The 108282-nt window shown below is 44.5% G+C and overlaps 5 protein-coding genes across 9 annotated transcripts; 3 read left to right on the forward strand and 2 right to left on the reverse strand.

Annotated features, from left to right (window-relative positions):
* Window positions 1–527: 527 nt before the first annotated feature.
* Window positions 528–22558, forward strand: ODF3 (outer dense fiber of sperm tails 3). The gene is made up of 7 exons (XM_050952998.1): window positions 528–848; window positions 990–7184; window positions 8920–9120; window positions 9548–9649; window positions 14378–14499; window positions 15935–16072; window positions 21454–22558. Exons 2-7 carry the CDS (start codon window positions 7076–7078, stop codon window positions 21541–21543), a joined length of 762 nt encoding a protein of 253 aa, XP_050808955.1. The 5' UTR covers window positions 528–848; window positions 990–7075; the 3' UTR covers window positions 21544–22558.
* A 1725-nt stretch (window positions 22559–24283) lies between these two features.
* BET1L (Bet1 golgi vesicular membrane trafficking protein like) lies at window positions 24284–31237 on the reverse strand. The gene is made up of 4 exons (XM_050952988.1): window positions 31166–31237; window positions 29451–29542; window positions 28599–28655; window positions 24284–25945 (listed from the first exon to the last, which is right to left on the reverse strand). Exons 1-4 carry the CDS (start codon window positions 31182–31184, stop codon window positions 25778–25780), a joined length of 336 nt encoding a protein of 111 aa, XP_050808945.1. The 5' UTR covers window positions 31185–31237; the 3' UTR covers window positions 24284–25777.
* A 64-nt stretch (window positions 31238–31301) lies between these two features.
* On the forward strand, window positions 31302–56170 carry RIC8A (RIC8 guanine nucleotide exchange factor A). Of its 5 annotated transcripts, XM_050952875.1 has the most exons (13): window positions 31302–31637; window positions 32123–32274; window positions 32725–33067; window positions 34994–35178; window positions 44234–44281; window positions 46466–47080; window positions 48948–49042; window positions 49588–49738; window positions 50865–50960; window positions 51255–51399; window positions 52126–52270; window positions 53253–53372; window positions 54774–56170. In XM_050952875.1, exons 4-13 carry the CDS (start codon window positions 35095–35097, stop codon window positions 54892–54894), a joined length of 1620 nt encoding a protein of 539 aa, XP_050808832.1. In that variant the 5' UTR covers window positions 31302–31637; window positions 32123–32274; window positions 32725–33067; window positions 34994–35094; the 3' UTR covers window positions 54895–56170. The 5 variants fall into 5 exon arrangements, with proteins under 5 accessions (XP_050808832.1, XP_050808830.1, XP_050808831.1 ...); XM_050952873.1 differs by having other exon boundaries at window positions 31302–32274; XM_050952874.1 differs by having other exon boundaries at window positions 31302–32274; window positions 32886–33067.
* Window positions 56171–59248: 3078 nt separating this feature from the next.
* On the reverse strand, window positions 59249–70621 carry SIRT3 (sirtuin 3). Its single transcript, XM_050952919.1, has 8 exons — window positions 69946–70621; window positions 68970–69150; window positions 66376–66576; window positions 63148–63380; window positions 62895–62995; window positions 62486–62647; window positions 61631–61840; window positions 59249–59791 (listed from the first exon to the last, which is right to left on the reverse strand). Exons 1-8 carry the CDS (start codon window positions 70019–70021, stop codon window positions 59771–59773), a joined length of 1185 nt encoding a protein of 394 aa, XP_050808876.1. The 5' UTR covers window positions 70022–70621; the 3' UTR covers window positions 59249–59770.
* A 1716-nt stretch (window positions 70622–72337) lies between these two features.
* On the forward strand, window positions 72338–84319 carry PSMD13 (proteasome 26S subunit, non-ATPase 13). The gene is made up of 13 exons (XM_050952929.1): window positions 72338–72554; window positions 74010–74088; window positions 75148–75182; window positions 75264–75319; window positions 75703–75746; window positions 76029–76115; window positions 77231–77402; window positions 78028–78107; window positions 78196–78321; window positions 79075–79137; window positions 81072–81152; window positions 81612–81728; window positions 83535–84319. Exons 1-13 carry the CDS (start codon window positions 72460–72462, stop codon window positions 83628–83630), a joined length of 1131 nt encoding a protein of 376 aa, XP_050808886.1. The 5' UTR covers window positions 72338–72459; the 3' UTR covers window positions 83631–84319.
* The last annotated feature ends 23963 nt before the right edge of the window (window positions 84320–108282 follow it).

The raw sequence follows: 108282 nt of genomic DNA on the forward strand, positions 1-108282 counted from the left end.
ACAGACATCCTACTTTCACTCACAACTTGTTATGGCCCTCAAGGAGTAAGTTACACCATCTTCCACACCCTTACATTCGTTTGTTGTTAAGAGGGTGTAATTAGGCTCAAAGGAGTCAGAGTGTACAGGAATTCTCAGTTGAATCAGTGCAAACCTGGAGTAACAATACTGAAACCACTGGTGTTTCTTATATAACTAAGAACAGACTTCGGTGTTTTGTATTATTTTGCATCTCTTTGAAAGTTGAAAATTGTTGAAGCTGAAATAGCTTACATCTAAAATAAGCATAAACCTAACTAGATTTTTGGGGCAGCAGTAGGGTTTGACACACTTGTGGAAACACTGCATCAAATAAGTGAAAAATGAATAACTTAAAATATTTTGTTACCTTGCTAAACTTTATAGTGTATTTTGTGCTTCAGGGACTGCTTCTGCTGGAGAGGTTCTTCCTGGCTGTCTCTAGACACTTCTTAAGGTCTTAAACAGCTTTATGCTGGACCACTTTCCCAGTACAAAATTGATGACGTTACTAAAGCAGCTTTGGCTGCACTGAAGAAAAGTATTGATGGTCTTTCTGCTGAACATGTAAGGGCTCCTGTCAGCCTTCTGGTAATTCACTATGTGATACAGCATGGCCAGAGAACAACAGGAGAGGGTTAGATGGGAGCCTTATTCCCTGCAAGGGGAAGAAAGTTTGCTATAGATTAAGTAGAGCACCTGAAGCCAATTAGAGCATCCACAGTCAGTCCCCTGATAAAACCCCCCTGATCCAATCAGACAGTGTTGGAGCAGAGAGGATTGGTGTTGGAGCAGAGAACAGTTTGCAGGAGTAGAAACAGAGCGGATAGGTGTTGGAGCAGAGAACAGTTTGCAGGTGTTGGAGCAGAGAGGATTGGTGTTGGAGTAGAGAACAGTTTGGAGGAGTTGGAGCAGAAAGGATTGGTGTTGGAGCAGAGAACAGTTTGCAGGAGTTGGAGCAGAGTGGATAGGTGTTGGAGCATAGAACAGTTTGAAGGGAAGCAGAAGACAGTTTGGAGAAGTGCTGCGGTGGGCTAAGAAGTCCAAGACCCAAGGTAAAGGGGCACCTGGCTTGTACAGAGAGAAGCTGAAGGGCAGGAGAGGGAAGTAGCCTAGGGGAAGGAACTGTCAGTTCAAGTGGTTTATCACTATCCTCAGGGCCCCTGGGCTGGGACCTGGAGTAGAGGGTGGGCCCAGGTCCCTCCCTCTCCACTCTGCTCCTCTAGGACAGTAGTGGGGCTGTTAATATTCCAATTCAGGGGCAAGAAATGGTGCTATGAACACTCCTCCCCCCCAAGAACAGAAAGTGTGAGACCCATCATAATAGTGCTGGCAATTTCCCACAACTGATTGTGTGTTTAAGTATTGCCACTGCAGCCTAGCACAAGAGTCAAGATGTTGTGTTCCTGCATATTTTAATTCAACTATCATTTGGCTAATGTGTGATACAGGCAAACACAGGGAAGTCTGGCAGATGGAATTAGGACTCCTGGATTCTACTTTCAGCTCTGCCACTGAGGGCTTTGGACAAGTCATCCTCTCTCTTCAGTTTCCCCATCTGTTAAAACAGGGATAAAAATACTTATTGTACTGGGAACATATGCAGCTTAATTAATATTTGTGAAATGCCTTGATCATTAGATGAAATGTGATATACAATAAGTGCAAAGACCTTTATATATATTTAAGTAAGTTAGAAAAGTTAGATTTAGATAAAGTTAGATGTATTCAAATCATCAGGGCCTGATGAAATTCAACTTAGAGTATTTAAGAAACTAGGTGAAGCAATCTCTGAACATTAGCAATTATCTTCAAGAACTCACAGAAGATGGATGAGGTCCCAGAGTACTGGAGAATGGCAAACATAACTACTATCTTTAAAAAGGGGGGAGGAATGAGAACCTGGGAAACTATAGACCAGTTAACCTAACTTTTGATATCCAGAAAGATACTGGAACAAATTATTAAACAATCAGTCTGTAAATATCTAGAGGATAATAAGGGGATAAGTAATAGCCAATATGGACCTACCAAGAACAAATCACACCAAACTAATTTCCTTCTTTGATGGGGTAACTAGCCTAGTGGCTGGTGGGAAGCATTCAGTGTGACAGTGAAGCTTTCGACACAGTCTGAGCCTCCTCCTGCACCCCAAACCCCTCATCCCTAGCTCCACCCCCAGCTGGAGCCCTCTCACACCCCAAACCCCGACCCCAGCCCAGACTCCCCTCCCACACCCCAAACCCCTCATCCCTGGCCCCACCCCAGAGCCCATACCCCTATGCACCCCAAACCTTTTTGTCCCAGCCCAGTGAAAGTGAGTGAGGATGGGAAAGACTGAGTGATGGAGTGAGCGGGGACAGGGGTGTTAGTTTTTTTGTGATTAGAAAGTTGGCAACCCTACCCCAGCCCCACCAGCTTGCTGCAGGGCAGAAGCCCTGAGCTCCCCTTGTCTGGTAGATGGAGAATGGATGGGGGGCACCTCTGGGGGCTCCACAAGCTGCACTTTAACTGTAAAAGAGCCGCATACAGCTCATGAGCTGTGGTTTGCCCACCCCTGCTATAGAAATTTAATGCTTCATTGTTCCATTAGTACTGAAATCATTAGGAAAAAGAAGAGTGATGAAAAATGTGAATTATCTGTCTATCCCTGGACAGACCTGCCCTGGATCAATGTTGAGACCATGCGACCCATCATGTAATCATATGGAAGGAGCAAATCTGGCTGATTTGTTCTTGTAACTTCCAAAGCAAGTTCACGGGGTTTTACATTTTAATGGTAAAAATTTCAAAAGTATTTAAGTGGCCTAGGAGCCTACCTTCCATTTTCAAAAGTGACATATGCACTTATCCATTGACGTTTCCTTTGAAATCTATTTAAATTAGGCATCTAACCTGATTAGGCAATTTTGAAAATCTCACATGGCACCTATCTCCATTTTTACCTTTGAAAATCTGGCTTTAAGTGTCTATGTCACTTTCTAAACCAGGGCTTAGACTCCGAATCATTCAGGTGACTGAAAGATTTGTTCCTAACCTACAAAACCCAATGCAGTCTTTTTGGAATTTCATAGGAAGAACTCAATGTATACACAAAGCAGTCAGATGCAAGCACTAGGTAAGCAGGATTTGACTATTTGAAGAGATGAATCAGCACTGATGCTAGAGAAGTGGGCAGAAAGACTTATCACTGCAGTTTGAACTGGACTACCCTGTGGGCACAAAGTCCTTGTGCAGATCTGAAGGTCCTGTTCCCTCATTGTGAGCTACTCAAAAAGTAGCACTATGATGCCAAAGCTATAGGAATGATTCATGAAACACATACAACAGGAGCTAGAATCCTAATACTGGACAGTGTTCTAGAACCTCCTGAGCCACTGTACAAGTAATTGTGAGTTTCTATGACAATTTCATTAAAGTTCTTCCCACGTCCACATGGAGGGAGAAACCTAAGCCTACCCTGCCAGCATTCCACCTTCTCCTAAAACTCTGCAGTTCTATTACTGAAAGAAAAGTGAGGAGGGCAGCAGAGAGGACAGGGTTTATTCACACATAATTAGGCTTCAAAGGACAAGAAAGGTGAATTGTTTCCTATTTACCTAGTTGGAGATTTCACAGCGTCTTCATTTCTGTACAGCTTCTAGTTCTATAGTTAGCTATATTGAGTCTGATTTAATTCAGAAACTCATGTTTTGTCACTATAGAAGCAGGACTGAATCCAGTCTTTGCCCTTTACTGCAAATTGAGCTTAACGGGATAATTTTAACAAATCATTTTCTCTCTAAACCATAAATGCTTTAACATTTCCAAGCTGGTATATTTAAAACTGTTTTCATAAAATAATGCATTAATGTATTTTCTTTTCAATACAGAATATTAACAACAAAAAAAGGTGTTGCAGAAGATAAAAATCATGGAAAAGGTGTAAAAATGCTATACTCACGCAACTGTCAGCTGTCCTATAGTAAACTGCTGTAATTTGCTAGGTAGGGTACGCAAGAAAACACAGTTAAGTCCAAACCCACCAAATTCCAAACACAATCTGCTAACATCTGACACTTCATTGTGCAGATTTAGAATTATTTTTATTTAGGACACCATCTGCGTCAGAGAAGTAGCTTTATAACATAGTTGTAAAGCATTTGCGGTCCACAGAAAAACTCTTTGCAAGTCTTCAAAACTCTACCAGACAGTCTAGAATTGCATTGACACGCTGAGCATTTTTTGTGGACTGCTGGTGTGCCAATAGTGAGAGGGCTTTACATGGAATTTGGAACTGCTAGGAAGACGTGTGCTTCCCTCAAACTTGACCTGCTGAGAATTCCCTATAGAAAGCAATAAGCCAAAACTAGCTTTGTTTCTCCTGCATGTTGAATTCCAATGCGTATAGCATCAGGGTTATAGGTTATCATGGAATATTTTAGTAGGTTATGCTTTGAAAAGTGAATGGAAAATGGCATAATGGTCTTCTATGTTTAAGGCCTGATCTTCAATTACTCTTCAGGCAGGAGTCCCGCTGAAATCAGTGGGAGTTCTATGAGCGCAGCACGGGGCCATTATATCCAGTGGCTTTCACAGCATATCGGCTCAGTTTACAAACCCAAAGAAAAATCATTTTTCTAACATCCAGTGCTGCAAACTGAACCTAGGATCTGCCTCCTCCTGTACATCATTGCCAGTAACAAAAGATTCTGCAGCAGGAACTTAGCTGAGTTGGAGAGGCAGGATAACATTCAGCTCCCTTCTCTGTAACTATACTGGCTCTGAGATGCCAGCTGTAGTTAAAATTTTGCATCTCCCAGCATATCAGGAGATAAAAATCAAACATGGACAGTTAGCAAAGAGTGTCATTTTTACATTGTCACTGTTCTCTCTGTAACCACATTTTGAAGTGTGTAATACATACACGTAATGTATATGAGGCACATTTAACCCTCTTGGACCTATACAGAAGAGGAAAATTACTGTTCTTACAGAGAACAGCTGAACCTCCAGGCTTGTTTGGTTAATTCCTTATTTTAAATCTGCAAGTACATTGTTATGCTAATGTTATTTCTTCGTTTTTCATTCTTGTATCCAGCTTGCTGAAGAGCTCTTATCTTTTGGGTTTCAGGCACCTGTGTCAGTCCAGGAACTGTTTTAAAATAAATCTCCTGAGTCATAACATATTTAAAAAGGAACAGCAGTAGACGGGATGGTTCACGACTCAAAGCACAGCAAGTTTTGCTGCTGATACAGAGAAAATAGAGCCACACAGCTGATGCTTAAAGCACCAAAGCAGCAAGTACAGGTGAAGCTCAGGTGAGCACATGGTGTCCGATGAGTGAGATACCAGCAGGTGCAATAATGACTCTGCAGAAGAAAGAGGTAGAGTGAGCTGTTTTCTAGCAATTCCTTCTTACCATAGCGCTTAGGAGCCCAGGACCTCACTGTGCGAGAAGCTGTACAGACAGAGAACAGAAAGACAAGAGGCAACAGATAGATACAGACAGGCAGAGAAGAGTACAAGGAAACTATGTGATAATATTGGTCAGCATGAATAGGCAGTGGTCTCAGCAAACTGGTGGGCTAACTGCTGTCAATTTTTTGTAAGCATCAAGGCAAAGGAGAGTAATACAGAGTAACTTGAACAGGGATAATGAGGCAGCTTACCTGAGGGGCTGACAGCCCAGTTATTCAAAGTGTCCTACAGCTGAGAGCAGTGTAATCTAAAAAGTCCCATTACACCACGTGAGATAGGGAGATATATAGCTAAAGGAATGGAGGCAGAGGGCTAAGTGCACATACTAGTGAATGGGAGTGAAATCCTGCCCCCACTGAAGACAATGGCAAAAGTCCCATTGTCTTCACTAAGGACAGGATTTCACCCCCAGTATGTGTATAAGTTTAGAGATAGGTCTATCCATCTAGAACAGAACTGCAGCCTGGGGATTCTGGGCTCTGCTGAGATACTGGCTAATGAACAACCTGCAGGAGACCTTAGATTTTTATTAAGTTCAAACTCTGACAAGAAAATCTTAGTGGCAAAGACATTGTAAGGGAGGATCCTACAATTGCTGTGGATACAGGATGTGAAGGTCACTAGCAGTGACCAAATAAAACCAGGGTCTGCTTTATAACAATTCTCTGATAGGGGAGAAAACCAGACCCTCTGAAATGTCAGAGGACTCCTTATTCTGGATTCAGGGATTTGCCCTGTCTACTGCATTGAAAAGATTCTTAATATCACAGGCATCAGGTTTCCTGTTCCTATTCCCTAGGGGATTCTCCCTGTGGTAAACACGATGAGTCACACTGATGGAAAACACCTACAATTTCCCTTCCAACATCTGTTTTAGTGCCTCAGTACCATCATGCTACTGGCAGAAGCAGACACCCAGATACCAAGAGGTTTCCAAGATACTCTTACTACAGTACTGATATGCTAGTAACTTCGTCAACACTTGCCCACTGTCCTATATCCCTTGTCTCAATTGGTCTGCTTATATATTGGAGCTGACATGATGGATCGGACTGTTGGTCCAGTGCATTTAGCTGAATATCTTGCCTCCATCAGGGCTAGAATCTGATGCATCACAAGAATGCACACCCTCGCCCCATATTAGCCTATTGGGCATATTTCACCAGCCATTGTGCAGTGCTACCAATGAAGGAGGTCCGGAGAGAATGCTCCATACCTTGATGTCTCCCTGCTCCTCACCATACCATAAACAGGGTAACGGGTATAAAAGAAAATGCAGATTAGCAAAACAAGAAGACCACTAAGTTTGAATGCGTTAGTATCAATGGCCTAAAGAAGCAGATAAACAAGGTATGTACTATATGAGCAGGTGTCCTTTATTCCTGATACAATGCAATCTATAAAACAGCATGTCTCTCAGTTCCATTAACATGGAGACTGGAGTCAGCGGATGAGGCTTCAGGTGTGGTACAATTACAGGGCCAGACTCTTTTTTGCATTTCAGTGAAAAATTCTCAAATAGAATTTTGCTTCTTTAAGAGAATTCCGCTATTAACCTTTCTACTCTCCCTTTAGGCTTTGTAACCAGCTCCCACCATGGGCGACAGTGCTTGGGTGGGGACCTGGAGGCCTCATCGTGCAAGGGGCCCAATAATGGCCCACTTTACCAGCCCAGGACCAAAGTACTCAATACAAGGAACAACAGGTAGAAGGACAAAGACACAGAGTTTCAAGAAACCCAGATGATAACATGAGTTAAACACACTAAATCCAGATCAGTTTAAACAATTAATTTAGTACTCTCACATACTTTATTCCAATAATTTCACTTTCTCTGATGTGAAAGTTAATAAAAACCTCCTATGGGATGTCTGTATTAATTTTCATTATAACCTAGGAAATAAGACAGGGTGAGACTGCTTAGTGCAGACTTATGCTGAACTGTTTCAAACAGTGTTTTCTTTACCATCAATCATTATTTTAAATCTCTCTGTGGCGAGTAGATTTTGTCGGCAGGCTGGTAAATTTTCATGACATCACAAAGCTGAACTAGAAACACGTTTCCTTGGAGTAGAAATTACAAAAAGGAGAAGTTGTTGGGAAATTCATAAAGAATATCCCTGCTGTGATTAACCTCACTGCCAACCACCTATGGCTGTAGCTCCCCAGAAAATGAGCAAGGTGTTAGATGTCTGACTGTGATGCAAATGACAGTCAGACATTTGTAAGAGGCAGCTTAACTCTTACATCACCTCTCACTACTGCTGCTGCATATCTTTTGTCTTCCTCGTAATAAACTGTCAATATTTAGCTAAGGAATTATATCACCATCTAAATTATTTGTATTATGCACATTTTAAGGCATCAATTAACTTATCTAAACATCAATAAGAATATAAATTCAGAAGGAATTTTCAATATAGATTTTTAGAAATAATGTCACTAGGAAGTTGTCACTCTCACTGGGAAGCTGCCATTTGAATAACTGTATTATACTTCCCAGCAGCAGGACACATGGTCGGTAGCATCCCCATTAGAATTCATTGGAAAACAAGGTTTAAAATTAGTGCTAAGTAAAAAGTGTTCTTTACATTTGAGTTTGGGTGGGTTTTTTTTTGGGGGGGGGGGGGTTATTTTAACAGCTTGTTGTTAAATAACCAAAGTATTTTGTAGTTCCAGAATTTACTTTACAATAACTTTGACATAGTCCAATCACCAGTGTTTTCACATGGGAAAGTCAATGTTTTTAGTCGTACTAGGCATCCCATTGTCACCATGTTGTCTTGTTTTATTCCAAATTATTTAAAACTAATATTTCAAACAAATTTCGTTTAGGAGTTACTCTTCTGTGTAATTGGAAGTAATTTTTAGAATCTCTGATATTACAAGGGAGTTTGAAGGAAAATTCTCTTGGCTTTAGGGTATGTCTGTGCTGGGAAATGTACCAAAATAGCTATTCCAGAGTAATTATTCCAGGGATAGTTATTTCAGTATAAGCTCCATAGCATCCACATGAGGGCTTATACTGAAAGAACTATTGGAATAATTATTACCTGAATAGCTATTTTGGTAAGTTTTCTGAGGTAGACAAGCCTTAGTCACTGTCGTAAGAACAGGATAGTACAGCTCACTTTTGCAATCCTTGGGTGAAATCTTGGCCCCACTGAAATCAATTAGTTTTGCCATTAGTTAGTTTGTCCAGTGACACAACTGCTCAGAAGGTGACAGCTTAGGCTTAGTTACAAGAGAGAAACCTCTGACGTACCCATAAACTGAGATGAATGGGCAATAATAATGACCATATGTCCAGCCTACAAACCAACAGTAAAGCCAACATCTTAGAAATGAATCTCATGGTCCAAAGGCTTTAGCAACAGGACCCAAAGGGGAATTAAAATAAAACTTGACATATGCATATGAAATGTAGCCCTTCTTCCTAGGTTACTTGAAGCATAACCCCACCAAAAGGAAAGCCCCTGCCTACACTTTTAAGGGGGCAAGGCCCTCGCTCCATGAAGCCTGTTCTCCAGGTCCTCATTACTATGTGGAATCCTCAATGACCAGGAAGGGAAAGGAAACTGCCCCAGCTTATACCATGTGTGGGCGCCCCAACGTGAAAACTGAGGTCACACCTGGCCCAAGTGAGTAATATTTCTTTCAATCGTTTATTCAAGGTGAAGATAATCTGCCTATGGGTGTCCTATGTTAGGGGAATATAAACCACACCAGAATAAGGTATGGATGTTTTCAAATGGAAAGTAACAGCTCCAGCATTTGAGCGTAGGATGTGGGAGGAACAACAACATGGGTGGTAGGCTCAGGATTCAAGGAAGAGCAGTGCAGGGCAACAGGGCTGGGAAGAGGGGAACAGCGGTGCAGGGGGTTGAGAGCAGGATGGAGGAGAACTGGCAAAGCAGGACAATGGGGCTGGAATGTAGAGGGAAATGGCAGTGCAGCATGATGTGGTTGGTTGGGACACTGCAATTTTGCACAGACTGAACCTACAGATCAAGCCACCTGTTTGGCACGAAAGGATCACTGTTGTTGCTTTGCTCATGTCTTGTCTAGGCGATTATTCACCAGAAAAGTCAAAAAAGCATGTTTATGAATCTGCTCCTGTGCACTCCATGTCATTCAGGACTAGGAGCTTCAGTGTAGACAGCACTCCAGGTAAAAATCCAACAACTAATAAAGAAAATCGATCTAGGAGTCCTGTAGTTGCCACCTGGCCTAAAAGCCAGAAAGAAAGTGAAATCCTTGAGCCTGACTCCACAGCAAAGTATTATAATGAAGAAAGCAAGCTTTGGTAATGGCATATGTAGTTTGAACTTGGGGCTCTTAAAAGCTATGAACTAGAAATGGGCCTGAGCTTAACATGGTTGTCCTCTACACTGGTTACAATAGAGTTCCAATTTGTAGTGCAAATGGAACCTTAACTGTGTTCTGTAACTGGGCTTAAGACTTGCTCACATCCAAAGCTTTCGCTCAGTTGCAGTACATGGTTAATCATAGAATCACAGATTATTAGGGTTGGAAGGGACCTCAGGAGATCATCTAGTCCAACCCCCTGCTCAAAGCAGGCTCAATCCCCAAATGGCCCCCTCAAGGATTGAACTCACAACCCTGGGTTCAGCAGGCCAATGCTCAAACCACTGAATCCTGTCTACACTAAAAGAGAAATCATGTCTTAAATGAGTCAATGGACATGCATGTTATAACAAGACTGTATCCCATTTGTATTTGTAGTGGAGATGGGCTATTAGAGACAATTTAACTGATTTAGTGTCAAAAGAGGTGAAAGCTGAAGAAACCAAATTCTGCCTTTCAATTAACAAGGGGTAATGGGGGACAGAAACCAACAGGAATATTTCCAGGGGAGGGGAAAAAAATACTGAAAAAACACTCAATGCTCATGTGACAACACTCAGAGTTAATAGACATTGATACCACAGCCAGGCAGCTTATGTCTCAAAATTGAGAAGAACTCCTTTGGCACAGAGGTATAAAAACTCACTAGAAGAGAGTGTTACATCCAGACTTTGAGACATACTATCGTCAAGATTAGTAGGCCAAATTATGACCTAACTTTATCTTCCTATGTCTGTTTGAAATGCGTATGCAATTCCTTTTACCTACACTTTAAATATCAGCAAATAATTAGTAGCACAACTATCAAGAGGGGTCATCATATGACAAACTCCATAATATGTCTTGAAAAAGTGTCCCATTATATGAGTATAGTTTTAGAAAAATGTTTGTGTTTTTTATGAAAAAATGTCTGAAAAACCCACGTCGCTACAGATGGGTTAGGTTTACTTCATCAGCAAGAAAACTATCAAACATGCAGAGATGAGACAGAAGAGATACAGGTTGATCAAAAATACTAGCCACGGATCAATCATTTAGACAGATCCAAAACATAATACTTACCACTTTCAGTACCACTTTCAGAGCAATGTCTACATATCATCACTATGCAACTGTTTCTCTACTGCTTTTGGTTCCCTCAGATAGTTAACACCCTGTCTACAATCACAACAATGTTTATGTGCTAACTGCAAAATAGATGTGTCCAAGCCTTGTATAATACACTTTGGTTTTCTTTGCATAGACAGAACCCAAACATTACTGGGTTAGTACCTCAGAGCCCCAGACCTGGAACAGGACCCCCTTGTGCTGAGCGCTGTAGAAACACAGAAAAAAAGGTGGTCACTTCCCCAAAAAGCTGACAATCTAAGGGTACGTCCAGACTACTCGCCGTATCGGCGGGTCAAAATCGATTGCTCGGGGATCGATATATCGCGTCTAATCTAGACGCGATATATCGATCCCCGAGTGCGCTTATATCGATTCCGGAACTCCATCAACCCGAACGGAGTTCCAGAATCGACACGGAGAGCTGCAGACATCGATCCCGCGCCGTCTGGACGGGTGAGTAATCTGATCTTAGATATTCGACTTCAGCTACGTTATTCACGTAGCTGAAGTTGCGTATCTACGATCGATTTCCCCCCCCAGTCTGGACCAGCCCAAAGAATAAGATGAAAGACAACAGGTGGACACAGACAGAATGAGGAGCACAAGGAAACAACATTAGTCGGCCTGATAGTCATCACCTCAGCATACCAGCTTCCCATCTGTTATCACATTTGTGTGTGTGGACATCACAGTAAAGGAGAGTTTTAAGGATGGATTTGAAAAAGGACAAAAAGGTGGCTTGGCAGATATTTACAGGAATAATGGGCAGACTGGTAGGAAACACAAAAGTGCTTGATTGAAAATGTAACCCGTGAGCAGTAAAAGCAGGTATAAATGGCAGAACGAAGGCGGGCGTCGTTAGACATCTCAATAGCGTAGGAGAGATGATGGGTAGCATGGTGAAAAGTCACAAACAGCCTTGAAAGTGAAGACAAGTAGTTTGTGTTTCATGTGATGGAGAAGGGGGAGCAAGAGGACAGATGAAAAGAGAGAGGTGGCATGGACAAAGCCAGGAAAATGATCTGTACAAAGGCAAAACATTATGATTCTGTTACGTGAACTATGTTACAACCCTGAAAAGATAAAAATAAGTCCTGTTCAGAGGCAAAAACCAAACCGCATTACAGCTCCATTAAGCCACAGCAGGTTTGTCATTTGCTGCCCCAGCATAGTTGGGATTGTTGTGTAGATGGGACCTGAGATTTATGATAGAACAATTTATAATGATTGCATAAAACAACACTGAAAAATAATAAACATTATACAATTTAAAGAGAAGTTATGTGAAGTACATCCTCTTATAGGCAGAATAGTTATCAGGGGCAGCTTTAAAAGTGCCGCTCTACTCTCAAAAACCACTATAGCGTCCCAGGGACTCCAGTGTAAATTAGATCAGCCTACAATTAAAAGATGTGATTTTTTTTTTCAAACTGCCAGCCCTACAAACTCAGCCTGGGTTCTAAACTTCAAGGTGTATCCTTGGACGAAGCAGAAGGCTTTTTAATTCCATTGCTCTTTGAGTGATTATCCACATGGATTCTACTCTTGGTGCACATGCACCCTACATGTACGATCTCAGATTATTTTGCCCAGCAGTATTTGCTGAAGCTGCACATGCACCCTGAGGTCCCTTGTGCCCCTAACCCCAGGGCATAAATTGTAAGTGGTGAACCAGGTCCAAGGGTGTCTCATTTCCTTCTTATCGTCTGTGGCAGTGAGAATGAACCCCTCACTGTGTCCACCTGCTTCTCTGCAGCATCGAGCTTGTTTTGTTGCCCACTGGCAACACACAAAAAAGTTCTGATTTCAGTCAGGTTCTGATTTTTAAGCACCCCTGTATTGACTGTTAAAAGAGCACCAATATTAGCCATTAAACCTGCAGTTAGCATCTCTCGTAATGATCCTTCAGCAACTGGTGCTTCTGTACAGGCAACCTTGAAACCATGTTCCTTAGTGCCCAGCACTGATCCCTAGTGTGTTAGTACTCAAGGCATATATAATACTGAGTGATTTATCTGTGGTTCGGTACCAGTCTCCTCTCCTTGAGTGGTTGAGGATTCACCAGCTACTGACACATCAGTACAACAGGTAAAGGAGACAGCTCCAGTACCGACCTCACCCCCCTATCCAGCTGAGGAGAGCACAACAGAGCCAGGATGTTCCTGACAGTACAGTCCCTCCTTTGGAAGAAATGTACTCCTTTACTTCATCCCCATCAGGGCATAACAGGGACTCGACTCCTATGCACTCTCCTTCTCCTGCTTTGGAAATGCCACAGGAGCCACAAAGAAACTCTAAGGAAGTATGTGTAAGGAACAGCAGGAAATGACCTAATGTTCATAGGGAAAATCGTTCCTGGTGCCACCTTCCCTAGTACCTATACTCATGTGAGCCTGCATTCTACTGGACACATGGGGTAGGATACATGACTCAGTTCCAGACTTCACTTGTGCTCCATGAAAGAGTATCTACTCAACAGACACTGCAAGCCCCCACAAAAAGTCCTCTCCCCATTCAACTGGTGATAAGACCCAATTCTGGTATGCAAGGGGATACTCTGTTCTGCACCTCTACCTACCAAGATATTAGCAATAAAAACCTTCACTTGGAGATGGAGGACTTATCTAAATCACCCTCAGACTAAGGGCCTATGATCCCCCCAGGAAACTCATCTTCACATAAACATCCTAGAGCTCAGAGCTATCTGCCTTCACGCAAAGTACACGTACCGTTACTCTAGGAATCTGTGATCCCAGTGCTGACAGACAACCCCACAGCTACTATGTCAACAGACAGGGGAGCAAGACTGTCTCCACTGTGGAGTTGGGTGCATTCCAGATCAAATCACACCAGTGGTGCTGCACCTTCCTGGCCCTCAAAACATCGTGGCAGATTGACTTAGCAGGTAGTTCTCAAACAACCAGGAGTGGTCTATCAAAGACTCAGTTCTACAGAACATCTTTCACACGTAGCAATTCCCAGAAACAGATGTGTTTGCTACAGACCAGAGCAACAAAACATCAGGCATTTTGCTCCTGAGGTGGTTCAAGCCCAGACTCCTTGACACTGGAATGAACATATACCTTTCTGCCAATTCCTAAGATACTGAGGGCTCTGAGAAAATTGGGGCAAGATGCAGTTGATTACAATGACACATTTTGAAGAATTGCAGTTAGTGTAAGGTAAGTAACCATTCTTGTCTGTTTGTTTAATTCAGTATGCCAGCCTCACCACCCGTGAGCACCAGCAGTTCAGACTCCAGATGCCTACTCTTATTCCAGGACTAAAAAGGGCCAGGGAATGTGAAAAAGAAATATCCCTCCTTCTCTCCAGCCTGTTGAAAGCCCTCTCCAATATGATGCTCCCTCTAATCCCTGGTGATTCACACTGTACATAACTATCATGGTTTCCCCTCCACAGGTCCTGGCGCATACACTATTCCTCGGGTGATGGGACCCAACACAGTAGACAAAACTGCTAGCCCTTGTTATTCCATGAAATGGAAGAGTAAGCTTGGTCGCTTTGATGAGGATCTCCATAAGGTAAGCTGCTTTTCCATTTCCCCTTCAGTTGCTCTCATTGACAACCAGTGGTCAGTTACTGCCTCCAAGATTGAAGGCCTCTAAGCATTGATGGATTCTTTCCTAGTACTTGAAGAGATACAAGTGTTCTGCAGCATGAACAGATACAAGTGCTGTAGCTGAAGACTGGCAGCAAATATGGCTGTTCTTAGTAACTGCATCATTGGCAAGTCAGGGCTCTAACTGTATCTGCAGCAAATATCTGTCTAAGGGCTTGATCCAAAACCCAACAAAATCAATGGGAATCTTTCCAATGACTACTATAGTTTTCAGAGTAGGCCTTTTTCTTGTGCTATGCCTAAGCACCATGTTCCATGAACTCCATCTGGAAAAGGAGTTGTAACTGGGATGAGGACAAGAAATGTGTTAAGTAACAGAAGTTCAGATACGAAATTTCACATCAGGACACACATATTGCAATATATTTTTTGTTCTAGAGGAAAAATCTTTTGCTCCAGTGTTATAATTACTGAGTATTTTGACACTTTATTGTGCATATGCAGTAGCAACATTTCAAACTCAAAGTTCGCTGCCATCTCCAAAGAATTTTTCTTACTGAAATACCTACAGTGATCCATGTCCCCAGGCAATAAGTATGTGTAAAAATTATTTCTAAAATACCCAGTAATAGTCATTAAAAATGTCAACAATTGCCCACGGTAAACACAGCAGCATCTGAAGGACCACAGCTTTCTTACAATAGGAAATAATTGTTACATCTCAGATGCTGCTGTGTGGTAAGAGTTGGAACATGATTTTTTTTAAATGATTGTGTTTAACAATGAGGGGTGTGAGGAAAAAAATTGACATCTTGCTTAAGCTTATTTTCTGGAAATAACGATCCCTCTAGGTAGAAGGCTGCAGCAACATTCCTAGTGCCACCTACCGAACTAATCATCAGATTTCATGCCTATGATAACATCATATTAAGTGAAACAAGACTGTGCAGCTGAATACCATGGAATGTTACATATTTACAAAATGATTATTTTTGTATTAGATGAAAAATGATCATGTACAGATTCTTGCTAATTATCTAAAACCTACTGAAAACACTGGGCTTTTAGACAAATCTTTTACTGTAAGCCATATATAAAAACCAGTGAAGATCACAGGTGCCTAATACTTGCAGAGACAGAACAATGCCACTTTCATTTCAGTTTGAGCCACTGTCCCCTTGCAGTCTGTCAAAAGTGAAGAGGCTCAGGCTAATAAGACTTCAGACATCTAATATAAACTTCTAAAGGACATGACACTGTTGAGAGGGAATCCTTCTGCAAAAAAAAATTGTTAAAATTAATTAATTGTTGCAGATAAACCTATGCAGCTCTCATAGGAAATTGGGGATATTGAATGTAGCCATTTTCAACAGAAGATTCTATTGACTCTCTTACAGACCCCGGGTCCAGCTGCATATAAAAAGACAGACGTCGATGTGTACAAAAAGAGAGCCCCCAAGTACAGCATGAGCTCCCGGACTAAGCCCGCAGGAACTGTTAGACATCCTGGACCAGGAGACTATTATCCCGGAAAGGTAAGGCAGAGAGATCTAGAGGGTAATTTACTTGAGTCAGAGGACAAACAGTCACAGGCTACAGGGCTGGTTTGTATTTAAACTCCTTGAGTTGACACGTCTTGATTTAGAGCTATCATGAAAACATTTTCCAGCAGAGTTCAGCATATATAAATCCAGATTCATATAGCAAGGACAAGATCCTTCAATATATCAATGCGTTAAGATGAGTACTGGTAAGAAGGGACATCAATCTGCATGGAAGAGCTACAATTAATGTTTTACATTACTTCCCCGAAGAGGCCATGTTTGAACAAGTCAAAGTTAAATTTAAAAAAACCCACATCCCACAATATTAATGCATTATTGAGACAGATTAATTGCAGAGAGTCAAGAAACTGGACAGGTTTCTTTGAGAAATCCTTGTGCATATCAATTCCAGCAGGATCTTTCATTCCATCTGTCTAAGTATGTATTCATCAGATATCTGAGCCTACATGAGCACATGTACAAAAGCACATGTACAAAAACAAAAATTATTATATTTGTGCACCTGGGATTAAAGAAACATGTATTGTTTAATCAAATAGAACTCAGTCATTTCACTGTCAGCTGTTGTTGTAGGAGCATAAACTTGTATGATTGATACGTGGACTCAAAGGCAAACCATAATGATTCTATTGCTGATTGAATTATATCCAAGCACACACTTTGAGGTCTTCTTGGATAACTGCGACCCCATTTTTTCAGATCCTGAGTAGTACACTGCATATCCATCCACTGTAATGAAACAGTCACAACTATTCCACAACAGCTCTGAGATTCCACATATTTCTTATGTCTTTCCAATTCTTTGGCCAACATGGAGAGATTCCTTTCACCTATACTCTTTGCATTCCATGTGTCTACTCTGATCATTCATATACAAAGGTTCAAGTCACTCTTTCTTGGTGCAAACATCAGGTTCATCCTGAAGGATTTGGTACAGCACATAGCTGCAACTGGTACTCTGAATGGCCAGAACCTCGTCCCCCAGTATCGTTTGTTGTGCTTTCTAACCTTGAGGTCTTGCCATCCAGCACCACATGGAGATTAATGTTTCGCCTTTATTCCAGCATGGAAGTACAGAAGGTGGTTTCCTGTTGACTCCCCTCTAGATTTTAGCTGCAGTTGATTAAATACTTGATTGAACTTTACCACCTTCTGATGGCACTTCCTCAATCAGGGTTCCATTACCCTCCCCAGGGCACTCATCCAGTCAAAACACTAGTACAATATGTGCCAAGTTACTTGAATGCCACTCTGCACCCAGCACCAGCCAGTTGGACTACCTTTTGTCTGGTCCCTACCCTTTTACTTGTCCATCCTGGGTGGCCCTGTCTGGAGATTGAGCTTGGTAACTATGCCAGCAGGAGCTTAATGGAATATGCAAGCCTTCCCACCATGCTAAGGTGCAGTGCCCAGGGAAGGGTTCTATGAACCGTGAAGTTGGAAGTGTAAGCTCTCATGAAGCTTACTGAAACTATGGTTTTGGTTTATAAAATGAGAAAGGAGGCATTTAGTTGAATTCTGCTACTCTCATCACTTGGTCTTTACAAACACTATCTTCACCCATCACCCTACACATTTAAACAGATAGAAGTCACCTGAAAGTATGTCAAAGAACCAGATTGTCTATGTAATGATACAGCAATGTTGGAGATAGAGCATCCAATGGATACAGACTGACTCCCAGTCTGCACTTGGGAGACCACCAACCGTTAGCCTCAAACATAAACTGAAGATAAGATGTTCGGCAGGTCCGCTACATTTGGATTGGTCCAGAATCAACAAAAACTAAATGACTTCTGTCCAAAATGGGTTTGAGGGATTTTCACAGGTAAGAGAACAACCTGAATAAACTTTGGAATAACATGAAAACTATCGTGCTCAAAGCTGCCAAATTATACATTCTGAAAAGTCAGTGTTGCAGTGTATCACAGATGACTGAGAAATGGCTTGAGCAGGTAGAACAATAATGCAGAATGAAAAAGAAAGTACAAGGAACTAAACAGATCCAAAGGCAGATTAGATGAGACAACAATGAATACAGCAGGGCAAAATGCATGGAACTTGCGAATCACAAAGAGAGTAATAATACAAAAAATTTGTTCACAGAGGTTAGACTTCTTACCAAAAAGTTTTCCCTGCAATTGAACATAACAAAAGATCATGTTGGCAGAATCCTCACTGAAAGGGATATCAAATTCTGAAGGAGAGATTACTTTGCCAATTTTTATGGTTCATTAGAGCCAATCAGAATATAGGGTAACAGAAAGGAGAGTACAGAGCCAGAGCCATCAATCCCACAAGAGGAAATGGTGTGTACTATTATGAAAATGAAGCCAGGGAAAACACCATGGGAAGGTAAAGTACCAGCAGAACTGTTTAAAGTGACTCGTGCCTGCAGTATTGATCTTGTGGAAAATTTCCAACCATGTACGGACAACTAGAAATTGGCCAGACAACTAGATGAAAGGGAGTCTTTCTGCCATTACCAAAGAAACGAGACATAACAGGGAATAACTACTGTATCCTCAGCCTAATATCACAATTGACCAAAGTTTTGCTTCACATAATCCAGGATCGCATGAAGCAAATGACAGAAGCAGAACTACCACCACCACCAAAAGTTGTTTTCAGAGAGGAATAAGACACATGTGATCACACTGTGAACGTTGGACAGTCACATCATTGAAAAATGCAGGGAGTACAACCACCCATTGATCATGTGTTTCATGGACTACTCAAAAGTATTCAGTACTGTCCAACTTGATCATCTTTGTAGGATAATGACAGATTTGCCAGTCTCTACCTTCAACAACAGACCACACTGTTGCAGGTAATAGCTAGTGGTTTTCCACTAGGCTGTGAGCGAGACAAGGGTGTATTCTGTCCCAAACTTTTTCAAGAGGTATGCAGAATGAAACAAACACTGGAAGATTTTGATAAAGTGGAAGGAGCTGGGATTTCCATTGGTGGACCCCCTCTTAACTGACCTTAGATATGCCAACGACAACACCTGTTGCTACAACCAGTGGTAGAATGTAATGAATGCTGGAATCTGTAAAAAGTTACTGAGGAATATAGACTTTCTGAATATTGTAAAAACGAAGTGCATGTATGTTGACATGATTAACAAAAACAGGATGAAAGTGGACATCATGATTAACAGTCAAACTGTAGAGGCAATAGATGAATTCAGTTACCTGGGATCATACATATCCAACCAAGGAGGCTGTTCAAAAGAAAGTGGAAGAAAATTAGGAATGGATTGCTCAGCCACGGCCTTCCTCACTAAAGTTTAGAAAAAGCATGACATAGAATGCCAGGGTTGGAAGGGACCTCAGGAGGTCATCTAGTCCAACCCCCTGCTCAAAGCAGGACCCACCCCCAGACAGATATTTTGCCCCAGATCCCTAAATGGCCACCTCAAGGATTGAACTCATAACCCTGGGTTTAGCAGGCCAATGCTCAAACCACTGAGCTATCCCTCCCCCTATGTATGAAGGCTTGATTGGTGAAAAGCTTAATTTTCTCAAGCGCGACCTATAGATGTGAATTATGGGTAATGAATGTTGGAAAGCAGATGAAAACTGAAGCCTTTGAGATGGTATGCTGCCAAACATTCCTGTACATCTCCTGGATGGAAAATGCAACAAATGCTTAAACTAGCAGCATTATTAGAGAGAAGCAGACCATCTTGTTGGAAATCAACAGGTGTAAATTTATGTCCTTTGGTCACATCAGGCAGAGAGATAGAAATAATCTTGATCAAGTTATCCTGGAAAGAACGGTGGGAAGTCCTCATAATAGGGCATGACTGGGAAGGAGATGGAGGAACGGTCTGTGGCAGATCAATGAGAGGACAGCTACTCAGTATTCGAAGGTAGTGATGGATTGAGAAGGCTTCTGAAAAGTCTGCTGTGATGTCACTAATATTCAGACATGAATAAATAGATTTTATTTACTTAAACAAATGCACAAGTTTATTTACGCAAACACATTTGAAGAGCAGCATCAAAATTAGTGCAGCTTCTTTTACCTGTATTGATTTTTTACAATGATAAATCACATTAGCTTATATATAGAAGTGCCAGAAGAATCCTAAAGTGGCAGCTTTAGAAATTTACAAACTAGTTTGGGGATCATTTTAATCTGCCACTGCTGTCCCCTAGTGATGAAATGTGGCAACTATTTTTACCGCATATAATATTGTAACAATTAGAAAAGGAAGTCAGAGATACTGTACCCTATTGAAACTGCCAGGAGGAAGGCAGAATTATCCAAGTTGGAAATGTGGCCAAGATACTGCAAATTGCAATCTGTTTCATAAAGTGCCAGTGGAATTTTTATAACCACACAGAGAAAAGCCCTAGTTTAAGTTTGACCTGAAAGACACACTTGGCAATTACTATGTCACTCTGCCCTGTTCTGCATCATCATAACACACACACTCCTTTCTTTCACTAATGCACGTTATATGTACAGGGCGACATAACTAAGAATAATTAAAAATATTTCAGTTAGAAGCCTGCTCAAGCTGGCATATAGGATTGGAAGTATTTTGAAATTTGGATAAGTACCAATACAGACTACAACTTCACAGCTCATGCGTGTGTGTGGTATTAAATAAAAAACAAAACTGTTTTTAAAGGGACCATTGAAATAAGAGATATTGAATAGATTTTACACCAATATTCCTAAAATACTCATCTCTGTTCTAAGAAAAAACCACAGGAACTTTTAACCCAAATGGCGGTAATGTCCAAAGTTATTATGGAAACAACAGATTAGAGGGTGTTGGAATAAAAATACCAACTTAATGGGAACAGCTAAATGCATTCTAGCAACAATAAAAGGAGAGAGGCATAAAGCGGACAAGGCGGGATCTATAGGCGTATCTGGGTAAGTAAACCTCACAAACTTATCATTTATGAGAACTCTATTTCATAAAGAAACTGATGCAGGGTGTGGTGCGTCCAGAAGCAACAAGGCTACTTATCTAAGGGAAGAAGCTGCACTTTCAGGCTGCCAACATGAAAGGTCAAACCCCACCACATACCCCTCATCTTATTAGGACATTTTTACAACATTTAACCCGCAGTTCAGAGAAGCCGATTGCTCTTCAACCATTCTAATCTGGCTGCGTGACAGACAGTCTGTGCACCTTCAGTTACAAACTTCTTTTCACGGATAGGAAACTAGTAAAAGGGGCACATGTGTGACAATAGGTGACCTGGACTGTCCAGATCTAGTACTTGATTGGGGAGGGCATGTAGTACAGAAAGTAGAAACTAACAAACCTGATGCTAGTTAATAGTGAATATCCTGATTTGTTGTATTTACTTTTCCATCTTCAGGTAACATTGACCAAGCCTTGCGCCCCAGTTGTTACCTTTGGAATCCGACACTCTGAGTATACAATGCCTTTGATAGTGGATGTCTATTGACCTTCACGCAAGCTGCCTTACAGAAACTACATTTATTTTTCTATATCATGTTGCTTTATATTTTAAAGCTGCCAGTTTTTATACAAGTTATCATCTATCTTCAAACAAATATTAAGTTTCTACACGTTCTAGCACTAAAGGTGACAAATATTCAGAAAATGATCATTTGCAATATTTTAACTTGCCTCTGGCTATGAAGGAATTTTCCATATCCCCCCTTAATGAAGAGGACATGTTGAAGCTAGCAGTATTACCTTGACATGTGGATCTTGCTGTATCTACCTGCTGAGAGTCTGAACCCTGGCATTAGTGCATTGAAGCATCTGGATCCTGTGTTCCAGAAACTGGGAGTTCATAACTGTATACATAAAGAGTCACTCAGTTTTGTACTACTGAGCTATTTTGTTTGTTTACTCCTGTGATGACCCTCACTGTGTGTGTCATTTATCCCTTTGATTGTGTTCTATTGCAGTATCAGCATGTAAAGAAAATAAATCAGGGAGTCAGTATTTATGTCAAAGTAGCTGAATACTTCAATCTACCTTTAGATGGAGCTACAGACTAAAGTTTAAAGGGATACTGGGTGGTTAAAACAAGTTCTTAGATGTGTTACATCTTTAGATTATTAAAACAAAACTTTAAAAATTTAAATGGGCTTTTCGCCACTCATTCCCAGTTTACCTTCTCCTCTTCACTAATCTTGGATAATGGGGTGGGAGGGGAAGAGAAAATTAAAACCACTTCTGGTTCTCATACCTTAGCAAAATATTGCCATTTTAGAGTTGCTAGAAAATGTTAAAATCCTAAATTAAAAAAACATTTTCACTAAATTTAAGAACAAAGTTTCATTACAATTTTTTAAAACACAGTAAGCCTAGATTGCCAAACAACATCCCCTTAACCTAGGAGAAGTGCAGTTCTTGCCCTCTCAGCTGCTGTATGCCGGATGGCTGTGAACATGCAGCGTCTTGCAAGGTCCACATGCAGGCTAACCATAACTGCAGGCTGCACTCAGGAAGCATACTGCCCTAAAGAGGTGGTGTTGGAGCTATGGACACATTGCAGCTACACATCACCACTTGGAGCAGGCCTGACAGCACAGGGGAGGGAAGTTGCAACTGTTGAAGTGGTATAGAAGTAGATATTCTTCTCCTGAATTATAGGGGGAAATTGTATCTCTGTGAGGCTTCCTCCCCAAGCTCCACACAGAAGTGGTGCAACTCTGCACCATCCCTCGCTATGAGCAGTGCCTGAGTGCCACAGCTGAGCCCAAAGGTTAAAACAATTATTGGGAAGGACAAATTGTCTGCCCCACTTAACCAAGCTGGGAACCCCAACAGTTCCTTCCCCCATTTATTGTGTTCTCTGGGAGTTTTACGTAGCCTTTCAAGGCAAGGTTAGTGTGAAGGTGGTGATGAGAAAGCGAACTGTTGGACTCCAGAGGACAATGCTGACCTTTATTTTAAAAATATTTTTAAACTAACATTTCAAAACAAGAATTCATTTTGAATCAAAAAAATCAAATACTTCATTCCAAAAAGGAAAAAAATTGGAACAAAAGTGTCAAACAATACATTGAAACCCAGGGAAAGTTTTGGTTTTGACAAAAATCAGGATTTTCCAACAACAAAAATTGTTTAAAAGTTCCTGACCAGCTCTATTATTGACTCCTGAGCAAGATGGGTGACTTGTACTTTAGTGGTCACTTTTCCTCTTCATCCTAGAAGTCAGTAGGGGCCAATTTCTCTTCTTCTTTATGGATACATGCAGATCCCATAGGGTGCTATCTTGTCACACCTTCTGGTCTACTGCATTTTAGTGCTTGGATGTAATCTCCACTGTCCATTGTAGTGAGTACTGTATTATTGATGACTGTTCATCAATGCAGGTTCCAAGGCAATAAGTCCTATAAAAAGTTAATCATGTACGTGTTTGGAAACTGGCTAGTATAATACAGTTTTGGACCATGATAAGAACATACGTATATAATTACTGGTGTAGCATTTTAACACAGTACAACTTTATTCACACCATAAAAAGCAAAATAAAGAGATCATTGCTCTAGCAAGAATTAGAGTGCTTTGGAGCTTTTTGGTCATGAAAGATTTGCTTGAGGGAAGCAGATGGAATAGTCAAGTGAGCCACCCAAATTTTTTAAGCATGTAAAATGAGCTCAGAACAGCCAAGTCTTACCAAAGACAAGAATCAAACAGGACTGAGTCAACTAGTCAACTGAACCAAAAGCCAGAATGGATCATCACTGCATCCTTCTCCCTCCATCCCTATTGCACATTCTACCTTTGGAACAGGATAAGGACACAAGTTACAGTACATCAACTAGTGCATTAGAAGATCAGTATTCAAGGTAAGAAGCAGATTAAGAAAACTGGATCTAAATCTGCAGAAGGATCAGTGTTCTGTGGCTTGTAAGAGGAATTTTTCATTGTCACACACTGTCATTTATCAGGATCAGACAATATACACAGGGATTAGGGAATATGAGTTTGTTTAGGGAGAATAACTGTATAGAGGATATGTTCTTTGGTCCTAGAGAGGTGGCTACATCAAGAGGAATAAGATTTCCTTGCTTAATGATTGGCTTTCTTACAGAAAAATCCAGAGAATCCCTTGAAAAAATAATATACACTTCAAAATAAAACTTTGGTAAAGTTGTTTTGTACCATAAAAACCTTGTAAAATGTGTAGTGTTTGGGGTATTTTTTTTAAAAAACAATAGCAGTATTTTTAGAATGGTTTATTATAACTGGAGGCAAATATAAATAATTCAGATGGGAAAACATACATGGGCTGGAATGAGAGGGGAAGCGACAAGGTCAATGAAAGGGAGAGAAGGGTGATTTGGGATGAGCATTCTTAACCAACATACAGTACAGAATAAAGATGTAGTGCTGAAAGAACATAAATGTCATTCATCCACACAGCATTCTAATGCACAGAATTATGTAAAACAATCACAGAGCAGGGTACATACTGTATCTCAAAGTGCTGCAAGCTCTGGAGTGATGGCTTCACAAACAATAGACAATACTTGCTCAGGTATGTATCCAGACAGTTACCCAGTGACATGCAGCGTACCTACCAGGTGATGTACTGTGGAGGGGACAAAGAATTGGGAATTCTAAGGTGACCTCCTATTTTAAATCATCCCTCTGATCAGACCACTTAAGACGACAGATCTAAACTCCATCTTTACCTATGGAGTGGAAATGTCTTCCCAACAATACCAAAGTGCTGTATTATGGGAATGCTAGTACCAATTGTTCAAACAACTTCCCCTTCTAGATTATTTAAACAATAGTTTCCAAGCCTTTTGTAAAGTAATGTTTTTCCTCCTCTTCAGTTTTTCAACTTTCTCATGTCATCTACAGTTCCAACTGAGCAAGTGTTTACTTGTTACAAGACCCATGATATTCCTGCTACTGCCACCAGCCATCTCTTCACTGCCTCTCCCCATCCTCGGCTATAAGACAAGCAAGTCAGTAGAACCAAGCTATCATGGTGATAAAATCCTGCTCCGATACCATGAATGGCTGATGGATTTTTGTAACATGTAGTAACTACTCAACTCAGTACCTACCACACACCATTTAATTCTTCAGAGTGTTGCACAACAATTCTAGCCTGAGATGCTGCTGGTATTAATGTATTTCAAAACATAAAATGAGATTAACTGACTTCCCAAGACCACAGAGCTAGCCAAAGACAGAGCTGGATTAGAACTCAACAGCTCCTGCCTCCCAGTTCCATATTGAGACTAAACCATGCAGCCCCCCACCCCCAGCTCTGCTCATTTTTGAATGGTGCACAGGCACATTGCTACTATGGGCCGAGTCAGACACTTTCACATTAACAACACAGCATGTCACTAAGATGGACATGACATAGTTATGAGCCAGGTAATAGATGAAGGCTAGAGGTCATGGACAATAAAGCAATAAATGAAGGCTAAGTGTCAACAAGGAGATCAAGTTGCGGTATACATACATTTAAAAAGATCAAAATGAACTATATTCATTTTATGAAAATATCTGATGATTATGACCAAGACTGATTAGAAAAGTGACAGTAACCTGGAGTCCAGAGAGGTTATCTGGTCCTCCATGAATATCCTAACAATCCTTGACAGGGTAGATTGAGGATAACTTTGAGCAAATCTCTGTTTATCATTGCCACAGTTTTTCTTTCCATAAAAATTCCAGCATGAGGACCCCACTCAAGTCCGTGCTTTTGAGACCAGATAATAGAGGATGAAAAATACAACCACCAGTCCAGCAGAAACGTAACAAAGCAGTTTGCGATTATCCCTTCCCGAGCGTGTCATTGTGGAGAAACGCTTCACGCTCCCCGTCAGCAGGCCTGTCACACTCATGAAATCTGAGTCCTGAAGGAGACAGAAAGGTGAAATGGAGAAATTATAAAACAAATGGGGCTTTCCCTAGAGAGTGCTACTTTTTTAAGCAGAACCATTTCAGTCACCAGCTGCCCAGGGAACTGACTAACTGCTAAGTCTAGAATCAAAAAAAGGAAAAGCAAAATACAAACAGCAATCCATCTTGAAGAAATCACTGTCTGCTACTCTCACACTCAGGCTCCAGGGACAGACTATTACCTTCAGTTCATTCAATGCAGTTAGATATTTGAAGGGCAAGTAAAATTCTATTAAATGCAATCCCGCCCCAAATATAACAACAACCTAAGTCAATGCAACTTTAGGTATCTTAATTGCACACAAACCAGAAAATGCAGAAATAAGGATTCTCAGAACCTAAGTTTTGTCCTACTCTATGTATGCATTAGGACAGGGTCCTCAATTATGTCATACAACACACCACATACAGTATAGCTAGTAATACAGAATGCTACTTATCTAGCTTTAAGGGCTTGTCTATACATGGAGTTATTCCCGATTCCAGGTGTGGAAGCTCTTACTCTGGAACACGACTTCCCATACATGCAGTTAATCAGGGATAACACCATGCATGGACAAGCCCAAAGGTTTAGAAAAAGGTGCAGTTTCTTTCCATTAGACTATAATGTTATTTGCAGACTAGAACATCATATTGCTCAGTGCTGTGTCATCAGACCCTACTGTAATGCAAATTCTCTCCTCTCAAGCCCCCCTTTTCCTCTCCCAGCTTTTGTTTCTGCCTTCTCACATAATTACCATCATCAGCAGTCCCTTTTCCTTACCCAAATCTCTAAAGTCTACTGCTGTTCACTCTAATTAAAGCTTCTCCTAACCTCCATCCTTTCCTTTCTCAAAGCGCTTGGAGAAAAGGCTATTTTCTCAGTCACCTCTCAGAGAACATATTCTTGAAGTCCGGCAGTTTAAAGTGCGACTCTGGATGTAGCACAGAATGTACTTTCCCTTGATTAGTTCAACGATAGCTACTTCTTTTTTCCTCTTCATCTTTGACTTCAATACAGACTTTGGACCATTCTTTCCTGTTATGCTACCTCCATAGATGCGTAGGCATCTCCAGTCCCCTTGTTTACACAATTGCTGTTCATCTCTAGTAGTGGTTTCTCTTCTGCATCAAGAACCTTCCTACATAGAACTTAGCAGGGCTAAGTTATTGGCCATATATTTCTTCCTCTCCATTATGATTTTATCGCTCCCATTTTTATCCTTTGCTATAGTTTTTCAGCCACACTCAAATGAACATGTTATCCAATAACTTTAATGCTGCATCCTTCCCTCCAATTTTCCTTAATTACACATAATTTGTGGCTTCTGCTCAAGTTTCCTCCAAGATATTTATTTGAAATGCTTCTCTTAGGTAAAAGCACAAATTCATCTCCTGAAAATACCTTGTTGATTTAAGAGTCATATGAAGGTCTTTTGCCCATAATCTTGCGGCTAACCTTCACCATCAACCTCCATTCTCCTCTCCTTCCCAATTCTGACTTTGTATGTGACTGTATGGATCCCATCCCTGTTGAAGACTTCATATATATCTTCATCCCATCTTGCTTTCAATCCTGAAGTTACCTTCTCTATGGCCTCCATGTCGCAGCTTCTCCAGACTTCAATATGTGCAGAAAAGCCACTGCCTGCTCTCGCGCAACAAGTAACAGCAGGACCACCTCAGTCCCATCCTCAAACATCTGCACTGGATTCCTTTCCTTTCAGAATTCTTCCAAAAGCCTCAGTGGGTAAGCTCTGTTACAGATCTTCTCTCTTGTTGCTACCATACAATTTGTATAACAATTTAAGACTGCAATGGGGGGTGAAGTTAAGATTGTTAAATAACAGGGAAATCAATTGGACATTAAAAATATGGAGGTTGGAAAGCAAGGTCTTTTTCCCCCCCCGAGAAAGATAAATTAGGGCATCTGCTAGCCCACACACTGCACAGTGATTTCAGCCTTTCCTGAAGTTCCTGGATCTTTCATCAGCAGCCAGAGTTTAGAATAGATAACCAGATTTTATTTTTGTTTTATAAAATTACATTTGTTTTTCATAATACCTGTAGAAGTGAAGGTGATAAGTGGAAGGATAAGATACTTGATAACATGAGCAGATACCCATTTGCACAGAGTCCCAGCCTCAGCACTTCCAAAAAGAGTAGTGAATACAAAGCCCCGATTAATTCTATGGGTTTCAGAGATTATGGGAAGTAATCCTGACATATTTATAAACACTTCCAAAGTTACAAACAAATGACCAAGAAAGGCCTATATCTGAATATTAGCTTGAGGCAGAGGTTTTAATCCCAACAAGTAGATAATCATCATCTGTATTTTTAAAATACATTGTCCTATTCCAATGGTTTCTGTTACTAGTTGCTAGCTGTGTTAGTCTGATCAGACACAATGATATTAGCAGCCGGTAGGTATCTGTTGGATTATGTACCAAAAAGTCCATATAAAATACCTTCACATTTATCACCCAGCATTTGAGACATTGCCAAACCCAAATGATAGAATTTAATTTGGTGCCAGTTATTGGGCTGCTATGAAACTCAAAAAATTAAGACAACTCCTGCAGCTCATAAATTTTCACCCCTTATGGACTTCTATCAGCTTCTTACCGTGCCATCCAGATAGCGGTTTTGATCCTCAGCGTCTTTGTCAATATCCAGTGCCAGCTACTCAAGACAGAAGAGAGCAAGTGTCAGCATCTCCAAGTGAAACAATCAACTCTTAACGTACCAGAAGCTGGTGAAATTCCAAGCACACAAACAAGAATGGCCATCACTCCTGCCACCTTCCACATATACACACAATGTGTTTGTTCAGTCCAATGTACACACCAACAGTTACAGTAGAAATTCCTGAAAACTCCAGAATCAGAAATTCTGCTCTACAACCAACCAAAGACAGAAACTTTTGTATATGAAGTCACCATGCAAATGCTGGAAAAGTAAAAATAGAAAACAGATTCCAGTATTTTGCTAACACTGTGGTCTCTGCATTAAGAAGTGTATGTAAATCAAGGTTTTTCAAGCCAATGGAACTGATTTAGTCTCAGGAATATTATCCTTAGGGAATACTGCACACACGTTTTTTTCATGAATATTTTTAATATGGCTTTACTGAAACCTTCCAAAGACGGTATCTTTAACAATATATTTCTGCATATCTTGACCTCACCCCCCATTCACTTACCAAACCTAATTCCTTCTCTGGATGCCACTAAAACCAGACAATTTTGTACCCAATAATATAGTTAAATCCCAAACAAGGTATGAGGATTTCAATAAAATTCTCCAGGACATTCCAATAGCAAAAGTTAGCTACCTGACCGGTCACAGACAGTGATGTACTTTAAAGCTTCTCAAAAGCTGAATAAATAAGACAGCCTCATGTAACCTACTATGTACTCTCAACATCCACAATGTAAAACAGTAAAGAAAATGTATGATGTGAAGATAGCAACTAACCGATTTCAGCCTGGTGACCTTGGTAGCTAGATTGTCCGCCATGCGCTTATTCTCCACATCTAGCATATCGTCCACAGCATTTGGACTCTGACCTGAAAAAGTCCTCTTGGTTATGATACAAGAAGTGGCAATGTATTTTACTGGTTAAAATTGAGGAATGGAGTCAGGATTTCTGATTTCTATTTTCAGTTCTACCACCGACTTGCTTTGCCACCTTGGGCAAGTCACTTAACTTTTTTATGCCTCCATTTGCAGAGTTGTAAAATGGGGATAATAATGCTTATCTACTTTATGTGGGTATTGTAAAGATCAATGCTTGTGAAAAACTTTGAGATCCTTTGATGAAAAGGTACTACTAAAACCTTATGGAGATTTGAAGAGTAATTTACAAGAAAGTACGGAAAAAACACCATACCACAGCTTTTGGGAAAAGACCTTATTTTTAAGGCTGCTTTTCAGACAAATGCTAAATGGAAGGTTATGCAACTATGAGCAATAATATTTCAGGAAACTGTTTCTCTCAACTCTGAACTACTGTGCCAGTATCACTGGTCTGAAATGAATAGCAAATTCATCAACCATTTGACAGACAAACAAAGACATTTTCTACATCTGAGTCCCTGCTCTAAAAAAATGACTAATTCTGCCTTTAGCTGCACAGGTGCATATTTTGGAAAAGCTTGGGCTTAAGAGTGTGTGCGTGTACATATGCAATAATAAATAATAGTAGTTTGTTCTTCTGTAACAATTTCAATATGAGGATGTCTAAACCAGATATTCGTGCCAACTTAAGTAAGGAGTATTACTTAAATGGAGGAACCACTGCTGAAATCTTGGGGAGGCAAGGGAGCCTGTAGTTTATAATGAGCATGCACACACAAGTTCAAAACACCCCTCACCAGTCCTCAGTCCATTACACAGCTACACGTCAACCTGTGGGGATCCAGGCAGTATCTGTTTAGCATTAAATACTCTGAACCCCTACTGCCCAAATGGAAGCAAGCAGAGTGAAGCCATGCTTAGCAGACCCCCTGAAACCTGCTCATGCCACCCCACCCCCGATCTAGAAGAGACAGCCCCATTGGAGTATCCTCCATGGCAGTAGTTGCCAGAGGGAGGTGGAGGAGTAACCCACTACCTAGAATGGTAACTTTAAAATTTGTTTTATGAAATTACTATTTAGAAAACCCAACATGCATAAGATGCTTAAACAAGAGACCAAAGTGACTGCCTGACGTACTGTCATATCCATTGGTCGCCTCCTTAAATTCAAAACTACCAGCAAACCAAGGCAATCCCATCCACGGCTATTTTGTACTGACATGCCCCTTGCTGCCCCACACCTAACCAACTACCCACATCTTACCAACATAGGCTGCACTGTCCTCCCACCCCAGCATCTTACTGACAAGCCCCTCCCCACACCACAGAGCTACCCCAAACCCACCCTGCACCCCATACCTTACTGCCAACGTGCCGTGGGCCTCGCTGTCCCCCCAGCCTCCCCCAAACAAACCCCAGCAACCCCCACCCCACTTCACTCCCAGACTCCCACCAATAGCCAGGCCCCGCCGTTCCCCTTCCCCAGACAGACGCAGGGACGCCCGGGCCCGGGCAGATGGCGGCGGCGGCTCCGAGCTCGGGACTGGGCTGGGCCCGGGGCTCTCGTTTCCTCCGGGGGAGGAGGCAGCGCGCGAAGCCGAGCCCAGTCTCACCTCGACCCCAGTCCGCCATGGCCGCGTCCTGTCTTGGTGCCTCCGTATCCGCCTTCGGCCGCTAGCGGGGGCGGGGAGTGACTCCTCCTCCCGAGGCGGGGCCTCCCCTGCCTCCGAGCCCGGGCTGCTGGGGGGGAGGAGACCGCGGCCTGGGAGCGTCCCGCCCAGTATCCTCCCCGGCCGGACAGCTGGGCCCCTTCCCCCTTGTCCGGAGAGTCCCGTTCCCAGCCGGCCATACACACTCGGCTCCGATCGAGCCCACCTGTGCCCCTCGGCTGGCCGGGCAGAGAGGCCAGGCTTGCCCGTGCCCGGCAGGGTAGGGGGTCGTGCCCCACCGGCTGGGGACGCATGGGCTAGAGGGTGGATGCGCCCCTTCTGTCGGATGGCTGAATGCTAGTTGTGTTAGACCCATTGCAATGGGGCCCCCCACCGCCCTGCCTGTGTCTACGTCAGCAATACACCTGTGTGATGTGTGGGTCCCTGTAGGGCTGTAACCCACCCCGCTCTCCACCCCTTTGGTCAGTCAAGCTTAGGGTTGCCAGTTTTGGTGCCAGGTGTTCCGGGAGGTTTCATCACACGACATGATAGGCTTTAATTAACTATTAATCTTTAACTCTTGGAGACTCCAGGACAACGCAGGAGGGATTCCAACATCCTGATTGGCTGCTCTCCTTTGCTTAGGGTTTGCAGATTAGATAGTGTCAGGCCTGGTGGTAGGCCTCAGTCCTGCAAACCATCCCCCCAGGGTTTCGTTTTTAAACCTGAGTGATAGTACTGTAATGCTCTTTTGTTTGGGCTTGTTGTAACATCGGAATGTTTACATTTAAAAAAATAAGCTTTGAGTGGAATGGAAAATGTTTCTATAGTTTATTTTAATTAACAAAGCCTAACATCCTGGCCTAAACTTCCTGTGTCTCCTTCTCACATTGACAAAATATTATTTATTTAATCCCTGAGCCTGCAATTTGATCCATGTGAGCAGATGCCTGCGCCTGCACAGAGCTCCTAAGAGATGCAGGGTTCCAGCGATGGGGAACAGCTGTTAGGATCTAGGCTTTAGAGAACTCCATCAGTGGGACCACACAGGGAGGAAGTCACTCTGCCTGGCAGTAAGTATTTACACTATTGGGATACCGAGAATGAACAGATAGGGAGATGGGATAGACCAGAAAAACAGTAATTGAGCAGTGATATTTAGCACATGCCTTGTTTGTTCCATAATGTTTGCTATTTTATATTTCATAGCTTTAAATATTTCATTTTTTAAAAAAAACGAATAGGATAAAGAACAGGTTTGCCTAGCCCTGCTTCATTATTTTACGTTAGGGATTTTTTCCCCCCCATCTCTCACTCTCAAACACAATGGGAGAGGAGAGGATTTTTCATTATTTGTCATTAATCCTACCAGAAAAAGGTGTTCAGCACCTAAAATATTTCCAGATTGCATCCTTTGTTTAACGTTCTTATGGCGGATCCCTGGAAGTTAACTCTGTCCCTCCCCCGATTCCAAACCTCCCTTAACGCAGCTTTTCTTTTGTCTGTCTTCTTCCCTACCCGAGCTGTTGCCCCCCACCCCTTCTCAATCGGTTATCGGATGCAGCGTTAACAGCACGGGTCACAACTTCCGTATGAGTCACACACACACAAACCCTCCCCTTCCCGCTCGCCGTGGGGAGGGGGAGGAGAGAAAGATCCTCTCTTCCCCGCTACCCTGCCCTAGGAACAGCAGCCCAGCCGGGCAAATGACACCGCATTCCAGCCTGTCGCCGGCGTCCGAACTTGAAAGAACAAGTTTTTAAAAAAAAACAAAGCAGGTGCCCTTCCTAAACGCTGCATTGGAGGGACAGCTGCTGTGTTCAGGAAATAAGGCAGGAAACCTGAGCAAGGAAAGCTAAAGTAAAGGTAATGTGCTTTGTATATATATAATTAAACATATAGTAGCTCCTAATGTTTGTTTATACCCTTTTTCATTGATCTGGAAGGTAGAGTTGTTTCAACTGATTTAGCAACATTTTATCTTTTAAAGTAAAGCTAATCTAATAATTATTATAATGGTTATGGTTAATTGTTGCAGACATTTTGCTTCTATGCCCTCTGTCTCGATTGCCAAGTCCCAGTCCCTACTTTTAGTAAAATAGTTATTATTTGTCCCATTCTGTCCCTCCAAAGTGATGAGGATTTTTGAAAAGGTTGATTTATTATGAAAGGTTAAAAAACATGCACGTGTAGTTTGGCTAAACAAAGACTAAGGCCCCGATTCTGCAAAGACCTTACACATGCTGAATTCTACTACCAGGAGTGTTTCCACTGATTTCAAGGGACTGCTCACAGAACTAAAGGTAAGCACGTGTAAATGTTTGCAGAACCAGTACCTGAGGGAGGAGCACAAAGACCAGCTTCTCTATATTTATGGTAGGTGTGGGCATCAAAGAGAGAATGATGCTGGGTGTGGAATTAAGACTAATGGGATGAGTTCCTCATGAGTTAAACAGAAAAATGCAAGATGGAAAACAGGATGAAAATTCCAAATAGTGAGGTCTAAATGCCCTAGTCCCATGGGAAGTGGTGGAAGCTCCATCAGACTGGCCTGGACAAAGAGCTGGAGAATACTCTGTAGGGAGCAATGCTGCACTGGCCCAATGGGGGTGGAATTAGATGAGCTGCCTTTTTCAGCTTTAAATCTACAACTGTATAGAATTTCTTTTAGGGTTTTTTTGTTTGTTTGTGTGGTTTTTTTTTTTTTGAGGGGGGCAGGATTGGGAGGTGGTTGGTGCTTCTTGAGAGCTGTGTTCCTCTCTGTCTTCCTAAAGGGCCCTATTAGTAGCTCTCATACTTCAGGATACACATCATGGTGAATGATCAGTAGGCACCCTTCAACTTGACCGTGGTAATGCCATAGAATTGGTGCACAGCCTGCAATGAGCTCTGGATGAAGCCCTACTGAAGTCGGGGGTGGGGGACAGGGGTTTGCTGGGGACTCATTGCAGGATCATGGCCTTACTCTGTAATTTTACACTACCAATATGTAGTGCAGAATTGATATCTAGCTATAGAAAATATAAACATTCATAAACTTATGGAATTGTGCTGAATAACGTATTATATTATTTATTAACTATGTCTCTCAGCACCCTATATCAACACAAGGCTTTACAGACAACCTTAAACACATGCCTAGCCCCGAAGAATCTATGAGTATTATCTTCATATAAATACACAGCTAATTATTTAATATAATTGTATAACACATTGGTTTCCTGGATGATACTTTGGCCTATAGAGACCTTTTATCTGTCATCAAGACAGGCGTTTTTATAGTGTGTTCGGTATATCCTCCCATCTTCCTCAGTTACAGAGCCTCAGTATTCTAGATTCTTTGTTGAACCAACAAAGCAAAATCCCAGTTCTTTTAATTGAGGAACTTCTTCATGCCATCTTAAAGGACAGCTCCACCTTAACCCAGCCTGGATGGTGCTTGTCTGTGTATTGTGCATTTCTTTTACTCCACAGGGTCATTTCTGGGATTTTGCTCTGTGATAACAGAAATCAGGACAGTGGGTGGAGGAGGAGGGCTGCAGAGAGCTGTAGTTATCTGTTCTGTGTTAATCTGCTGGCTGGGAAAGGGAGGGAGGTTTCCTAAGTGCGTTGGTGGGAGGGCATTTATTAAACATTGGAAAGCGGAGAGAGGAGGAAGAGGATTAAAGGGCGAGAGAAAGAGAGGGAGTTAGTGCCTGATTTTACGAGGGTCATCCATCTGCTCTTCCCTTTGGATATAACAGAGTGAGCCATTTCACTTTTCTCCCTCTGTTCCTCCCCTCTTCCTCCCAGTTGTCTGTGTATCAAGGTCCCCGTGCATCGGTAATTATCTGGCAACGCTGCAAGGCCGCCCACCTCATATCATTCCAATCCATATCCAAGCTGCTGGGGCAATGAAGCTCAAGAATGTGGTAGAGACTGTGGAAAGTGGGGAACAAGATGCTATCCTCAAGGTACTGCAGATCTACAACCAGGAGGTAAGTGCTGTGTTTGTGCTTGGCCTGAGCCAGTCCTCAGCTTTCCCTGTTTACGTGTCTGGGAACAGGTTGGCTGGAGAAGCCATGCTGTGGGATTTCTGTGCCACCTAACTGTCCCCCTCTGTCTCCTCTACCTATATCTGTCTGTGCATTGCTTCAATAAAACTGCCATTAACCTGCTTAGTGGGTATATCTTTTGTTTGTAGCATCAGTGGTTCCTGCATGTTTCGACAGTGACTGTTCCTAAGCATCTAGTAAACATCTCCCCTTCCTGCTTCACTTATGTACTGGAAATAAAACACTCAGGCTGGATTTTTAACATCATGGGTGCAAGGGAAACATGGCAGGGAATTGAATGTTCATGCAGGGGCTAAATAGTAAGCGATAGAAAGGAGGAGCCCTTTATGGTAAAGGAAGGTTTGGAGGTATAACATATGAGGCCTAAGGAGGAAGCTATGAATGGAGTAGAATTATTATGGTTCACAATTAAAGATAATTAAGGAAGCACATTGACAGTAGGGATTTGCCACATATGCTTCATCTGAAAGTTGATAAGATAAGAGGAATCAAAAATAGGACGTGAAAAGAACAAACTGGTAGGAATGAGCGATTGCTGCTACCAGCTTGGAAATGTTTCAAAACATTACACGAATAGGCTCACATGATGTTTTCAGCTCAGGAACCAATACGCAAGTGCAGGTGAAATTCACTTCAAATGGAGTCACCTTAGGAATGAATTTGGCCCATCAGATCCTACATGACTCATTCTGCATCATGCGAAAGTAGGAGGAAAGCGAGCAGAGAAAGCTGCAAATATTGTTGTACAAGTGTCATTTTCCAGGGAAAAATTGTGCGTGCTACATCTGTTCCAACCGGGCAATTTTAATCCAGTGAAAGTCTCCACTAAGAAACAGTAGAACCTCATAAAAGTGACGTATAGCAGAAATAACACAAACCGTGGCAGATGAAATATAAGAAGAATTAAGACGCTGAGAGGAAAATTTGAAGAGCAAATAGCTAAACATAGCAGAACAAACACCAAGACATTTTTGAGAGTATATGGGACACAGGAAGCCTGGAAGAGAGTTAGCAAGTCTGCGAGGCTGTCAGGGAGCAAAGGGAGCAATAAAGGAGGATAAGACATTGCAGAGAAGCTAAGGCAATGTCTTTGTGTTGGTCTTCACCACGGAAGATGATGGGAGATTCCTGCCCCAGATACATTCTTTTCAACAAATGGCCATAAAAGGAAGTTAACATTAGGATGCCTGAAGAATTCATGTCAGGCAGTTTAATACGTTTATAAAGGATCTGGAAGACATTGCGAACAGTGGAGGAGGCCAAATTTGCAGATGACGGACAATTATGAAAATCTCTCAAGACTGTAAAAGAACGTCAGGAATTCCTGAGGGACCCTACAACAGACCGGATTCCCAAAGCCCATTGAAGTAAATGGCAATACTATCACTGACTTCAGTGCTGGATCAGATGCCAAAAGGCAGCTGAGCAACACGGGGGCAATAAAAATTCCCTGTGGACTGGTGCAAAGTGATGTACATTGGAAGGAACAATTTGAACTGTTCATACATGTTGATAGGTTCTAAATTTAAGTATAATCACTCTGGAAAAAATCCTAGAGCCTCATTTGTAGGCAGCGCAATAAAAACATCTGGGCAAAACACAGTGTTGGTCAAAAATATATTAGGGAGTATTAAGAATGTGATGGAGATTAATAACAAAAATATGATAATACTGTTATGTAAACTGATGACATCCTTGCCTTAAGCAGTGGATCAAATTCTCTGTTGGTGTAAATTGGGATAGTTCCATTAACTGCAATGGAGCTGTGCCAGTTTATCCCGGCAGACAATTCAGAACCTATTATAATCTGTGCTGGTTACTGCATTGCCAAAGGATGTAACAGAAATTTCAAACGTCCAGAGAAGGATGACAAAAGTGATTAGGAACATAGAAGTGGTTCCATATGAAAGGGGATAGGACAGTTTAGTTTGGAAAGGAGATGTGAGAGAGGTCCTGTATATAAAATATTGAGTGATATAGTACAGATTGGTCAGGAGGTCATCCTTACCTTTTCTTGTCATAAAGGCAGAGTCTCTGTGCCTGTTTTATACTGGTCAGACAAGATGATCATAACAGTCCCTTGTGGCCTTAAAATCTATGATTCTATGATCCAGTGAAATTAAAAGGTAATACCGTTAAAACTGATAAAAGGAAATGCTTTTTACACACACATATTGCACAATTAACCTGTGGAACTCACTGCCACAAGGTATAATTCAGATAGGTAGCTGAGGAGGGTACAAGGACTGAACATTTACAAATGTAACAAGGATATCTGCAGTTACATTAGATAGGATAAAAGTCTTTAAACCCTCTTCTGTTGGGGCATAAATCATAACTTCCCCCATGGAAATGCTAGTTTATAATTGTCCATTTTACCCCTTCCTCTGAAGCATCTGGCATTGGCCACTGTTAGAAGCAGGAGCTTCCGGAGCTCTGGTCTGATCCAGTATGGCAAAGGTGGTGGGGGACAAGGGAAGGCTGTGTACATTCTCCACCCCTTGCTCATTAGCGCAGGGTGCAGCCATAGTTGGGTACTGTAATGTTTTCCTTTAGCTGCTTCAGCAACCCCTGCCTGATTTGAATAGGATAATATGTTTTGAGAGACCTTGGAGTTACATAAACTGGGCTTATCTTGGTATCTGGCTCAAACCTTTGAATGACGCATCATGTTGAGGTATGAAAATTGTTTAGTTCTTTAAAAGATTGGATTTGAAATGCCATGCTTTGGATGTTTGAGAGGGATTCCTCTAATACGTCTGCCATGGTGAGCAATGGGCCAAATCCTCTGATCCTTCCTCACTGTTATTCCTTCCTTACCGCTTAACACTCCTTTTGATTTCAGCAGAACTCTACTGGAAAATGACTGAGTAAAATCTGAATAAGACCCTTAGTTTGGCACTGTATTATTGAGAGACTACGGGAAAGGTACCAAAGAGTAGATGAGAACATTTTCTAGCCAATGCACCCAGAAAGTCTGCAGTGTATTATAAAGTTGGCATGGTCTACTTGTTGTTAGTTAAGTAATTTAAAATGATCTCCATTACAAAGTGACTCAACGGTAGCAAATACAGGCTGTAATAAGCTATAGAGAGGGCGTGTTTACATATGCTAATCAACTGTGTTTAAAGAACACGTGGTAAATAACTGACCAGCTCCGATACTATGGTAACAAGGACCTCATAATACCTAGACAGATAGACTAGAGAGAATGAATGGGTGAAACAGTGCACTAGTGAGCACTGTATGTCAAGAAGAAAAAATGTATGAACGATATATGCATGATTTGGGATGTAATTTAGTACTGATCTGCATGGACACACAGCATACCTGGATTAGGAATATTGACTTCTCTGCTTCTGCACTGTAGTCTTTTAAAATGTCAGCTGGTCAGACAGGCAGTTAGGTGTGTGTTATACACAGTACTAGGCTAAAATAACTTACTCATAGTTTGAAAATCAAGTCTGTATACATATGTGGACAACAAGCAACAAGAATAAATCAGAATTTTATAGACATTATTATCATGCTGCACCATACCTTTACGTGGTCCTTTACAGACAATTAGAAGAAGACCCGATTCTCAGCTCCAGCTTCATCCCCCCTGTACCACTCCTGGAGTGCAAAGAGAATACAGAGTTATGCTAACAGAGCAGCTGAGGATTCCCTTTGCACAGGGGAAACCTTGGGAGGCAGAAAATCAGCGTAGGCAGCTCTACCGCATCACATGTTCCTGGGACCATGTTCCATGTGCAATGGGTGTGCCGGAGGGAGGAGGCATGGCAATCTTGGACTGACTGAACTGGCCTTAGAGCAGCTCCGGAGCTGCTCCAATTTGCACTGGAGACCAGAACAGTCCCCTTCTGCCTCCAGGAGTAGAGGCAGAGGTGGAAATCCACCTGTGTCATTTCTCCATTTTCATAACACTTAGGGATCTGTCCCAGTGCCCCAGCTTCAAAGAGATGAAACATAAATACATGGCTTCCTTGCACGCTTTATAAAAGAGTGAGCTGAGAAGAAAGGAATGTCTTGACTTAGTTTTGAGTAGCATAGAGGACTTGCTTTGATGTTTCCCCACCTCTATGGTCCAGTCAACAGTGCCAGTAATTCTAGTTAGCTGTGTAAATGAAGTTAACCTGAATGTGAGGAATCTAGAGATAATGAATTTTACAGAGTCAGATATGGAAGAGTGTGTAAAACTGAGGTTAATTAATAAGGTTGAAGAAATGGAGGAGCAAGACACAACTTGAATGTGATGGAAAGGATCCTGACGGAGAAAAAAATGGATAAATTCTGTGTGCCTGCCACTCCAAAAAGGGGAGAAAAAAAAAAGGGGGGGGAAAAAAAAGAAGTCCAGTTCAGAAAAGGAACAGAATCATCCAGGGTAAGAAGCAGGAGGCACTTTTGAGCTATAAAATATCAGGGTCAGGAGAGGAATGGAAAGGTTATAGAGTGAAATTAGCTGCTTCAATGCTGTCTAACGTACCTGGTTAAAATGCACCTCCAGTGATGCTGCAGATGCTGTAGCAGGTGTGCCATCAATGAAATTCTGATGTTCCATTGTTAGCTTAGCACTTAAAATAATGCTGCTGCATTTAGCTGCCATACAGAAGTGGCACCAGGTTCAACAGTGAAGGGGTTAATTGTGCAGTAAAATTGCCATGAAAACCGAAACCAGAGGAATGAAAAGCAGAGGCAAGATAAAACAAATGTTTTCAGAGTGAAGGATGAGAGGCAGATGAAGGAGACTGTGGGGCCTCAGGGATGGCTCTTTGTGTTCCAGAAGAATGGGAAGTTCCCTAAATCATAGCACTGAGAACCAAGAGCAAGACACAGACCTATATGCGTTATTGATCGTATCTGAATTGCCTGGAATCCAAGGGGAGAAGATGACATGTTGAAGCCCTTAGACATCACCCAGCCTCCTCCCATTTTCGTACAGTGTGCTGATTATTTGCCTGGAATTCTTCTTTTACCCAGCTGTGATGCTGTTTATGTTGTTTAGACTGTGGGATGAAGGATACATATAAAATTATATTGAAAATCAAGATCATTTCCAGAATAGCTAATCAGGAATTAGAAGATCTGAAAAGTGAGAAAACCAGAGGTTGGGGACAGGATCAATATGAGGCTAATAAAGGAAGTGAGACAGGGCAATTTATGCTTCTATATTTTAAACCTTTTGAAAACAAAGGGGCTGGAGAGAAACTAGTCTAACAGCTGTATTAAGGAATTCAGAGCAGATTGAGGAAACTATAGGATGTGGCTGTGGAGGAGGTAATGGAAATAGTCACCAAGGAGAGGGAGTAGGGCCAATACCTAGAATATTTAAGATGCAACAGGGTGTGTAAATTCCTAAGTGACTGGTGTTCACCTTAAGTGCCTTGTTAAGACAAGAGACTTCACCTAGCTGCCAAGCAGTCTTCTGTATTAGGTGTGGGGTGTATCTCTTGCTTTCCCAGTCTGGGGAGGTGGTCCTTTGCGTCTTGCATCTTTTTAAAAATTGGGAGAGGTCTCTTCAAAGAAAGATGTGCAAAACAGGGAGATGAACAGAGAGAGAAAAGTGAAATGGCTCCAAAGGGCAGAGCAGATGGATGACCCCCGTAAAATCAGGCACTAACTCCCTCTCTTTCTCTCGCCCTTTAATCCTCTTCCTCCTCTCTCTGCTTTCCAATGTTTAATAAATGCCCTCCTACCAACGCACTTAGGAAACCTCCCTCCCTTTCCCAGCCGGAAGATTAGCTGCCAAGCAGTCTTCTGTATTAGGTGTGGGGTGTATCTCTTGCTTTCCCAGTCTGGGGAGGTGGTCCTTTGCATCTTAAATCTTTTTAAAAATTGAGAGAGGTCTCTTCAAAGAAAGATGTGCAGAATAGAAGCCTGCTCAGCTCCTGGCATGTTTTACAGCCAGTCGACATGCATCAGTGGGGCCTATAGAGCTGGAAAAAGAGAGCAGAGTAAGGCTATGTCTACAGTACAGTCTTCAGCTGGCATAGGTCATGCACATGAAGAGGGTTGATCCCTGACTGACACAGCAGAAGCCCCTCATGTAGATGCAGCTATGCCAACAAAACCCCACTTTTACTGGTGTTTTTCTCGTGGGGAGTGTTTTTACTGTGTTGATACAAAGCGCAGCTTTGCCAGTATAAATTGCGTCCACACTACATCACTTTGCCAGTGAAGTGTGCTGGCATTCCTATACTGGTAAAGCACTTCTACTGCAGCCACATTCTAAGTGGCCATGTCACTTGCAATGTTAAAAATACCTTTTTAGACAGATCTCAGACATTTCTGATCCAGTGTGAAGTGGCCTCGTGAAGAGGGAAGGTGCTGTACAGTTTGGGTGTGGTCTTTGTTCAGGGTTGCAAATAAGAAGGTAACTTATCAAAGTCCTGGGCCAGTTACTTGCTTGGATATTGAAAGCATGGAGCAGTCCTTATTAGCTGAAACCCTTTGAGATGGAGGGAACTGGGCTACATAGCAGCAGAAGCTTTGCTGTTAGACTAAGAAACTGGTGCATGTGGTGGATCCCGAGAATCTCTTGGACACTGGCAAATTCCTGAACTTGCTTATTGAAAACCTGAACCAACTGAGAGGCCAGGGAGGAGAAGAACTAGCACTAGTGCTAAGCACTTCCTGATTATGACTATAGATTTTAACACTGGCACACTGTGATCCACCCTGGATCACTGTCATTCTCAGACAACCTAGGATTGAAGAAGCAAGAAGAAACTCAGGCATAAGTGGTAGAAAATGGTACTGGAAACTGGCTGTATCAGAACACATTTTCTACCACTGCCATGAGGCAGATAGAGAGCCTGCTTCTCCCTGGCCATGGAGGTAGCAAAGCAAGTCCCATAAAATTTTTCTCGACTGCAAACTCAGCTGGCCGCCACTCAACCCCAGAACACAGCACCTCTCACTGCAAGGAATTATCCTCTTAGTTCACCAAGACAATCACTCACATCCTGGATGGCCTCATAGACCACAGAATAAAGAGCCAGAAGCAGCTTATTCTCACAAGAAATAACATTTCTCTACTTCAATCAAGGCACTAGACACTCAACACACCTACTCTCACAAGCAAATAAAAAACAAACAATGAATCAAGCTGTGTTTCACCCAGGCCTGGAAAGAAGAAAAGGAGAGAGAGTTTGTTACTGTTGTTTCTATATTTAAGTGCTTGGGAAGTGGTCAGAAACAACCATACAGCAGTGGGAGACACATAGGTATCACAATAGACTTTAGAAAATAATGAATTTATTGGCGAAGCTGGACACAGGCCTCTCCTACATGACAGCTCCCATCCCTACTCATCTGTTCTTTCCATAACTCTTCATGTTGTTTTATAGAGTCATGCATTTTAAGGCCAGAAAGGGCCATTGTGATCATCTGCCTGACCACCTGTGTAACACAGACCACAGAATTTCACACAGTGATTCCTGCATCAAATTTAACAACGTGTGGAAATGTTTGTACCCAATACAAATCAGAAACCCATGGCTGTCAACCTAAGAATCGCAGGCTGTAGGTTAGCAAGCTAAATGGGGAGCTGCGGGTTCCACAGAGGATCAAGCCCAGGACCTTGTAAAGCAGACATGTTACAGGAACCTCCTACATATACAGATTGCTAAGGGATCTTAAAACTCCACGGATTTTTGAAGTGTCATCCTGAAAAGGTATTTACATTTCAGTGACCTAAAAGAAGGAGCATGCAGTGAAGGGATGAAACTTGTTAATGGTACAAAACTAGAGCAACTGTAGGAGATCGGGGCTGATCAGTACAAATATGCCTGTTAATAAATCGCAGAATGGCTTGGACAGACAAGGAGCAAGATCAGGGCAATGGAGCGAAATGTGAAATAACGAGGCTTAGATTTAAGAAGAAGGAAGTCACACAAAACTGTGAAGGAATGGCAGGAACACGGAGTGGGAGGAGAGTTAATGGGATGGATGGCAGGAAGCAGGAGGAGGACTGATGACATGGAGCAGAGGAGTGTCTGGAGAACAGTCTGGGTATGTAAGTGGTCATTACAATGTAATGCAAACTCCAGGAAGTAGGGGTCTGATCCAAAGTGCATTGAAGTCAGTAGGAGTCTTTCCATTTACTTCAGCAGCTTTTGGATCAGACCCTAATTGCAACCATGTATAAAGGACTTGTAATGGTATATCCAGTTCATGTGACTCCTGTTCCCCCTCCATTGTTTTTTTAAATTGGCTGGAAACATGCCTTGTGGAGTGCCTGAGGGTTGGCTCCTGGAACATATGTAACCCTGAGTAACAGTTTTGCAACAGAGTGCTAGCAGAATTGTCTCCTAGGCATATAAGTATCTTGCCTCTTTCAGTGGCTCCTACATGATGCTTCAGAGGAAGGTGAAACTCTCCATAATGAGTCTAGTCAACTGTGCTATACCGTGGGAGGAAATGATTTTTTGAACTTTTGCAAGCAATCCTGATTTCTCTGTTAACTTTTTGCCTGGTTTCTTAGTGACTTCAGCTGCTTGTGTTCTACTTGTTTATGTAAATATCTTAAACCCTTTTAATATCCTCTGATAAACATTGCCATACTGTAAAAGCAGCAAAAAGTCCTGTGGCACCTTATAGACTAACAGACATATTGGAGCATGAGCTTTCGTGGGTGAATACCACGAAGCTGTTAGTCTATAAGGTGCCACAGGACTCTTTGCTGCTTTTACAGATCCAGACTAACACGGTTACCCCTCTGATACTATTGCCATACTGATTTCCTGCAACAGTGAGTTCCATGAATTGGCTCTTCTCTGCAAGAGGAATGATTTCCTTTTTCATTGCTGCCTTTCAGTTCAATGACTGGCCCATAGCTCTCATATTATGTGTCTGGCTGGGTAGAAGCAGCCCAGTGGCTGTCCCTGAACCATTCCTTGTATATGGTAGAGCAAATTTATTTTCTCAGTTTGGTTTTTGCCTCTTGAGACTGGTAATTTCTGGTTTGTTTTCACAGAAGTCTCAGTGTTTCACCTTTGAAGATGAAGAGCGGGAGGAAAGGAAGGTTTGTCCTTTGTTTCTTACTATGGCTAACAGAGGCACCTGAATGCAAAGCAGTGAATGCCAAACGGCTTGGTGAGAGATGGCAAATCCCAGAGAGAAGCTAGTGCTCTCTCACTGGGACTGGGTCACTGATGGGGGAGCATTGAGTTAGAACAGTGGTCCCCTGAGTCAGTTTGTCAGTAGTGTCCATTCCTGATCCAGGGGCAGGTTCTACAGAGCACGATGCCACATTTGCTATCCCTCTCCTTCCTCCCCAGGGCCATGCAAGTTATTCCTCAATGCTTTTTCATAAGACGTCTTTTATGGTTCTTGATGATTAGTGTGAAAAAGCTATTGCCTCAGTCTTGTATTTCAGACATTGGAACAGAAAATCACTCTCTGTCTCAGTCTCCTCTGTCACATTGCCTGCACCTTCTCTACTTTGAGTTTGGATACACACTCTACCACACCCTGCCACCACCCCTACAGGTAGACAAAAGCCCACCATGTGCATGCATGTACACATGGCCACACAAACATCACCTAAATAGACATACCATACAGGAAAACGCTTGCCACCTATACTGACACACAGACCAAAGTCATGCCACCTTTAACTCCACTGCAGTCAATGAAATTATGCCAGGGTTGAATGTGGCCTGCAGAATGTAATATACACAGAGGCACACACCTGCCACCACCCAGGTAGCCAGAATAATACTCTCCACCTGCATAGACACACTGAGACCTTTATCTATAGTGGAGAAATGTATTGTGGTACAAAATGATTGTACCTCCTCAGTCAGTGGAAATGTCTTTTGTGTCTACACACAGAAGTGACCCATAGATAGAGGGTGAGAAATATGCCAAATACCATTGGATTTTGTAGCAGTAAGCAATGATGAATCATATGGTAAAGAGCTTTTTAAAGGAGCAATCTGATCAACCAGAGACAGCCCCTTACTTACACCACCCTGCCTTACGAAAGGACAAAACAGTATTAGGACCCAGTGGAGACTCCAGCTACCTGCAAGAGAGCAGCTACTCCATTAGAGAGGTCCAACTTCCCTCTGTGGAGTGTTTGGTGCTACACTATTTGTCGGGGGAGCGGGGTGGGGAATGGGGTGTTTTTTATACTAAATGGTTTTTATAGCCTTAAAATATACAATATAAAAAAACAAACAAAAAAAAAACTCCAGTGCTTCAAGAACTCCATCAAAAACCCTTTCTTGGGTGGCAGAAGGATCCTGATTTTGAAGGTCTTATCTTGCAACAAAGCATGAAGTGATCATAAATCCATTATTCTGTATAAAGGCTACCTCTGCAAGGCCCTCTCCTCATTCAGTTCACTTTGGATCATCCCTAGAAAGGCTTAAGATTTACTGCAAAACCCCACTGATTCATGCACCATTGATCCACAGTCTCCAAAATTCACTCACATGGCAAATGACTGTCTCACCTCTCATCACAGATTGAATGGCAGTGAGCGAGCTGTAGTGAGGTCTTCTCTTGCGGTGGCATCCTTACTTATGCAACATATGCAGAACATTTACTAGTGTCATATGAAGTGTTATACATTGAAACAAAACTATGCAGGGTTGTACCTTTGCTCTTATTGCTGTTTTGTTTTCTTACTCGCTGATCTGCAAGATATCAGCAATTCACAATGGGACAGATCCTCAGCTGGTATAAATTAGTGTTAATGGAGCTATCCCAGTTTACCCCAGCAGGGAGACTGGGCCAATGAGTGTCCTAGTCATTGGTGAGAATTAGTGACATTCTACTATATCTAAACCTTCTGAGAGATTTTCCTTTCTTCCCACCCTCTTCTCAGCCCAGCTAGATCCTCCATCCTTCCCTTAACTTTGTATTATCCTTCCCTCAGTTCCTTCAGCCTGCTCCCCCATCCCCAGTATCACCTGCTCTCTGACCTTGAGACTCCCATTGCATTTCCCCCCCACCCCCATACTCCTTTCCATGCATTATTGCTAGATGTGGCTCAGAACCCACGCTCTGGAGCCAAATGCCCTTGAGCTTTGGAAAGTTCACATCTTGATCTGAACTTTATGGTAGGCCCATCTCTAGATACTGCTTATCTGTTTCAGTGCGGTGCATTAGACAGTGCCCACTCGGGAGAACAGCAGTTGAAATGTCAGAACTAAGGCATTGTTTGCCATGTCTTCATTTTTCCCTTCCAACTCCCCAGAAAATGGCCCAGCTGCTGATCAAGTTCCTGGAGAGAGAGCTCCAGCCCTCCTGCCAAGTCACATGTTTGGAAAGCATCCGCATTCTGTCCCGGGACAAAAGCTGCCTTGATCCCTTTACCACCAGGGAAGGCCTGCAAACCTTGGCCAGACATGCTGGCATTGATTATTCAGAGGAGCTCATTCGGGAAGTCCCAGACCTAGATGTGATCCTGGAGGCCCTCAAATGCCTCTGCAACATCGTCTTCAGCAGTCCCCGGGCACAAGAGCTGACGGCTGAGGCCCGGCTCGTGGTGGGTCTTACGGAGCGCATCAAACTCTACAATGAGAAGAACCTCCCCCATGAGGTCAAGTTTTTTGACCTGCGTCTTCTGTTCCTGCTGACAGCACTGAGGGTGGACATCCGGCAGCAGCTGGCCCAGGAGCTCAGGGGCATCAGCCTGATGACAGACACCCTGGAGCTGACACTAGGGGTGAAATGGCTGGACCCCCATGAGGTAGCCACAGAGGGGAGCCCTCCCCTACCCCTGCCACGCCAGGAGACAGAGCGTGCCATGGAGATCCTTAAGGTGCTCTTCAACATCACATTTGACTCCAGCAAGAGGGAGGTGGATGAGGTAAGTTTCCCAGAAGTCACTACCCATTCCTTGGTTTGATTGTGGTTTTCCACCTCCACTTAGCAATTCCTCCCTGTTGTGTCTGATGTTGGTGCATCCTCCAGTCTGTGGACTCACGGTTACATACACACGTAGGAACAGAAGCAGCCCATGGGGCCTTCACTTCTAGAATAGTTTGATGACAACTCTGCTGTCTCTGCCCTATATACTGTAAAAAGCAACAAAGAGTCCTGTGGCAGTGAATGAACCAGTGATGATGTGGGTGATCTGGTTAGCGCTGCTGATTTGTTTCCTTATTTCCTCTTGTGGGAATCTTCACCAAGCATCCTCAAAACTACAATACCTGCACGAGGAAATAAGGAAACAAATCAGCAGAGCCAGACATGTACCCAGAAGCCTCCTGCTGCAAGACAAACCCAAGAAAGAAACCAACAGAACTCCACTGTCCATCACCTATAGTCCTCAGCTAAAACCTCTCCAATTCATCATCAGTAATCTACAACCCATCCTGGACAGCGACCTCTCACTTTCACAGGCCGTGGGAGGCAGACCAGTCCTCGCCCACAGACAACCTGCCAACCTTAAGCATATTCTCTCCAACAACCACACACTACACCATAGTAACTCTAACTCAGGAACCAATCCATGCAACAAACCTTGAAGCCAACTCTACCCACATATTTACACCAGCGACACCATTACAGGACCTAACCAGATCAGCCACAACATCACTGGTTCATTCACCTGCACGTCCACAAGTGTAATATACGCCATCATGTGCCAGCAATGCCCCTCTGCTATGTACATCGGCCAAACTGGACGATCCCTACGTAAAAGGATTAATGGACACAAATTTAGACATTAGGAATGGCAATATACAAAAACCTGTAGGAGAACACTTCAACCTCCCTGGACACACAATAGCAGATTTAAAGGTAGCCATCCTACAGCAAAAAAAACTTTAGGACCAGACTTCAAAGAGAAACTGCTGAGCTTCAGTTCATTTGCAAATTTGACACCATCAGCTCAGGATTAAAGAGAGACTGTGAATGGCTAGCCAACTACAAAAGCAGGTTCTCCTCCCTTGGTTTTCACACCTCAACTGCTAGAAGAGGGCTCATCCTCCCTGATTGAATTGACCTCCTTATCTCCAAATTGATTCTGGCCTGCATATTTATACCTGCCTCTGGAAATTTCCACCACATGCGTCTGACGAAGTGGGTATTCACCCATGAATGCTTATGCTCCAATACGTCTCTTAGTCTATAAGGTGCCACAGGACTCTTTGTTGCTTTTTACAGATCCAGACTAACAAAGCTACCCCTCTGATACTTGCCCTATACACTGTTAACACTTAACAAATGGTAGCATTTTAATAACTCTTAATTTTTGTAAACTTTTTTATGACTTTAAAAATAATTTCTTTGTGCTGGAAGAGGGCAAAACAGTCATGTAACTCACCTTTGAAATGGCCAAGGCATGGCCCTTTTCCGCCTTCTGTATTAACTAATGGGTATGATGGAGGTTGCAGATGGCTAACTCTTAGGAATGTCTGTGGCCTCTCCTGGCCCCTGGATTAACCTTGTAGTGTGATGGAGGACTCAGGAGGGATATGGAGCAAGATAAAGGACAAGCATGTGCCTGAGCATGGTAGGAAGCCAAAAAAGAGTTCTGCGGACATTGCCATGATTGGTATCTTACTCCACTTTACCAAGATTTGGTTGTTCTTGGTATCAATGTACAGAAGCGTTCTGTTCCCAAAACAGCAATAGAGAGGCAGAAGGCAAACAGACCCTGGGAATTCAGGGACTGCAGAGATGTGCTTCCCTTTCATAATCAGGTTTTTTGTTTTCTGTTTTGGGGCCAGGAAGATGCTGCTCTGTACCGACGCCTGGGCGCTCTCCTGCGTCACTGCCTGATGATTTCAGCTGATGGAGAGGACCGGACAGAAGAATTTCATAGGTGAAGATCATTGTCCTGGCATAAGACTTGAATCCACATAACCTTCTTACCCAGACAAGAAGGTGCTACTATCTAAGCCATCCTGACACTAAGGATCAGATTCTGATACCCTGACTCATGCTGAATGCTATCTTTCTCTACACGTAGTCCTGCTGAAGGGAATGGGACTACTTGTCAGAGAAAGAATTGCTCACCAACTTGAAAAAGGTCTTCACAATCTGGCCTTAAATATCTAACCATATCCTGAGTCATACTGAGCAGTTGCCATATATTGTGCAATTGACATTGACAGTTGTCATTAGAGAGAGAGAGCTGAGATCTCCCAAAATCAGGTCATATTTGACCTTTGTGTGCACACCATTTGATTAGTTTGGTTGTAGAAGAGTCCATTTGCAGGTCCCAGCAAATGATGGTTTTTTCATCTTACCCTCCAGCACATCATATTGCTAGAATTAGAAATTAACTTGCTCCTTGGAGAGTAAAAGAATCTACATTAACACAGAGCCTTGGATGTCTCTTTGTTCCTCCTCTCCCTGTATGTTCAGCCACACTGTTAACCTCTTGGGCAACCTCCCTCTCATGTGTCTGGATGTCTTGTTGACCCCGAAGGTGCGGCCAGGTTCGCTTGAGTACATGGGCGTCAACATGGATGCAGTCAGTGTCCTGCTGGATTTCTTAGAGCGACGACTTGACAGGGTAGGTAGAGGAGATGCTGTTTGGAGTTTTTCCTTGTGCATCTTTCCATGCAGTACCTTCTTTTCTCACTGTAGGGCAGATTTGGCCCTCCATCTCTGACCAGCAGAGCTACTTTCTCCATTAAAAAATACCCAAAACACCTCACAAGGAGACCACAAGAATGTCAGCAAGTGATGGTTGGTTTGGAATTCGCCAGAGTAGTTTGTAGCTATACTTTTAATAGAAGTGGCAGATATTTTCCTGACAAAGGCAAAAAAATTATGGTTGATGTTTGACAAGGTTCACTGGTTGACTGGACAGTAGGGTGGTTAACTTGTTGATTAAAAAGTAATATATTTATTGGCTGTTTGCATGGCAAGATTCATTGGATGGGAGTTAGTTAACTGACTGACTGATCAGGGTGCTGAAAAGCTGATTGAATCGGAAACCCTGGCACTGGTTAGTTACCAAGTGTGTTGGTCAGCTGTTTGGATATGACAGTGTGAGTTGCTGTACAGTAGGCAGTTGATTGGTTAGCTGTTTCTTTCCCATGACTAACTCAGCAGCTCTGAGGACTGATTGGTGACAATCTCACTTTGAGGTGGAGGGCTGGTGGAGTTTTTGTGAGCTTCATTAAGGCAGATCCATTGGGATTAACACCCAACCCCTCACCCCCTCAAATTCCTGGATCTGCTACTCCAGCCGCTTAATCTGAGTTTTCCCTGAAGCCAAAAATAAAATTGTTTTTAAGTTCTCAGTTCATTTTCGACAGAAAGGTGTTATATGAAGCAAACCTATTAAAAATGTCACCAACTCAGCAGAACATTGGGTGTGGTCTTCAATCTCTAGAAATACATTGAGAGCTTTTCTGAGTGTGGCTGCACGACTTCTCAGCTCTCTCTGTTGTCGCTCCTGTGTTCCATTGTACTTCTGGCAGCCCCATGCCATACAGCGAATGCAGAGAGGCTGCCAGCTCTGAGCACTGACACAGTGGGAAAGCTGCCATGGCACAGAACTGGAATCCTCCATCCTCATCTCTTTACATGCAGGCCTACGCTCTCGGGATCTGTCTCTGCTAGAAACTGGACAATGAGAACTACGTGAGCTTGTGATGATCTGTTGTTGTTTCTTCTGGGCTCCTTCACAGGGTCACAAACTGAAAGAGACCCTGACCCCTGTGCTGAACCTGCTGACTGAGAGTGCCCGTGTCCACCGCCAGACGAGGAAGTTCCTCAAAGCTAAGGTACCGTATTGGTGTAGGGAGAATCCAAATGATACTCGTGCCTGATTCCTCTGAGGTGGGACAAGAATAACACAAACTTTATGGATACTACCAGCCTCCAAGCAGATACCCCGCTCCCTTGATATATAGATTCTGCTATCCAAGGCTATGAGCCCCACAATACCTGCAACGTTTGCCTACATGCTTGCCGCACTCCCCATAGTTTATTCATTTAATTAATCTGTAAATTGCATTGTGGTATTCCTGAAATCCCAGTGCTGTTCCAGCTTCATCCCTCTTGCTGTGGCTTTGCAGGTGCTGCCTCCGCTGCGGGACGTGAAGAATCGCCCCGAGGTGGGGAACTTGCTGCGGAACAAGCTTGTGCGCCTGATGACTCACATTGACACCGACGTGAAGCACTGTGCGGCCGAGTTCCTCTTCGTGCTCTGCAAGGAGAGCGGTGAGTAACGAAAATGTCACAGGATGGATGAGATCCTCTGGGATCATAGTGCCAGGGAGGCAGGGAATGGAATCCAATTTCTGATCAAAGCCAATTAGAGCTTACACCACATCAGACCTTCTGAGGCTAGAGGACACACCTTGCCACCCCTCAGACATGCTGTCCAGACATTCGGGGCTTGGGGCAGGTAGTACAGGAGTGCACTGTGGAAGCCGGAGTTGCCTTCCCACCTCTCAGACATACCATATAGCTGAGCCGTGCCAGTGGTCAGTGAAACACTCTGCAAGGAGACAGCTCCTTCCCACCTCACAGGCACACTGGACAACATTCAGACCTGCTGTCAACAGATGCAGCTCCACTGATCCATTGTTCAGCCCCTCCAGTGTGGGGAGTCAGATAATAAATCTGGGATTGTTTGCTTTACCCTCTGCTCCACTGTCACAAAGTTCAGGGGAAGAATTGGTACTTGGGGATTTTGTCTGAGGGAGGAGGACCCGAAGCTGAACTTTTTGTTTGAGCACTCAGGAGCGGTGTATTGACTATCAGTGCCACAGTCTGCATTTCCCACCTGCTTCTTCCACATGAGGGACATCCAGTGGATGTCTGTGCTGGCTGGTGCCTCTTGTCTAAAACTGGTCACTTTCTCTCAGTCACTCCAGCCTGTCCCCAGGAGGGCTGGTGGGCAGCACGAGGATGTGCTGACTCTCGTGTGTCTCTCCCCATCAGTGTCGCGATTTGTGAAGTACACAGGGTATGGCAATGCAGCTGGGCTCCTGGCAGCACGAGGCCTCATGGCAGGAGGGTGGGCAGAGGGAGAGTATTCTGAGGATGAAGACACGGACACAGAGGAATACAAGGAAGCTAAGCCCAAGTAAGGACCCCTTTTCCTCCACCACCTCTTCTCACAGTCCCTCTGTCCCGACATACTCACAAATCCCTTTCTCCATGCCCATCCTGTCCCTGTGCTCTCACCTACCTCATTACCCACTTTTCTTACCCTATTCCTTTCTGTTCTTCCCCATCCTCTCCATGCATCCCCCTTCCCAGGGCTTCACCCGCTCTCTCTTCCTCACTGCTCACTTCATTTGATGGCATTTCATCCAAAAATCACCTACTTCCTACTCCAGTGCCTCACCCACCTCGGGAATGGCTCCCCTTGCGTGACAGCTGCTAGCATGCCCATATCCACTCATGTGCCCTAATGCTAGTCTTATTGCACCTCTCCGGAGAGGCATGGAGATGGGGTAGCATGTGTAATGAGGGCTGGGTTAGAGCTCTGGTCATACCCACCTCCAGCTGCTGGATCCCTGTCTGCAGCCACAGTGATTGTGTTCCTCTCTCCTCAGCAGTGCTTAGCAGTGATGCTGTGATGGGGTGGACAGAGGAACTCTCGGTAGGGAGTCGTACCGAGCTCTGGTTGAATGTAGGATTGGCCATGTCAAATCAGGCCATTAGTCCACCAATTCTGGAATCACCTGTACCACATGTATGTGGAAGAGGAGGGAGGTGAGGTCTATACAGATGGAGGCCTCTGGAAGAAAGCAACGAGGAGAGGGTGTATTCCCACTCTGGTGGCCAGAGAAGGAGGGGAGGGCTTGGCAGGACTCTCCTACTGAAGGAGAGTGGGGGCTGATGCAGTGGAGCATGGGCAAGTGCCAGGAGCACCTGGCTGTCTCCTGTGATACCACCAGCGCTAGTATCCCAAGGAGAGGAGAGATCATGTGCTCTGTGGCCAGCTCTGCTCTCATGCTATTGTAGACTCATAGACGCAGCCTGCTTTTCAATGAACCTGTTTCTCTCTTCTGTCTCTCTCTTTTTCTCTCTCTACCTCCTGTTCTTATCATTGCATTCAGCATTAACCCAGTGACAGGCCGTGTGGAGGAGAAGCTCCCCAACCCCATGGAAGGGATGACTGAGGAGCAGAAGGAGTATGAAGCCATGAAGCTGGTTAACATGTTTGACAAGCTGTCCAGGTATCAGAAGAGAGAATGGAGTGTGCGTGGTTGTGGTTTGGGGATGCAGGGGGAATGCACTAGAAGAAAAAGTCCCGGCTAATATAGGTCAGACACTGAGATTGGGGAGACCCAGGTTTGTCATAGAGTCATGACTATGGCAGGTCAGTGCAGTAGGATAGTCTTAATGGGCACACAACTACATATATGCCTTGAGGAGGAGGGGAATCCCAGCTCCGTGCAGTGAGTGTTTGGTAGAAGTCCAGGCCCTGGAAGGTCATGGGGGAAGGACTTGGGGTGATTGCTGGGAAGATTTAACACGTGAATAAATTAACAGAGCTGAATTCTGTTACCTCAGCAAAAGGAGTTCAGGGGCCTTGGCCAAACCTCATTGATACAGCAACAGACTAAGAAACTACCACATAGTGTGTTCTCCACCTCCCAGTGCATCGGAAGTTGTCACCTCACCAGAGTTCAGCCTAGGAGTTCTCTAGCAGATAGTGGCATTGCACCTGGGTGGCTGCTGGTAGGAAGTAGCATTTCAGCCACAGATGGCAGCCAGTGGCACTAATTCTCCTTCCCTACAGGAGAGCCTTCTCCAGTAGGCGCTCATCCATCATTCAGGGGCACTGCAGACAGGGGTCCGGGATCTACCTGGAGAGTTCAGAAGGCACTGAGATGGGAAGGAAAAGGGCAGTTCATTTAATGTTGATGGCATGTGTGTCAGAGAGGGAGAAACTCATCCTGGTGTCAGTTCTAACATTACACTACAGTGGTTCAGCTAGCACTCTCTGCCTCTGTCCAGTGCTGCTCTGGACGGTGCCATGAATGCCCAGGAGATTCTAGAACCCAACCAGTGTAGCAGGAGCTTAAAGTGGCAGCTCCTGGGCTCTCCAATGCTAATTCCAACATGACTGGGGTTCTGGGCCCCTAGCACACCCTGCCGCAGGGGCTGCACTCTTCGAGTTGCTTGAGAAGAGGCAGCAATCCATTCCTTGGACTTGATTTGTTGGGCTGTGGGATTCTTTCTGCTGCCTTTTGAAGCTTTGCAAGTGGAAGTACAGAGCCGGATATTCAGAGGTGGGGAGCTCAATGTTAGTTGTGGATGCCCAAAACTTCTGAAAATCAGCCCCTCGTTCTTTTCACAGGTTTATTCCTTCCTTAGGTGCATGGGGATGTTGTTTTTGGAACCAGGCCTGTTTCTTTAAATGGGGGGCCTCTACTACACTGGTATCCCACAAAGCATTCTCCCTGGCTGCCATCTGGAGGTGCCCACAGGTCCCTCAGAGGATGGACACAAGTGCTCCGCTATGTGAGCCTTCCCCAGTCTCCCAGTTCTGTAGCCCCTCCAGTAACATAATATGGTTTCTCCTGGGAACTCCTTTTGCCAAAATAACTCTGCTCTTTCCTTCTGTATTGCAGACAGCAAGTCATCCAGCCGATGGGGATGACTCCAGGAGGCAATCTCACCTCTCTGGAGAACGCTGTGCATGAGCTGGCAGAGGAGAGGTCATCGTCTGACTCTGACTTGGGGTTGGACTGATTTCACACCTCTCCACCCCCTCCAAGGACTGTGGGCTCTCCACTCTCCCTCCAGAACTGGTGCTGCATCCAGAGGATAAATACTGGGTGAGGACTCTCCCAGTAGGATCTGAGTCAGGACTGGAGTCCACTGCCCAGGTGGATAACAACCACCTCCTCTCCAGTCCCATAACCACCTCTCCTTTCCCAAAGAGCTCGCCACAGCTTGGTTTCATCTTGGTCTCTTTCCCTCCGTGTCCTTGAGGATCTCACACTCTAACCCAAGCCCATGATTATCCAGTAGGACTTTTATAAAGAGAGATTGGGAAGGGGGAGGAGGGAATATCTTCTTACACCAATGGGGTCCAGTAGCATGTGGAGCATTGTGTGTGCTGACTTATGTGTAGGCACATCACTGTCTGTGCATCTGGGTGTTTTTATGGGGTGTGGGTGTGTTTATAGTATGTGAGTTACAAATGCATGCACGCTGCACAAGTGAGGGCACATGAGGGTGTGCCTGTGTCAGAGAACATATGTGGTAATTTGGGAACATGAGATATGTGTGTGAATGTGTATATACGAGTACATGCCTGGGACATATGTAGTGATTAGAAGAGTAGGGGCATTACATGTCTACATACTGATGGTATGTACTTGTACAGGTGAGCCTGGGTGTATGCAATTGTATATGTACAGATGGCACATGTCAACATGTAATATTTAGGTACACATATAGATAATAGTTGTGAGCATGTGAGGGGTGTATACATGAGTGGCTGTGGAGTGTACAGGTGGGGACGTGAGTGTAATATTTAAGCACATCTGCCTGTCAGTACTCAAGTTAGGATACATGTACTCATCCTGTGTGGGGAGCACATGTTGGGGGTATGAGAATATAGCTCTTGTGAAAAACTTTCCGCACTCACACTGACTGCAGGATTGACATTTGCAGGTGACTGTTTGCCACTAATGCTTTGATTTGTAGTCTATAGCACTGTGCAGTGTCCCTGTTTCCACTACCCTCAGTTTCCTGGACTAACTTCTCCCATTCTGCTTTCTGAACGAAAGGCAGAGACCCCTTGCGTAGTTTCTTGCTGAATCATCTGCTTCAGCTCCCACAGATACCCCGCTCTTTGCACTCCCAGGCTGGTATCATATCCCCTCCTGCACTCGGGCGTAGACTTTTCTGTTTAAAGAAGAGAAACTATCTTCCAATTTGTCTCCTGTACCAAGAGTTTCAGAACATATTAGCACAAATAGAAAGAATTACACTAGAATAAAGGAAACTTCTGAAGAGACGAGTGTGTGTCAATGATTCATCTGAGTGGTGTCACAACTCTAAGCAAATTTGAAAATGGCCAGTGTTTCTGGGGGTCCGTGATATAGCCATGAGCATTCCACACATTAGTTTTATTCCCAAATAATAGGCAATATTAAGAGACAGTTAAGGGTGAAACTGGCTCTAGTTTCAAAAAAACCAAACATATCACTGAATGTTTAATTTGAAACATCTAAGCTCCTGAGATTCAGGAAATTCTAAGTTAAGATTCCACTAACACCCTTAACTCTGTCCCACCCCGTCCCTCACCATATGTACTGTAGCTATAGGAGCATGATAAGTATTCCAATTACTTTTTAAATGGTTGTAATTATTAAAAATAAGTAATATAGTCCATGCATGTTAGTTCCCTTTTCTGCTCTGTGTAGAATATCTAAGGGCATATACCAAATTGCAGAATGAGGTTTTCAGCTAGTGTTTGTGGAGTGGATCTCGGCAAAATGGTTACCTGCTTGTATGTAGATAGTGGGGTTTCTGACCCATACTGAATGAGAGAGTAGGTTAAGCATAGCAGTGTTTCTCTCCTGAGAGGATGGTCAGGAAGGGTTGGGCCTTGTGGCTTAGCGCTGAACAGGTTGTGGTCCAGGAAATCAAGGTGGTGTTGGAGCCCTGGCGGGCAGAAGTGCAGCTGTGGAGGGCAGTTGGGGGGACTGAAGAATTGGGGATTTTTCCTAAAAATGTCTTCTACTGTGAACTTTTTAAGGGGAGAAAAACAATTCTAAATATACTTTGCAGTTGGTTTACATTTTAAAGGCTGTCTCTGCAAGGGAAAAAGGCTAGAGATTTACTTCTTTAAAAATGCAAGTTTAGTTCTTCACCTAGTGAAGAACTTTATGAAAGTTAAGGAGTTTAAAAGGAAAAAAAAATTGAATAACTCAAAAATTAACCCACTAAACTTCACTAAGAGACAGCAGGCTCCCTGAGGAGAACAGGAGAAATCAAGTGTGGAGATTCTGGGTCAAGCCATTTTATTTTTATTTATTTTTCTAACATAGAAGTTGGCAAAAAATAATAGTGAACTTTCAGTGCAAACCTCTGATCTTTTTCAAAGTGCTAGATCTGGCAGAAACATCACCCATTCAAGAAATTAAAGAAAAACATGGTGTATTTTACTCACCCCTCGCCCATTTCCTTCTGTTTAAATCCCTCAGAAATATGCCATGTTTAAAACTCAAGCTTGCAATGGACTTAGGTACTGATACTACAAAAGCTCTACCCGTTTGCTCAACATTAAACATATGAGTAGTCCCACTGACTTTAATAGGGCTGCCTAGATGTGTAAATCTTGTGCATAAAGTTTTGCAGAATTGAGGCTCAAGTCAGGACAAGCGCCTTTGACGTGTATAACAAAATATGGCTGAGAAGCAACATATGCTGTTTTGTAGTAAAATGTTAACTGTACAAATGGGCAGAACTCTAGATAGGCTACGTGTCTGGTGTGCTGCAAAGTGAAAGAAACACTTCTGTTGTTTAGGCTATGAATTCAAATGACATTTATTTCAATGGCTGAACCTACAACCATGTAAGAACATTCAAATATATTTGAATCACACATTCAGATAAACAAGTCTGTTCATCTGAATGTGAGCTCAATCACAGACCTCATTTAAAAGAAGTGCAAGGGCAAAAATCTCTGTTACTGTAATGGTAGGAACGACGAGGCCAGATCCTCAGCTAGTGTAAATCAGTATACATCCATTGAAGTCAACGGAGTGCTGTTGAGTTACGCCAGCTGAGGATTTGGCCTGAAGTTTGTAAATGCATAGAAGACAGATAATCCAAAACTAAGTTTCATACCACAACCGTAAATTAGCCACATTGCACATACATATTAAGGTGTAAAAGTTAACACTATAAAAAGGAGACAAATGTACAAAGATGCAGAGTTACAGTAGCTATGGAAGCCTTAACATTCAAATTCCTTGGCTTGTGTGCATTTCAAAATATTAACCATAATCACATTGAGCAAGGTGTTTTGCATTTCCTCTGTTGTGCTTCTTTAGACGTAGTATTGGGCAAAGGTCACATCCAGACAAATCATTGTAATAGACAAGCTAATTATTGCTGCATTCGCCTCCAGGCCAGAAGGGTGTGATTTCAAATCCTACGCTGGGACTTAGGCTCAGCTGCAATGATAGCTCTCTAGTGTGAGAGGGGAAGGGGCCTCTCACTGTTAGTAGTGCTCTCTGATGAGACATTAAACATGGAGCCCTTTTGCCAATCTGTGATGTGCAAATTAAATATCCCCTGGCACCTTCTGAAAAGAGGAAATAACCCTGGTGTCCTGGCAAACATTCCCTCCCTAGGAGGCTCAGTGAATAGACAATAAACCCTTTACTGCTCCGTATGATTGGAGCATTCAGTGATCTGTAAATCTGTGCATGGAACTGAGCCAGCATTTAAAGGGTGAATAGTTGCTAAGTGAATAATTAAGAGAAATGAAGGATAACAAAAGGCATGAACCAAATTGGGGGAAGTGCAATCAAAGCACTGACCCTAGGAAATGTGTGAAAGAGACATTGAAATACCACGTGTAGACATCCGCAAAGGCATCAGCACTCACTAGTACTAATAATTATTATTGCTGTGCAGCTATCAAACCATGTTCCATTCAAACAGCAGCTTAAATTGGCCCATAGGGTTGTTTGCTCAGCAGGAGTGGGGTTTCCAGGCATCATCTCTAGACACATTGATACCTTTCACCTCCTGATTAGCAGCAATTTCACCCATATAAGAAACACTACAAATTTGCAACAAATAAATAATTGAAAAAACCCTGCTTGCATTCGAAACCTGCTCTTTCAAAGAGCTCGTTCAGGGAGCCGGACAGTTTCTATGAACCTGTCTGATGGAGCTGGGTACTTATCCCAGCAGCATTAGAATGAGACAGACCAACTAACATTTTCCAAAGTGGACTAGTAACTTTGGGTGCCCACCTTGAAGTACTATAAATAGGCCTGATTTTCAGGACATTCTGAGCTCTCACCCTCTGACAGGCCACTCCAGGGTATTTCTGGGTGCCCCAAGTTTTGGGTGCCCAACCTGACTTACAAGGCACTTATGAAAATTTGATCCTGAATTTCTGGTGGGAGTCCAGAATGCCTGGTGGGAGGGAAATGAGACTCTGGCCCAGTCTAATAGTGAACATCGCAAAGTTGGATGATAGTTAATACAGCTGTTAAAGGATCTATGTGACACAAAAGGAGAGGCAAAGTCTCTCCAAATGTGTGATCTGGTTGAATGGAAGACAGGAAAATGTTGAGGTCACAGCATTCAGTGGGCACATGTGCCAGTCTGAGGTGTCAGATTGGGAAAGTCTCCTTCAATAGCCAGTCCACATCTGCCATTCGGTCTTCACTTCCTACGAGTCTTGTGTGATGATCTTTTCTGTACTGCGGCAGGGCACTCGGATACAGCCAAAGGGGTCGTCAGTAGCCACTGCAAAGCTGGAGAGCATTTTCCCCAGCTCTCTTCTGTAACCTCTTCACAGCTCGCTGGGGATGACACCTACCGCTTTTCAAGGTGAACATCATTTCCCAGCAGCAGGAGGGCAGCTGTCCTAGTTGTCTTTTGCATCCAGCTAAAAATAGAAAGAATGTTCATGGCTCGTCAACGTGATTCATGTGTTCCAGTGTTCATCAGCTCAGCTGGTGACACTCAGGCCAAAAGCCCAGGGTGATGAGAGAGAGCGTGCATGCCACAATTAACTGGATTTGCTTCATTGACTTACAGCAGCACAACCATGACATGAAAGGCTGTGCACTCTCGTGTTACGCTCAAATGGTTTACCATGAAAAAAACCCTGACAAATGACTAATCAGCCTTTCAGTAGATGATCCATAATCTGACAGTGAAAAATGAAACAGCAGTGTTAAAATGGGGTCTGGGACCTCCATACTACGTCATGCCCTCTCACAGCACTTTGTTTAAAAATACAGGGCCAAATTCTCTTCTGGTGCAAATGGGCAAAACTGTACTAACACCAATGGAGCTGCACCCATTTATACCAGCAGAGTTTGATCCGTGGAGTTAAATGCTCCATTAGACTAAAATAAAATACTACTACTAATGGTCCCTAATTAATGTTAGTGTAAAATAAAATTAATAGCTTGCTTTTTTATAATCTCTCTTCTGAAGATCTCAAAGGATCACCTGTGTCAATGGGACTTCTCAGAAGACCGAAGGTTTGCAGGATTAGGCGCTTAGCATTTCATTACTACCAGACTAGACAAATGCTTGTACTCCTGTTAGTAATAGGGATGACTGCACAACCTCATTTCATACAAATGACTGGGAGAGCCATTGCGAATGAACTGATTCTGTAAATCAGCAAATAAGAGAACAACCCCATGAAAAAGCAAAGAGAATGTTGTTATAGGTTAATTTTATTTATGGTAACACTTCAGAAGGAATCAATACAATTATAGAGCCAGATCATCTGCTGGCACAAAGCAGCTTAGCTCTACTGCCTCTCCATTGAAATCGAGAGTGATGTCAATTCACACCAGCTGACGATCTGACCCACCGTGAATATTCTGTAAAATGAATGAAGTTTAATACTGAGACTTCACGACAGACTCTGATCTGAAAACTGAGAGGAGGAAAAAAGCCACCACTTTTTTGTGTTTATAATGTGCACAGATTAGTTTGGCACACGTCAGGATTTCTCTTGGCATGGGGATACTGGTAACATTTCAGTCCTTCAGAATCTCTATGGAACTTTTGCAGTCTGCACCCCGGAGTTCGTGTTATCCTGGACTTGGGGTCTGATCAAAAGTCTGTTGAGGTCAATGGGAATCTTTGCATTGATTTCACTAGGCTTTGGATCAGACTTGTGATGATTTGCCTTTTAAATGCATCTAACCCAAACCCTTTCTGTTTTTTGTATGCTTCTTAGCTGCACAGCTGTTGTCTCTGGTAAACTGATCCCTGTCTTAGGCAAGTCTCCATCACCCTCTTCACTTCTTTAGGGGTTGAAAAGTCTATCTGGACATGCACCAGTAAATAAACAGAAGAGACTTCCCTTAAAACAGCTTGTACTTTTTAAATATCCACATCATTCGAGATCAGGATGACCCAGATATTCAGTTAAATACTGTTAAACTATACTCCACAGTCTTGGTCTTCTCTTTGCTTGGTTGAGACAAGTCTGATGTTGGCTGAAAATGTATTTAACAACTCCGGCTACTTCCTTATCTCCTGATATAAATCCTCTGCGTTTGTTGCTAAATGCCCTAGTGGTTCTTTTATCTTTTGGAATGTACTCTCCCTTCTTCCCTCCCTCCCTCAGATTGTAGACATGAAGATGGCTTCTATGTGACTTTCTGGTCCCAACAATTCCTATTACCTGTTGGCACTGGAATATTTTTTGACACAAAGAATGACAAGGTTGAGGGAGACCTCCATGAGCCTTTCATACCTTTTTGGTTTCTCTCTGGATTAGCTCCTGCATCTCCTCCTTCCAGCCCATCAGCTCCACAAACTTCTCCACCCCACTGATCACATCTCCAAGCAGGGCCACATCATTGTACTGTGGCTGGTAAGCAAATGGTCCCACCAAGTCTCGATTGATCAGCACACGAGGAATAGAGCTGCGGACTGCATCTGCCAGACTGGCAAAGGGCTGCACCTAAACAAATCCCCCCACAAGGAGCAAAGAAACAGAGAGCTTCATCCCAGGAGTGGCAGTCAGCAGGGTAGTCCAAACCGCCACAAAATGAATTCACTGCATTCCACAAACTGAACCTCAGGGACTCAAAATGCAGGGTCTCGGAAGGCCCCAAACCTTGCAGCCTGACTCTTCCATATTACACAGACCCTCTTTTAATAACAAAGTTTACACTGCATATCATAACCTGGGCAAACTGGCTGAGAGGAATATCCCAGATAAAAGCTATTATCTACTGTACCCCTACTGGTACATCACTGAATTGGCAGGGGGTATCTCTCCAGCAGAGTCCACCCCAGTTATTACTGTTACCTCCTCAAGTATCCACAAAACTCATCTCTTCCATCCCCAGAGGTCCATCCCCCAATTCTTACCCTGAGCTCCATGGACCTTGCCTAGCTCTCTTCTGTTTCTATATACCCGCCCCCCTCCCCGAGTCTGAGTACTCCGCTCCTCACCCTATGTCCTCAAATTCTTCTCTTCATTTTCCTGATCCCTGAATCTCCCCCTCTCCATTTCCCCCAACACCCTGTTCAATTTTACATTATTTCCCCAAGATCCAAAGTGCTGAATCCCTGTAGCCCTCTCATGATCTATGTCACAGACCTCGAGGGAGGTTCCAATGATAAAGAGCACATCTGCCATGGGGAAATCTGTCATGTGCAGGAAGAACCGGTGTGGGAGCTCCTCTCCAAAAAACACAATGTCAGGTTTGATGAGTCCAGTGCAGACTGGGCAATGGGGGATTTTGTCTGCCATCACATCCCCCTGAAACAAGAAAACCCATCAGCAGCCACATGCTTTATCAGGCAGCATGACAACTCCACCATCACAAATACCATCCATCCCACAACCACACATGGGTTTGCCATCATATCACATCGCAACAAAACAAAATTTGCCCTGGAACAGGAACCTTGTCTCTTGGCCATGAGGACAAGGTAACTGGCTTGCAGGCCCCCTTTGAATTTGCTTCTGTTGTCTCTGTGTTGATGCCCTCATAATTGCCACTCACCCTAAAGTCCTCACCCGGGTAGGATCTCCGACAGGTGGTACATGTTGCAGTGGCGAAGGTGCCATGAGCTTCTACCAACTTATCAGGAGGGATCCCAGCAACTTGAACACAAGGAGAAGATCAACTCAGTACAAGGAAATTGAACCTACTGGCCCCAAATTCATCTGATGTTTCAACAGCCCTCCTCTCATATTCCACCCCAGCTTGTTTTTCCCTGCATTCCGTCAAGGAGAGACAGGAAGGGGACACTCACCTCTTTCTAGCCCATCAATGTTCTGAGTGTACAGACGCAGAAGGAGCCCCTTGTCATGGAGGAGTCGCAAGAAGTAATGGGAATAGTTGGGCCTGTAATTGCCAGGGTACAACTCCTTGGCCAAAGTGAAAAAGGGCTTAGGATTGTGGAAGAAGTAGGCAATTTCAAAGATGGCTTCTGGATAGGGAATGTTGTACTGCTGAAGGTTACTGTACAGGCCACTCCCAGGAGACCTGCAGAGGGGACAAAGGGGGCCTATCAGTCAGAATGCCACGGGAAAACAAACCCAGCACAGATGTTCTAAAGACACTTACCCATGCAGTGTGACATATGACACCTCTCTGAGAGAGAATGACCAGATTCTTGAGCCCTATCTGGTTGCTTTCTGCAGCTGATGCAGGGCAAAGGAGTCTTAAGTGGGCAGCTGAGGATTTCCTTTGCATATAAGAGGAATCCCTCAGGCAGAGGTGAAAGTAAGCTGGTACGGGCCGGTATGGAGGACCGGTAAGAAAAGGAGACTGACTGAGGGAGGCAGAGAGAAGCCTGTTCCCCGCATAAGAATAGTTTAAACGCAGCTGTTCCCTGATGGTTCAGCCCCCAGGGCTAGATTTCTGGCATCTTTACTAATTTCACTCTCAGTAGCTGGGGTGAGGGGGTCGAGGGGAGGGTGTGTTTGACCATGGCAGGGGCAGTCCTTTTCTGCCCCCAGGATGAGGGGATCTGTCCAATACTAATATACACAACAAATACAAGCATTTGGCTGCACAGCTTAAATCCAGAGCTAATAAAAGCAGGTGGAAGGGAAAACGCACTGTCACATTGGTTTCTCGTCTCCTCCCTCCCCGTCCTCCAACCAGCCTGCAGACAAGGCTCTGCATTCCTCTCCCCCACCCCAGCAGGGGTTTTCCTCTAGGCTCTAGCCTGTAGTAGGGAAACTGGCTGAGACGCCTGCTGCTGCTGCCTACAAAAGAACAGTTTAAACTCAGCTGTTCCCTGTGCAGTTCAGTGCTCAGAGTTAGGAGCCATTTCTGGCATCCTTGTTAATTTCACTCCCAGTTGTTGTTGGGTGTGTGTGACCATGGCAGGGGCAGTTCTTTTCTGCCTCCGGGATGAGGGGGATCTCCTAAACACAATCAAAATCAGGAACCATTTCCAAGTTCAATCTATCCCATTCCCTCCCCAGCAGAGCATCATGGTTGTGATGTCCAAACTGCTTGCAGATCCTCTTTGAAATGTTACTGTTTAAAAAAAAACAAAAAACAAAAAACATGGAGAATATGTGGAAAGATGTCATGATGATTAGGGTTTATTTGGGGCAATGCAATTTTGCTAAAGCAACTGAAGATTCAGAGGGAAAGCAAACAGCCCCCATAGACAAAACAACAAAGGGATTGGAAGGGAAAACTGAATATTCAGGGAAATTATTGTGCTTCCTTTGAAAGAAATAGTAGTTTTCATTCCAATCCACCCTCTTTATATATTGATTTAAACACTTGAAATGTCCTTAGGACACTGGGTGCAATCTCAGATCTCTGTTTTGTCCTGCCTGCAGAATGCAGAGGCTGAAATTGACAAAACTTTCTCTAAATATCTTGTATATTTCATGAAGGCTATTCCAGTTGTCCTTCATTCACCCCGACTCCCTCCACCACCCCCAACCCCCACTCCCTCTCTGGCTGGCTGGCTGTGGTTTTTGCCTTGGTTATTTACTCCTTGGCAGACCCAGCCCAGCGGCACCTGCTGGCTCTGTGCAGGCAGCAGCCCACAGGGGCCGGTTGCTGGGGTCGCTGCTGGTCAGTGGCAGGCTGCAGCTGCATTGTTTGTGACACATTCATACACATACACATACATACAGTATGTATTACTATTCCGTGGGGAGGGCGCCAGTGACCTTTTGAGGGGTGGGGAGACAGGGGAGACAGTATTTCTGCTGCTCCAGAGGTGAAAGTAAGCTGGTCCAGTCCAGCGTACTGGCAAGAGCCAGTACGCCATGCTGGACTGCATCAACTTCCACGGCGGGGATTGAAAGGGCTCTGGGCAGCCCACAGCTGTGGGCAGCCCAGAGCCCTTTAAATCCCAGCCGCAGTTCCGGCGACCGGGCTGGGGCCGGAATTTAAAGGGTTCAGAGCTCCCCACGGCTGCGGGCAGCCCTGAGCCCTTTAAATCCCAGCTGCGGCTGTGGCAGCTGGGCTGAGGATTTAAAGGGCTCAAAGCTCCCTGCGGCTGCAGGCTGCCCAGAGCCCTTTAAATCCTGGCCACGGCTGGGATTCCCCTGGCCACGGCTGGGATTTAAAGGGCTCAGAGCTCCCCGCCACTGCGGGCAGCCCAGAGCCCTTTAAATCCCAGCCAGGCTCTGGCGGCTGGGCTGGGCTGGGGCCAGGATTTAAAGGGCTTGGGGTTTCCCTCAGCGGCAGGAGCTCTGGGCCCTTTAAATCCCTGCCCCAGCCCCACAAAACTCGGGGTTCCCCCTGGCGGCCGGAGCACTGGTCCCTTTAATTTGCTCCTGAGCCCCGAGGGGCTCCCAGCCATGTCTGCAGCTGGGAGTCCCTGGTTGATTTAAAGGCTCTGGGTCTCCCAGCCACAGCTGGTTCCCCAGGGTTTTAAATCTTGAGAGGCCACGCTCCCCTCAGGACTCCGGCAGTATCGGTAAGTCCTGTAAGTTACTTTCACCCCTGCCCTCAGGTGATGTCAAACTGGCATCGCTGGCTCTACGCCCCCCAACTCCAGACCCCTGATGTATGAGGCATGTTCAGGATCTGCTGAGGATGGGAAAGGCCACAGCAAGTACACTGTGCTCCAGTGATCCTGAGCTGAGTGAGTGGCCCCTGTTTCAACTCTAGCTTACGCCATGGCCAGACTGACTCCTGGACAGCCCCAGAACTGGGGAAGTGCAAAGGCGAAATCAAGCAATAAGCACAACTCAGCAGGGCCTGAGGATCTGGATCAAGGTGTCATATGGAGTCTGAGCTGCTGAAGGGAGCACTCATCTTAACTGTGGCATTGTCCAAGCAGGCCAGGAAAGGAGAAGCAGCAGACATGGCATGCCACAAACTAGCACTAATGAGAAGGTTGTGATGATGGCTGGAGCTGGGATCAGTACCCCCAGTACTAGTGAGAGGGAGAGGAATGGTAAGTGGCAGCCCCCTAGTATTACCTAGGTTTCAAATATCATCAATTCAAGCTCTGGCTTGGCTCCAATAAGCATCTGTGAGAGGGGTGAGGTATTACCTAAAATCTGGGATGCCGCTGGGTGTACTGATCCCAGCCCCAGCCATCACCACCATCCGGTGACACTCCTTCTTCTGAATTAATTCTGCCACGTCCTGCAGGGTGAGCTTCTGGTTCCCACTGCCATCTCCTCCTCTGCCGATCCCAAAGATGCCCATGGCAGCAGTGGATAAGGAGACCGGTCTAGCCCCTTGGATCCTTCTAGGAGCAGAAAGGAAACACAGCAGGTAACAAAAGGACTCAAGCTTCTCAGATGGAGAAAAATATCCCAAATGTTTCCTAGGAAGCCAGGAGCTGATCTTTCAGTTGTAGGTTCATGTGCTATTGTTTGGTAACTGAGGGGAGAAAACATAGTAGCAGTTAGTATGAAGCCCACAGGAGCACAATATATTCCTTTGCACTTACAGCCCCTTTCACACGAGGATATCAAAGCACTTAAAATACATCTATTATCTATTGTTTTATTGTGCTAGCACCCAGGCCTGGACCATGACCCCATTGTGCTTGGTGCTGTACAAACGCAGAACAAAATGTCAGTCTCTACCCCAAAGATGTTTTCAATCTAAATAAGACATTAAGCATCACAGCTCCACCATGTGTGTATTTGGGTGGATTATGGACAACGCACTGGGGTTAAGGAAGCTTTGAATCTCCAAATTACTATATGATTCCCCAATGCTAATGCACACGGGAGTCCCTTTCGCATCCTGGTTGGCAACCAGAAAGCACTTGGGATTGTGTTTCCGTGCTATTCTGACAGGGCTGCCCAGTTTAAGGACTGAAGAAACCTCAGCCCTCCCTAAATCCCATCCAGGATCCCTCCCTTAGTAGAGTCCATGTGCAGATGGCAGATACCTAATTGAATCACTGCTCAGCCTTAAGTGTGGAAGAGGAAATGAGAATCTACAATCCATCACATGAGAAGAATATTGCCCCAAACAACCTAAGCAATGTTTGCTCACCCAGGGTGTGACATTGCACTCCATATGATTTTATGAAAATATGCTAATGAGTGTAAATATAATGTAACTGGAATATGCTTCATGCAAAAGGTCTCTTGTATCATTACAAAGCTTACAATCTACTGAGTGTGCTCACCCTATTTGTATGAATGTATCATTCTTGTATCTGAAACTAAAATATGAAATATAACTCTGAGGTCCTATTGTAATTATGCAAAGTGAGGGCCATTAATGGTGGTTTGGAATCTTGATGGCTCCCATTAACCAAGACAATTGACTGTGGATGGCTCTGTTTACTTGCACGCCTTCCTGTGAGACAGGCCAGGAAGAATGAAGGCTTGGGGTCTCACAGAACATGTGACCATGTCACCTGGTACTGGAATTCATCTTAAACCTGGTGCTTTTCCATTTAGAAGGAGGGGTGGGGACCCAGAAAGAGAAATGATTCCCGTCTTGTGCTAAAGCTATAAAAGGGGATGAAACAGACCAAAGGGGGCTGCAGTCATAAAAAGTCCCCTAGCTACCACCTGAGTTGGAACAAGGACTGTACCAAGGGAAAGGATTGGGCCCAGACTAGGAAGGAGTCAAGTCTGTGAAAAAAGCTTATTGGAACATCTCTGAGGATAAGATTTCAGCTGTAACCAGTTTTTAAATGTATTAGTCTTAATCTTGCGTGTTTTGCTTTATTTTGCTTGATAATTTTTTTCTGTCTGTTATTACTTGGAACCACTTAAATCCTACTTTTTATACTTAATAAAATCACTTTTGCTTATTATTGAACACAGAGTTAGTGACTAATACCTGGGGGAGCAAACAGCTGTGCCTATCTCTCTATCAGTGTTATAGAGGGCAGACAGTTTATGAGTTTACCCTGTATATAGAGTAAAACAGATTTATTTGGGGTTTGGATCCCACTGGGAGCTGGGTGTCTGAGTGTTAGAGGCAGGAGCACTTCTTAAGCTGTTTTCAGTTAAGTCTGCTGCTTTTGGGGGACATGGGTCTGTGTTTGCAGCAGGCTAGCGTGTCTAGCTCAACAAGACAGGGTACTGAAGTCCCAAGCTGGCAGGGAAAACAGGCTCAGAGATAGCCTCAGCACATCAGGTGGCAGTCCCAAGAGGGTTTCTGTGATCTAACCCATCACACAGGGCACTGACTCTGATCAGGGCAAAATCCAGAAAAGAAAGCAGAGCCCAGAGGTTCTTGGTGACTCCTAGTGGTGGTGATTATTAGGTCACAGAATCACTGAATGTGGCCTCCATGGGTTGCAGCACGAGACTAGATGTCCCATCTCTAGCAGTGGTCAATATTTCTCTTCAAAGTCTCTCTGCTGTTTGATCCACTTGCAGAGTTCCCAGGGCAGCAGATACTGCACCAGCGTAGCTCACAGAGACACAAAGTCTGTGCATTTAGATGGTAAACACTGTTCTTAGCTCCAAGCTCTCAGCATTCGTTACATTATCTGGTGAATTAAATTAAAACAGCCTCATCTCCTTCTTCCTGGGGGTGGGTATTTCTGAGACGGTGAGAGAGTCTGATGAGTCCATAAGATAACAGAGCCCTGGTTTGTGGAGAATTATCAGGATTGTGCTTGAGAGTGACAGGGAACAGCACGAAATGAGAAAACAGCCGTACCTCCCTCCACAGCAAATTGCCATCTCTCCATGGCATTCCAGAGGCCCCCTCTGCAGGGAAGTTCCACTTGTGAGGATGAAGCCAGATCCCAAGGAAGCTAAGGGAAGATTTCTGCCCCCCATGGAACCAACGGACCTCCTGGGATGATTTCTCTGACTGCATATCCAGAGATTCCTCCAGGCTGAAACAAAAGATAACAACCTGGACCAGCTGACAACAGTCCCTTAGAAAGGCAGGGCCAGGGGTGACCGATTTAAAGGAATCTATCCAGAGTTATGGAAAGAACAGTCAGCTCCATGCATTTACCAGGAATTATGGCATTATGAATGACATCCCTCTTACATGCAATGTAGCTGTAGCCATGTTGGTTTCAGGATATTAGAGAGAGATGGTGGGTGAAATGATACCAACTTCTGCTGGTGAAAGAGACCTGAAGACAAGTTCAATGTGTCTCAAAAGCTTGTCTCTTTCTCCAACAGAAGTTCGTCCAGTAAAAGATTACCTCCCCCACCTTGTCTCTCTATCACTCTTACATCTCAACTAAAAGAGGGCACCTCCAAATCCACAGAGCTTCCTAACATCGCATTTGGTACAAGCAAAGCCGGTAGCTTGGCATGCCATGCAAACTCAGCGCCTGGCTCTATCACTGAAAAGCTTGAGACCAGGCAGGTATGGCTACAGAGGTAACATACACTCTGCCATACACAGTATGTCACTGACATTGATCTCCCACAAACTGCCAGCAAGCTCCCCTCCCCACATGCTACAAACTCATTTACTGTACTTTGCTCTCCCCAGTCCCCTCTGAACTCTGCTGCCCAAGCCACTCCATTCTTCCCGTCACCTCTGAATTTTACCAGCCAACTTATCCTGCCGTTCCCCTGTCTCTGAACTGAAGTCTTCCCAAATCCGCCTGCCCGTCTCCCTCCGATCATTTTCACCCTCTCCCCGCAACTCCCTCGAATATGCTGCTTACCCGTGAATCCCTGAAGACTCGCAGCAGGAAACACATTTCTAACAGCTGCGACTCTGAACCGTAACCCCAGGCTCATTCCCCTGCCCCTGCCCTGTGGCAGACAGTGGAGACTTGTGCGATGTAGATAAGAACGAGTGAGGTTGCTGTGGCTGCTTCCCTGCTTTTCCCTTTACACACCCCGACGACTAAGTGACAGTCTAGCTGCAGGGAGCCTGGCACGGGGCGGTCACTATCTCCTGCATCCCCCTGGGACTCGCTGCACTAGTGACCTGGACTAGGCTGGAGAAGGGAGATCTAGGGCACCAAGCAAAGCACCAGCCTGTTTGCTTAAGGTGATCCTGAGCCAGGCAGAACAGCTGAAAGGATTTACCACAATGTCCATAATAGAAGAGCCCACAGCAGTTCACACTAGAATAACCATAGCTTGTAATTTTATAGTTGCTGTCGCTCATACAAACTGTGTATAGAGGGATCATACACCTAACCACTGAAATGGAGTAGAGCACAGCAGCCTTCATCTCTAGCTATACTATACAACAGTGTCTTTAGGTCAAGGAATGATTATGATTTTATTGCGAGTCTCGGGATATTTGAGCAGTTCCAGCTGCTGGAGACAAGTGATGAGGTGAAAATTCAGCTTTTTTTTTCTAAAGTACATTTCTAGTCCTCATGGTAGTGGAGAAAGGCTTGAAAATCTGACCTGAGAGCACCCTAAAAGCCCCCAAAGCAGAAGGCAACTAAAAAGAAACCAAAATGGTTTGTTTTCAATCTCATGATTTTGAGGGCCCAGTTTATGATTTTCAAACATGTGCAGTTGGCAGTACTGAATATAGGTCCTGCAAGAGGTGCTATGCTGGATGGGAAAGTGTCCTGGACATTGTAATTAACATCAAATCTTTCAAAATGAGCCATGGATCTTTCATGACCATGCGTGCTCTGAACCTTGATGTTACCTAATCTAAAAGGTGACATCTCCAGCAATTCAGTGCCCTCATACTGTAGCATTGGGTACTGTTCCTATCATTCAGATATCATTGTCACCATTCCTAATTTAGGCCTGAAATTAGGCAGCAAATTGATCCATTTATCAGTGCCCCAATAGCTCCCCTTGCAATGGTTCCTATCCATTTTATCATCTACCGAAATCACTCAGAGATCCCCACCTGCAATTCTCCTGCTGAGCCATTATTTTCCCACTGTAAACCTCTGTATTTGATTCTCTCTCCCTATGTGAAATTGCTGAACCTCATTTTACTGATTTTATGCAATTTAAAAAATTTATTTCGCTCTTACTCTATTTTAATTGTCATACAACTGTATTTGCTGCCCTTTCAAGCATCTTTGTATTTGTCCACTGCTGCCATTAGTGTACTCTCCCCTCCATCCACCAAGTTGTTAATAAATGCACTAGGATTTCCTCCTTTTTAGCAAAGGAAGGGACAGAGGCCAAATCAACTAACTGTCTCTGTGTGGTCACCTCCCCCAAAGTTGGGGAAATGTAGAATTTCAAGTAAAAACACTATAATTTGTTTACTTTAGTATGACTTTCAACTATCTTCATGCTAATGGTTGGCCTTCAGAGCAGGGTGTCCCTCGGGCAGGGAAAGAAGATGAGAATGGGGTACTTTAGTGAAATGCTTAAAGTCATCTGAAAAAAGTGGGGCTCTATCATTATCTGGAAGCAGCAGCTTTGGTAAGACAGCGTGTAAAGGGCCACCCTCAGAAGCTCAGCTTTATTTTTTTTAGGAGGGCAGGTCTGTGACCCTGTGTGACCCCCTTCAGGGACTTTTGAGAAACATTGCCACCCCAAACAGAATCAATGGTGACTCCAAATTGCTACAGTTACACTTTTTGGGGAAGGGGGTAGGAGACCTTCACTGTTGAATGCAGTAATGTGTGTTTAGCAGGGGCAGGAGGGAGTCCCGAGAGCCACAAAGCTGTGTCTGTGACATGGTCCCGGCTGATCTAGAGGTCTCTGAAACGTCATGGCGCTGAGACACAGCATCCCCACGCCATGGCGCTTCGATGCACCACGCTGGACAGGCTGGCCATGAGTTAGTGTTGGCCAAGGGCGCTTGGTGCAAGGCACTGCCATGGCCGCACATGGAGGAGCAGCTGTGATGGTGCTGGGCTACTGGAGATGGAAACACCCACCCCGTAGGCTTGGGCTGCCCGTGTCCCCCAGAGCCTGTGTCCCGTTCCCTGCTCCGCGCTGTAGGGCCTAGGTCGCACATGTTGCCATGGCTACCAGCGAGCATTCCTGCGCCCGCACCAGGCCAGCGGGCCTAGCCCGGGCAGCGGCTCCTCCCTCTCGAAGGCGGGGTTTCGGGGCTGCACTACGCGAGGCCATACGGTACCCGTCATGCCGCGCGCGCGCGCACGCGATGGGGGTTCGTTACCGGAAGTGAGTGTGCATTTCCGGCGGTAGTAGCCGGGTGGCCTGGCCTCCTGATCTTTGGGGGTCTCTCATCTCGCCCGCCTCCCCGCGCTCTCGCCCTCGCCCCCTCCGCCATCATGAAGGACGTGCCGGGCTTCCTGCAGCAGAGCCAGAGCTCCGGGCCGGGCCAGGCCGCCGTGTGGCACCGCCTGGAGGAGCTCTACACCAAGAAGTGAGCGGGCCGGGGGGGCCGGCGCTGCTGTGGGATGGGGCGGGGGTGGTTCCGTTCCCCCCGGGCGAGCTGGGGCCTGGTGGCCGCTGGGAGCCGGGGTCGCGCTCTGCCCCGGTGCTGGGAGGCTGGAGCGCTTTGCTTGAGGGCTGCTCCATGAGCTGGTGTTGAGGCTCCGCCCTCCTCCGCCAGGAGACCCCCCCACCCCAGTCTCCTCTTGAGACCCCCCCCCGGGGAGCAAATCCTGCATCTATGTGCAGACGCCCCATCTCCCGTGCACTTACCTGGGAGGTTCAGTGCAGCGTCAGAAGCGCCCTCTGACATCTCCACTGTAACTGGGTTACACTGCAGGGCTTCTCAAACTGGCTTGGCATCCCACAGTGGGTCGTGACCCCATTTTAGTGGGGTCGCCTGGGCTGGTGTTAGGCTTGCTGGGGCCCAGGGCCAAGGCTGAAGCCCTTGGGCTTTGCCCCCATCCCCAGCCCAGGGTGTTGGGGCTATCGGCGGGCTTGGGCTCCAGTCCCCCCTCCTGGTAATTTTTGTTGTCAGTAATGTTTGTTGTCCGAAGGAGGTCATGGTGCAATGAGGGTTACAGGAAATGACAGTGCTCAAGAAATGCAATCCCCCTTGTAGTAGTGCCGTTCAGTACTCTTCAGTTAATGTCATATTGAAGAGACACCTTTTAACTTAAAACCCACAGTCATCTGATATCTTTTACCTGTAGTAGCTACAAAAAACACCTAGGATATTTATAGCAAATTTGAGATGCTTTTTCAGTTTTATTTTGTTTGACCTCACTTTATATATAGTCAGTTTTATTCTTTCTGTTAGTGATTTTCACCTGTTTGTCAGCCTTGCTCACAGCAACAACAGAGAGAAACCAGTTTTAAAATATAGGAAAATGTGATTGTCAAAACCACAAAAATTGCCATGGGTGGAGGAATGCATGTAGAACATGAAACTATACTGCAACTTTTTAAAAATAATTGACAGGAGTTTGAAATAGGCTAGAGATTGCTGTTTTCCCTGTGACTTCTTGCTGCCTGTTTCTTCATGTGTAAGATGAGGAAAGTAATATTTTTCCTTGGAGGATGTTTTGAGGGTTGATTCATATTACTTATATGCTTTGAGATCTTTTGCAAAAATCTGCACTCAGTGTTTACTATTCCTCTGAAGTATGCATGAGGAAAAGGTTGAAGAACACATTTTTTAATTGAAGTCTGGTCTAGAATATTTATAAGCACCAGTCTGCTGGTCCTGGCCAGTTGAAGTCTTTAATTTTTTCAGAACTATTGCTGAATTGAATCATAAATTATCCTTTATAGTGGTCCTTATGGATTAATTGAAATTAGCTTTATAACAGTTGCCTCTGTATTTCAGTAGGTGTCCATCTGATCGTTTTGCTTATTGTATTGATGCTTGCTTATGCCAGGGGCCTCTTTGTTTTTGTTTTTTCAGACTCTGGCACCAGCTGACTCTGCAGGTGTTGGACTTTGTGCAGGACCCCTGCTTTGCTAAAGGAGATGGACTCATCAAGGTGAATAGATTGATTCGTAAGCGGGTGTCAGTGTAAAGATGACAGTGTGAGCATTTTTGGGCTGATATGAAATAGCTGTGCGAAGGCCTGCCAAAACATTGTGGGATTGGAAAATATGCTTTAAAACTTCCGAACCGCACCCCATCTATTTGAAAGGGTCTGAATATTTATTTCAAAATGTCAACAAATAGATACAATTTATTAGTATTAGAAATTTATGGATTGGATTTGGGCATAGTTTGGCCATGTTTTATAAACATTCTGAATCTTGAAATGATTTAGATAAAATAATGGCACTTTAAGTTAAGGAATGGAATGAGATGAGTTTCAGGTCTTCACAAGTCTTAGTTTGGTTCACCTGTGTTTTTTTTAAAAAGGCTTTTCTTCAGTCTTGGCAACAAAGAGATTAACTGTGTGTATGCGCAGAGTGGTTTTCCTGAGAGTTCACAAACTCAGGTATCAGAGCAGATTTCATTCCTCTCTTCCAGCTTAGGCATATTGTCATCTTTAAGAATGCAGCACACAAATATCTGAACTTAAATGAATCTAGGTACTCCTGTAATTAATTTCTGCTCATTTCCCTTTTCTTTGCATTTTTATATCTAATTATGGTTTACCAAAAAGACATTGACGTCCGTGAGGAAAGCCCTGAGCTTTTGGACATGCCCTGCATGTGGAGTGTGTGGAAAAACCTGAAATAGCTAGGCTTCTATTGACTATACGGATACTTAGCGGAATAGCGGCCCCTCACAACAAAGAGGGGTAAACAGACCTAGGTAACCCCCTCTTGGTAAAGACTAGTCTTCTTGTCTCATTAATCTATTAACCGGTGAATCACTCTCCACAGCAGGGAGGCGATCCTAGAGACTGCTCTTCGTAAGATGAGCAATTTTTGGCTTCTGTAGTCTAGTATCAGTACATTTTAGATTTCTCCTTCTATGGGTACAAAATTACTTTGAGGGAGGAGTTTATATTGAATGATGGGCAAGTTGCCTATTTCACTATAATGAAATATTCTGTCACTAACTGGCTGTCACAAATTTTTTTTACCACCCACAGCTTTATGAGAACTTCATCAGTGAGTTTGAACACAGGTGAGATTGGCTACTTGTACATAAGTGTGTATTTGTGCACTCTTAATTTTAACCGTTCTGATTCCATTTTGTTCATTTCAGGGTGAATCCTTTGTCCTTGGTAGAGATCATTCTTCATGTAGTTAGACAGATGACAGGTGAGTAACTTTTCTAGTATTAATGGTGACTTTTTAGGGCTATTAGACCTAGGATTTAACTGGCTGATGGCAACAGCTAAGACTTCAATGTGAAAATGAGGCAACTGGTTTGCACAGTATTGAAAGTGAAAAACATAAACTCATAGAATTTACCAACTAATGGTGAAATTACTGCTGCAGAAGGGACCTTGCTGGAGAGATGGCTGATGCATACGGAGCCAGATCCACAGCTAGTGTGAATCAGCATAGTTCATATGATGACTTTTACCGGCTGAGAATCTGGCTCTGAGTTCTGTGGAGCCAGTCAAGGTACTTTCTTGTGGTAGGTTCAAATATTCTGTTGTTTGGATCCTTAAGATGCTTTTCTTCTTGCTCCATGTTAGATCCCAATGTGGCCCTTACTTTCCTGGAAAAGACTCGAGAAAAGGTATTTGTGAAATCCAAGTTTTTTCCTGTTGGCACACGGTTAAATAAAATATCTGCTGCTTTTTACATGTATACGTAGGTCTGTGCGGGTAGATATGTTTACATCTGTGTTTATATTCAGTTCATACTATTCTCTATGAACAAGCCAACATGGATTTGGATTTGGGAACACAAGAAACACAACCTAATTAAATTAGCACTTGTTATGCTTTAACTATCAGTAGTTGCCTGCGTGGCTGGAACAGTTATGTTTTTCTGATGTGTAACTGTGTTATGGTTGCAGGTGAAAAGCAGTGATGAAGCTGTGATTTTATGTAAAACAGCCATTGGGGCTCTGAAGTTAAACATTGGCGACCTACAGGTCACAAAGGTGAGATTATGTTGGCATTTAGGTTCTGTGTGTTTGAGTGCACTCAATTCATCTGGATGCCCATGCACTTGCTTAGCCTTTAGAAGCGGCCCCACTCTTTCTGTGTCTGTTAAATTTTGTGAATTTAAGTTAATCTGTAACCTCCTTTAGGCAGCATGGGCAGGTCTCCTGGAAATCCAGCTCTATTTGGAAGGCTGGAAAGTGTTTGCTTGGTTCTGATAACACTGGCTGTTACTTCCAGTGTTATTCCTTTAGCTGAGATGCTAGTGGCATATACTTCTAATGTATGACTATCACCACTAATGAATGACCCATATGGAGCCAGATCTTCAGCTGGTGTGAATCAGCAGCTGCCTCTGAGAAGAGCTAGAAAAACCCTTGCGTTAACCCTTCTGTGTCTCGGACTGCAACTTTGGGGTGGTTCTACGAATTTAGCATCATGTATGTGGTTTGGCAAAGAGCTAAGAAGTATTGTATATCTGTATTTAGCTTCTTGGTTGACCTTTTTGGGGGGAGAAGGAGCTTACTGACATAAGTTGGAGCATTTGGGTAAGAGGGAATCCACTTTGACAGATGTTTTTTCCAAGGAAAGTTGTGGAATTCCTATCGTTGGAGGTGTTTAAGAACAGATTGTACAAATGCTGTCAGGGATGGGCTAAGTTTACTTGATCCTGTCTCAGCGTGGAGGTCTGGCGTGATGACTTCTCAAGGACCCTTCCTGCCCTACATTTCTATAATTATTATGCAAAGTTATGATATATTATTTTCACCAACATGAACCAAATGGGGATCCCTCATTTGTTCATGTCCTTGTATTAATGGAAATATGAAGTTTCAAGGGTCAAGAAGTGCACTCACTGACCAGTGTTTGTAAATATGAATGAGACTTTTTGGGAGAAAGGGAGTTGTCTTGCTTTTTCAAATGCTGTTACTAATGTTCTCAGCTGCACTCTCATCTGATTCACTCTGGATGGGATTTTTGTACTAAACATGTGAATATAATTTGTTATAAGCTGTAAATTTCAAGACTAACTAAAATAGCGAGTGGCGGAGGTGAAAGGTACAGGTGTGTATAAAATGTCTGTGTCAAGAGTTGGACTTTCTCCTTTCTTTAGGAGACCATAGAGGATGTTGAGGAGATGCTGAACAATCTCCCTGGGGTGACATCTGTTCACAGCCGTTTCTACGACCTTTCCAGCAAGTACTACCAGACAATTGGGAATCATGCCTCTTACTATAAGGATGCATTGCGGTTCCTGGGCTGTATTGATGTCAAGGATCTGCCAGGTAAATATGCCTCCTTGTGCCAGATATAGGGAACTGCAGTTTCCATGTTCATTCAGTCCTGGCCTATTCGACCAGTGTAGTCCAGGTGTAGGCATGTAGCACATAGGGAAGTCAGCTTTCCTCAGCATTGTTGTATTATATAACTCCACCATTAACCTAGTAGAGTGCACCCAGAGAGATTAATTCTGCTTGCTCATTCATCTCAGAGCTACTCTTCCCAAGGTGTAGGGGGGTGGGGAGACTGTCAGTAAGGTAGCGGAGAGTAAATGACCGTTTCTCAACTCTTGTGATCTCCTTTGGGTTGCTGATAGGGTAAGTGATGGTATTCCTCTGGGGGGCTCTGCTGCAAGCAGATCACTGAGGTAGTCAGTGACCTCAAGTAGTTCAGACCCTCAGGCTGCACTGGAATGGATTTCTGTCGCACGCTGGTTCTTACAGCCTCTAGTATTGGCATGGAACTGCATTTTACATGGATTAAGATTAGATTTGATCATGTTTGCAGTCTTGAGTAAATGTGGAGGTGATGATGACCAAAAAATCTGAAAGAGATCATATACACATACTGAAAGAGGAAGGAGCAATATGGTTGAAGCTGTCGCTTTACACACACTATTCGTCCTTGCAGTGTCAGAGCAGCAGGAGAGAGCCTTTACCTTGGGGCTGGCAGGACTCCTAGGAGAAGGAGTTTATAACTTTGGGGAGCTGGTAAGTAGACTGTGGGTTGTCTCAGCTGTTGAATGGTGGAAATTGGTTATAGTTGGTCAGTAACGCTGTCCTGCCTTATTTATCACAGCTCATGCACCCTGTGCTGGAGTCCTTGAGAAACACTGACAGACAGTGGCTGATTGACACACTTTATGCCTTCAATAGTGGTAATGTAGAGAAATTCCAGGCTCTGAAGACTGCCTGGGGCCAGCAGGTGAGTGAGTGAGATGGGAAACACAACACAACTTCATGGTGCCCTGATAAATGCATAGACATCAGCTAGAATAATAAAATAATGTGGGAGTACAAAGGGACAGAGTTAAGGATAATATACAACCCATAACTCTAGTTTTCCTGACTTCAGTCTATGTAAAATCTCCACCATAACGTTTCTAACAGCACCTTCCCACCATAACTAGATTACTTTCATGTATGTATTCTAATCAAATATAAAGAATGGAAGAAAAAGTCTTTTGTAACCAAGGAAACAAGAGCAGAGGGCTCTTGCTGTGCCAATCTAACTTACCTGGGACACACTTAAATATCATTTTCAAGGTACTATGGAAAACACTAAAGAAAGTGCCTCTCACATTCCCAGAACCCTTGCAAAGTAATGATTGTCAATACTAATATTTCAGTGATTATGCAGGAAGTTGTCAATACGGCAATAGCTCCCAGAGATCTTTATTGTCCATCTAGACAGCCCTTAGTTAAGGACCATGATTTTGCACCTTATGCGGAGGACAGCATTTAACAGTACACCATCCCCTTGTTAGTACTATATGGAGTGGTCAGCCCTTACTAGGTTTGAATCCAGGGCTTTTTAGTACAGAAGCAAGACAGATGATAGAGTATTTATCCTCTGTGTGGCTCATTTCTAGTGCACAGGATGTTTCTTAAAAAAAAAGAGAGAAGAAAAATTAACTTTATTCATAGACAGCTGCTTAATGTTTTTGTTATCTCACAGCCAGACCTGGCTGCAAATGAAGCTCTTCTCCTGAAGAAGATCCAGCTGCTGTGCCTCATGGAGGTAAGCTGCTAGCTGAGACCCTGATTGGGCACCCCAATTGTCTGTTATATGGGACTGGAAGGTGCCCCCATGATTAACTTCCCTGTAGTGTCCAAGTAGATTCTGTTCGTGAGTTGAGAGCTGTGTGCACGGTGCTTTCAGTCTACTACTATTTTATATAGTTGCTGTTTAGATATAAATCACTAATGGTAACATTACATGATTTTGCCTATTGGTGGTGCTCAAAGACAAATGCTGCTGGAAGAAAGTGCCAGTAGATGCTAGTAAGAGACAGCAAGAGCCAAATAAGTTGTTTCCAAAGACGCCATCTGAAGGGATGATTCTTAAACTGTCTCAACATAACTGCCTAAAGAACAGCCCAAATTCTCACCTCAAATGGATAAGGGTTGAAAACCCTCTCCTTGCAAGGAAATCCTTTAACATCTAAGACACAGAAATACTTGTTCTGGCATTTCTTGCATGTACAAGGCCTGGTTTCATTGTCACCAATGGGTATGGGTAACCCTAATCCGTTAAAAGTCCTGTCGGTGGTGCTATCCAGCTAAAGCAGGCTAGTGCCTACCTTTTCCGATTCTGCGCTGTGCCTCAGAAGCAACCAGCAATGGTCCGGCTTCTAGGCAGGGAGGCAATGGGGCTCTGCATGTGGCTCTGCCCTGAGCACCTGCTCTGCTCTCCCATTGGCTGGGAACCAGGGGGCCCACTCCTGCAGGTGAGAGCTGTGCAGAGCCGCTTGTACGCCTATGCCTAGGAGCTGGACCTGCTGCTGGTTACTTCCAGGGCGCAGCACAATCCACAGTGCCAGGGCAGGAGGTAAGTCTGCCTCTGCACCCCGGCTGCAACGCTGACTGGGAGCCGCCGTAGGTAAGTCCATACTCCAATCTCCATCCCCAGCCCCACCCCAGAGCTTGCGCCCTGAGCCCTCCCCCCAACATGGAGCCCCTCCTGCACCCCAAACCCCTCATCTCCAGGCCAGAGCCCGGAGCCCCTCCTGCACCCCAACCCCCTGCCCCAGCCCTAAGCCCCCCCCAACCCGGAACCCCTTCCTGTGCCCCAAACTCCTCATCCTTGGCCCCAGCTCAGAGCCTGCATCCCCTCCCCAGAGCCCTGACCCCCTCCTGCACTCCAACCACGAGCCCCCTCCCACATCCTGAACTCCTCATTCCTGACCCAACCCTGCAGCCCTCACCCCTGCACCCCAGCTTTGAGCCCCTCCCAAACTCCAGACCCCTCATCCCCAGCTCTGTTGGGTCACAGGCATCAACAGTTTTCTTCAGCTGGGTCCCCAGAGAAGTTTAAAAACCACTGGTCTACTGGTCCTTAAGCACTTGCAGTTATGCCAATAACATGATGTGCATGGAGAATTTCCATGTTCAGGATTAGAATCTACCTTCTTTGAGTAATTTTTTCCTGGGAAGGTAGATGGGGGGGAGTGGAGGAGGAGTGACTGCTGCTTACTTTACCATCTTCAGTAAAGCAGTCTTTTTAAAAAAAATAGAGAGAGAACTAGCTGCTGTTGGCCCTTTGTTATCAGAGCCTCTGATTTGCACAGGTAGAGATGAGGTTCAAGTCTGCAGGTACATCTACACTGCAATAAAAGACCTGCGGCATGACTGTGGCTGGCCCGGGTCAGCTAGATTGGGCTGTGGTGCTAAAAATTGCTGTGTAGGCATTTAGGCTTGAGATGCAGTCTGGGCTCTGAGACCCTCCCCCTTTGCAGAGTCCCAGAGCTCAGACCCCAGCCCAAACATCTGCACAGCAATTTTACACCCCTGCAGCCTGAGCCCCTGGAGCTAAAGTCAGGTGACCTGGTTTAGCCATGGGTGTTTAATTGCTGTGTTGACATACCCTGTGGCTTCTGGAGGACAGTACTAGGGAGACTCAATACATCTTGAGAGAAGAAATCTGAAGAGTGCTGATTTTCTGCTTGCCTTTAGATGACTTTCACGCGACCAGCTAATCACAGACAGCTCACTTTTGAAGAGATTGCTAAAAATGCCAAAGTCACCGTGAATGAGGTGAGTTGTGTTAATGCTAATGATGACAATAAATAACTTGATTGTGAGGTTTCCAACAATATCTGCAGAATAGATTCATTTCTATATGTTGTCAAATAGTGGGGGAAAAATTCACTGCGTTAATGTTTGCAAATTAACTGCAAAGAATCCTTTGGCTGTAGAGGAAGAATGAATTGCCATCTCCTGCTCTGTCTCAGACACAGGTGGCCCTCACATTCCTTAGTAGAACAAGCTCACACAGTTTTAATTCCTGTGGTTCCAGATGTTTGTACAGAATGCTGCCCAGCTTGGTCAAGTGATCTGTCATGGAGATAGTTGCCTTGTGCCACTTTTCAGTTTTGTTTTGTGCTGTGGCGAACAGTAGTCTAATGACTGGATTATAAAATGACTCAATTTAAAAGAATTGAGGAGTGTTTGTGAAAAATGACTGGTTCTTAATCCCTTTCTTCCTATCTTCAGGTGGAACTGCTGGTGATGAAGGCTCTCTCAGTAGGGTTAGTAAAGGGCAGTATTGATGAAGTGGATAAGAAAGTGCACATGACCTGGGTCCAACCGCGTGTGCTGGATTTACAGCAGGTAATGTCAGCTGAAATACTTAACCAGTGGCAACTCACCTTCTCAATCTGTGATTGGCCTGAGTACTGACATGAGAGCTGTTAATAAGATTGTAGTTCTCAGACCTTGGCTCTGCCCATTTCTTGCAGTGGTTTGGAGAAGAGAGTTAGCAAAGGTTCCCCTTCCAGAGGAAAACTCTATCTGAAAAGTTCCTGGTTTCAACCCAGACATCCATAACTAAGCTTTGCAGTTGTAGTCACAAGCCTTCCTTGGGAACATGATGGATGGAATCAGTGTGAGATTCTGAGAATAGGGCCATGCAAACTATAGGCACATCACACATGCACACTTGTATATATAAATTGACAAAAACTTGGGTTAATATAACAAATTTAAATTTAATGAAGCGAAAACTTTAGTTTCAGGTTAATAACTAAGCTGTGTTGCGCATCCTCTATATCTGAGACCTTGTATCTAACAGGGATTGACTTTGGAAGAAAGGTTAAGAGCTAAATAGTCTGCCAGGGTTGGTCCCTCATCATATGAGGCCTGTGACGTATTAGTAAATGCTATAGATAGCAATCCTGCCTGAGGAGGGGGATGGGCTAGAAGGCCTTATGTCTGTACCATCCCTCCCTTCCATGATTAATTAGTTTTTCCCATAACGAATGTGTAACAAGAAGGTGTGAAGAACTCTTTAAATAGCTTTTCTGAGATATAAAAACCTTTAAACCATGAAAAACACTTGGTTTGGGAGAGGGAAATAATGTTTGACCTTGCTTTGAGTGAAACTGAAATGCACATTGCTGTCCTAATGAGACACTGTCACAACTGATGGACTGCTTCATTTTGCAAAACTTAAAATGATTCTCCCTTAAAATTTCCTCCTTTATTATACTCATTTTCTAAAAGCTTTCTCAGAAACCCACATACTTAGACTCTTGGAGTCCTATCACACCATATCTTGAGGTCAAGTTTGGGATCTTGATGTCCTATGTTTAGGGCCCTACCAAATTCACAGTCCATTTTGGTCATTTTACAGTCATAGTATTTTTAAAATCCTATATTTCATGATTTTAGCTATTTAAATCTGAAATTTTACGGTGTTGTAATTGTAGGCATCCTGGCCCAAAAGGAATTGTGAGGTGGTTGCAGTACTGCTACTCTTCTGCGCTGCTGCTGCTGGTGGCGCTGCCTTCAGAGCTGGAGAGCAGTGGCTGCAGGCTGGAAGCCTAGCTCTGAAGGCAGAGCCACCACCAGCAGCAGTGTAGAAGAAAGAATGGCATGGCATTGTCACCCTTCTGCACTGCTGCCTGCAGAACTGAGCCCTTGGCTAGCAGGTGCCATTCTCTGGCCACCCAGCTCTGAAGGCAGTGCAGAAGTAAGGGTAGCAGTACCGCGATCCTCCTAAAATAACCTTGCAACCCCTTGCAACTCCCTTTTGGGTCAGGACCCCCAGTTTGAGAAATGCTGGTCTCCCCCATGAAATCTGTATAGTATACTATAGGGTAAAAGCAGACAGAAGACCAGATTTCACGGTCTGTGATGCGTTTTTCATGGCTGTGAATTTGGTAGGGCCCTACCCATGTTGAATTGGTTTCACTCTTGGTAATGCTTTTCCTGAGGCCCTGCCTCTGATTAGCCATGTTTGCTTTCATGTTCCACCTTTAAATGCAGTGAATGTAGTGAGAAATCTTCTGCTCCAAAGTAGTTGAATTCAGTGTGCAGCATGCCCAGTCTCGCGCTAGTGCCCATTCCTGGGGAGGTGCAATTACTTTTCCCCTTCTATGTCCAGGCTCCTAAAGCTGTTATGGATTTGCTTTCCAGATCAAGGGGATGAAGGACCGTCTGGAGTTCTGGTGCACAGATGTGAGGAGCATGGAAATGCTGGTGGAACACCAAGCCCACGATATCCTAACATAGAAGACCTTGCACTGCCTGAGCGAATAACTCTTGCTGCTGCTGAAACTGGTGGTGCTCAGATCACTGCCTCTGTACAGAATTATATTAAAGGGGGGGGGCTGGGGAGGTCGAGAAGAACTACTTTGTGATGCTTGTACAGAGGAGTAAGTGGCCTTTACTGTGTAACCCTTTGGTGCTTAAGTCAGGAATTCCCTGTGCACCAACCGTCTGCTAGCACTGACCATAGGAGCTCCTGTCCTACTGTCACCAAGGGGGATAAGGGCTCAATAATGGTGGTTGAATCAGTCCTAGTGTCAAACTATTGCACTGCAGGGTGCTGGTGGTAGCTACATGGTAGAGTCATTAGCCCAGTAGATGGGTGCTTCTGTCCTAAACTGTGCTAGAGAGAGAGATGCATATTCCCACTATCAGGCATTGCTGATGTGGTGATTGGACTTGGGAGAGGATGACTTTCTCCCCCGTAGCCCCTTCTCCCAACAGCCTAAAGGCAGCATTACCAAGACACCTGACCCCCACAGTTGGCAGTAAAGGGAGCTGCTCACCCCATCAGTGGGTTTGCCAGGAATAAAATCATCATTAATTTAGTGTGTTTGGTTTTATATCCTTTTTGGGTTTATTCTTGTCTTTCATGAACACTTTATTGTGAAGTGTGGTGCAGCAGTATTGCTGGAATAAACTTCTCTGCCTTCCCTCTTCTACAGTTCTGTTCACATGCTCTTGTGCTAACTCTTGGGTTGTGTCCTGTTTAAGGGGGAACTGAAATATTCTTTAAAATCTAACTGAATAACATAAGATCTTACTCAGCATGCCAGGTGTAGTCTTCATTACAGAGCAATACATCTTAACAATGAATTGAAATATTGGTGACTGCCAAGAGCAGCATTCAAGGTTCTGTCTTGTTAGGAGCTATGTTTCTGACACGTTTCTCAACATCTCTGACTCTGTCACCCATACTCACATGGAGTAGCAACTTTTGGTGAGGAAAGGTGACAGAACCAGGCTGCAGATAATGAATGTTTTTCTAATACAGTTTAAGCTTCATTGCTTTGGTTTAGTCTGCCTGTGTATTCTGGCACTGTCCATGGCTCTTATACCAGTGTTTAGTTAAATAGTCTTTCAGTTCAATAATAGTCACTTTTCCATAGTATTACTAGTAGTGTGGCCAGCTTGGGTCTTTCATGGGGGTGGTGGATTTTTCAAACAGCCAGGAGAGAAGGCTGGTAAAAGGGCCCATGACCAGTCTATTTGAAAAGACACCTTTCTTGGGCTACTACTTCAGCTGGGGGAATGAACAGAGTGATTGTGGGGGTGGGGCACAGGTTCCACATCAAGGAGATGGCTGCCTGCTGCCCTAGGCTATGATGGTACAAACGCCAAAGGAAATGTGGTGTGTGAGCATAAACGCTAGTCAGAATGATACCCAAGCAGGTCTTTGATCTCCGCTAGGTGGCTGGTGCTCTTTTGGGGGTGGCACTGACTTCAGTGGTTGCTGCTGCAGACAGCAACTGAGCCTCCTTTCCACCTGTCAATTGGGCAGATGGTGTCAAATGAAAAATAAATTATAGTGACAACTTCCAGGAAGCTTTATAAAGTTAGCTTTAAACAGTAAGATCCAATACTTATATTCTTGCACCATGTGCTTGGGACAGTATCCTAGGACTGGCTTATTCCAAAAGCTGGCATGCTATTCACCAGTGGTTGTGCCTATAGTTCATGAAAGTATGCGAGTTGGATTTCTTCACCAGGCAAAGACTCCGGCCAACACAGTAGGATTTCCCATGGTTGTAGCTCTGCATATGCTCTTCAAGTCTTTCCTCACACTCATGACAAGCACACCACAAAATAGGGTGCATGTTAGTGCAACAGTAGTGAACAGAGAGAAGATCTGAAGGTGTGAGACTTGATTAGATGTACACCAGTTTCACCTGTGGAGTTTGGTTATAAAATGACTTAATCCTTTTTACTCTCTGACCTCCATGTTCAGTTCAACGACCTTGCCTGGCAGGAAATTCCTGTATAAATAACATTTCCTTTTTTATAGGTTCTAAATTATTTAATTTCAGCAAGTGGCCCCTTGTTTTCACATCCACCATCATCTTCCCTAGCCACGCCACTCTGTCAAACTCTATTTGGAGAGTCTCTCTTTCCTCCCTTGTTTTAGCCACTGAAATAATTCTGTGATTGCAAGCGTTATGGTCCATTTCCTCCTCCAACCTTGTGCAATCTGAGAATTTCCCATATTTATGCCCTGGGTCATTAATATATGTAAGACTGCTCGCAAACCTAATTCCTAAGACACCCTCACTGTGTACTGCCACTTCTCATGATTCAGTCTGTGATGCACAGGTAAGGAGCTAATAACCATGGTTACGAATATATTTTCTGTCATATTTCAGGGTTGGGCTAAGTGGAGGGCTTTTAAAAATAATGTAGAACCTCACTAGTTCATGCTGACTGAGTGCCACTGGAAAGTAGAAAGTAAAGGAACAAACATCATAAAGCAGAGTTAATGTATGACTTGGCAGTTTAGTTTTAATTGCAATACTTGATAGGTTCCTAATTCTCGAAGCAGTGGAGCTCAGGAGACCTCATTACAGCCCTTTCAGTAGTGTGGAGAGAGGGCTAGGTTTGGTGTGAGATGGGGATATTGGGTGGAGGGGCCCACAGAAGTGGATTAGCGAGTTTCCCCTATCCTAGTGAACCATGGACTTGTATTCTATTAACCTTTTCAAATAACTCTGGTAGGCTTCATAGACATGATATTCACTAAAGAAACTAATCCCTCTTTGAGATGGGGTTGTAATGATAGAAGTGGTGTTGCTGCCCCCTTTCTGAATTACCCTTGCAATCGGCTTTTCTGGAGCAGCCTTGGCTGTGTTTGCTTGGCACTAATTCCCTAACAGCTATTTTGTGAGGGAGGGGGGAGAAACGACATGTGACCTAGAGCTACAAAAGTATTTAGGCTCCTAACTTCCATTGACTTCAGTGTGTATTAGGATCCTACATAGTGTTGTGGATCTGGACCAATGGGCCTGATTTTTCAGGAAGGCGGAGCACCTACAACAGCTAAAGTCTGTGAACTATAACTGTGCAGAAGCCCCCACTTAACAGCTTTCCCGTCCTACTGAACAGTGAATGGCCATGTAGCATATTCTTGCTAGTATCTCTGCTCTATTGCACTCTAGTGACTGGGCCTGCAACCTGAGTGCACTTGAGCATAGTAAGTTGTTCCTCATGGACTTGAGTTAAGGCTGCACTGTAAAGTTGGTGAGTGGGGATGCATGAAACGTCCAGCTTAAGAGGAAAATCCCATTGTGCTAGGTGTAGTACAGATCAGGGTCTACCCTAACCAGCATATACAATCCAGTTGTTCTACCGAAACAAAAACCCTGCTCAGCCCGTTGTGGTTTTTTTCATGGTGTTTTAATTATAATATCCTCAAAGGTTGCCACGAAGGGGTTTGTTCAATAGTCTCCTCTTCCCATTGTCCTGAACTAGGCAGGATGCAGCTTCCTCCAGTGTCACTCGCTAGGCTTGTGCTTGTAGTCCTCCATATGTGCCAGAATCCAGCCCGAGGGGATCAGGAAGGCTGCAAACATTGCAGTTAGTGCGATGGCTTGATCCTGGCAATGGGAGAGAAACCAGAGGTCATATAGGGTCTTCTGCAGTATGAATCAGTATAGAGATGGGATATCATCTTATTGGGATTTAGGGGTTCAAACTGTAGCTGGCTCCAGTGCATCTCCATTTTGGGTGCACCCCAAACTCCTACTGACTTCAGTCAGAAGTTTGGGTGTCCAGGGAACATGGGAACAGGTTCACAGAGAGATTGGGGGGGGGGGGGGAGGAGCTATGGGTAAATGCACTGATTCCCTCTAGCTCTAGACTAAATGTGGTTTGATATGTCCATTTAGTTCTGTTGCTGTAAGTTTGTGTACAGGTCTGTCTCCGCTTATGCTTGGGTTACGTTCCACAGTCAGTGCGTAAAGTGAAAATCGCGTACAGTCAAAATTACATTGAGTGTAATGGTGGGTGGAACTGCCCGCACTACAGAAACAGAAAAACAACAATTTAAATACTCTTTTTTTTGTTTGTTTGTTTTTGCCGACTGCATAAAGCTGAAATCGTGCATGTTAAATGCTCCTAAGATGCGACAGACCTGTATTGCTGCATCTCAGTTTGGGCACGGAAATCAAAGTAACCCAGCTCCCTAGCCCAGAGCTTGCCATTAGCTGGGACCTGGTTTGGGACAATGTGGTTCATAAGCACTTGCTTCGAAAAACAGAATGACTCCAAGCTTCACCTGCTGGCATAGAGCCGAGCTTCCCTGTTCTGGTTTGGTTAGTTCCCATAAAATTCATCCCACGCAGGCAGGGCTCAGTCTAACGTCTCAGCAAGGTTCCAGGCGTAGGACATATTCAAAGCAGCCCAGTAATAACTGCTTGCTCTCGGCCTTCCAAGGTCACTGATCAGTGCCATGAGCTCGCCAGCTCCTCAGATTCAGCAAGAAGGTCATGGCCTGGGACTGCATTCCCAAAGGGCATGGTAACAATCAGTCTGACCTTCAAATCACTTTGAGGTGCCAAGAACAGTAGCAATGGCCTGGACAAAGTTTCACCTACTACCAAGTTATCTGTGCTGGCTGCAAACAGTCTTAACTCTACATACAGCTGTAATACATTAACACTTTGTGCTCTGTTCCTGAGAGCAAAGCATATTAATAGAATAAATCTTCGGACCAAAGTTTGAGGTTCTTGTTCAATTTTTATTTCGACCTTAATCTGGCAAAGCTTCTCTGAGGCTCCTGAGTAAGGAATGGGGAACTGAGTAGCAAGTCAGCACCTCAGGATTGGACTCTCTTGAGTTTAGTATACGCCTGGCCCCAGCTCACACACAATCTCTTGGAAAAGGAGAGGAAAGCAGGAAAACAACAGGATTCTGCACAGCTGCATGATAGTAGCAGATGCAATTTCAACTGGGAAAATTCCCATTTTAAAGGCTTAACTAAAATGATGGTTGGTTTGGAGGTGAGGAGAGGCGATCTGACAGAGGGAGGAGTGAGATAGTATCTATAGAAACACAAACAAAACAAGAGTAGAATGAAGCAAACTGCAGCACAACCTCTTATGAGACACCCAGATGCCTTGTCACTAGATCTCAGAGCTAGAGCTAAAACGGTAGGCGGTTGCAGTATGACCCCCACCTTTGCCCCGCCCCCAACAAGGGGAATGTTTTTTATAGCCAGAATGAGACAGCGTCTTCTTTTCATATGACTTTTTTTTGTTTGTTTCTTTTTATTATTGGCCCATTGAGAAAGAGGCCGCCCATGTTCACCTCTGAACATGGCACTCCTGGCAGGCTCCACAAAACAGCTAGCGGGAGTATTTTAATGGAAGGAACAGAGGTTAGTTTCTGTCTGTTTAAAGTTACACCATAAGTCAGCCTGCAGGTGACTGATCACCATAGTTTCCTGGTACGTGTAACAGATCTGACCAACAATGGATTCTGACTTAACCACTGTCACAGCCTCCAGAGAGGCTTCTTTTTTTAACCCGGTAGATGCCAAACATTCAAGTTGAGTAAAAAGTAGACAAACTTTTGTCTCTGTTAACACAGTTTGTCCCCAATCCCTCAGTGAGCTCCACGTAGGCGGATCCCTGCATCTGTGCAATATTCCAGATTCCAATATCATATATGGAGATCTCTGCAGGATCAGAAGTCTTTCTTTGGGGTCTCCACCTTACCAACTATGCAAAGCAGTTCGCAAAGCAGTTCACAAAGCAGGGAACTGCTTCTGCAGGGAAAGAACATTTCTTATCAAAATTAGGAACAGCACTAGCTTCTGTGACGGCACTGAGTGGAGCAGAGATGAGCCCAAGCCACACATTGCAGGTCTGGATCCCTCCCTCCCTCCCTGCCATTAGAAGTTGGATTGTGGTTTGGCCTGGCCTGTTACAGGCTGAGGCCTGCTGGGCATTCACATCCAAAGCTGAAATCTCTGCCCTGCCCACTGGTGCAAGCACAAGATGAAAAGAGGCCCTTTTCTGTCATTTGACTGATGAGAGAAGAAAGTAGAGTATAAAGAAAAATAACCCCTGGGAATCAAAGTGAGTCAACTTCAGTTACAGCCAGGCAGCCCCCCTGACTTCTGTGCGGTCACTGAGAGCAGAATTTGATCCATCATGTGATCTGATCAGCAATTTGTAAGAAAAGGGTTTTATTCCTGAGCGAAACTCATCATTTCCCTCTTTCTTTATACTTCTACTTTCATGTCCAAATGAAATTAAAGAAATGGAAAAACACTAGTTGCAGCGTCTCCTATCCCCACCCCAAGGAAAACGTACTTAAGTTTCTCCTTTTCTTAAAAAGATGGGTCAGTATTTAACTTTCTCCCTACATGATCTATATTTTCTTTTCCATCAGAGCCCCTTTTTGCTGTCACACACAGGCGATACTTGTCCTTTTAAGTGATCCCTATGATACCAGCTATATTGTTAGTCAGTTTTGAGTGCCCAGAAGACAATAAATTGCTACATTTACAATAATAGATTATCATTATTCCCCTAAACAAAAGGTTACTCACAGCTGGAGTGACAATCTCCTCTGGTGCTCCAGAAACAATATTTGCTCTGGGAACAATCTGATTCCTCACTGTTGCATTGAGCAACCTGAAAGCACGTTGAAAACCCAACATAGCCCTTCTACTGTGTTCTCTTTCAATCCAGGCTCTGTACCCTTTGTAGGGAGTGTAGCTAGTCCCAGCCTGTGGGCTGTGAGGCTGCAGCTGTCTGTGTCACAAGTTCCTTGTGTGAAGGCAGTTTAAGATTTGCAAGTTTTTGCTCTGGTGCCAGATGTCAAAGTGATAAACAAGTTCAGTTGCTTCATGTCTGCAGAATTTGGTTCTGATTGGCTGGGGAATTGCTTGGTCACACCCTCTGATAAGAACAGGCAGCCACATATGGTTTCCTAAGTTTAGCACAGGGGGACTTCTGGATGACAATGTCTGAACTTGCTTCATTTGTCAGTTTGCCTGTGTGAAATTAGTGCTATTTCACAGCTGAAAGGGGGACAACAAAGGCTGCATGATGGAAACATTCAAGTGCATTGGAGCAGACCTTTGACAAGCACCTCTATGAGGAAGAGATCTGCTTAAGGAAAGCATTTAATCTACAGAAATAGAATAAAGTCATTTTAAATTAGCATCAGAAAACAGAATTAATGTTTCTGAAGAAAGAGTCTAGTCTAGTGATTAAAGTAGGGCGACTGGGAATCAGGAAACCTGGGTTCTGTTCCTGGCTTTGCCATTGGCGTGTTGTGGGACTTTGGGTAACTGAGCCTCAGTTTTCCCCTGTGTAAAATAGGGGTAAACCTACCTGCCTTACAGGGGTGGTTTGATGGTTGACCAATGTTTGTGAGGTGCTTGGAGCTCCTCAGAGAAACGGCACCAGAGTTAGCATGTTTCAGATGGGAAAAAGCAATAGAAAACGGACCTGACCGACGGATAAAATACATTGCTTGTGTGCCAAACCCAAATATGGTCCACAACACAGTGGAGCTCTCTGCAACAAACCCCTTTGTTAGGAGCATATCATACTGGGATGTGTCTGAAACCTGACTTCTGTGAATGAGTCAAGAGGAGGGAGTTAACCGAGTACATGCTGCAGGTACTGCTTTTAGGAGAGGCGAGTGGATGCAGGGATATGAGTGCTTAGCTGTCGACCACAGAGCACGCTGCACCTGAACCCATCCTCCTCCAGCTGGTGCTGCTGGGCCAGGCCCCAGAGTGCAGGAGCTTTGGAGCCTTCAGAGAGGCCCTTGCTGAGCCTCTTCTCATGTGGCACTGTGGGAAGACAGTTGTAGTATAACCCGGTGGCACAATAATCTCCCCGATGGTACTACAACCCTGGACATGCTGTAGTGAATGTGCAGTGTTGGGGGTCAGTCAGCAGCTCTTAATGTGCCTGTTGCGGAGGGCTTAGATTTCTGCCCAGCCCCAGTTTTTATGGCCAGGAGCACATAGAGACCCAGGCTTTGGGAGGTGGAGTCCCCCACCTTTTTCCTTCCCACCCTGCTGCCAGTCAGAACCGTTTGCTTTAACGACCTGAGTTGCTGCCAGGGGAGCTGCCATATCACCCTTCCTCTTGCATTCCCTGCAGCTGAACTTTGCTTCCTCTCAGCCTTGCCAGCATTGTCAATGTTTGTACGATGAACAGGCACTTTCAGAACTGGAGCTGGGTAAACAAAGACTAGTCGGAAAACCAAAGTCCAAGGCTGATCCTTTACTCACGGGAAAGTCTGTGACCAGGATGCTGCTGTCACTCCCTCTGGGTTACCCTGAATTTCTTCTCTCTTTCCATGTTTCATGGTCAAAAAGTGGGTTTCATGCTGGACTTGAGAAGTCCTGTGCTCACGGAAAGGGCACAGCCTAGAGGCAGTGGCAATCTGAGCTTCTCCCCTCACTGCTGTGCTAACATGCTGAGCTGCAGAACTACCTGGTGAGCTGCAGGGCCGGCTTGAGGCTGATTCCCCGGAATCAGGCCCCACTCCTAAAAGGGCCCCACTCCTGCACCTAAGAGGCACCTTTTTAGTTTTTAATTTTTTTTAACTCCCCTGGCTCTTCTCTGAGTCTTCTTTGGTGGCATTTCAGTGGCGGCGGGAGACACTCCTGGTCTTGGGCAGCATTTTGGTGTGTGTGGGGGGTCCTTCAGTGCCATGGGAGACCTGAAGTGGACCTCCCACCACTGAAGTCCCGCCAAAGCCCCGGACCACCTCCAGGTATTCGAATCGGGCCCCACAGTTTATAAAACCAGCCCTGGTGGACTGAGAGAGTCGTTCAGTTTCCAGGCCTGTTATATCCTCGCATGTGAGTGCCAGCCGTGCTGAGTATTACTGAGTGACATAAACACCGCTCCATTAGGAAAAACTGAGCCCGTGCACTCATTGGCCAAAAACCAACCACTGGCTGGTTACAGCTACTGGTCATTAGTGACCTAGAGGTTTTCCTCTCTTTCAGATCCGTCTTTCCCTGAATTGCCTCTGAGCAGGGATAGGATCCCCAGAGCCATAATGATGGTCACCACTAGCCATTCCATGTATCAGGTTCCTACCCTTATGTGTGTTGGGTTTGCATTTCACAGTAGTGAAACATTCAAGCTTGAAGCTAAGTGGTGTTCTCTGCACAGACTCAGTGAAAGCTCCTCAGATGTATGGGGCATTGCTCAGTGCACATGCTATCACCTTCCCCACTGGCACCCTCCCCTTCAAATTCCTGTCTAATAGGAGCTCATACTGGAATGGAACTCTGATTACTGATCTGGAAAAACATTGCTTTATTAATCACATTGAGCCAGGCTATGCTAGCAATTTCAGGGTTGATCCTCCAATGGCCCCCAACCTACCTACAGAAGTCACTATGAGGGGAGGTCAATTCCCCAGACACGAGCCTAACCCCTGCTCAATTTTAGGATTAAGAAAGGAAGCTATAAACTCAAGGATCATCGCTGAGAAAGGGGAAAAGCATCCCTGTAACTTTCAAAGGCCAGAAGTGCATATGATTATTAGGCAATCCAGTCTTCTATTTCCCACTCCCGTACAGCCAGGTGTTAAAACACATCAAGGGAAAAAAACAGCCCTGTCTGTTTAGCTGCTGACAATCTGCACAGAACTCTCCCCTCTGGGCTCAAGAATCAGTGCCGTAACAAGGGAGAGGCGAGCAAGGCACTTGCCTTGGGCACAGAAAGCCGAGGTGCGCAGGGCAACTGCGTGGCTCTCCTAGCTGCTGCTGTCTCTACAGCAGCCAGAGATGCTGGTGGGCAGAGGGCTGAGCAGCCCCCCAATGCATGTCAGGAGGAGGAGGGGGGAGGTCGGAGGCACACACGTGCTTCACAGCCCTCCCTTCCCCCCCGCATCCACCTGGAGGAGACACCAAGGGGGCTTCCATTGGGAGACAGGATCATCTGCAGCCAATGGACCTCACTCACCTGAGCAGATGCTGGGGCTTCACCCCCTCCTGCACCTAGAGGCCCTGCCCCAGCCCCGAGCCTGCAACCATCACCCAAACTCCATCCCAGAGCCTGTACCCCTACCCCCTTCCCACACCCCCCCTCCTGCACCTAAACTCTGTCCCACAGCCTGCACCCCTCACTCCCTCCTGCACCCAGAGGCCCTGCCCCAGGCCAGAACCTGCAACCAGCACCCAAATTCCATCCCAGAACCTGCACCCCAAGGCCCTGCCCCAGCCCAGAGCCTGCACCCCAGACCTCCTCCCCCCACCCAAACTCCCTCGCAGAGCCTTAGGCCGGTGGGAGGCAGAGTTCGGGGGGGCAGGCTCTGAGTGTTCTGGGCACCACCAACATTTCTACAAACCTGCCGCCCCTGATACTTGCAGCGGGGGGGGGGGGGGTGAGGAGGCATGTGGTGAGTCAGTGGACAGAGGGGGGCATCCATTTTCAATATTTTAATTTTTGGTACTGCACTGATTGACTGCTGTGTGCAGTAATATAGTGACCCCTGGGTCTTTGAATGAGGCTTTATAGTGGAGGGGGGGTAAGGGGGTGAGCTGCTAGTCAGGGGCAAGCAAGTGGGCAAGCGGCGGGTGGGCAAAGAGGTGAGCAGTGAGCCAGCAGAGGTTCTAGGGGTGGGCATGTTGGTTTCTGGCAGGGGAGGGAGAACGTGAAAGGAGGAGAGTGGTAGGTGGGGGACTGACTAGGAGGGATACAGCAAGCCGGGGGGGGCTAGGAGGTGAAGAGGGGTGTGATGGTGGGGCCGAGCAGGGAGGGGGTGGGTCCTATTTTACTGCTGTGATCTGATCACCCTAGGCGTGCTATTTCTCCCTCTTCCCCCAACCTTCCTTTTCGGCCCACAGCTGTTTAGCGGGGCGGCGCTGGGGAAGGAGGGTTTGTTTCCATGAGGCAGACGGCGCTGAATAGAGAGCTGGTTAAAATGATTTTGCATTAAAAAATGCAGTTTCATTGAAATGTGTGGTAAAAACAGTTTAATTTCAACTATATTTTCAGTATTTCAGTGAAAAATATTCAAATCAAAACTAAACAAAACCTGTAATTCAGGTTTTCATGTAAATTTTCATTTCAATTTGGTTTTTGAAAAACAAAACAACAAACATTTCAATTTGAAACGAGATGAAAAATTTCATTTAATTTTTTTGTTGAAGAATCAAAATTGTCTGGAAGATTTTATTAACAAAATTGTTTCAAAATTTTCACTGCAATAAAATAGGATTTTTTTAAAAAAATCAGTGCTAATAGATGAATGTATTATCCTTGAGCTAACAATGTTGTTGGAATGAGAGCTCTTTGGTTCCCTTTGGTGAAGTGGGAGAATTGAGACTTTGTTCCTACCGGCTGGTGGATATAATTTGCATATTTTAGAGGGTTCCAGAGATTGCCCAAAGCTGTACTATCCAGAGTTTCCCTGTGTTCCACACTCATAAACAGTAATACAGAATGCTAGTTAATTGGAGACCAGTGAAAGGGGGTGAAAGTGTGAGACTTCATGGATGTTATCCAAGGGGGAAAGTGGGACACTCTAACCTAGAAGTTAGTGAGCCCAAACTAGGTAACCAGGCCCAAACAATGCTCAGTGGTCTGTGATGGGATGTTAGATGGAGTGGGATCTAAGTTACTACAGTTAATTCTTTCCTGGGTACTGGCTGGTGAGTCTTGCCCACATGCTCAAGGTTTAACTGACTGCTGTATTTGGGGTCGGGAAGGAATTTTCCTCCAGGGCAGATTGGCAGAGGCTCTGGAGGTTTTTCGCCTTCCTCTGCAACATGGGGTATGGATCGCTTGCTAGAGGATTCTCTGCAGCTTGAGGTCTTCAAACCACAATTTGAGGACTTCAATAATTCAGAAATAGGTTGGGGTTTGTTACAGGAATGGGTGGGTGAGATTCTGTGGCCTGCATTGTGCAGGAGATCAGACTAGATGATCATAATGGTCCCTTCTGACCTTAAAGTCTAAGAGTCTAAAGTAGATAACCAAGTTCTAATTAAAATTTAATTAGTTGGATTCTGGTTATGTGTCTTTGGCGGCCTATATGATATCTGGTCTAGGCTGGTGGAGTGGGTGGTAGAGAACCAGAAAAGAGCTGGTAATTGAGAACTGTGCAAGAGCACACTAGAAGCAGCTAATATCAGTGGGCTGGAGTAAATCTACAGCAAAATGGACCTGCTGTATCTGTTTGAGTTAGATGGGGATGGATTTAAGGGTGAGGCAATGATGGTGCTTTGTTGTGAACCAGAATTGTGGACAGTTGGGCACAACCCAAATTATCAATTAGTTTGGTGATTGATTTGTTTGGTTACCCAAAATAACACTGGTTGTGTTCCCCATTTACCAAGACTGTATGTGTGTGCACAAAGCGAAGAAAACAGAATTAATGGTGACTAGGTTAATTATATTTGAACTTCCAAGAGTGGTACATGTGAGTGTGGTTGTAGATGGGGCTCAAATGTTTTGTTTATTTTAAAGGAACTCTTAAATCTGACCCTTGCTATTCATATTAGGATTCCAATACTGGATTGTCCATTCACAGGGAGCTGATCTGAATTCTCACTATTCACTCCTACCTGCAATTAACCTCTCTATACCCACTCACGTTGATAATTCATCTCCATTCTGGCCTCCTAGCAGCCTTGGTTAATCTATTCCTAGCCACCCTCCTTCCCTGGACATGCACTTCTCCTACATACCTTTCAATACAATACATCAAAAATCCTTTTATATAATAGTAGTAGAAGGGGCTAATAATCCACTTTTACCATTTATCTGATGGGGTGCTGCATATTTGATTCATTCAGATATTCTATAATGTGTATTTTTGGACTGATCCAGAAGCACATTGAGTCCTCTTTACTCCCACTGACTTCATTTGGAGTTGAAGATACTCAGCATTTCACAGCACTGGCTCCTTGTAAATGGGAATGATTTGTGCTTGCAGAAATGTAGGGTTCTGCCTATGGGTTTTGTTAGCAGCAGCTCAGTCACTGGAGGCAGAGTTTCCAGAAGAGCAGACAAAAGCCAGAGCCTTTCCTGCCAATAGATAAGAGGAAGTTAATGGAAAATTTATGTTTTCTGTCTAGTCTGCTTAGACTGAGCTCATCTCTGTAGCATGTGAGTTAGTACAGTGAGGGCCTGAGACAAAGTCCATAGAAATCAATTGGTGTCTTTCCATTGACTTCACTGGGTTTTAGATTAGTTCTATTTGGGGGGAGGGGATGGATCCCCTGACAGTGGCAAAGTGGATGATAGTCAGTCTCCCCAACCATGTGGGTGGTGGTTATAATGGTTGAGTTCAGTCTGGACCACGGGAGATGGAAGGGAAGTGGCATACAGTGGCTCAGTTACTGACTGTTACAGTGGGATGGCTGATCAGCAGCATACATGAAATGAGTTAGTTGGGGCTTGTTTCGTGGCCAGCAGACTGATGGCCATGCCGCAGAAACCACTATTATAACTGGCATTAACTACCCCCCTTTTAACACTCTCCACAAAAAGAGCAGGGAGGGAATGGGGGGCGGGGGTGCAGAATGACCTGTTCTTTAACCCCTGAAAGTGTAATGTCCAGGTCATTGCAGGGGAACACAAATGGTGTCATGGGGAAATTGTACGGTCAGTTCTGGTGCGGTACTAATTCTGTAGATTAACAATAGGTCTTTGGTCACCCATTTTGTTAATCTGGCACTTTTCACCACCACTAAATTCACTTACATTCATAGCTCATAGCCCTAATCCCCTGTAGTTAGAACTCAGGTAATATGCTCATGACTCAAGTCATAGTCCTTATCTGTAAGGGGCAAGAACTTTCATTTATTATATGTTTACATTGTGCTCAGCACAATGGGGCCAAAGTCTGTCTGGTTTCTAGGGACTATCACATTATAAATGTAAAATAATAAAAACAGCTGTGATGTTGCACTCCATATTCTTTGTGGAAATATGCTTATGAATATGACATAATTGGAATATGCTTTATGTAAAATGCTTCATGTAACATAATTGGAAAGGTTATACTTTGCTGAATGTGTTTATCCTATTTGTATCATTTCTGTAGCTGAAATTAGGAATATTGACCTGTATATCTGTAGTTTGTATTTGCTGCTTTGGGTCTCTCCCACTGCTAACACTTCAGCTACAATAACGTAAAAGCCAGACAGTGCTAATGACTCATCAGCTAGTACAACAGGTAGTGAAAACATTTTGGCTTGCCTTCCTGCTGATATTCCATTCTGCTAACTCACGGACTCCGGGATACTACTGTCAGGTGTCTGGTCACCTGATACTGAACATCACCTGGGACTTTTCGTAACTTTTGGAGTGAAGAAAGGGGGTCGTGTTTGGGAGACAAAGGATTCCTGCCTTATGCTAATCCTATTTAAGGGAGAGGAATGAAGTAATCCTGGTCATCAGTGCTTCCCGGCTATCCCACCCAAAATAACTGCTGGAAACAACTTAAGACTGAACTGGGGACAAGCCCTGGACCCAGACTGGAAGGGTATCCAGTCTGTGCAAAGATTCTTGGAACAATTGTGAGGGTGAAATACTATATATAGCAAGTTTCCTTAGTGTATTAAGCCTAGTTTGCATGGTCTGTTTTATTTTGCTTAGCAACTTCCTTTGTTCTGTCTATGACCACTTAAATCCTACCTTTTATACTTAATAACATCACTTTTGTTTATTAATAAATCCAATCTAAGTAATTGTTACCTAGGGGGTGGCAAGGAGTCTGTGCATATCTCTGTTTACTTTGAAAAAAAGGGCAAATTCTTATGAGCTTATACTGCACAGTTTTCTATGCAGCATAAGACATATTTTATTGGGGGTTCAGGTTCCCAGAAGGGCTGTGCACTTGGATGCTGAGGCAAGTCCCTTTAGTTGAGCTTTTCCAGAGCAGAGCTGAGCTGCTCTCAGCATCCGTATTCTGCAGAGGGATGTGGCCCTATCTCTGGGTCTGTGCTGGAGGGCCTGGCTCAGCAAGACAGAGTTAAGGGGTGCCCATACAGGCAGAAGGGTTAGGCTCAGCGGTATCTCAGCACATCAAGTGACAGTCCCCGAGAGGTCCCTTATTGAACCCATCACAGCAAGTTCCTCAGGATTTAGTCATATGATATTTCTTTGGTTGTTAATCAGCTGCTTGTTCAGTATGAGATGGAATGTAAGGAAAATTACATAAGGATGGAAAGCAGAGCAGGTGCACACATTTTGATCAGTCTCTATTAAGCAGCTGTGATCTGTTGCTGCCTCTGTTGCTCTGTGGAAAGACTCTGTAAAATGATGATATTCCACTGCAATGTTAAGACTTCAGTGGGGACATAGAGCACCAGGCACATTTGAGAGTGCTCCAGACAGGGTTTATCCTACGTATGTGTCTGGCCTCTTAGGCAACAGGAGCAGCTCAGTGGATGAACTCTGGATAACGGTCTTTCTGTTAATGCTGTGTGTAACAGGGTGGCTTGACCCTGGAGGGCTGGAGAGAGCCAACCTTGATTACTAAAGAGGCACACATGGGTTGGATCAAGTAATTCCCTATAAAAGGCAGCAGGTGGCTGTAATGAAGAGGGAAGTTCAGGAGACTGTAGAAAGGCTGTTGTAGGGAAGACTCTGAAATGGGGGTTTAGAAGTCAGAGCCAGAAACCTGAGTCCAGCTAGATAGAACCTGCCAAAGCAGGATAGGCCTTAGGCGGTAAAATATGGGGATAGGCTGTAGCTGACAGGAGAAGGCAGCCAGGGCCAGAAAGCAGAGTTTTAGCTCCCAAAAAGCCTGGGAGGGGGACTGGTGGCTTTGGGTAGGTCTGTGGTAGAAGAGCCATGCCTAAATATCAACTTCTGTGTTGTGATTGTGGACTTTATTATGGGGAACCTGCGGAGTGTTTGAATTGCTCGTTATTAAACCAGCTTTGGGTGAGGGGGCTATGGACACTAGTGAGACATGTTCCAGGTTTAGAAAAGCAGCCACAAACTGGTTCTTCAGAGACAAAGCGCAAACTGACACCTCCGCCAGGTATCAACAAAATTAAATGGACTATCACCTGATTAAGTGGCCATTCTTTGGCAGGAAAAAGGGGGTGAGTGAGAAATTTATGTCTTGGCAAAGAAACAGCTGGAGATTCTGTCAACTTAGTGCTGGTCTAGGCTGGTTTAGCTAGGTCTCTCAGAGGAATGGATTTTTCACACCCTCGTGAGATGTAGCTATACTGAAATAAATTCCTAATGTAGACCAGCTCTTGTAGATAACAATAAATGCTACCCAAACATCTATTTGCTGCTATTAAAAATCACAGGATGTGTGGCAAGATCTGTTGATCCCAAATTCAACATTCCCTCAAAACTTTAGTTTTACTCTGGTGGTGGGGGTAGTGGAGGAGAGTTCTGTCTCGGAAACCAGGGCTGCCAAGCTTAACAACGTATGGCAGTAAGTGTTCTTCTGCAACAGGATGTACCAGGCCTTTGATGCCCCCATGCTGGAGGCCTCATTGTCCTACTGCACCCTGTGCCAGGGAAGAAGCAGTGAAAGTGGGTCCTCCCCAGGCCTGCCTTGTGAGACTGCAGGAAAGCAGCCAATCAGAGTATGGCAGGCTCAGATATAAAAGGAGCTGCAGGCCCTGCAGCTCATCAGCTCTTGGTGGGGACCAGGAGGGGTGGAAGACACTGAAACTCACTAGGCAATGAGGCCTGGGAGTGAGAGACCAGGGAAGAGAAAGAGAGAACCCAAGGACTGAAACCTTACGGAAGGGTGAAGGTGATGGAACTTAGTAGGAAACAGCCCAGGGAATGCAGAAGCAGCTATTAAGGTGTAACCCCTTTGGGGTTTAGAGAGCATGGCCTCTTTAAATCTTTTTCCCAGGGGGAGGGGGAGAGTAAGAAAAAAGGAGGGAACCTCCAGGGGGTAGTGCTGGAGCTCCAGGGAGGGAGAGGGGAAGTCAGCAGGTCCTGGAATAGTGAAGCAGGGAGAACCTGCCTGAGGAGAACAAGCCCAATTGGGGCAGCCCAGGACAGGAGCTAGGAGGAGCCCTGTGCCAGGGGGAATCGCCCGAGAAGGACAGGCCAGAGCTGCATGGGGCTGTGAGTACTGGGGCTTGTGACTTTGCATTGGGAACAAGGAGGGAGGCTGTAGCTAGTTAAGTGGGGAGGTGGTCGCTCTGTGTGGCTTTGCAGAGAGCGGCAGGAGAGGGCACTGGAGGGGTTTGCTGGGGAAGTTCACTGGTGCTGAAGATGACCAGGAGCACCCAAGATTCACCACTGGACTGGAACTTTGCTCAGGACTCCTGAACTCTGTGTGCAGACACATTGCTCAGTGTCTGCCCTTCCAGACTGTGCTACCGCTGGGCCTGTGGGGCCTTGGTTTGAATGCAGCCCTGTTTTACTGCTCCCCTTATATTTCCCCTTGTTGTATTTCTCCTCTCATCCCTCTGTAAATAAATATCTCCCTTACTTGTATCCATTGTACCTTTCTGTGGGTGTGGGTGTTCACTCTGGGGGGGCAGGGGGGAACAGGTGCCCCTGGGGTGGAAGAGATTTCTCCTGCTGCATTCCTGCATGTGCCATCTCTTGGCCAGAGCTGCCTGCAGAGTGGACTCCATCTTGGCCACGAGAGCGCTAAAGTTACAAAGGGAAGCAGCACGTGGCTGCTGTTTACAGAGTCCCTGGATTGGGACCTGGAGTAGTGGGTGGGTCCAGGTCCCGAAAAGAGGACTCTCCAATTGCAGCCTCTTTCTGAGGCTTTTAGTAAAAGTGGTCCAAGAGATGGGGCTGAAGACCCTAATGAGGGCTAACCATTTGCTGAGCTTTGTTACCCCAGAAGGGGTTCATCCATTCACCTACTGAGTGACTTAAACGGAGGGCTGAGCCACTAAAGACCTGCCCAGCAAGGGTAACAGCTGATGGGGGGCACTGGGAGCAGATAAAGAGCATGCAAGATTGCACTCTGCCAACAAGAGATGCTCAGGAGAGGTGAGTGTTACATCCAGTCACTTGCATGGTGCTGGGCTTGTGAACCTTGCCAATAAACAAGAACAAATAAGCAATGTGTGGGACTGGTACAATGTGCACAAGGGCCTCTGTTAAGCAAAGCATAGCTGATAGGTCTCATTTCAGGCTTACTGGAGTATGTCATTGTGCAGAATATTGAAGCATTGTCTCTACAGTTAGAATTTACAGAGATTAACTTTCTGCAGCAGGGGGATGTAGGTGACAACTCTGAGGTTTACTAGTGTCTTCTATAGTGTTTTTGATTATGTGATTAGCATAACAGTGACCTGGTGGGATAACTCACATGACTGGAGTACTGTCATGGATGGATATAAACTGTTCAGGAAGGTCAGGCAGGGCAGAAAAGGTGGGGGAGTTGCATTGTATGTAAGAGAGGAGTATGACTGCTCAGAGCTCTGGTATGAAACTGCAGAAAAACCTGAGTCTCTCAGGATTAAGTTTAGAAGTGTGAGCAACAAGGGTGATGTCATGGTGGGAGTCTGCTATAGACTGCCAGACCAGGGGGACGAGGTGGATGAGGCTTTCTTCCGGCAACTAACAGAAGTTACTAGATCACAGGTCCTGGTTCTCATGGGAGACTTTATTCACCCTGATATCTGCTGGGAGAGCAATACAGCGGTGCACAGACAATCCAGGAAGTTTTTGAAAAGTGTAGGGGACAACTTCCTGGTGCAAGTGCTGGAGAAACCAGGGGCAGAGCTCTTCTTGACCTGCTACTCACAAACAGGAAAGAATTAGTAGGGGAAGCAAAAGTGGATGGGAATCTGGGAGGCAGTGACCATGAGATCGTTGAGTTCAGGATCCTGACACAAAGAAGAAAGGAGAGCAGCAGAATACGGACCCTGGACTTCAGAAAAGCAGACTCTGACTCCCTCAGGGAACTGATGGGCAGGATACTCTGGGAAAATAACATGAGGAGGAAAGGAATCCAGGAGAGCTGGCTGTATTTTAAAGAATCCTTATTGAGGTTGCAGGAACAAACCATCCCAATGTGTAGAAAGAATAGTAAATATGGCAGGCAACCAGCTTGGCTTAACAGTGAAATTCTTGCTGATCTTAAACACAAAAAAGAAACCTACAAGAAGTGGAAGACTGGACAAATGACCAGGGAGGAGTATAAAAATATTGCTCAGGGATGTAGGAGTGAAATCAGGAAGGCCAAGTCACACTTGGAGTTGCAGCTAGCAAGAGATGTTAAGAGTAACAAGAAAGGCTTCTTCAGGTATGTTAGCAACAAGAAGAAAGTAAAGGAAAGTGTGGGCCTCTTATCGAATGAGGGAGGTCACCTAGTGACAGAGGATGTGGAAAAAGTTAATGTACTCAATCATTTTTTTGCCTCTGTCTTCATGAACAAGGTCAGCTCCCAGACTGCTGCACTGGGCAGCACAGTATGGGGAGAAGGTGACCAGCCCTCTGTGGAGAAAGAAGTGGTTCAGGACTATTTAGAAAAGCTAGATGAGCACAAATCCATGGGGCCGGATGCGCTGCATCCGAGGGTGCTAAAGAAGTTGGCAGATGTGATTGCAGAGCCATTGCCCTTTATCTTTGAAAACTTATGGCGAACGGGGGAGGTCCCAGATGACTGGAAAAAGGCTAATGTTGTGCCCATCTTTAAAAAAGGGAAGGAGGAGGATCTAGAGAACTACAGGCCAGTCAGCCTCACCTCAGTCCCTGGAAAAATCACGGAGCACGTCCTCAAGGAATCAATTCTGTAGCACTTAGAGGAGAGGAAAATGATCGGGAACAGTCAGCATGGATTCACCAAGGGCAAGTCATGCCTGACTAACCTAATTGCCTTCTATGTGGAGATAACTGGCTCTGTGGATGAGGTGAAAGCAGTGGATGTGTTATTCCTTGACTTTAGCAAAGCTTTTGATACGGTCTCCCACAGTATTCTTGCTGGCAAGTTAAAGAAGTATGGGCTGGATGAATGGACTATATGGTGGATAGAAAGCTGGCTAGATCATCAGGCTCAATGGGTAGTGATCAATGGCTCCATGTCTAGTTGGCAGCCGGTATCAAGCGGAGTGCCCCAAGGGTCAGTCCTGCTGCCGGTTTTGTTCAATATCTTCATTAATGATCTGGAGGATATTGTGGACTGCAACCTCAGCAAGTTTGCCGATGACACTAAACTGGGAGGAGGAGTAGATATGCTGGAGGGTAGGGATAGAATACAGAGGGACCTAGACAACTAGAAGATTGGGCCAGAAGAAACCTGATGAGGTTTAATAAGGACAAGTGCAGAGTCCTGCACTTAAGACAGAAGAATCCCATGCACTGCTACAGACTAGGGACCGAATGGCTAGGCAGCAGTTCTGCAGAAAAGGACCTAGGGCTTACAGTGGACGAGAAGCTGGATATGAGTCAAATGTGTCCTTCTTGCGAAGAAGTCTAACAGCATTTTGGGCTGTATAAGTAAGAGCATTGCCAGCAGATTGAGGGACGTGATCATTCCCCTCTATTCGACATTGGTGAGGCCTCATCTGGAGTACTTGTCCAGTTTTGGGCCCCACACTACAAGAATGATGTGGAAAAATTGGAAAGAGTCCAGCAGAGGGCAACAAAAATGATTAGGGGGCTGGAGCACATGACTTATGAGGAGAGGCTGAGGGAACTGGGATTGTTTAGGCTGCAGAAGAGAAGAATGACAGGGGATTTGATAGCTGCTTTCAGCTACCTGAAAGGGGGTTGCAAAGAAGATGGATCTAGACTGTTCTCAGTGGTACTAGATGACAGAACAAGGAGTAATGGTCTCAAGTTGCAGAGGGGGAGGTTTAGGTTGGATATTAGGAAAAACTTTTTCACTAGGAGGGTGGTGAAGCACTGGAATGGGTTACCTAGGGAGGTGGTGGAATCTCCTTCCTTAGAAGTTTTTAAGGTCAGGCTTGACAAAGCCCTGGCTGGGATGATTTAGCTGGTGTTGGTCCTGCTTTGAGCAGGGGGTTGGACTAGACGACCTCCTGACGTCTCTTTCAACCCTGATATTCTATGAGTCTATGACCCTGACCCCGACTTTGTATTTGGCTTATTAGAATGCAAAGATTACCATTGCAAAAAAATGCTGTAAATGTAGCCTTTGAGGTGTCTTTAAAATCATGCAATGTACCATGTTCCATTAAATAAGCAGCTTTTTGTTTCTGATTACATCAAAACATCACAGATGTATCAAGTTATGCAATTGTCATTATGATGTAATGAACTAAAAGATACATCTGCAGAACAAATTTTAAACTTATATATAGATAAATGACCCACAGATTATCTAACAAAGTTAAGTCAAGACCTTAGGTTGTTTAACTTAAATCTTAGGACATAGTTCAAAGTGTGAATTGATGAACTAGAGATGGGGGAGCAGTTTTATCCTCTTATTTTTCTTAACTTGATAATTTCCCAATTATAATAAACATCTTGAGCCAGATCCTTGTGTGTACTGTTAAATACTTCTGTTACTTTTATTGGACTAACTTCTGTTGGTGAAAGAGACCAGTTTTGAGCTTACACAGAGCTTTTCTTCAGGTCTGAGGCCTTGTCTGCACTAGGAAAGGAAGCTGCTCTAAATTATCACTTGAGAGTGGAAAAATCCACACCCCTGAGTGACACAGTTACACCAACCTAACATCCTATGCAATGTTCTCTCTAATTTTTTCTTTCCATGTGTGGAATGCACCATCAGTAAAAACATAAAACATTTATATATAAATTTTTAAAAGTTACCATAGGGATAATTACTCCAGCCAGGACAGGTTAGGCATTTCAGAACTCCCTACTCAAAGAATTAAATTTAAGCGTAAGAGAAATAAATATTATGAAATGCACAGACCATTCAAAAAACTAAAATAACACACTTTGAAAGAATAAATTACAGAAAATATATGTGCGTTGCAGGAAGTACCAAGGAGTAACAACAATAATACCAGTATGTGTTGAGGGGTGTGTGTGAGTGATTGAGATTGTGTGCACTGGCTGCTGGGGAAGTCTCCAAGAGACCGTGTGCTGTCTCTTCAAGGCACTCATTGCCCAGAGGGAAGGCTTGTTGAGACCTCAGAGCTGCTGCAAGTCCTGAACCCTGTCCCCTCTCTCTGGCTGTGTGGAGATGGGATACAGGGGTGAAGGACACCCTGACATCAGCACCGCATTCCCCCTCAGCTCTGCACAGCCAGCAGGAGGGTCCCAGGAGCAGCCTGGCTGCAAAGCAGTGGTGAGGAGGGGAACCTGAACACGTGCTGCTGTAAATGTAGCTGTGCACATGCAGCATTTTAAGGGTAAGTGTGCCCTGAGTGACTCAGTTCAAGTGACCAGGAAAACTTCCTAACTGTGGGAACAGTAGGACATTTGAACAGACTGCCTGGGGAGGTTCTTCACTGGGAGTTTTCAAAAGGAGACCGGATAGCCACCCATCTTGAATAGTTTAGACAAAACAAATCCTGCAGTTTGGCAGGTGGTTAGACTAGACGACCCTTGCGGGTCCCTCTAACCCAGTGGTTCTATGATTCTATGACCTAACCTCCAGTGTAGACAGTACTAAGTGGACGGGAGAATTCACCTGTAGACCTAGCTGCTGCCTCTTGGGGTTCCTTATAGATTGTGGTAGTGAACCATAAATCCAGTGGTCCTTATTGAGTCCATGATTTTTTGGCGTCCAGCACAGGTATGAATTTAAGCTCTCAGACTCATTTTTGCAGGTGTTGTGCAGGTTTCCTTTGAGGATGAGGACTGAGAGGTCAGCTACGGAGTGATTGCTTAGATTACAAGAGTTTAAAACACACTAATCCTTCTGTTTTAGGACTGCAGAAGCGTTAACTGCCCATTGCACCCTGAGTGATCTCTTGCAACGTGTTAACTCCTTATGTGTTCCACCTTGTATTTAGCTGTGATACCACTTGCGGCTGTACAACGCTGGGAGTTAAACCTGTCTTCGTACAGCTGAGTAGGGAAAGCACTGCAGTCTGGCCACACTGACAGCTACCAGCGCACTGTCGTGGCCACATTTGCAGCATCTGCAGTGGCATTGGGAGCAGTGCATTATGGGCAGCTCTCCCAGCATTCAAATGGCTGCAATATGCTTTTCAAAAGGGGGGGGTAGAGTGTGACAGGGAGTGTGGGGGAGAGAGTGAGTGGATTTTTGGAGCTGACACTCTGTCAGCAGCAGTTACCCAGGGTTCTTTCAACCCAAAGCTCTTGGTAACTTTACTCTGTGCAAGGAGGTGTCAGGAAATAAATCAGGGGAGACACAGCCGTCCGACCGATAGATGGCTGGCACAAACAGGACAACACGAGAGTGCTTTCACTTAAAGCTAAACTTTACTAGTCTCTAGCACTTACACATGTCTGCAACAAGTTAGTAAAACACCCCCAACTCTTGATAATTACCAAAGCTGAGTGTGGCTCTCGAGTGATACAGCGGCAGCCCGTCTGATGCTGGGGAATGCAAGATGCATCCAGAGGGAGAGGCCAGTCCTGAAATGAGTCCCCCCTATCTCAAGCTTTTTCCCCTTATTTATACATTAGTAATTAAAGAAACCTTGTTAAGTAAGCAGTTTCAAGCAAGATGTTCCTTCTGATTATTGATTAACCAGGTGTGGGTTTTTCCAGAACTTGCAGCCTTGAGATCTCAATAGACATTTCTGGGGCATATCCTACTCTTCGAAAATGCATTTATCAGCAATTTCAACCCAATTGCTATCAGGAAGGATGTGGGGTCAAGCTGCCCTTTCGGTAGCACCCTAAATCCCCCTCTCCTCCTGCTTTGGTCAAGCTGAGACTTGCTTTTAACAGCTTGCTGACTAGGCTGTCTTTAACAATAAGCCATAGTGGTTTCAGGCACTTTACTGGTTTGCCAAAGTCTCCCTGTACCACAGCTGCCTTGCAAGTTCCGACCCCCTTCCCCACTCCTCTCTCACTCACTGAAAGCAAATAGCCCTCTTTGGTTTTCTCCTCACAGACCAGATAAGCAGCTGCTCCGAAACGGACCCCCCTACCCCCATCTGCCGCTCTGCTTCTCTCCTCAAGCCCCTTCCTTCCCCCTCTCTTCAAGCAAACACTAGCTGTGGGCATTCCAAAGGGAGACCCTGCCTGCCTCTGCTCAAGCAGGTCCCGGAGCCCAGAGTTCACAACAAAACAAACAGAGGCATCACAACAAAACAAAGAGCGTAATCTTTACTTAAAAGGATTATGGGAAGGTTCTGGAGGTCAGTTACAGCGTAGTAAGATTATTCCCTGTTTACACTGGCACCCCAGTGCTGCAGCAGCAGCGCTATTCTCTTTATTCCTCTCATCGAGGTGGAGCACATGCAGCGCTGTAGCCAAGGAGATACAGTGCTGTATGTGCTTTGCTAGTGTGGACGAGGGAGTGAGTTACAGCACTGTAAAGCCACCACCAGCACTGTAACTCTCAAGTGTAGCCAAGGCCTCCGAGCTGAAGAAGAGCTCTGTGTAAGCTCAAAAGCTTGTCTCTTTCACCAATAAAAGATATTACCTTGTCCACCTTGTCTCTCTGATATCCTGGGACCAGCACAGCCATGTCACTGCAAACACCTATTTCTTGTCACACTTGAGCTTTTCTCATTATTTTAGCTGCAGTTCTTTATCATTTCTAGGGCAGTGCTACTTATCAGTCACTAGTGTAGAGGTTGTGAACCAAACATCAA

Source organism: Gopherus flavomarginatus, chromosome 5 (assembly GCF_025201925.1).
Source record: "Gopherus flavomarginatus isolate rGopFla2 chromosome 5, rGopFla2.mat.asm, whole genome shotgun sequence".
In the NCBI taxonomy this organism is placed as follows: Eukaryota; Metazoa; Chordata; order Testudines; family Testudinidae; genus Gopherus; species Gopherus flavomarginatus.

Coding starts and splice junctions, on each gene's coding strand:
- ODF3 (XM_050952998.1), top strand. CDS start 7,076: ATGGGCGACAGTGCTTGGGTGGGGACCTGGAGGCCTCATCGTGCAAGG. Junction 9,650..14,377: donor CAGTGTAGACAGCACTCCAG/GTAAAAATCCAA, acceptor TCCCCTCCACAG/GTCCTGGCGCATACACTATT. Junction 14,500..15,934: donor TTGATGAGGATCTCCATAAG/GTAAGCTGCTTT, acceptor ACTCTCTTACAG/ACCCCGGGTCCAGCTGCATA.
- BET1L (XM_050952988.1), bottom strand. Junction 28,656..29,450: donor AGGTCACCAGGCTGAAATCG/GTTAGTTGCTAT, acceptor TGTCTTGAGTAG/CTGGCACTGGATATTGACAA. Junction 25,946..28,598: donor ACCGCTATCTGGATGGCACG/GTAAGAAGCTGA, acceptor TGTCTCCTTCAG/GACTCAGATTTCATGAGTGT.
- RIC8A (XM_050952873.1), top strand. CDS start 35,095: ATGAAGCTCAAGAATGTGGTAGAGACTGTGGAAAGTGGGGAACAAGAT. Junction 49,739..50,864: donor TAGAGCGACGACTTGACAGG/GTAGGTAGAGGA, acceptor GCTCCTTCACAG/GGTCACAAACTGAAAGAGAC. Junction 51,400..52,125: donor CGTGCTCTGCAAGGAGAGCG/GTGAGTAACGAA, acceptor TCTCCCCATCAG/TGTCGCGATTTGTGAAGTAC.
- SIRT3 (XM_050952919.1), bottom strand. CDS start 70,021: ATGAGCCTGGGGTTACGGTTCAGAGTCGCAGCTGTTAGAAATGTGTTT. Junction 69,151..69,945: donor GAGTCTTCAGGGATTCACGG/GTAAGCAGCATA, acceptor CTTTTGTTTCAG/CCTGGAGGAATCTCTGGATA. Junction 59,792..61,630: donor TCCAGAGAGAAACCAAAAAG/GTATGAAAGGCT, acceptor TTCTATTTTTAG/CTGGATGCAAAAGACAACTA.
- PSMD13 (XM_050952929.1), top strand. CDS start 72,460: ATGAAGGACGTGCCGGGCTTCCTGCAGCAGAGCCAGAGCTCCGGGCCG. Junction 75,747..76,028: donor TGGAAAAGACTCGAGAAAAG/GTATTTGTGAAA, acceptor TTATGGTTGCAG/GTGAAAAGCAGTGATGAAGC. Junction 78,108..78,195: donor TTTATAACTTTGGGGAGCTG/GTAAGTAGACTG, acceptor TATTTATCACAG/CTCATGCACCCTGTGCTGGA.